This window comes from Leucopleurus acutus (assembly GCF_964270905.1).
Source record: "Leucopleurus acutus genome assembly, chromosome: 2".
Classification (NCBI taxonomy): Eukaryota; Metazoa; Chordata; class Mammalia; order Artiodactyla; family Delphinidae; genus Leucopleurus; species Leucopleurus acutus.
Genome location: NC_139143.1, coordinates 91,294,847 through 91,439,025, shown reverse-complemented (window position 1 = coordinate 91,439,025; position 144,179 = coordinate 91,294,847). Strand labels below are relative to the sequence as shown.

At 41.1% G+C, this 144,179-nt stretch overlaps 1 protein-coding gene and 1 pseudogene across 2 annotated transcripts; one reads left to right on the top strand and one right to left on the bottom strand.

Annotated features, from left to right (window-relative positions):
• Window positions 1–38,454: 38,454 nt before the first annotated feature.
• SLC22A15 (solute carrier family 22 member 15) lies at window positions 38,455–117,685 on the top strand (the record flags this gene model as incomplete). Its single annotated transcript, XM_082832359.1, has 12 exons — window positions 38,455–38,541; window positions 51,041–51,253; window positions 77,811–77,943; window positions 78,581–78,745; window positions 85,093–85,222; window positions 90,425–90,640; window positions 95,289–95,429; window positions 98,221–98,306; window positions 112,191–112,311; window positions 114,159–114,231; window positions 116,325–116,513; window positions 116,828–117,685. 12 exons carry the CDS (start codon window positions 38,455–38,457, stop codon window positions 116,915–116,917), a joined length of 1,644 nt encoding a protein of 547 aa, XP_082688485.1. The 3' UTR covers window positions 116,918–117,685.
• On the bottom strand, window positions 39,371–42,225 carry LOC309958093 (KH domain-containing, RNA-binding, signal transduction-associated protein 3-like; annotated as a pseudogene). The gene is made up of 2 exons: window positions 42,083–42,225; window positions 39,371–40,239 (listed from the first exon to the last, which is right to left on the bottom strand). The product of its transcript is annotated as a KH domain-containing, RNA-binding, signal transduction-associated protein 3-like (transcript).
• Window positions 117,686–144,179: the final 26,494 nt, after the last annotated feature.

Sequence of the window (144,179 nt, the reverse complement as noted above, 5' to 3'; positions counted from 1 at the left end):
TAATAAGGAAGGAGTTAAATTATAATACCTTCAAACAATAGAATGCTATATAGTCTTTAAATAAGATTAAATAGAATAGTTAAAAACATGGAAAGTTGTTCATAATGTATTGTTGAGAAAAGGCGAGTTAACCAAAGGGTTAATACTGTATTTGGTAGGAATATGTGTGTGTAGATAGATAGATAAACAAATATAGTTTAACCAAATATAGTATTATACATACTATATTTATATAGTATACATACTATATTTATGTGTACATTCTAGGTGTGCTCTCCAAACTCAGTTTCTGGCTGTAAAATGGGGATAATAATAGCACCTATGTTATAGCAATGTTATCTGGATTAAATTAAATAATCTGTATAAATCTGTGTTTAACAGTGTCTGGCACAAAGCACTTTATAAATGTTAGCCGTTACCTTACTCTGGGATGCTGGCCAAGACTCCTGTTACCAGCACTAACTTAACTGTTCTTCTTTTCACCTTGGGTATCCGCTGACCTGGTTATGACTTGTTCCTTTAAGGGGTAACTAGAACTTTGCTGGAGACAGAGTGGCAAGATTATCAGGTACTGACGCATCCCGTCATCTGAAGACCATGGGACAACCCCATCTGATCAGGGACATTCCTTCTGAAAGCCGGGTCTCAGGGTTCTTCTGCAGACACGTCCAATTTCAACTGATATGAGAGCCACAAGGACAGCCTTGTGAATACCCCTCAGAGAACCTTGGGGCCCAGGTTCTAGAGCATTCTGAGACCTACAAACCCAAGGAGAAAGTTAGGAAAGAGCTGGTTTGCTTTCTTTGTGCTTTTCCTCCTCCCACTCACTACAGAAGTGTCTTGCGCAGCTGGTTTTAGTTTCATTTTTGCATTGTCTCCTCTTTCCCAATTCCTGCCTGCCTTGTTTTCCGTTTCTATTTCCATGCTTTTCCAAAATGTTCGTTTTCAGAGCTGCTTCCGTGCTTTCTTCTCCCGGCACCAATCTGCCTGCCCCAGTGTCTCCTTTCTCCCCTCCTTCCTTCCTTTTCTCTCCCTTCCTTTGCATCTCTCTTGAGACAGGTCTAGTGGCCTGGTTGCCATCTGCTGCCTTTTTTTTTTTTTTTTTTTATGAGGTTGAGATCAGATGGCATCTAATCGATCGTCATGGTCTCCATGGTTACCAGGGTGACAGAGCACTTGGGAGAGACACATTCTCCAGCCTGGGGCTGTCAGACCACTCCTGAGAGGGAGAAAGAAAATAAAACCTCTTCCCTCATATTTACACATTTACATCTCTCTCAAATGCAGTAGAACATAGACCCTGTTTATGTTTTACATAGCCACCTAGTGGCTTGGGGCCAGGGAATGAAGAGTGACTTTTTTTCTATGAAAAAAAAAAATGCACAAGAAGAAAAGTAAAGATTTTTTGTTTTGAACCTCCGAATACCCTCATCCTCACCCCATACACACAGACTATCACCTTTTTAAATTTTCTTTCCCCTTTTAATGTTTCGGCATTAATTTAGTAATTCTAATGAAGTGTTATCCTTCCAATAAATCACAGAGTAGTTCTAAAACTGACAATTGACAATTCTTCAGAAAAACAAAGAGCCACTCATAAAATTACCAACACTTTAACCTTTGATTAGGATCAGCGGTAACTTTAGTTGTAACTTGTTCTTTGGCCAAGAATTATTTGTAGTACAGGAAGCCATTCTTCCCACGAAGAGCAGTCACATACGATGAAATGTAAGCAAAATAACCCCTCTTAATGCAAAAAGGTGTCGGGGCATGACTGGTCTGTAACACTTTAATGCACAGGGGCTGGCCAATCCCGGTCTTATTATAATAGAATATGGTGACGTTGATGGCCCAGGTCTGGTTGAAAGAGACATGAGAAAGGTCTTGGTAATAAGGATGTATAACTAATGGGACAAAGGCTAGAGTTTTGGAGAAACTCAGAAGAAAACAACCAATCTTCATATCATTAAATAATGTTAAAACTGCAAACGTAATGCTGTCTTTGATTTATTCACACACCTTTAATCCTAGGCACAGATGACTTGGGGCTATAGGCTGTTTTACTTCCTCTCCTGGTAATATTTTATGCTTCGTAACACATATTAGAAATTCTGCTCTTTTTTACCTTTGTCAGAGAAAACTAAATTTAAAATTATGACACAGGTCCAAGGCCCGTAAGTAATTATTTTTCATTGAAAGTAAAAACATCACCTCGAACGATGGGCAGTGCCTCCTTTCTTCTTTCCTTTGTCTCCGATGTCACTTCAGACCTCCTCCATCCCCTCTGTACAGTATCTTAGTAAGATTCAGATATATTCATCTGCGGTGCCTTTGGCTGTTAAGCAAATATCACACTGATATTTGAAATAGAAATGATGCCATCAGTTGGAGGAGAGACTTTAATATAAAGGGAAAGTAATTTCTTGTGAACACAACCCCTCTTACTCACTTTGCACCTCTGCGTCCTTGCTAATACCTACCCCTCTTCCCTCTCCACAGTTCTTCCCACCCTCCACCTCTTTCCTGGTGACCTCTATAGGATGGCCAAGGGACCTGCTTGTACTTTAATTCCCACATCCTCAGAAAAGCCCTCCTGACACCCTATGGTTCAGAGACCTGAACTCCTCATTTCTTATGGTCTACACTTCTCATTTGGGACTTAGCCTGTGGTGACTTATATCAGCGGTCCCCAACATTTTTGGCACCAGGGCCCAGTTTTGTGGAAGACAATTTTTCCACAGTTGGGGGGCGGGGAGCAGGGGATGGTTCAGGCGGTAATGTGAGCCATGGGGAGCAGCAGATGAAGCTTTGCTCGCTCACCTCCTGCTGTGCAGCCCAATTCCTATCAGGCCGCAGACCGGTACCAGTCCAATGCCCGGGGACTGGGGACCCCTGCCTTAGATTCTCCTTGATGTATTTGTTTTGTATATTTCTGGTCTCTCAATTGTAAACTCCAGAGGGGAGAGACTATGTCCCCTGCTTCTGGGCTCTTCCCTTGCTTTCTACCTAGTTAGCCCTCACTAAGTTTTGATGAAGATGATCACAGCCTGTTGTGTCTACTACCATAGCTGGCTTTCCATTTTACGGCCTTGGATCTTAGCATTCTTGATCTGCAGTGATTTGATTTTGTGTCAGCCAGGAAGCTATCCTTGCTTCCTTCCCTCCCATACTCTGGTGCACAAGCCTGCTGCTCAGAGAAGGTGGGTTCCACCTCAGAATGAAATGAGTCATTTGTTCCCATCAGGATGACTGCCACAGCATGGTGTCAACTCACTCCTGCCTTTGGTAAATTGAGTTTGTCAGTGCTCAGCCACACAGCTGAGTGAAATGTTGTGTGATGTGGGCTGTCTCCAGGGAGAGAGAAACTGGCATAAACCACATCCTAATGGGATCCAGAAACAAAGAAGCGTGAATGAAGTGTTAATTGCATTCATAAAGACATTAACAAAGGAATTAAAAAGGCAGTGGCTTCCATCCCCCACTCAAGATCCACAGGAAAACATGTGACCCCAAAGAATGTTTTAACAATAATCATCAAAGTTTATTGCTCGCAGACTGCAGAGATGACTGTCAATAAATATTAGCTTTTCAAAGGACGAACAAACTTTTTTTTTTTTTTCCGCAGTACACGGGCCTCTCACTGTTGTGGCCTCTCCCGTTGCGGAGCACAGGCTCCGGACGCGCAGGCTCAGCGGCCACGGCTCACGGGCCCAGCCGCTCCGCGGCATGTGGGATCTTCCCGGACCGGGGCACGAACCCGTGTCCCCTGCATCGGCAGGCGGACTCTCAATCACTGTGCCACCAGGGAAGCCCACGAACAAACATTTTTTGTTCATTATCTTGAGTACATTAACCAGCAGACAGTGTAGTCTACCCCACCTCCAGTTCTCTCCTTGCTCCTTGCAGCCTTTATATGATTTAAGTTCCCAAAGAATCAAGAGGCATTCTCAATGCTGCTTCATTAACCGTAAGGATGTCTGCTAACAGTTTGAACCTAATCAATCCTACAGTTCTTATTAGAGCAAAATGCTTATTATCTGGGAGATTTTTTTGCTTTTTGAAGTAAAATGACAAGACTGGGGGTTTGTTTTACGGTCCTTCTTGAATATTCCTGAGATCATCTGCAGTGTGGGCAACCTGAGGCTCCCTCCCCCTGCCCTTTGGCAGGGCCCCCGGCTGCTGACAGCAGGGCTAAGCTGGCAAAAGGGCAGAAGGCTGCCTTTGGCTGGAGATGGATCACACTGATGAATACTGTGCCTGGTTAATGAAGTCAGGGCCACAGATCTGGGGCCTTTTATGGTTCTTTTCACTCAATTTCACCCTCACAGACCACACCCCTAATCCCAGCCGGTCATTCCGTGTATGTATGCAACTGGTGACTCAGGGACTAGATAAAAGTGAATGAATCTCATCTAGAAGATCAGAAATCTCTACAAAGGAAGCAGAACTAAAAAGTGTGTTTACATAGAGCCGCAGGCAGCACATGCAGCAACTCTGGAAGATACATACAGTAGGTATTCCCACCTTCATCATGCAGATAAGAAAACAAAAACCCAGAGAAATTAAGTCAAGTCCTGGCATTAGAATTCAGGTATTTTTGATCATCTGACTGCTCTTTCTACCGCAGGATTCTAACTCTCTTGGGATCTCATTTGATTCTCACAAGAATCCTGTGAAGTAAAGCAGGCAGTATAAACAAGGGAGTCGATTTGCCAGGAGCCATACTAATGCAACCAGAGGAGCAGGTGCTCTTAAGCCCATGCCTAGAATTTGAATGAACAACTGTAGTTTTCAGTCCAGCCTAAATTGACCTCATTCATGGACGGTGGCAGATTTAAAAGTGACAATATTCTAGTCTGTTGTATGTGTCCAGGCTGATCAACATGGGTCAGTCAGAGGAAGCAGTCTCAGAAGTGCAGACAGCATCTTAGGAGAGCTCACCTTCCAGTCGTCAGAATCAGACCCACTGAGTCTCTTGTTCCTTCTAATTCTGCTGAAGATATTAGGGGCATTTCCTTTTGTATATGACCTGTACATTAAATAGGGATATCACAAAATTCCTAAAATAAAAAATTTTGGATTATGTGTTGCTTTGTATTAGTGGTTCTTAGTTTCATATCTATATTACCAAACACTCAAAAGATGATTGTCTTTATTTCTCATTAGAACACATCATTTATCATACTCGAGGCCATAATCTTCAAGCAAATTTAGCTCCATGTAGACATGCCATCAAGTTGTGCAGGAGTCTGATAAAACAGCACTTTGAATTAATTATCTAGAAGTTATTAATATTATTATTTGCACTTACTTTACTTGTATTTTTGTCTTGATTAGAGGGTCCTATTATACCTTTATGTTGCTCCTAAGATAAAAGACTAGCCAATTGTAATCTTATTTATCTAAGGCTAGGAGTAGGATGCAAAGATTTATACTAAATGGGGAAAAAATCAAGGTGAGCAGTTGGTCAGTCACGTATTCAATTGAGGTTACAGCCTTAGTTTTTTATCAATAGCGGAAGGGCTGAATATTTTTCCTTGGAATTTCTTGTATCAGAATGCATCACTTTCACTTGCCTAAAAATGTTGACTGAGGATATGAAGGAGTTTGACACTATCATTATCTACTGATATTCAAAACACCCAGGTAATCATCTGGTAAAACATCTAGTTTTTATAAATTATTTTCTTTTCATCTTGTCATTTGGATAGTGAGGAGACACACCCTGAGATGCCACCTAGATCCTGGAGGGGAGGGGGAGTTTCAGGCTTTCATTCATTCTATTTATGTCAAAATTAAGAGAATTAATTCATGCTCCTAAGCCAGAATTGTGTCATTATTGTAGAGTGATCATTCTGATCATTCATTCTTTCCCATTCACGGAAATCCAAATGGTTGAAGTCGTTTTACAGGGCTGTACTGTACATTATATGGGTAGCTACTAGCCAAATGTGGCTATTTAAATTAAAATTAATTAAAATTAAAAATTAAGTTCCATGTTCTAAGTGTTCAATAGCCACATGTAGTTAGTGACAGTGCAGGTTTATAGAACATTTTTGTCACCATAGAAAGTTCTATTAGACAAAGTTGTTCTAGAGCAAAAGATTGAAATCCACACAGGCTGCAGAAATACACCCTGTATCCAATCATCTATTTGTAGAACCATATAGTTTCACTGAGAGTGACTTGTGGGACCCAGCTGCTGGGGCCTGGACATCAAGGAGGAGGTAGCCTGCAGCTTTCTTTCTCAGAGTGAGAACTGGCCCTGAGTGTCATGGGAGAGGATGAGTCAGATCTCTGGAGAAAGGGCAGGTGCGGATGAGCCATTTCCATTTTCCACTCCTGCAACTCCCAGAACCTTGAGTCCTGACCTGCCACCAAGTCGTGCTTGCACAGAAGCCCAAACCAAAGAGCATTTTGGATCAGTTTTCTGGCCGTTACTTCTTTGCAAAATCTATCTTGTGCCTTCGATTAAGGATTTTCTTTCTTTGTGCCATGAATTTAAATGAATCTGAACCTAGCAGGGTTTTCCACCAACCATGACATTTAGCATGGGCATTGACCAAAAGAAAGAAGGCTTCAGACAAGCCAGGATTATGACAGAGACTGAACAGTATGGGCCGGTATTCCTGGACTGGACATCTTTAAGTGAATGCCATTCATTGGCTCCTCATCATTAGACCTATCCATAGACTGAAGTTCTTCCTCTAAGATGGAAAAGGTGGGAACAATTTCCAGTGCTTGCTGCATTAGCCACTTAAACTTGTAAAAACTTAAAAGTAATACATCACCAATCATATCCTTTTCTCCGATGTATCTCACTAGGACTATCTCTACTATATCAAGAAAGAGATTGAGGCGGGATGTTTTCGTCAGATAGTTCAGCCATTTGCAAAAAGCACGTGAGGTAGACAATTCTCATTACTTTTATCACATACTTCCAAGTGGGCTTATTGGGAACATGTTTTATATTCTTAGTAGACTGTAAGTTCTTTAAAACTGCTAATAATACATGTTTGCATCCCACAAGTATCTGATACAGTAGGAGGTGCTCAGCACCTTGGTTCAACTCCATCAGCAAATATTAATCGAACAAACTAATGAATGAATAAGGAGATTATGGATGACAAATTTGTCTAGCCTGGTAATTTTTAGCTGATAGCTATAGGAAGTTGGAGGACAGGGGGAAGAGGTTCAAATTTTGAGAAGAAACAGATTGTGAGCTAATTGAAAGTGTATCCCTTCAAAGCTTCCTTTGAATTTCCAGAGGTTTATAATGGGAGAGAAGACCTTTTTGAAGGGCAACTGTGTGTTTCAATTGATGGAATTGGTGATTGATTCGGTGATGTGCATCCAGCCTATTCTCTCCTTTACAGAATTTCCCTTCTGACATTCTTCCTGGAAGTAGGGAACCTAAAGTAATGTATGAATTTGTTTTGTATTGTTTTGTGTTGATGGCTGAATGGCAGAATAATGGAGTTAGCTGACAATGAAAATGATTTACACGACTGAGCCCAAGCCCATACACTTTTTTACAAACTGAATGAAAACAAATCTAAAAATTAAAGCGACCACAGGAATACCTTGAAATCCATCCCCATACTTCCAATCATCCCTGATAAATCAAGGTCCAACCCCATCTTCAGTATTCGCAAGAAAAGAGAACCGTAGGTGTATGCTAAAGGCCATAGAAGGGACTTTAAAAAACGCAGTAACCTCTTTCGGGTTTTAACAATGCCGGTCACCTACGTAAACACGTTCTGTGATGTAGCTTTCTAGGTCATGTATCTTTAAATAACCGTGACTTATATTATTCTCTTGTTCCAACTGTTTTTCTAGTATCTCTCTTGCTGAAATGGTTTCAATTAGAGCCTGGAAAGGGTTGATACAGAGCTCTTTCTCGGTGCTTGCCAACATGGGATTTGGTTTTAAACATGGCTGATTTTCATCCAAAAAAAAAAAAACCCCCCTTCCTGCCCTGGAGTTAGAAGAGATTATTCTCAGACAGGCATTTAGCTGATTTTTAATGTCAAAGAAACTTAATTTGCAAACTCGTTAGAAACTCTTTAGTAAAAGCCGCCTAGTAAAACGAATTATTAATATTGGTAAACTCCTCATTTGCATATTAATTAGTCTCCATACTCAACTAATTAAAACTGCACTGCCTGTTTGAGGACATCTAGACTGCTAGTCTTGTTTCTATGTACAAGCATGTATTTTAATGAAAATAAGGGTTAGTGATTATGTCTGTATTTTCCTAATGTACTAGTTTTTCCATCTGTGACACTTAGGACTCCTTGAGAGGTCATAGAACCATCTCTAAGAAGCCATTTCATTGGCCCAAAGATCACTTTTGTCCTAGGATTTGTGTGCTCCTTCAGGTTTTGATGGGAAGAAAATGGTTGGATTATTCATGACTGGTAGTAGTTGAAAATAAGTAAGAAAGGCATCAAATTGTATCTCAGTATTTGTTTTCCTCAAGTCTTGGTCTTGTATCCTGAAGTCTTGGTAAATGTATTTCTCCAGTACAGTATTTTTTGATATTTACTTAACTACTCTAATAATTTTTTCTACTTTTTAACTTTGAATAAAGAATTATTGGGTGTGAAAGTAGGCTAATCTGTTTTAGAAAATTATGCTTTCAGAAAGCCTAGTTATTTGGACACAAGACCCTTGCTCTCATTGGTGAAAATGTATTTCCACTGTAGGCAAAACAAAACCAACTAGACAAACAAAAATACCTATGAAAATAAACAACCTTTGAGTACAGTGCCCTCAAATGAGATTCATGAGAAGTTATATTAGTCCCAATAATCAAGTGACATTGGCCAAATTGCTGAACTTTTCTCTCATCTGCAAGAACTAAAACTAAATATGCAATGAGTGTTTGCTTCAGGCATTTTCTTATGACACCCAGTCCCCAAATTGAGTTAGGTGCCACTGCTAGGTTCTTCCATAGCACTCAGTGTTTACCCTTCTAAAAGACCACATCTAAAAGACCACAGTAATCGTATCTTTATTTATTTATACTCTTTACTGGATGATTCTCCACAGCAAGGCCTCTGTCTTTTTCATTATTCTATTCCCCCCTACTTATCACAGTGCCTGTGATAATAGTACATGCTGATTAAATAACTGCCAAATAAATGGATAAACCAATGATAGATGGATACAACAATAAATACACTGTGTGTTTCAATTATCTATTACTGCATAACAAATAGCCCCCAAACTTAGAAACAAAAACAATGATCATTTCTCATGATTCTGTGAGTTGGCTGGACAATTCTTCTGCTCTTTCACCTGGGCTTGCTCATAGTCCTGCACTAAGTTGGGGTCTTCAGGAGTTGGACTCAGCTGGCACAGCTGAGGATCTGGAATTCTCTCTCTATATGTCTTTCACCCTCAAGTTGGCTACTTGGACCTCCTATTATGGTAGTAGTAGTGTTTTAATGCATCCAGTGTATTATGCCTCCTTTACAGAATTTCCTTTCTGACATTCTTCCTGGAAGTAGGAAACCTAAAGGTATCATATGAATTTGCATTATATTTGTTGCAACCTCCTTCTAATATGACTTCCTATTCTGCAGAAGCTTAAAAAGATAAAAACTATTTATTAGACTCCCTTGCAGCTAAGGTTCATGATGACTTACCTTCAACAAATCAGATGAACGCTGTGAGAACTGACTTTGAAACTAAATCAAATGGGAAAATAGGCAGTAGCTGGAAGGGCATCAAAGGATATCAACTTTTGTTGGTGTGGTTAATAGCAACTATAGCATAGCTCCAGGGACAATAGTCCCGGTTGGAGTCATGTCCTGGATGCATGGCTTTGATGGTACGATCGATCTCAGAGTCTGCAGTAGGTGTGTCATCTTCTGGACTCTTAGCATGTAATCTGTAGCAGAGGGAGCAGTGCCCTTGGCAGTGTCCTTTGAAGGTGATGTTTGGGAGCCATTTTTCCTGAAGATCTTATCTAATGCTTACCTATCTAGCCCTTTCAGTACTTTTGTAGGCACCAAATTCCTTTTCTTTTAAAAATAGCCAGCATAGTTTCTGTTTTTTGCACTGAACCCTGATGGGTAGATTTCCTTCCTGGATTATTATGGAGTTTCTGTGAGACATTTTATGTAAAAGTGACTGGCACTTAATGAGTGCTTAGAAAGAATTAATTTTCCTTCTCTCATAATTTGTATATACAAAGTCACAGATGAAACATCCAGGTGTTCTGAAAGATTGACTGTCTCTCCCTCTGTCTCTTTCCCTTAGTTTTCAGTTGACCTGACCTGTAAACACAATCTTTAATCAAAAACTTAGAGTTACACCAATACACAAACATAGAAATATAGAGATGCAAAATACATCCTTCTCTTATTCATTCTTTTAACAAAGGCTTATTGACTATGCATTAAGATTCAGCACCTGATCCTGAACTTGGCCAAATCATTTAATCTCCCTGAGCCTCGGTTTTCTCATTTAAAAAATGAAAGAGTTGGACTACATCATTTCTAAGTTTTCTTTCTTACTTGCTTCAAAATTGTGTGTTCTTTATATCACTAAACAATTAACTCCCAATTTTGATCTATGAATATGCAGTCTCAGTTTGCCTCAGGGTTCCAGGCTTCTCTAGTGGTTTGAATTGTGTGAGAAGAGTTGACCATGTGTTTTCATGTACTTGTTATTACTCAGATCAGCTAGGAGAACCACCCTTTTATCAATAATAATATATTTTCTTGACCCAATGAATCATATATCTAACACTCCTAAACATAATTCTTCCCTCCCTTTCACATTTAAGAAAGCACTATCGCCACCATCGCTAACATTTATTGAACAATTACTATTTATTGTATACTTTGTATTTTCTTATGCACATGACTTAGTGCCCATTTAACATCTGCAGTGCTCTATGTACTTTTTTTTTTTTTTTTTTTTTGCGGTACACGGGCCTCTCACTGTTGTGGCCTCTCCCGTTGCGGAGCACAGGCTCCGGACGCACAGGCTCAGTGGCCATGGCTCACGGGCCCAGCCGCTCCACGGCATGTGGGATCTTCCCGGACCAGGGCACGAACCCGTGTCCCCTGCATCGGCAGGCGGACTCCCAACCACTGCGCCACCAGGGAAGCCCTCTATGTACTTTTTTGATATGATGAAACCGAGGCTGAGAGAAGTACAGCAAGTTGCCTAAGATCACAGAACTAGTAAGGGGCAGAGCTAGATCTGGACTAGATTTATTTGAACTGAAATCCTCTTTCTTAACCACTACAGTAGACGGCCTCCCAATAATAGTAGTGATGATGATGATAATAATAATAATAATTAGTAGTAGTAGTTTTGAAAATACTGTTATTTTAGCTAACCATTACTGAGTACTTACCCTAAATGCCAAATACTCTGTTCTTTTATTCATATTCTGAATTCATTCTTATAATTTACAACCTAAATCCTATTATAACCTCCATTTTATAGATGAAGAAATGGAAGCTTATTGGTTTTAAGCATCTTGACCAAAGTTGTTCCGTTAATCACTGGTGGAGCTGGGCTGTGAGCTTAGGCACTATGGAACCAGAGTGGTCCTGCATGTCATGTGTTACGGTCTCCTGTTTCCTGTAGAGATGGGGTTGACTCTGCCTTAATTTATGGAAGAAGTAAATTGTTTGCATAATTAAAAGTCATGTAAGTAACAAGTACATATGGTGCTTCCCACAACTGATTCTGCCCATCAGTGTGCCCTGACCAGGACTGGGAACCACTAACAGAGCAAAGAGGGAATGGATCAAGTGGTCTGTGTGTGCAAGAAGAGCTGTGCTGTGAACACATGTTCCTTCTTCTCAAATGGGTGTGTGAGGACCTTAACAACCCTTTTTATTATCCTCCCAGAGCTACAGAGTTTCTGACCCTGTTTCTATCAAGGTGATGGTGATTATGGGAAACCACTTTGTATTTCTGTTTTAAACATCATTTTTAATGTTATGTAGACATGTGTTTAAAATGTATGTTTTTTGGGGGAGAAAGTATGGCCATTTAAAAATCTGAATCAGTCTTACAAGTGACCTAGATGCTGGCTAGAATTAATAAAGAGAAAGTCCAAGCAATTAATTATTAAACACCTAACAGCCAAGTATAGTACCTGTGGGCAGAAGGCCCTTTCCTTTGAGGAGGCAAAAACTAATTGCAAACACAGAGCTGCTGAGAAGTCACGCTGGGAAGCATGGGGTGTGCATAGCAGTTGTCATTTTCTGTTGGCTGAGCCACATTAGAAGAAAGGTGGAGATCTAAGAAAAAAAGTATTTAAAACCCCTTGGGAAATTTATTCAATAACTACTCATGAAAAAGAATAGGTGATAATGAGAGCCAGGGAGAAAGGTAGTCAGGGGATGTTTACTCTGGGTTGCAGGGAGCTCTGTGAGTCCCGAGGCTTCCGATCCCTGAAAGAGCACAGATCTAGCCATAGTTGGTGCTCAAAAATTATTAAAATAACTAGAGGAAACTTTATAAATATTATTGAAAAGAGTACCTATGATGGATTGAATGTTTATGCCCCCTCACCATTCATATGTTGAAGTCCTACCCCTCAACGTGTTGGTATTGAGAGATGTGGCCTTTGGGAAGTAATTAGGGTCAGATGACATCATAGGTGTGGAGCCCTGGTCCGATGGGATTAGTGCCCTTATAAGAAATTTGTCCTCCCTGGAGCAGATCCCTGCCCACCATGCTTCTACCCTCCTTGTTTTCTGTAGAAGGAATGGTGCCCAATACACTGCCATGGCATCCCACACGGCGTTGGTTCTGACCAAGGAACTCACTGTGCTCTGAAAGAAGGAAAGCAATGGGAATCACAGGACTTACTCCTTATCACACAGAAGCAGCTGGCTTTATAGAATAGTAATGACAACTGACATTTACATGCCAGACACTATTCTAAGAACCTCACATATGCCAGCTCATTTAACCCTTATAACAACCCTCTGATATAAGTATCATTATTATACCAATTTCTAACAAGAGGACACTGCAGCAAGAATGGTAAATAAACTGCCTCTGGTCACTCGGTTAGGAAGGGGGGACTGAGATTTGAATCCAGACAGTCCAGCTGCAGAGGCTATACTTGTAACCACCGATGTGCACTGCCTACAACAGAGGAGTAGAACAGTCCGTCAAAGGCTCAGCATGGAGCCTCACTAGAAACAAAAGCAGGTGAGGTTGCAGCATGGTTCTAGGAAGTGAAGTTTATTTTCTGAACCAGTGGCCAACATATGGTGCCATTTCTGCCATAGCAAGAATCTACCTCAGGGAACTACGTTCAGTAGCTTGTGATAACCTATAATGGAAAAGAATCTGAAAAAGAAGAGATGTATATATATATATATATATATATATATAACTGAATCACTTTGCTGTACACCTGAAACATTGTAAATCAATTATACTTCAATTTTTAAATTTTTTTAAATTAAGAAAAGAAAGAATCTACCTATTTGGGAATCAAGAAGGTAGAAGTGGGTGGTATGCCTCACTCCCACTTGGGAAACTGCTTTTGTCCCCCATAACTCAGGGCGCTGCTGACATAGAGGATTTATAATCTAAAGGAGGAACCGTCCAGGGGGAGAAAGGAGTAGTCCCACTGAATTAAAAGCTGAGACTGTCACCTGGCCATTTTAAACTCCTAATGCCAAGGGAATAGGCAAAAGGGGGTGGGGAGGGGCTCTGATGTAGGTCAGGGCTTTTGAGCCCAACTGTTGAAGGGAATATGTCAGTTAGGGTGCACTGCCTTTAAATATCTACTATAGCAATACATTTAAAAGTGACCTAAATCATGGGAAGTCTGCAGGAAGGCTGTCTAAGGGTGGATTCAGTGGCTCGACAACATCATGCAAGAACCGGGCTCTTCCAGCCTCTCATCCCTCCATACTCAGCTGCTTGGTAATGTCTCCCCTCATGGTGCCAAGCTGGCTGCCACAGGGCCTGGAGTGAGGGACTAAGTGAGGCAAAGAACCAGGGCTGAGTGGGCAGAGCACAGAGGATTCTTAGGGCAGTAAAAGTACTCTGCATGATACTATAATGGGGTCATTTTACATTTGTCCAAAGCCATAGAATGTACAGCGCAAGAATGACCCCTAAGGTGTAGGCAGTTCCATTGGTGTGATCTTGGTGTGGCTCTCTCATTCTCACCTCCATTTGTTCCTGGTCATTTTCTGACCCTGATTTTCCAGTGAGTTGATAAGCTTCAAAATATCTCTTCAGTATATCTTTTTTCCACTTATATCTGCAAGAATTGATTTTTGTGGTTTGTAGCTAAGAATCCTGGCTGATAACTTGGCTGTTTTGTTGGTTCTTTGAAAATGAGGTTTTCTGTCTTCCTGTTGTTGTTCTTTTTGGTGTTCTCAGAGGGTTTCAAAAGATGGCCAGTGAGTAAATATACCATCACTAGAATGTAGCTCATATTTATCAAGTCTCTATGTTATTTTAATACCCCTCCCCCCCACCTCAGTACAATTCAGGCCATACAAGTCCTGAAAGGTGTCCTGGGAAAGGGGATACAGCTGCTCACAAATACCATTTATCGAGAGCTTAATAGGTGCCAGGTGCTACAAAAGTACTTTAGTATGAGTTCAATTCTCACATCTTCCTATGAAGAAGATATTACTGGGTTGTCTATGTTTTGCAGATAAGGAAGCTGGTTTGAAGATTGGTCACACATGGTACAGGTGACAAATGACCCAAGTCTGCTTGACTGGATCTTCCCAGTGTACCAGGTCATTATTTTCATTTACTTATGCTATCAGAAATTAAAGTGACAGATTTGACCCAACCGAATCTCCATAATACAACTCAGCCGTTGTTGAAGTTAATATCAAAAACATCTATCTTGGGCTTTCCTGGTGGCGCAGTGGTTGAGAGTCCGCCTGCTGATGCAGGGGACACGGGTTCGTGCCCCGGTCCGGAAAGATCCCACATGCCACAGAGCGGCTGGGCCCGTTAGCCATGGCAGCTGGGCCTGCGCGTCCGGAGCCTGTGCTCCGCAACGGGAGAGGCCACAGCAGTGAGAGGCCCGAGTACCACACACACACAAAAAAACATCTATCTTGGAGTCCACCCCAAGGATTTTGTTCTGAAGGACCATAAAGACGTTGATCACTTTTTAATGTAGAGTAAGGTCAGTGGCACAAAGGCTGAGATGACCTTTAAATTACGTCTCCAGGCAATGTACTCATTTTAACTGACCTTCACCTGCCTTGCACTGGACTCGTTTATGAAGCTTGTCCACCCACATGCCCTCGAAGAGAAAGTCCCACCTCCATCCAGTCCCTGAAGCAGACACTTATTATACTAATTGCCACTGCTGATGAGCCATGGACAACTTGCCCAAGGCCACCGTTTAGAACTAGCCTGTGGCTTCCACAGCCTGTCTTGAAAAGATGGCTCATTCAGATAGCTCTCACGGGAACCAGGAACTGGGAAACTGAGAGACTGAGCAAGTTAGCAATGGAGCTGAAGGGAGAGGGATGCTCTGATGTCAAACTGATTTTAAAAATCACACTAAAGCTAATGTTACGACGAGGTAAAGCCTATCCTCTGTAAAACAAAGGACAAGGAAGTTGGTTGGTGGGGAGAAGTGGACAGAGTATATGGATGGAGAGACACAGAGGTACTCAGAGAGAGAGGAAAATAAAGGGGAGGGGCTGAGGGGAGAGCCCCACGCCTTCCAGGGTTTTCTGAATTTCCCAGGAAACTTTGCTGGATCTCTGTTCCTTACAGTTACCTGATCCTGTTTGAAACTCTCCTTCTCATCAACCTTTAAAAAGGAAACTTGTGAACCAATTGGTCCTTCACCTTTTTAGTTTTATCCCATTCTTCCTCTTGTGACCTAACTAATCCAAATGCTGGAACTAAGAGAAAAGTGAAATGGGAAGCAAGAAGTCAGGATATTGCACAAACATAAGAACCAGACTCTGAATGGTAGAACTTGACTACATTGTGCTGAGACCTGGGCTTTCATCACCTCTCTGCTCCCCTCTGTGGATAAAGGCAGAATTGAGAGTATATTTCATCCTATAAACTGTAAAAACCAGAGGCAAAATGAAATTCTTTCTTTCCTCCTTCCATTTCATGACTATGAACCAAACACATCAATCCACTTCCTTACAAAAGATATATTTTTTTCTGATTCAGCAACCTGCTCTACTTAAGTCTAAGGTGTTCTAAACACCTGCATCCTTCCTGTAAAATGCCAGGCAGGTGGTGTGAGTGAGAAAAGCCAGAGGGGGCAGTCATTTTGCTATAGGTTACCTAAAAGACTACCACGTTTCTTCTTCACACTAATTTGCTTCAGGCCAGAGCAGTGTCAGTTAACAAAGACTGAGGGCCCCTTCTCCCTTTCTTAGCCCACAGTCATGATCCCCTGGAACAGTACAGCTGATGGAGGCACTGAGGATAGTTTCACCTTAGGCTGTTTGGCTTTCAAAGCTCCTTCAACCGTCCACAGAGACGGGTCCCCAGGGCTCCTCCCTGAGTTCTCTTGCCTTCTACATGCTGTTGTTCTACTCTGCTTGGCAAAGCACGGAACGTGAGTTAGCAAAGAAGGACCGTGGTGCAGTGCTTACGCCCCTGGACTCTAGACACAAACTTCTATGGTTCAAGTCTTGCCTGTGCCACTTACAAATAGATAGAACTCTCTGAACCTCAGTCTCCTCATCTGTAAGATGTGGATGGTATTATTAGTTTCAACTGTAGGACTGAGTTAATATCTACGAAAGGTCCAGGATAGTGCCTAGTACATAATGCACCACGTGTTTGCTAAATCTTTGCTTGCAAAGAACTGAATTGCGTTTCAGGTTATAAAGTGGTATTTTTCCTTGCAGGAAATTTCCATTTGCTAATTCATCTCTACTAGACCACTGAATATTTTAAAGTAAGGGAGTGTTTCAAATTACAGGCAACTTATTTTTAGGAAAAAAAAAAAAGGAAATTGAATACAGAAATGTACCATTTATGTAGAGGTTAATTAACTGGCAATTTAGAGCATGGAAATCAGCAACAACAAGGAAAAAATAGAGGTAGTCGTGCCAAAAGACCTGGGCTGAATCCCAGCTCTGCAAGCTTTTAATTGTTTGACCCTTGGCAGGGCCCTTCCTCTCCCTGAACTTCAGTGTCTGCATGATGGGGACGTTTTTCCCCAGCTCACAGGGTGGTCATGAGGATGAAGTAAGAAACATAGCACAATGCGGGATATAGTGTGTGGCACTTAATGACTCAACAAATGTTTGAACTTGAACCTGAAAATAATTTCCGCAGAGCTCAGACACACAGCCCTTCAGTGTTTGGCTCAGGACCTAACGACCTCTTCTTTAGGCAAAATTCAAGCCGGGTCACCTGATCACCTACAAAGGGGGAAACTCACTGACAAGGGATAAAAGAGACAGGGCTAAAAGAGATGCTAAATACGTAAAGAAAAATAGAACATTTAATAAAAATAAGACAAAATTCCAAAGTTTGGTAGCCTAGGGTCCTTTTGTGTAGATAAAAACAGCTCTCGGACCTGAGTTGCCTTTGAGGGATTCCCTACCTCACAGCCGTGTGATGATTAACACTGACATGTCTAAAGCCTCTTGGCAATACACAAAGATACACAAATAGTATCTCTGAAAGACACTGTTAGGACTGCATGGGCCTGCACCCCAGGGGAAAGGGACTTGGAGGAGGGAATCACCATATTGTCTCAGGTTATTTGAAAATGAACCACAAGACTAGGAAAGAGGCTGCCTGAGTTCCCAGCTCCTCGTGAAAGGGCTTAAAAGATTCGAAAGGCCTGGGAGGATACATTTTTCACTAACCGTACAGGGGAAGAAGCATTCGGAGCTTAGTTACATACTGGACAGGAAACAGTTTCCCCTTAAAGAGGGACAGAGGGCCCGTGACAGAAAGGGCTGGTTGGGAAGGTGGGTCCCACCACAGGGCAGGTCTCCAGTAGAGACACCCAGGACAGAAGGCAGGCAGCCCTTGGTCACAGGTGGCTCAGTGCTTGGCTGCTAGGGCCAGATGTCTGGGTTCCAACCCAGGTCTTCCTCTTATTGTTTGCATGACCTCCTGCTTAATCTGACTTAATCTCTTCGGTGTGAAATAAATACCTGACAGCATTGTTATGAGGGCAATTATGTTAATACACATGGAGCACTTAAAAGACTGCCTGGCACACTGCAATAATTTGACCAATGTTAGCTACTGTATTGTCAAATGCATCTTTCGTATACATTTTACTTTCCTGTACTTCTAATAATGGATGATCGGGTTACCTCAACTCCACTTACCAAAGACAATGTTGTGATGAACACTTTCAGACTTTCACTCAATATACATTTATTGAGTGCCGAATACATGCCGGGCAACGTTTTCCTTTAGTCTTGTGCAAGAGCTAGTTTCCCAGAGACATACAACCACGATGGGGTTACTTACCTAAATTCACTGAATGCTGGTCACCTGCTCACACGTTTACACGTCTGCTGGCAGCACACGAGGGCTCCTGTTTCCCCACACCTTTGCCAACACCCAGTGTCATCAGATTTTTAAAATTTTTGCCAATCTGATTGGCAAAAATAGTATTTAAATTTTCATTTCTGTGGAGAGTGAGACTGAGCATATACTTGTTAGCTGTTCCTATGTCTTTTCTGAGAATTATCTATATATATTTTTTGACTGTTTTTCTATTGGGCATCCTGTCTTTTTGTTGTTGTTGGTTTGAAGTTGTTTCTTATATATTTTAGATATGTAGCACTTGCTAATTTTGGGTATTGGAAATATCTTCTGTCAAGTCATCACTTTTTTATTACCTATGTTTAGATTTTCTTTTTTAAAAAATTTATTTATTTTATTTATTTACTTTTGGCTGTGCTGGGTCTTTGTTGCTGCCCGTGGGCTTTCTCTAGTTGCGGCGAGCGGGGGCCCCTCTTTGTTGTAGAGCAGGGGCTGTAGGCACGTGGGCTTCAGTAGTTGCAGCACGTGTGCTCAGTAGTTGTGGCTCACGGGCTCTAGAGCACAGGCTCAGTAGTTGTGGCGCTCAGGCTTAGTTGCTCCGTGGCATGTGGGATCTTCCCGGACCAGGGCTCGAACCCATGTCCCCTGCATTGGCAGGCGGATTCTGAACCACTGCGCCACCAGGGAAGCCCCTAGATTTTCTTTATTGGCCAGAAACCCTGTGGTACACTCAGCTCAACTCCTGACTGGACTGACTTCACCCTCTATATCTATGGCCTGTCACAAAAAGAAGTTTACCTATTTCTGGACATAAACACTATTTATCTCAGTCTCAACTTTCTTCCACACACAATGTCCAGCATTCAGTAAAATATTATAGGACATACATCAAACAGAGAAAGACAAATACTGTATGATATCACTGATATGTAAAATCTAACAAATACAACAAACTAGTGAATATTACATAAAAGAAGCAGACTCACAGATATAGAGAACAAACTAGTGGTTACCAGTAGGGAGGGAGGGGCAATATAGGGGTGGGGGAGTGAGACGTACAAACTGTTGGGTGTAAGATAGGCTCAAGGATGTATTGTACAACATGGAGAATATAGCCAATATTTTGTAATAACTGTAAATGGAAAGTAACTTTAAAAAACTGTCTTAAAATTTCTTTTTAATTTAAAAAAAGTCGTAGAACTAAAAAGAAAAAAACGTATAGGACATACAAAAATCAAGGGTAAGGAAAACAGTGCCAAGACATAAAGCAATCAAAGAATCAGATCCAGATGTTCAAATTATCAGACAGGGACTTTAAATAACTATGATGCATATGCTGAAGGATCTAATGGAAAAGGAGGACAAGAAGCATGAGGGAATTTCAGCAGAGATGGAGAACATAATGAGTCCAAAAGTTACACATTCTATTTTTATTCTTCCAGTTATTTCCCTAAATTCTTAAGACGTTTGCTTACGATGATTTTTTTCTCTCAGTTATTTTGTTTTGTTCCTCTCTTGATTTTATTGTTTGTTTGTACAGTTTGGCCAGTTCATTAACCTCTCTTTCACTTCTTTGGCATACCTAGAGCTGAGATTGAGGGACAAAACAAAGTTTGCCATCTTGTCAGGAAAAGGAAACTTCCTCCCATGCCTCACCTGTCATCATCAAGCAGTGACTGCTTTAAAGGAAGTGGCCTTCAGTAAAAATATCAAGAAAGCACCACAGGGCTTAGTTAAATGCAGGATCTATATGGGTTTAAGAAAAGGGTTAATTAAGCAAAAGGGTTAATTTGCTTTTTGTTCAAGTAGAGTACCTCATTCTCTGATAATGCCACAAAATAAAATGTTGCCTACACTTAAACAATAATATTTCTAACAGGCAGTCAGATTAGAAAAACAAAACAAGTTCATTGTCTAATAATTATATTATTTGTTCTAAAATCAGGTATTTTTTTCACTCAGTAATATCAAAGTCAGACATTATTTATTATGTCAATGGTCACATACCCTGAAATACTCAGGTTCAGATCAGATTTTTTTTTTTTTTGGCGGTACGCGGGCCTCTCACTGTTGTGGCCTCTCCCCCTGCGGAGCACAGGCTCCGGACGCGCAGGCTCAGTGGCCATGGCTCAGGGGCCAATCGCTCCGCAGCATGTGGGATCTTCCTGGACCAGGGCACGAACCTGCGTCCCCTGCATCGGTAGGCGTACTCCCAACCACTGCGCCACCAGGGAAGCCCAGACTAACTCTTTTTTATATTTTAACTGCAAGATAGGAATTATTCGGGGTTAAAAAAAGAGTTGCTGAAGGAAATGGACAGTTTTGCACATTGGCCAGTTCTGCTCCATCACTTTCCATCACTGGAAATAAAGAAATTGGACCCGTGGAGACATGACACTGAGATACCTTCCCCTGGGCTATTTATCCATCAGGTACTGAGGCATGGTACCTTCAGACTCTGAGTTTTTTTTTTTTTTCCTGGTACGCGGGCCTCTCACGGTTGTGGCCTCTCCCGTTGTGGAGCACCGTCTCCAGATGCGCAGGCTCAGCGACCATGGCTCATGGGCCCAGCCGCTCCGCGGCATGTGGGATCTTCCCGGACCAGGGCACAAACCCGTGTCCCCTGCATTGGCAGGCGGACTCTCAACCACTGCGCCACCAGGGAAGCCCCCGAGACTCTGAGTTTTTAAAGGACTTTCAGAAATGTTTGAGATCTGAAAAAAAATTGTCTCTCAAATACCAAAAGAAAATTACATGTTTGATATGCTATGGAGTAGGGTAATGGGGTTCCAAAGGAAAAGTATTCAGAACATATGCAAGCCCTAAGCCAGCCTTGAACCTCCTGGGAATGATCTTCCACCTACTTTGTTCTTGGTCTATAGCTTGTTTATTGAGAGCACTGGCTGATAGAGTACAATGGAGAATAACAGAGAATTAGAACAATTAATGCTGAAAGCTACAGTGGAGACCATCTATTCAGGTTTTCAAACTGTGCCTCAGATACAGAAGGAAGGTTGAGGCACTGGGGCCCTGGTCTACCCTGCTCCTGTTTGTACCCCCATCTCCTACAACTCCCTGCCCTGACTGCTATCAGAACAGCTCCACTTGGATCTGTTTAATGTATTGGGATTTGTAAAGTTTTGTTTGGAAAACGAGTTCACTGCTTAGTATTAGAAAACCACTGATCTATTCTGACTTCATCATTTTACTAATGAGTGCCCTGAGGCACAGAGAATTTAAATAAGTTATCCAAGGTCTCCCAAGTAGCTAAGAAAGCCAGGTGTTCTGAGTCTCAGTTCAAGACTCTTTCCTTAGGCAGAGACTGAGGAATCCCAGATACAAGAAAACAAGTTTATTCCAAAATCTGTCCCTGACCTTGTGTTGAGAAGGTGTTATTTCTGTCCTGGGAGGCATGTGGGCTTTGCTAGGGCAGCTGTGAATGGTTCCATCACCATCTCCCCATGTGCGCCTTTCCAGCCATGGACTTGGAGGAGATCTTTTTGAAGGGCTCAGAGAGCATCTGTGAAGCTAACCAGGGGAATAAAAATCATTTTATCTCATTTTTAGTACATGGGTTATCCTCCAATTCTCATCCCTTAAGAGAAAGTTCTTGTTTCCCATTGAAGAAAAACAAAGATTTTAAAAATTCCTATAAAAACAAAGATTTACAGCTTACAAGAAAACTAATAAGCAAAAATACAACAAAACCAGAAAGTATATAAAGAAGTAAAAGCGTGCATCTGTGGTGGCGAAGAACCACCATTGACTAAGTTTTGTTAGTCATCCAAACAGGCTATGTAACCCACACAGTAGCTGCTAGCCACATTGGCTTCTGAGCACTCGAAATGGGGCTGGTCCAAACTGAGATGCGCCGGAGGTGCAAAATATACACCAGAATCAAGATTTAATATGCAAAAAAATTTAAAGGAATGTAAAATCTCTCAATAATTATTTATTTTATTGATTCGTGTTGAAATAATATTTTGGATATATTGGGCTAAGTAAAGTGTATCATTAAAATTAATTTCACTTATTCTTTCTGCTGTTTTTAACGTGCCTACTAGAAAAATGTTAATTATGTATTTAAATATAATGCTTGTGTTATATTTCTATTTGGACAGCACTGGGCTGGAAGTAACTAATTCATGTCCATGGCAACTGAGCTGAGAAGGCTGGGGTTCTTTCCAGGAATAGCTTCCTCCCTGCATGGTCCTGGCCCGAAACTAAGGTCTCCATCAAAGAGCAGCTCCAGGCTCTTCACTCAGGCTCTCAAGTTATGTGCCTTCAGGGAGTGGTCATTAAAATCATTTGCATCAGAAACCTGACTTAACCTGACGATAGGTCATTTAGCAGGTTTTCAGGGTTATGAGATAACAGGCTAAAGGGCAAATTCCATTTAAGTTGATTTTCAAGTACTGCTTCTGTGGTGTCAAAGCAAAAACCTCCCTACAGTGAATTTCTGCTTTCTAAGTAGGTGGTATTAGATCTGTTAAAAGCAGAAACATACTAAAACCCATGTTGCTCAGGACTTTGCCTAACAGAAATCTCTGGAAGTTTTATTTTTTGTCATCTCTAAAACCTTTAATCAGATAAATATTTTAGTCTCACGGGAGATGCCTTTCAAAAGAAATGCCTCACATAAAACAAAACTGAAGTGTTTTGTTGGTTTAGGATATACTTTCTCTTTTTTAGAAAAGCGAAGTTTTGGTCTGTGAGAAATGAGAGGCACTACATTTAGAGCTGAAGTTTGGTTAACACTGAAAATTGCTAGAGCTCTGAAGAAAAGAACAATTATGAAGAGCGTGTTAGAGTTCTAAAAATAAACCAAACCCAAAACAAACAAATAAAGCACTTGCTTTTTTTTTTTTTTTTTTTGAGGTACGCGGGCCTCTCACTGCTGTGGCCTCTCCCGTTGCGGAGCACAGGCTCCGGATGCGCAGGCTCAGTGGCCATGGCTCACGGGCCCAGCCGCTCCGCGGCATGTGGGATCTTCCCGGACCGGGGCACGAACCCATGTCCCCTGCACCGGCAGGTGGACTCTCAACCACTGTGCCACCAGGGAAGCCCAGCACTTGCTTTTTTAAAAAGACAATATGATAGACATTCAAATTTGAAATGGACCCATGATAGGCTGAGTAATGGCCCTCAAAGATACAAACATCCTAATCCCTGGAGGCTGGAAATGTGACCTTATATTGCCAAAGGGACTTTGCAGGTGTGATTAAGGAAGGATCCTGACAGAGGGAGATTATCCTGGATTATCCAGGGAGGCCCTAAATGTAGTCACAAGTGTCCTTACAAGAGAAAAGTAGAGGGAGACTTGACTACAGAAGAGAAGGCACGAAGACTACAGACCACGAAGCAGAGACCTGAGTGATGTAACACAAGCCAGGGAATGTCAGCAGCCGCCAGAAGTTGGAAGGGGCAGGGAATAGATTCTCCCCTGGAGCCTCAAGAAGGAACAAGCCCTGCTGACACCTTGATTTTAGTACCATTAGACTCATTGCAGACTATGGCCTCCAGAACTGTAAGAGAGTAAACTTCTATTGTATTTGGTCACTACCTTTGTGGCAATGGGTAATGGCAGCAATAGGACCCTAATACAGGACCCCAGTGACTTCACAAAATTAACCTAGAGGCTGAATTTTTTTCCCTTCAATCACATTAGTTTTTATAGGCTTAAAGCATGGTAAATAGAAATCTAAGATAAAGGTCTTGGGAGAACACAGATCAAAGGGTAAAGTGCTCTAAATGGCATTTGCCCTCTCATCTATCCTTAGCTTTTATCCCACTCTCTAGCCTTGGATTCTCCATCCCCTTGTCCATTCTTGCCCTCCCTCTCCCAATATCCTCCACCCCAAGATTAGCAACCCATCCAGATGCAACTTCAGATGTACTTTTGTGTCTGACTTGCCAAACCTCTATAATGTTAACAGAAACATTCCAATTTTCCTTGTGAAATCATCTATGGTATGATAATAAATGTAACTACCAGGTCATGGTTTATAATAAATATTAATTCATTTATTCAGCAAATTCTTATTGAGTACCAACTATGCCCTAGGCACTATGTTAGATCCTGGCAGAACAGCAGGGAACAAGGTAGATGTGGTCCCTGCCTTCATTTACAGATTAGTAAAGGAGATGGACTACAGCAAGTAAACATATAAATACATAAAAGGACCAAGTGTGGTTAAATGCTGTGACAGAGACAAAGAGAGTACAGTGCCAGGGAACAACAGAGCTGGCCTGTCTTAGGAAATGGCATTTGTCTTGTAAAGAGCAGGGTGGGGGGAAGAGAGCATCCCACGTGGAGAGACAGCACCCAAGGACCCAGGTGGGGCAAGAGCTTAGTGTGTGTCAGAGATGCAAACAAACCCGTTTGGGCAGAGCACAGCAGGAAGGGAGGACAAGAGCACAAATGAAGTTAGGTAGGCAGGGGACAGATGACCTAGAGATTCAAGGGTAATGGCAGACATCGCTGGTCCCTTTTCTCCTGGTGAACAGCCTGGAAGTATCAGGAGCTGGAAAGCCTCTAGCTAAGAAATATGCCAGTAATTGAAGCCTTACCAGTAGAGATGCATTCCTTTAAGTTTGGAAATTTTATCTGAATATCTTCCACCCTCCAGGAAGCATTTTAAACCATTATCAGTTAACACTTTGGTGGGAATTAGTTTCCTGGACTCCTTTCTTTGATTCAACATTTACCGCATGTCCTCTTGTGCCAGACAGCCCCGTTTGGGGTACTACACGGATATGAAGGATAGGAGAGAGCCTGGCCCTGCTCTCATGGAGCACAGTGGTAGTAAAGTGCTATGAGGGAAAATCGTAGGGAGCAAATGAGAGTGGCTCACAGCAGGCCCCAGACTGATCTGGGCAAAGGAAGAGGGCTTCAGGGAGGAAGTGGCACTTAAACAGGAAACTGAAGGATGAATAGGAGTTGGCCAGGTCAGTGTGTGTGTAGCGAGGAACTGAAGAGGAGTACTCCTGGTCTGTCTGGAGTCCTATGGAATTAGGACACTAGAAGAACTGAGAGAAGCCCAGTGCGTAGAGATTGAAAGTGAGGATGGAAGAGAGAGGACTGCATGGGTAACCTTGGAGGCCCTGGTAAATGAATTTGGACTCTACTCTAAAAACAAAGAGAAGCTGTTAATGGGTCATAAGCAGAAGAGTTATAGGCTCAAGTTTGCATTTCAAAAAGATCACCCATGTTTTGGTGTAGAGAATGGGATTGGAGGTAAATAAGAGTGAAAGTGAAAGAACATTCAGAAGGCGATTGCTGGCTTTCAGGCAGGAAATGATGGTGACTTGGATGAGGATGAAGATTTCCTAATTGCAGAGCCTACTTAATCTTTGCATTTACATTTATTTACAATTTAGATTAAATATCAAGTCTTTATCAATTATGTTGGTCAGATATTGAGTATGATTTTTATGCCTTTGCAAAGAAGTAGAGTATTATTTTTTATATAAGTGAAATTAATTTCAGTCTCAAGCCATATTCTTCTGGAATTTGTAAATTTGACTTCGGTCAATTTGCGGGGTGGGGGGGTGTTTTTCCACTTCTTCCTTGGTGTGTATCTGAATTTGGGGAAGAAGGTATGCTGAGATCTTGTACAAAGTGGGTGTCGGGGGAACAATCTTGTCTCCTTGATTGTGTTCTACTCTGAAATCCACTGACACATCCTTGGTCACATATCTCTCTTCTGCTCTAGAATCATGCTTGGTATGTAAGACCAATAGTTTCTTGTTGGATCTCGGGGACAGGTTCAAGAGATATTTAGAAGGAAAAAAAATGATTGTATTTAATGATTCATATACACTGAGAGCGAAGCTTCAAGAATGACTTGTAGATTTTTTTTGCTTTAGAAACTGGATGGTGCCTTTCAACGAGACAGGAAACTTGGGAGAGGAGCAGGTGCAGGGCAGTGGGCTGGAATCATGTGGTCACTTTAGAACATGATGTGTTTGAAATATTCAAGATGAGATATTGAAGAAGTGATTGGTAATGGGGGAGTCTGAAGCTTGGAAAACATCTGGGGTTGAGAAAATACACACACACACACACACACACACACACACACACACGGTGTTTTCAGTGTAAAACAGAAGGTAGTGGAAGCTTTGGGACACCATGAGATCCCCTGGAGAAAGAGAAAGAGTGTGGAGTAAAATAAGAAGAGGGCTTTGGAAAAAGTCTGAGGAATATTCAAAGATTGGGCAGAAGGAGAACTGGCAAAATATCCATGGAGGTAAGAGGAAAACAAGAATGGCATGAAACAAAAGTCTCAAGAAGAAAGTCTTTAAAGGTGGGAGTGGTGAACAATATTAAATGCTACTGTTGTTCAGTCAAGTAAGATGAAAACTGAAAAGTATCCTCTGGACTAAAATGTCCTTGGTGATCCCAGAAACAGCAATTCTAGGGTATGGAAAAAGCAAAAGCCAAATTGGTGTGAAGAGTCTACCATGAACATGTGGGGCAGTCACTAGACACTTCAGAAGAGTCATGCCCTTGCAGGAGGCCTAAATTAGCCCTGCAGTAGGGGCTGCTCCAAACCCACTACAACAAAGCTTAAGAAAAAGCTTCAAAAGGTCAAGCTAATGCACAAATAAATAAACTGCCTGCTAGGACAAAGGCTAACAAGCTTTAACTAAGACAGCAACATCCAGTGGTCAATAACAAAACTTCACAATTTATAGAATCCAATAAAAAATCATTTACACGCACCCCAATGTTCACAGCAGCACTGTTTACAATTGCCAAGACGTGGAAGCAACTTAAGTGTCCATCAACAGCTGATTGGATAAAGAAGAAGTGGTAAATATATATATATATATATATATAAAAAATAGAATATATATATAGTGGAATACTACTCAGCCATAAAAATGAATGAAATAATGCCATTTGCAGCAACATGTATGGACCTAGACATTATCATACTAAGTGAAGTAAATCAGACAAAGACAAATACCATATGATATCACTTATATGTGAACTCTAAAAAAAATGATACAAATGAACTTATTTACAAAACAGAAATAGACTCACAGACATAGAAAACAAACTCATCATTACCAAAAGGGAAAGGGGTGGGGAGAGATAAACTGGGAATTTGGGATTAACAGATACACACTGCTATATATAAAATAGATAAACAACAAGGACCTACTGTATAGCACAGGGAACTATAGCCAATATCTTATAATAACCTATAGTTGAAAATAATATGCAAAAGAGTATATATATATATATAACATATATACATATAACTGAATCACTTTGCTGTACACCTGAAACATTGTAAATCAACTATACTTCCATTTTTAAAACCTCCTCCCAAATTAAAAATCACTATATATAAGAAGCAAGGAATTGGGACTTATAACCAGGAGAAAAATCAATCAATAGAAACAAACCCAGAAAGGAAGAGACAAGAGAATGAGCAGTTTAGCAGACAAAGACTACAAAATAGTTATTAGAAATATGGCCATGTATCGGGGAAATATGACTACGATGAGAAGTGAAGATATAAAAAGGAATATATAAGCAATCATATTTCTTTTTCAGTAAGCACCACCGCCCCACCAAAAAAACTATAACCTGCCCTGCAGCCTCTTTTTTGCAAAAGATTTTATTTTTCTATAACTTTGTACTTTTGTTTCCTTGTATGGAAGTATTTTAAAATTGCCTTGGGGAGCATATCATATGTAATTTTTAAAGAAAGTTTAAAGTGACCTTGATAGGTGCTGGGGAAGGAGGGAGGGAGGTGTGATTGTGATAGAATTCCAGATGCACTTTTGCCCTGAATTGACATTGTTTGTAGAAAGTACAAGACTTCCTGGTCTCTGAGCACAGAGCAGATGAGCACAGAACAGACTAGAGCTGCAGGGATGACCAGGTTGTGTGTTCTCCTGAACAGGCTGGTGTCTCGGGTCCACCTGCCTATTGGTCCCTCTGACCTAAGGTCTAACAGTCCTGAGCCTTATTGTGGCAGAACTCTCATAAATGCTGGCCACATTCTCTTTTAACCATCCTTTGGGAGCTTTAAGAGTACTTTTAAAGGTATACTTAAAGTTAAAAGAAATATTACTAAAAGGAAAACATTAAAGTTCAGGAGCTCATCTGGTATATTTGTGAGCATCTTTATCAGAGCTATGTTGAGTCTTGGGCACATCAGCAATTTAAGGTAACAGGAGAAAGACCAGATCTTCTCACCTAGCTCTGCATCCCCATTAAGGAGGTATAGGTTTCCCCTAAGGATATTCATCCCATAAACATTGATCTCAAAGCTGAATTTTCAAATTTGAAATCTCCCATATTATCAGCTTTTCCAAGATTGTTCATATGGTCAAGAACTCATGGGAGCTCACATTACTTTAGTTCATAGATCACTTTAGTTCTAAAGCACTACTAGAAACCTTAAACTTTAAAATTATAAATGATAGGACATATTTTTATTTACACTCATTTAACTGAAAACTTATTTATTTCTGCACAGCCCCATGCCAGTAAGGGAATTAGAAGTCGTGTTTTTAGCTATTCCTTGGATGAAGGAAAATAGAAATGTGGGTCTCAGTTGACTGCACCAAGCTGTCATGCTTATATTTGGTGCCGCTGGTCACATGTTGGCAGGGCCAGAAGAGAGCCCCAGGACTAAATCCATCCTTACCTTCTATATCCAGCTTCAAATAAAACATCTCCATCAGCACATCTTCTCCCTGTGCAAACCACTTCACTGAATAGAAAACTTCTCTGCTTATGTGATTTCTCGTTATCAGCTTGTATTTTGACATCCAACAAACTAACACTAAATTTTTAGTCTGAAGCAATAACTTTCCATTATATGTTATTTCAAGAAGCACCCATCTCCTTGCAACAGAGCATGTATTTATCTCATAAACACATACACGGCTGAAAAGAGCAATGACAAAAATAAAAACATAAACACAAAATGACTCAGTATCTTTGATCAAATATCTTTATTATCAGTTATATTAATTTATTTTATGCCATAGACATTTTGCTCCTAAAATCTCATCTTCTTTCACTTACTTTAGTTCTTCATTTTATCCTCAATGGACCTGTCTCATGTCTTGACCATGGGAAGAAGATGCTGAGGAAAAGGCAAGCTGGTCACCAGGATGCTGTAAATGGCAATGACACATCATTAGGAACACCGTCATATAACAGACCAGGCCGAGAATACATCATTAAGAACCCAGACAGAAGATCATCATCTTCCATCATCATCTGAAATTAAAAAGCACCTCCAAAGGAACTGTTTACTGCTTTGTCTGCAAAAAGTGCTCTGAACACTAAACCAAAGAGACAAAAACATCCTTTAGCGGATTGTTGGAGCACTTAAGGAGGTGTAAATTGTAATTAGCCATATGTTAGACTTTCACAGCCCAATAAGAAAGAAGCCTGATGGTGCAAGATCTCTGTGGCCCAGTTTTTCAGGTCAAAAGCAGAATGGCTGTTGAGTAAGGAATAATCCACAAAGGAAAGCTACAGTGCTATTCCATTCTCTGGCTTCAAACACAACAGATGAGAAAGCCAGCAGCACGTGTCTGCGATTGCAGTCATGTTGCTGAGTTATTAGGGAGGGAGGGCCCCTATTGAGCTAAAGTCCCAACCTTAAAATTGTGGATCTGGGGACATTTACTCTGTTTACAAAGGAATCAGAGTGTAAATGTGTTACAAAGATAATATTGTTCTATATTAATATTTCCAGATAAGAAAAAATGGTTCAAAGATGGGGCCTGTACCAGAGAGTGGAATCTGTTAGTAAAAACAAACAAACAAAACAAAACAAAAACAAAAAACAACTCACAAACTTTTGAGAACTTGGTTTTAGTTACTGCTGTGCTAACTAATTATGTGGCTTGCAGTATGTCCCTGAATCATCTTAAACCTATTATCTAACCTCCCATAGCCTAAATTTAACATTTTTATAATGTGGGGGGGTGGGCTCAGTGATTTCTAAAAAATGGCATTCAAGATGTGTGTGTGTATGAGTGCACCCTCTCCAGTACCCTCATTGTCCTGAGGAAAAACCATTAACTTCGGGCTTCCTGGTGGCGCAGTGGTTAAGAATCCGCCTGCCAATGCAGGGGACACAGGTTCGAGCCCTGGTCAGGGAAGATCCCACACGATGTCGAGCAACTAAGCCTGTGCTCCACAACTACTGAGCCTGTGCTCTAGAGCCCATGAGCCACAACTACTGAGCCTGCATGCCACAACTACTGAAGCCTGCATGCCTAGAGCCCGTGCTCCGCAACAAGAGAAGCCACTGCAATGAGAAGCTTGCGCACTGCAATGAAGAGTAGCCCCCGCTTGCCGCAACTAGAGAAAGCCCACACGCAGCAATGAAGACCCACTGCAACCAAAAATAAATAGATAAAATAATTTTTTTTAAAAAAAACATTAACTTCATTGGGTTTGCACAAGGTTCTGTGACAAAAAAAGGTGAAGGAAAATGAATGAAATACTGCCATTTGCAGCAACATGGATGGACCTATCATACTAAGAGAAGTCAGGCAGAGAGAGACAAATACCATATGATATTGCTTATACATGGAATCTAAAATACGACACAAATGAACTTATTTACAAAACAGAATAAGACTCACAGACATAGAAGACAAATATATGGTTACCAAAGTAGAAAAGGAGTTGGGGAGGGATACATTAGGAGTTTGGGATTAGCTGATACAAACTACTAAATATAAAATAGATAAACAACAATGACCTACTGTATAGCCCAGGGAACTATATTCAATATCTTGTAATAACCTATAGTAGAAAATAATCTGAAAAAGTATACATATATATATACATATATATGTAAAGCTAAATCATTTTGCTGTATACCTGAAACTAACATAAGATTGTAAATCAACTATAATTCAATTAAAAAATGTCTTTATTAGACAAAGGTGAAAGAAGAATCTCAGGCCTGGTAGGAGGGGCAAATAAAACTGAGACTATTCAAAATCTTGCACTGAAACAGATAATTGACAGGAGGATTTGATTTGCTGTTTGGCTGAGAATAAGATACTCTTCTCATTCATATGAAAACGGATGAAGATGAGTTTATATCATTTAAGATGCAATATGATCTTCAGGCTCAAACAGCTGGATGCCAGTAAATTAAGGATTAACTTGGTTCTGAAAATTCATGTGAATTTGTGCACTCATGTAACTTTCTACTAAGTGACTCTCACTACTATAGGGAGATAACAAGATCTGGCTAATTCTTCTTAAGGCAGATAAACATAGGGACAAGAGCCTTCAGACTGAAGAAGACATAACGGATACCATCCTTCTTTCTAATCTACTTAGCCACATTGTTATGTTTTAATTTGGAGCCTATTTCATGATCAGATGGTAGAGCAAGTGTGCAATTTCCAGAGTCGACAACTCCTCCTCCTCTTCCTCGCTCTCACCCCTACCACCCCATCCAGTACTGCAGCCAAGAAGAAAGTCTTCACTGGGAGGCAAGCGCCACTAGCGAGAGGAGAGGCTTTGCTGGTTTAACCCTGTATTCTTCACACCTAGAATAATATGCCCAGCACGCATTTGTTGAAAGAATTCTCATACATAACGATTTTCAGAATGGTTTCGGGATTGGTGACTTCTCCTTTCTGAGACTGAGTAGATCCAGTGGATCAAACTTGATTCTCTGAAATCTACTTTGGGTTCCTACTTTCTGAAGGCAATGTAAATTGCTGGTTTTAATTTAGAAAGCCCAGTTGGGGTTAAGACTCTTGATATGCAGGTTATCATCATGTTTGCGCAATACTTAACCAACTCAAGTGGTTCAGGCAATTCCAATAGCACCCAGATTTTAATCCTGGGGAACTTCGGGACATTTGGCAAATTTTTATCCATTCTACTGAATTATATAGCCTCAAATGATAGACGTCCATGAGTATGGCAAATTCGTCATTTCTGTCTGTATTCCCTAGTTGTAAAACTTCCCTGCATAAGAAATAGCAGCAGCATAGCGGCAGTAACAGCAACAACCCTGATGTTTTCATTAAAGTTGGGCACTCAGGAATGAATCTGTTGAATTAAATGAATGTCCCATTCTCTAAGCTCAGTGCTTCTTGGGACAGCATGTAAAACTGGACTCTTAGCAAGCAAAACACTCTATGATCTAAATTCAAACATAAGTAATGGCTAATTTCCCTCACATTTCATCTCTTTCTGCTGTAACCTAAAAATAGAACTTTAGACCTAACTCTATTCATACTCTTTTATTGCTAAGGTTTGAGACATGGAAATGGCCAACTCCTCCGTATCAGATTTAGATCTAATTTAGTATATGCTTTCACCCACTTACAGATGGTTTTTGAATGACAGTTGTTGGTTTGGAGGGCCAGAACACGGAGACACGTCCATCTCACCGCTAAATCCATTATCGTTTTGCTTTTCCTCCCTTTGTCTTCTCGCTCCTTCCTTCCAGACATCTGTCCTCAAAATCTGGCTTCCTTGTGATCTGGTCACTCCCATCACATTTGCTGTGTTTATATCAACTTAATGTTGACAGAGGTATTTGGACTTTGGCTGTCTTTATTAAGGCATGTTGCTGTAACATACTAACGAAGAGTTATCTCAGCATAAAGGTTTATGCAGAAGGAAAAATGTTCTTTAGATTTTTTAAAAAGACTAACTCTGGGTACATTTAGGCTGGTATACAACACTGATTTCCAAGGATTTGAAACAACACTTAACACACATGAATTCTGTTATCTTGCATACCAAATTTCAGTAGCCTTCCGGGACACCAAATTACCAGTGAAGCAAAAGGCATGACACTGTGGTTAGGTGTGGAGGTTTTACAACAAAAGAAAGAAGATGACAATAATTGAGTATATTTGCTTCAAGGCTTTATGTAATTTACCAGAAAGTTAACCTTTCTTCCTCTCATATCCCAACAAGTGTATATTTGATAGACACACTATTTTAAACATTATTTTAATTGTTTATTATTTAAACCCCCCCCCCAAAAAAAAAACCCAGATGTTCATTACTTCTGAGTTATTAAAAGAAATACAGGTACTATAAAATTATAGTAGGAAAGGACTTAAGAAAAAGAAAAATGAGTAAAGAATGGTCAGATGGGGAAAATATGCTCTCAAAATGGAACTCTTTGCTAAGAGCCACAGATGCAATACCTTGAGCCTCAGGAGAGCTTTAATTAGTCCTGCTCTTCCCTCAGCGCATGCTCAGAAGCTCTGGCACAGACTGTAAATGAGGGCAAGGAAATCCAGCAGGGGCCTGGGTGGGTTAAGGGGGGGAAGGGCAGGATCTTAAAGGGGCAACGACCATTTAAAAGAGCAATGTCTCTAGGCCCCACCATTCCTATCTCAGGTCCTTCAACCTACCACCACCAACCTACTCTACCTTCTGTGTTCCCTACCTCAGTTAACAGTACTACCTCTGGGCTTCCCTGGTGGTGCAGTGGTTAGGAATCTGCCTGCCAATGCAGGGGACACGGGTTCGAGCCCTGGGTCTGGGAAGATCCCACAAGCCGCAAAGCAACTCAGCCCATGCGCCACAACTACTGAGCCTGTGCTCTAGAGCCCAAGAGCCACAACTACGAAGCCCGTGTGACACAACTACTGAAGCCCATGTGCCTAGAGCCCACGGTCTGCAACAAGAGAAGCCACCGCAATGAGAAGCCCGCACACCTCAACGAAGAGCAGCCCCCGCTCGCCGCAACTAGAGAAAGCCCGTGCACAGGCAACGAAGACCCAATGCAGCCAAAAATAAATAAATGAAATAAATAAATTTATATATATATAAAAATAGTACTACCTCCATTTTCCCAGTTGTTGAAGCCAGAAACATAGGAATCATTGCTGATTTCTCTCTCGTATGCTTCTGCAAAATGAATCATTGTCAATTTTTGCAGATTTTACCTTAAATTTGACTTCACTTCTCAATCCCTATTACCACTGTCCTGGTTTAAGCTCTCAGACTCTCACTGGGTCCTGCCTGGGCCCTTACAACAGTGTCTCAACTGGTGTTATGTGCATTTTCCACTGCTGCCAAATCATCTTTTAAAAATCACACCGCTCAACCTGAAAAAACACTTCAGTGGTCCCCATCACCTGCAGGAAAAAGTTGAAGCTCCTTAGCACTGCATACCTGGACTCTATCAATCCACAGACCTCATTTCTGACACTCCCAGGGTTGTATTTTCTGTTCTCACGATAACCAACTGCTTTTAGGATATATGTTCCAACACAATGTGAATTAACACGGAATATGTAGAAAAGTTTCTGACCCACTTAAAATACATAAACTTTTAGCGAGTAAGATGAAATAACCCAACTTCTACTTAACACTTCATTTATTTAGCTATATATCATAAAATATGGATGTATAATTTTTTCACTCTCACGCATCATAATATCAAAGGAAAATTTCAAAAGTTCAAAATATGACTCTCTTACCTATACAGAATGAACCCATGTCAATGATTTTATTTTAATTGATGAAGGAAGCAGTAGGATGGTAAAGCTGGTTCTAAGAGCATTTGAAGAACTGGTTATTTCTAGGAAAAAAAAGATTGCTAGATTATATATAAAATGAGTTAATGTTCTGCGGGGCAATGAAATAATAGATTATTATCTTTCCTGTTAAACATAATCATTTACATCTCTACCAAAAAGAAAATCTACAAATTTACATGTAACTGCACAGTATCTAGACTCTAATTCATAGCAAATAGCCAGGTCAAACACTGGTAAATTTTCCTACTGAATTGAATAATTAAATAATCCTGGTGGTGGGCTTGTTGAATAATGCTTCATGATTACATTGAAAGGACATACAGTGCTCTTCTTGCTTTCTGATTATTTCCAAGTGCAGGACAATTTTCCTTAACAGTGAAAGTTTTTTGTTAAAACACTTCACATTAGTCTTGTTCATCAGTGTTTTGGCACCACAATAGTCACTTCTTTTTTTTTTTTTTTTTTTTAACATCTTTATTGGGGTATAATTGCTTTACAATGGTGTGTTAGTTTCTGCTTTATAACAAAGTGAATCAGTCATACATAAACATATGTTCCCATATGTCTTCCCTGTTGCGAATAGTCACTTCTTGAGTCACCTAACAAAGCTTTTCAGAACATAACATTTTATGTCCTCCTATGTTTTCTCCGATAAAGCATTCTGGAATGTCGTGTAGTTTGAAAAGAGAATAAATATATTAAGTAACTATCAACATTGTAGAACAGTGTACAGTTATGTGGATGTTAAAACGTTGAGTAACTACTAAAATAATAATAATGACAACAATAATAACAATAATAGTGCAATGTGTAGCTCCCAAAAATAGAAGAAAGAAGGACCATATAAAAATGGTTTTAAGACTTCAATAGATGGCCAGGAAGTAAAAAGAAAGAAGATGGTAAACATAAAACACAAAATAGTAGAAATGATTCTAAATATATCATTCACAATAAGTGGGTTTAACTCACCTGTTAAAAGACAGAGACTACAAAATTGGATAGACAAATAAACCCTCCTTCCATAAACATGTCTAGAAGGTAACAAAGCTGAAAGGATGAAAACAAAGGGATTACAAGGAAAATAACAACAACAAAAAATTGACACAGCAATGTTAACATTAGACAAAATGAAAATTAAGACAAAAAGCATTAAGAGAAAAAAAGGTATTTTATCACGATAAAAGGAATGATACAATTGGTACTTTCATAAACTTTCACAAATAAAAAGAGAACTTGATAAGAACTCGAAAGTGATAATCATTTTGTAAGATTTTGACACGTTTACTAAAAACTGATACATCTAGCAAAGTAAAATTTAGTAGTAATACAGACTACTTTGATAAAATTAACAAGGTTTATCTAATAGATAAAGAACCTTGCACCCAAACAAATGGAGAGTATTTTCAGTACATTCAGTACACTTTTCTAAAATGACCACATACTAGGTCACAAGAAAATTCAATTTCCAAGATTTAATATCATCTATGTTCACAAAGCATTTAAATTAGTAATCAACAATAAAAAGATGGTTAAAAAATAGCAACAACCTTTAATTGAAAACTTAAAAAAAAAAGAACAAATAGCTCCTCGGGTAGAGAGGACATTACAATGTCATGGAATATTTAAAACTAAAGACAATGTAAGTACCACATGACAAAACTTGTGAAATAGAGCAAAGTAGTACCTAGAGAGAAATGCATAGTCTTATGTATAATTATTCTTATAAAAGGAAAATTGAAAGCAAAAAGCTAAACTTTCAAGTCATGTAGGCAGTAAAAGAATTACATACTAGCAAAAATAAGTAAAGAAAGAAAATAGTTCATATATTCCATAAAATAGAAAACAAAGACATAATGAAAAATCACAAAATAAAAACTGGTTTCTTCAAAAAATAATAAAGAGACAAGCTTCTGGCAAGACTGATAAGAATGGGACAATAAAAATGAATAATATTCAGAATAAAAAAATGGGGCCTAAATACAGCTAGAGCATGATTTAAAAAACCCCAAGAGAACAAGATGAACAAGTTTATTCCAAAAACAACAGAAAAACTAGATAAAATAGTAACACTTCTAGAAAAAAAACAAAGTATCAAGAACAAAAAGCCATAAAGGGCTTCCCTGGTGGTGCAGTGGTTGAGAGTCCGCCTGCCGATGCAGGGGATACGGGTTCGTGCCCCGGTCCGGGAAGATCCCACGTGCCGCGGAGCGGCTGGGCCCGTGAGCCATGGCCGCTGAGCCTGCGCGTCCGGAGCCTGTTGCTCTGCAACGGGAGAGGCCACAACAGTGAGAGGCCCGCGTACCAAAAAAAAAAAAAAAAGCCATAAAAATAAGTGATATAAATCTCTCTCTGTCTCTATCTCTGTAATAAAGAGGCTTCCCCTGCAAAACAAACCAAGTCCAGATGGTTTAAAGAAGAGTTTTTACTAAATACTTCCAACTCATTTTACTAAGCTACTATAATCTCACAGCCAAATCCAGACAAGAACAGTAACAAGAAAATTATAGACCTATCTCACTCTCTTAGACGTAAAAGGCTAGATAAAGCATTAGCTGGTTACCTCTTCTGTTCAATATTGTATTGGGTGCCGTGGCCTCGACAATGGAATACTATGCAGCTGTTAAAATCAATCTAAGGAGGTGGAGAAATGAGGCTTAAGGCAAGTGACTAGCGTCCCTAGGTCCTGCTGCATATTTCTCCATTTCCAGCCCTTCAAACACTTTGGCAGCCATCGCGTCCTGTCCCACAAATTAATCTTTCATCTTTTGTATTTCCTTCGTACCTCATGGATATTTCTATAACCAAATGTATCTCACGGTTTTGCAAGAATTTGGTTGCCTGACCACATAGCCAGCACAGAGCAGGATGGAAAGAAATGTTGAACAGCACTCTTCTCTGAAGGATCTAGAACCCATTCCCACTTACCGCATTTAACTGATTTGTACAAAAGTACAGATTATGCTAGCAGTCACCGGGTCTCCCAACAGTCATCGCGTCCCCCGTCCCCGAAGCAGCGGCTGTGGCTTAGACGCCGCTGCCCTTTCCGTATTTCTCCATCAGAAAGGATGCCGACGCCCGAGCCCACTTCCCACTTCCTCTTTCCTCTCGCTTTAAGCGGCGCAGAAACCCATCCCTCTCAGAAAAAAATCTTTAACAGGAAGCCCAGAGGCCCTGGTACCTGGCATCCCGCCCCGGACCCGCAAGCCCGCGCGGGCCCCCGGCCCCCGACCCCCGACCCCCGACCCCGCCCGCGCAGACGCAACTCCCGCCGCCCCGCCCACGCTCCCACGCCGCGCCCGGCTCCTCGCTGGCTGGGCCGAGCCGGTGCCGGGCGCCGTGGAGCTCGCGCGCCGGGCCGGCCGGCGAGGGCCGCGCCGGAGCGGGGGCGGCGGGAGGGCGGGTCGGGCCGGGCTCCCGCTGGCGGCTAGGCCGGGGCCGAGCGCGCGGCCGGCCATGGAGGTGGAGGAGGCGTTCCAGGCGGTGGGCGAGATGGGCATCTACCAGATGTATCTGTGCTTCCTGCTGGCGGTGTTGCTGCAGGTGAGTCCCCCGCCGCTCGTATGGCTCCCACGTCCCCGCTTCCTGGCCGCCCGGGGAGAGGCGTACCTCCCTCCCCACTCCCCAGCGCCCGGCCCGGATGCCGAGCCTCTGCAAAACCCGAGGTGTGGCGAGCCTCGCCCGCCTCCACCTTCACCCCGCGCGAGGGCGGCGCTGGGGTAGGCGCCGCGCGTTGGCCTGGGCCCCGGAAAGCCAAGGTCGCCGGCCGGCCTGTCAACCCAAGCCTCGGATCCTCGTCCCTTAGGCGCCATGCTTCTCTCACCTCGAGTGGGGAGGGACTGCGTGGGTACTTAAGCCAGCGAGGTGGTTAGTAAGAGATGAAAAATCCAGTTGTTACCTGGAATACGCTGTGAATAGGAAGGGAATTTTTAACCTGTGGCGCTGTCACTTTGGAATCTGGAACACAGAGAGGGAGGGCCCCGATCACCCGCTGACAGAAGGGCTGATTTAGAGGGCCTCCTTCAGCTCTGGTATCTACTTACCATCTTTTCCTGGATTTGAGGGGACTTCCTATCCAGGAGCTTTCAATGAATAGGGTTTATTTCTTTCTGGTTTAAGTTCTGCTGGGTCATTCTGCCCAGAGTCCCCTTGGGTTGAGATTTTTTAAAGTCCATAGTGCCATCTACAACGTGTGGTGTAAAATGGAATCACTTCTTCATTGTACAGAATTCTCAGAGACTGCTTTTTTGGTTTTCTCCAGATTTTAAGCATTTTGATTTATTTAAAAAGGGATTGTTCGTAGAAAACAATTACTTTGAACAGTATACAGGACTGATGGAGACTGGCTATGTCACAACATCAGACAGTACAGTCAGTATCTGCTGTATGGCTGGTCTCTGTAGACACCCGTTGCTGTCCTCGCTGAGGGTGCCTTGTGTCTTGAGTTAGTCCACTCTTCTGGCCCTTAGGAATCACACGTCTCTTCACTGAATCGGTGTCCATAAGCATAGTAATCAGCACCACTTTGGGCTGGGGCGCTATAGCCGTTATCATAGGAATCATAACGCTGTTCCTCATAAGCAGTACCATATCCATCGTCATAGTCATAATCTCCACAGGTCTCTCGTGTTGGGGGCGGTGGTGGAGGTCTGTACCCAGTTGGGGGGACGACTCTTGCTCTGGGAGTGAGAAGTCCTCTTCCCCGACTCACTGGCCCTCGGGTGGAAAGGACTCCCCTGGCAGTCGGTGTCCCTCGCAGTACCCCTACTCCCACTGGCTGGGCTGTGACTCCTCCCCTTCCCCTGGTTATTGCTGGGGTTGGTACCCCTCTTGTACGCAAGGTAACAACTGGTACATCTGCATTTTCTGGACCACCATTCAAATATGTTAATTCCTGGAGCTGTGCTTGCCTGATTTCATCATTATACTCAGGAATGAGGAACTTTTTGATTTCCTCCAGAGCATGTCCCATCCGGGCATAGGCTTCTGCTGGGGGGCGGGGCAAACACTTCAGTCAGAACATGGAGATCATCACTGAGGTGGAAGTACTTTGCTTCTCCACTTTTCCTCAACTCTTCTTCTTTTGCCTTGTCTCTCATGGAGCCTTTTCCAAGGATGGACATTTTTGTCAAGGTTTCTTCTTGTAAACGCTTCACAGAATTGCCACATGGCCCCAAAAGTTTTCCCACAAAGTTGAACTTAGGGAACTGTTTTACAAGAGTTAAAACTTTCTGTCCCAGCCTAAAAATGTAGGTTCCATATGCTCAAGGTCACTACAAATACACTTCGCCACGCAAGTTCCTCCTCCTTTGCCAGCTTAAATGGCCCATTTGATGTCAATTACTTCTTTTATTCTAAAGGCATTTTGTTTACAGATCCTTTATTAGTATGCCGGTCGGCCATTTTACTTATTCTTTCATTCAACGTATATTTAATGAGTGCCTACTATGTGCTTATCAGGGGCTATAATGTCAGATAAATCAAAGCCCCTTTCCTGTGAAGTTTATATTCTAGTGGGGGTGGGATGAAGCAGGCAGGCAGTTAAATAATTACAATTAACGTGTGATGATAGTTATTCTGAGGGAAGGACAGGGTGGTCATGGGTATAAGCACCAGTCCACCAGTTGCTTAAACCTTGCATAAATCAACTGCTCAACAGGAAGACTGGGAGGGTTGGAGGTGAGGGTTGACTAAGCGATTCTGTTTTCCATTAAAATGTTTGAAAGTTCAGTTGATTTCATAACCAGCCAGAAGAACCATTTAAATGATGCACTGACAGATGAAGTCAGTTCTTTCTCTAGCAAAACAAGTTCTTAGTTCACAAATATGTGATATTCTGAGGTTCCTTTAAGTGTGTTTTAGCTTTAAATGCACTTTCCTGTGGGGAAAAAGTATTTGTGCTAAATCACAAAAGAGTATTTAATGCAGAGAGAATAGAATTGTGATCATGATGTCTGACATTCATTTATATTTTCTCTTTGAGAAAATTATTTTCCTATTCTAACCAAGAATTTCAGGAACATAACTCCCTCTCTGAGTAATCTCACCTACACTCTATCTCCTGTATCATTATGTTCTCACCTGCCTAGCCAGGTATCCACTGACCTTGAATAAGTTTGTCTTGAGTGGAGTGTGGCACTAAAAAGGCCACCGTTCTGGGTTCGGGACCTGTTAAATTTCCATCATTTACTTTTTGTTATGGTTGACCCAGTTGGTTAGACCCAGTTGGTACCAAAGAGGTCTAAGCCCATGACCATGACTGTTCACTGAACCCTGCCTGATGTGTGGTCAGTATTCACCATAGAAGAACTAGCTCTTAGAGTGTTGGGGATGAGTGACTGACTTTACTTGTAGGTGTGGGCTGAGGAGGTGCCCTGTAGCTGTGCGGATCCCAAAAGAGTAGATGCCCAGGTCCAAGCAGAAGTGAATTCTTCACAGCTGTTACCCATTTGTGAGGACTCAGCTACCTCATTGAGATACATAATCCATGTGGTCCTATGGTCACCCAAAGCTCTCCTGGATATGAGAGTGGAGTTCCCCAAAGGCTGCTCTATCAAGTCTGTTGTTGGAGATGATTTAGACTAGGGGAGCTGGCCTGCAGAGTGCGAGTACTAGAGGGTCCCGTCACACAGTTGTAACACGATGCTTTCATCATTCTTCTGGGGGTTGCTTCCTCTAACAGGAAGAAGTGAGAAGCCTTTTTCAGAGTTGGTTGGCTTGAATGGAAGGAGCTTGATGTTTGCTTTTTAAAACCAAAGCACTTGTCTACCAGTGTCCAGTGAGTGTACAGACCAATGGTATAGCAGCCCTGCCAGAGAGGGGGAGTCCTGCACATTGTAGATGGGACTGCCAGGGAGAGGGACCACCAGGGAGGGGGGCTGCCTCAGCAGGAGCCTTATCTACATCTGTGGTTTGGTGATGACCAACTCCAGCTGAGAAACACAAAACTAGAGGGACAGAGATGGAAACCATACAGATTCTTTTGTTTTCTTCCTTCTAGGATCATTATTATTTTTAAAATGATATTAACTCCCTTTACTTCAAACACATCCAAGTTCAAACTAAGAGGACAAGACCACATTACAAGCCAACTGTAAAGGTCTTTAGGTTAACTTTTCTTGGATTATAGATATCATCAGGGAGCTCCTCAAACGTCTCAATATCGTTTCCTTTGCCTAGGAGACCTACCTTCACTTGCCTTGCAAACACAATCTTTGGAATCTCCATAGTGGTCAACTTTCAGATACGTACAGAATAAATGCAGATTTTGTAGATTTCTCGTCAGCATGATAAGATGCAAGTGACCTGATAATAGTGATACTGGGTTTTACAGTACCTAAGAAGAAAGCTAGAGGAGAAAAATTGCCTTCTGTAAAACTGGTTGTCCTATGAACAAGCAATAAGATTTATAATTTTGCAGTTAGAAAAATTCCTACCCACTCAAATATACATGCCCTCCTTTGGGTAAGAGTTTTTTGTGGTATTTAAATATGAATAATTCTATTTACTTTATTACCATTTCTATTTTCCAATCGTGATTCAAAGTTGACGCCATTAGCACTATTTTGTGTTTGTGTTTGTGTGTGCTTATTTGCCAGACTGTTTGGAGGAAGGTTTGAATGCAATTCTTTGTTTCTTGATCCGTTTAGACATAAAGTGGAAATGGATCCTACTTCCTTGCTCTAAGTCAGAGACTCCGGCTCCTTCGTTTTCCTCAGGATCATGAATCATATGCTGTGGTATAATTTGCACAGAATTTAAAACATCCATTAACCAACAGGAACATGTAACCTGTAATAAACATTCGTTTCACCAGCAGAATTGTGATGCTGCTGTGAATCTCAGCTTGAGATGCAGTACTCTGGTATTTCGGAATGCATTATTATTATGTAAACTCTTAATAAACACAACCTTACTTTTCAGATCCTTGAACTACCAGTGCATTCATATCATCTACGCAATAAATATCTTTTCACGGTGTTTTAGAAAGTGGAATGACTGAACAGGTATTTTGCAGAAGAGGGAACTATAATAGTCAACACATGAAAAGATGTTTACCTTCAGTGGTCATCTGGGACAGGCATATAAAAATGACTATGAAATATCATTTCACACTTATTAGAATAGCAAACATTAAATAGTCTAACAGTACAAGTGTGATGAAAATGAGTAGAAAGTACCCCATTTACAGAACAATTTGGCACTGTCTAGTAAAATTACAACCAGCATTGGACTCCTAGGTGTATGTACGACAGTATCCCTTGTACATAAGCAGATATGTATAGGGTGTTTTTTGCAGCACTGTTTGTAATGACAAAAATTAGTAACCACCTAAATGACTCTCAAAAAGGGACTGGGGACTTCCCTGGTGGTCAGATGGTTAAGACTTTGCCTTCCAATGCAGGGGGTGCGAGTTTGATCCCTGGTCAGGGAGCTAAGATCCCATGTGCCTCTCTGCCAAAAAACCAAAACATAGAACAGAAGCAATACTGTAGCAAATTCAATAAAGACTTTAAAAATGGTCCACATCAAAAAAAAATCTAAAAAAAAAGGACTAGATAATTAAAATCTGACAAATTTTATAGAATATAACAGTTAAAATGAACAAACTAGGTCTACACACAGCCACATGGATGAATCCTTTTTTTTAAAATAAATTTATATATTTATTATTTATTTTTGGCTGTGTTGGGTCTTCGTTGCTGCACATGGGCTTTCTCTAGTTGCGGCGAGCGGGGGCTACTCTTCGTTGCGGTGCGCGGGCTTCTCACTGCGGTGGCTCCTCTTGTTGTGGAGCACAGGCTCTAGGCACACAGGCTTAGTAGTTGTGGCTCGTGGGCTCTAGAGCACAGGCTCAGTAGTTATGGCACACGGGCTTAGTTGCTCTGTGGCATGTGGGATCTTCCCAGATCAGGGCTCGAATCCGTGTTCCCCGCACTGGCAGGCAGATTCTTGTAGATCGAGAGGAAGATACATCTCTACCCTCTTCCCAGGTATATCCTCTCACTTTGTTCTTGATTTCGTATTACTCTATATCAGTTATTTCTGATCTTCTATCTTTCTGCATTTTCTGACCTCCCAAGGAGTGGCCCGCATGGTAGATTTAGGTGGTCTATGGAAATGTTATTAAATAACATTAACTCATAAAGTGAGAGCGTTATTCCCTTTTCAGTTCTTCTTTAATCCTTTTGTTTATCTAAGAAGAATGTCTCATTTGGTGCTAGTATTTCTCAAAACATTTGCAAATATTTCTGTTTTAACAAAGGGAATGAACCAGAATTAAGGCAAGTTCAGACTTTGGTGGAAAACATTACCTAGTTAGACTTGAATAACATTATTATGATTTTATTGTACTTACTATTCATTTTCTTTTAAAACTTTTTAAAGTTATTAAACATTTCAGATGAAATACATAGAATAATGTCACAGACACACATGTACCTACTTCTAGGTTTAACAAATGCTGACATTTTGCCATGTTTGTTTAAGGTTGTGTCAGCATAGTTCAACCAGAGAAACGGGAGGCAGAACTTCTAGGCTGGAGATGTATGTGTTTGTATATATATGTGCATCTGTATCTGTATATATGTACGTGATTATATATGTAATCAGCGAATAATTTATTATGAGGATTTGACCATATATAATTGTGGGAGCTAGTTCGGCAGTCCCTGTAAGGCTGTTGTCTCTGTGTCTGTTGTTGGAGCTTGAAGTCTGCAGGGAAGGCAGCCTGGAACACATCAGAATTGACTGGAATCTGTGTCATTCTCACTGCCTGCAACCTTGATGAAGCACATCTGTTTCATCATGGAACTAAACACACACTTGGCCCAGGAGTCAGAGCAGCCAAAGGAGGATCCCGGGGAGTGTAGATCAGTAGCAGGTCCAGCTGCTGTGTTGCAGCGACAAGGTGAGGCAGCAGAAACATGACGGTGGATGTGAGGCACAAAATCACTGGCCCCAAAACCTGCCCGAAAATCTCTCTTGTGCCCCACCTTAAATAAAAATGTGCCAGCTAACACTTAGTACTGTAGAAGAACATTGTATTTGTTTTAATTTTATTTATTTAATTTATTTATTTTTGGCTGCATTGGGTCTTCATTGCTGCGTGCGGGCTTTCTCTAGTTGCGGTGAGCCGGGGCTACTCTTCCTTGTGGTGCGTGGGCTTCTCATTGCGGTGGATTTTCTTGTTGCAGAGCACGGGCTCCAGGCGAGCATGGGCTTCAGTAGTTGTGGCGCATGGGCTCAGTAGTTGTGGCTCTTGGGCTCTAGAGCACAGGCTCAGTAGTTGTGGCTCACGGGCTCTAGAGCGCAGGCTCAGTAGCTGTGGCTCACGGGCTTAGTTGCTCCGCAGCATGTGGGATCTTACCGGACCAGGGCTCAAACCCATGTCCCCTGCATTGACAGGCAGATTCCTAACCAGTGAGCCACCAGGGAAGCCCCAGAACATTGTATTCTTATAGTTCCATCTGGCTGGTTATATTTGTATTGATATACAATTTTATTTCTCTGTAAATTTACAAGTTAAAAAATTTGAGTCCATTTAAAAGCAGGCCATTAAGTAAATAATAGAAAACAAATGGGCATGTAACACTCTTGCAGGGGGTACTCACATGACTGAAGTTTGGGAAAAGCTGAGCCTGTCCAGTAATACTTCTTCAAAGAACACTAAAAATAGGTTCTTTACTCTCATGACTCTGATAAAACTCTTTCTTTGGCCTAAGAATTCCTTCCTTGATTTTTGTTTTGATTAAACCCCTAGCAGTCTTTCACTGCCTAGCTCAGGTGTCACATTTGCAACCTTTTCCTTATTCCCCGAGTTGGAATTCACATCTGCTTTCTTTGTTGTCTCATTAACTTCATTTCTACTCTGGCTGATAGAGCATTTGTCCAAATCTGCCTTGTATTTATAGCTCTGGACATATTGTCCTCACTTGAATGTATGTGCCTAAGAAGGAACCAACTGTTTCTTACCCATCATTGTTATCACCTGAGGCTCAGAATACACTGTGTTGCAAAGTGTTGGCACTCACTAAAATTTTTTAAAAATTAAACTGAAATAACAGAAGGAAGGTGGTCAGGTGGTGGCATTCCCATTTTATTTGGGAGATTGAGAGGGAAACTGATGCAGGTCAAATAATGTGTCCAAGGTCACATTAGTGGTTGGAACCAAGATTAGGTCCCATAATTACTGGTTTTTAATCCGTCATCATTTTCTTTGCCACACCCTTATGCAAGGAATTAGTTAACCAAATATATTATAGCCTGTTATGTACACAGTAGTGTATTGGGTTTCTTGAAAGGATATAGAAGTAGAAATTAGGGTTTTCTTTTCTTCAGGGGATGGCAAATCATTAGAAGAGAAAAAATTATATCTATACTGTTAAATAATGGTACAAAGTAATATTTCCCTAGTAAATAATACAGCCACTGAATGCTTTAGACATTAAGAAAGAGACATCAGCATGGTCTAGAGTGGTTTGTTGAAACTTCAGAAAGAGGGTTGAGCTTGAGCTGAACTTTGAAGCTTGGGTTAAGAGAGAAGTGGGTAGGCCGTTTCAGGTGGAGAAACATAACATTGGAGAAAGTATAGAAGAGGGAATAACCTAGACCCTTGTTACACGAAGTGTGGCCCAGACCATCAGCCTTGACCTCACCAGAGCTTGTGAGAAAAGCAGGATCTCAGGTCTCATCCTGGCCTGCAGAGTCACACTCTGAACGTTAAAATTGGGAGGTGCTGATAGATGCTATTTGGATGGTGCTATGCGATTTACTGTGTGATGTTGGCTAAAGAAAAATCCCTTTGACCTTCAGATTAGGTTAGTTAGATATGAATGAACTAGATAAAGATGTACTGCCAGTGTCCAGTCTTACTGGAAGAAAACATGAAGTTTAGAAAGGTTTTGATTTGCTGGAAGTTTACTAGAGCTGGGATTCAGACTCAGGTGTACAGATCCCATATGCTTTTCACAGCACACAATGAAAAGTCCTGTTTGGGGAACTGAACAGGCTAGTACAGAAAGCCTGGATGCAGATAAGGCAGCCATCGGGTCATGTGGTAGATATCTGGGTGCTAGGACAGCTATCATTTATCCATTAGTATGTTTTGACCAGAAGAGTTTCACGAAGAATGTCTCAGGGAGACTGATCTGGTGGCATCATGTGGATAAATCAGAGTCAGGGAAGAAATGGGACTTAGAGGCATCTGTTATTCAGGGCGTAATTAAATTTTTTAAACACAAGAAATAGTATCAGTAAGTCACTCCACAGATATTTATTGAATACCCACTTTGTGCTGGGCCCTGGACATTGGGTGCTGCCTTCGTGATGTGGTCATACTCATGTAATGCTTTTGATTGAGTCAGTTAGATAACTGAGTGATGACAACAATGAAATCATCTTTGATCCCTCCCCCCAACTTTTTCTCTGAAAAAAGCTCTGGCCCCAAAGTTAGGTGGCTCCCAGTCTCATCCTGGCTTTGCCATTAGTGTTTTACGTTCCCTTGAACGTTCATTTAATCACTCTGTGGCTCATCTTTCCCACTTACAACATAAACATCATATTTACCATGACTTCACCAGCACAAGATATTGTGATGAGATAATTTATGGGAGACATTTTTGGTTTCCTGAGTATTATAAAGGCTTATAATGCTGTTAGTGTAAAATTACTTTTAAAGCATTCACTTTTGAAACTTTAAAAATTTCAATCCCCCAGTGCATCTTAGTCACTTTTCTAATTATAATTACATTGAAGGGGAAAAATCAGTCCCGCCATCTGTGGCACTCGTTCTCCTTCCCTGGAGGTAGCACTAGAGAAGATAATGATTTATTTGAGATGTTGTTGGTCCCACCCCGAAGGAGAATGGATGGTGGTTTCTCATTGTGGCTTTAAGACCCATCTGCTGATGGGTGCAATTCTCTAGACAAGGCTACGTAGTGAATGTGTGCACAGAGTCACAGCAGAGGGAAGAGAGGGAGAGTGTTTGTACTCTGGGGGAAGAAGCAAGATGAGAGCTCCGTGACATTGTCGCAGACGCAAACCGAGGAAAACCGCTCCATGTGCCTTGTATAGGTGGTGCATCCCCTGGACTAGCTAAGGGCTAAACCATCTTTGACTTCATAGGACCATGTGACCCATGTATGTGGCTCTGGTGTAAAGTACCTAACAGTAATCTGTATGCAGAGTTTAAGCATCTCCTCTTTTACCTAATCCTCATGATGTCCCTTTCACCTTTCATAGTTAGCATGTATTATAGATGCCTGCCTACTCTCTCTTTTACCTTTAGCAAAACCAGGCATGGCCATTTGTGTCAAAGACAGAAAGGCTGACGCCATGTTATGGAGGCTGGCACAGCAAGGAAGAGCTGCATGTTTCCGACCCCTCTGGTGACACAAAGCCATGGCCCTGTGTATTCTGTGAGGTCCCTGTGTGTGTGTGTGTGTGTGTGTGTGTGTGTGCTTACGTGGGGTGGGTAATGGAAACATTGTGAGGGGTAGGAAGAGAGCAGAGAAAGTGAGAAAGGAGGAAAGTGCTTCTTCAACCTACTGACTGCTAAGGATAATACTGATTAATACAGATAATACTGATTAGCTAGGTTTCACTGCTCCCTGTGTTATAAATAAGGGTATATATCAGCACCACCTCTTTGTTTTTTAACTTTTTTTTCTGCACATTGTAGTTTCTTCCAAGATTGGTAGCCTCCACAATGAAATACGCCTCAGATTAGAGGACCCTTTGGAGCATTTCCTGTTTTACACAGAACATTGCTTATTCTAGAATAATACAGATAAAAATAAGATGCATTAACATATTTTCACCAAGCACTTAGAATGGTACCTGGCATATAGTTAGCATTAGAGAAGTGTTTGCTGTTATTATTAGTATTCTGTTATGGTCATTCATTCATCCATGGACTTGTTGAATGTGTGATATCATCTATCTAGGCCCTGAGTTATTTGCTTTGGGAGCCTAAAGGTGAATCAGACACAGATCCTGCCCTCAGAGAGGGTAGATTTCAATAGAAAGAATAAGACAAGCAGATGCATATAGTGCAGTGAAGAAAATGATATGGGTTCTAAGAAAGGTCTAAATGGAACTTTTGGAGGTGAGCAGAAGCAGGAGAGGGCTTCTGGAGGGGTTGGAGGGAAGGCGAGGTGGTAAGGAGGAGGGGGCATCTGAGTTACATCTTGGAGGATGGGAAAGGTTCAGACATTCACAGCAGAAGAAAGTGCTTTCTAGGTGAAGTGAATGGTACGAACAAAAGCAGAAAAGAGCACGCTTAGAGAAAAAAATATAACTAGTTAGGTTTGCCAGATTGAAGGCTGTGCATTTACTGGAACATGTGTTTTGCATCATCTCCTGAGTTCCCTTTTCCCCATTTTTTCTTTTTCATTTCTTTACCCATGAATTAAATTTCAGCAGATTGTAATCAGGAAGGGCAGTTACTAAAATGGGTGCAAGTGGCTTTGTAATTATAGCTAAATGTGTAATCTACCTCTTGTAATTATTAAGGTTTTCATTTTTGTAAGCTGATTGCCTCCTGTCCTGAAAACTTCCTTAATAGTATGCAAATAGGGGCCAGGAAGCAATATAAACCGAGAAACGTGTTTTCCTTTCCGTTTTACCGTAAATCACACATGCAGACTGACCTGTGGCAGCTTTGTGCATCTCCAGAGGCCCACAGTCGTCCGACTCACAATAGATTGGGGCTGCCTTACAGCCTTGCAGCCTTGGCAGAGAGGGGAAAAATCACATCTTGGGTTTTACATTAGCTGTTATGACACACACAACGTCATGACTTCTTTTCTCTTTCCTTGTCAGTAATTCCATCATCTACTTGTGATAAATTACTCTTCTTTTGGTGCTTTAGCTTATCCCCTTAACAGCTGAACATGGCCCTCCAGAAGGGTGTGGAAGGAGCTGGGAGTTCCCTGACAGTGGAGATAATGCTGTGGGCAGGTCTCTCCATCCTTTCATGCAGCAGTCAACTCGTCCATCCAGTGGGAGTGTTACCACATGCTGTACCGAAATCACATGCTTTGTGTTTTTTAAACACTTACTCTGTTTAAAGCTATTTTAAGACATTAAGTTCTAAGTTAATAGTGATAATTTTTTTTAATTAAAAAAATTTTTTGGAATAGCGATTGCTTCAAATAAGATTGTCTCACTATGGAACAGACTATTTCTGTGTTTTCCTAATAAATTTTAAGCTTGAAACAATCATCCAAGGAGAGTTATATGAATGGATCTATAGCATTAAAACGCTGTACAGGGCCCAACAGCTTGTAAACCCAATTGTGAATTGCCAGAAAGCCCAAAACAGTCAGTGACAAATGTCGTATGTGCTCAATAAATATTCCTTGAATGAATGAATGAAATAATTTTTTCTGTAGGGGGAAACTATGTTTAGACTAAACAATGATTACTACAGCTAAAGGTTATAAAGTGGGTACCTATCCCTGGGATTTTGAATTTTTTACATCTTATAAGTTGTATACTATACTTTAGTACCTACTCAAGTGCATATAATGCTTCCCTGATTTAATAGAGCATCTGTCCTCCCCGTGTATGTGCGTGTGTGTGTGTATACAAACACATACTTTTTTGGAAACATTTAACTATGCCACAACATGTTTTCTTGTTTAGATCGTGAATTCAAGACCAAGATACTCCTGGGCCCTGGTGACTGCTTATTTGAACTGAGGTGTAGTGGTCAGGAGAAAAGAGCTGGAATGTTAGTCTTCTAAATCAGAGCCAGTAATATCACCCACTCCCCAACTCCCTGCCACTGCGGAACCATTTATGTGCCGTGTCCTCAGCATCAGATGTATCTCAAATGTAGAAGAAAACCCTCGGAGGAAGTAGAAGGTGCTTTACAGATGGGATTGCTGATGGCTCCGTTAGTAGTAGATCAGGAAGCTTCCTTTTGTTTTTTTCCTTTGTTTCTGAAGCGTCTCGTTTCTGTAGCTCCTACAGACATAAAAGCGAGACCTGCTCTTTCAAGGTTTGTGAGCTTACTAATTGTGTTTCCTCTTTTCAGCTCTATGTGGCCACGGAGGCCATCCTCATTGCGCTGGTCGGGGCCACACCGTCGTACCACTGGGACCTGGCGGAGCTCCTGCCGAACCAGAGCCACAGCAACCGGTCGGCTGGTGAGGACCAGGCGCTCGGGGCCTGGCTCCTGACGGCCAACGGCAGCGAGATGCACAAGCACGTGCACTTCAGCAGCAGTTTTACCTCCATCGCCTCCGAGGTAATGGCAGGAGCAGGGGACAGGCCCTTCTGACCACTGAATGAGCCCCCTGGAGCCATTGTTTGGTCTTGTTGATTTCAATCTCAGCTCACCTTCCAATCGCTTTCTAGTAAATTTGAGAGTTAAAGGAGAATATCCTAGGGAAATACATTGTTCTTCCTTCTTACTGCAAATGGGAGAAGCATGAGTCCTACCAAACTAGTTATAGATGAAGTAAGACATAAACTCCAGAAGAGCCCCATTTTGATTAGAGTATCCTTTTAAAAAGTGAATTAGGGCTTCCCTGGTGGCGCAGTGGTTGAGAGTCCGCCTGCCGATGCAGGGGACGCGGGTTCGTGCCCCGGTCTGGGAGGATCCTACATGCCGCGGAGCGGCTGGGCCCGTGAGCCACGGCCCCTGAGCCTGCGCGTCCGGAGCCTGTGCTCCGCAACGGGAGAGGCCACAGCAGTGAGAGGCACGCGTACCGCAAAAAAAAAAAAAAAATGTGAATTAAAACTTTCATGTCTTTTTCTTTTTCTTTTTTTAAAAAATTAATTAATTTATTTATTCATTAATTTTTGGCTGCGTTGGGTTTTCGTTGCTGCATGCGGGCTTTCTCTAGTTGCCGCAAGTGGGGGCTGCTCTTCATTGTGGGGGCTTCTCTTGCTGTGGATCACGGGTTCTAGGTGTGCGGGCTTCAGTAGTTGTGGCATGCAGGCTCAGTAGTTGTGGCTCACGGGCTCTAGATTGCAGGCTCAGTAGTTGTGGCGCACGGGCTTAGTTGCTCCGTGGTGTGTGGGATCTTCCCAGACCAGGGCTTGAACCTGTGTCCCCCGCATTAGCAGGCGGATTCTTAACCACTGGCCACCAGGGAAGTCCCCATGTCTTTTTCTTATATCCCCCAAAATTAACAAAGTAAAGAGAGGGAAATGTAATGGCTCATCTATAACATCCACAGTTGATGTTTAAGTCCAGTCCTGTGTGTAGACTGCATGGGGCACCTTGACTGTACAACATAAAATACAAATGGTACTGCCCAGTGTGGGCAGAAACCCTTACCTTCAAGGGGACTTTCCTGGCCAAGAAGGTTCTGGTAAGGAGAGCACCGTCTGGGCCAGCCTGAGTTATATAAGCTGAGGATAGATAGTCTGGTTAAGAGAAACCCTGGGATAAGAGGTGCAGGGCCCAAGCACAGCTGGAAAGCACAGGTCCTGGTTGTTAAAGTGTTGAAATACTGTGTGTCCTTTGCCTGCTCTCCACAAGCTATCCATTTGCACACTGACACCCTAGCCCAGTGGCATTTTCATGACAACAATCCAGTCCTGTCATCCCTCACCCAAAAACCTCCAGTGGTTCTCCCACCACACCCAGAAAACAGTGAAACCCTACATGTTACATTCAAAGCCCTTCACCCTCCCCAGCTTGGTCCTGGGTGTACTTTCCAGCCCCATTCTACACTTCTCTCTGCCTCCCCTGCTTCCCACATGTGCCCTGAGCCCTCAGCCCATACCTGTTACCTGCATCAGGATGGCCCCAAACACTCACCCTCGCCTCTGCCTGGTGAAATCCTAACCTACCCTCTACTGCTCACTTGACCATTACCTTCCCTGAGAAGTCTTTCCTGACCCATTCCCCAGAAGAAGTAAATACACTTTTGTTTCTGCTCCAGCAACAGTTTGTTTGCACTTATGTGACACACTGTAGTTTGTGGTTCAGCTCTATTTTTTTAAGTCCTTGAGGTCAGGAATCATATTTTGGTCGTCTTTGTATTTCCATGGCTTTCTGGCCACCACCACAATAACTACCATCACAAGTATCACCACTACTCAGCTATAAAAATAATAAATAGCATTGTGGAATGATGACTATATGCCAGACATTGTAATATTTTACAGCCCTTATTTCATTTAATCCTCAAAATAATTTTATGAGGTAAGCATTATTTTCTGCATTTTATAGATGAAGAAATTGAGACTTCTTGAGGTCAGCTAATAAGGGCAGAGCTAGGATTTGAACCCAAATTTGTCTTAACTCAGAAGCCTATGCTCTTATTATTGTACTTTTTAGGGACCTATCCCATCTAAATTGGTATGCACATCTCTTAGTTCTTTTTTTTTTTTTTTTTTTTTTTTTTTGCGGTACACGGGCCTCCCACTGCTGTGACCTCTCCCGTTGCAGAGCACAGGCTCCAGATGCGCAGGATCAGCGGCCATGGCTCACGGGCCCAGCCGCTTCACGGCATGTGGGATCCTCCCGGACCAGGGCACGAACCTGTGTCACCTGCATCGGCAGGCGGACTCTCAACCACTGCGCCACCAGGGAAGCCCTCTTAGTTCTTTTTGATAGGTTAACAAAAGCCAAAGAACTTTAAAAGTTATTTTATTTGGAAATAATTTCAAACTGACAGAAATTTCAAGAATAGTTCAGAGAATACCCTTATATCCTTTAGTTTCATCTGTTGGTAGTATTTTTCCTCACTGGTGTTACTGTCCTTCTCAATTTTTTAAAGCCATCTGAAAGTTGCACATACTGCTGTTCTTTTATACCCAAATACTTCAGTGTGTATTTCCTAAAAATAAGAACATTCTCTTACATAAACACAGTACAATTATCAACTTCAAGAAATTTAACATCGATGCTGCAATCTTATCAGATCTACTCTCCACACCCAGTTTTGCCACTTGACCCAGTAATGTCCTTGATAGCGGTGGTTTTCCCCTCTTGCATTGAATTCAGTTTAGGATCACACATTGCATATAGTTGTCATGGCTTTTTAGTATCTTTTCACCTTCAGCCTTTCTGTTTCTTTCATGATATTATACTTTTGAAGAATGTATAATCTCTCCCTTTTTAAAAATAACAGTGTTCTCCATTTTGGGTCTGTCTGATGATTCCTCATTCAGGTTATGCATCCACAGTCAGACTGGTACACAAGTAATGTTGTGTCCTTGGAGGATCACACGGGAGACACACAATATTCACCTGCCCTTTTTGGGTGATGTTAATTTGACCATCCAGGTATTGCCTGATTTCTCCCCTGTACAGTTTTTTTTTTCTTTTCATTTCAAGAAATAAGTAATCTATGTGGAGTCGAGTCACTTTAAGATTGTGCTAAATTACTATTCCTTATCAGAAACCCCTCCCTCCAATTTAGCATCCTTTGATGATTTTTTCATAAACCAAGCTAGACTATGATGGTTACAAAATGATGAATTCTTAACTCTAGTGCTTCCTCTACATTTGCCAGTTGGGCTTTTTTATTTTAATTTAGGTATAATTGACATATAACATTATAGTAGTTTCAGTTGTGCAACATAATGATTTGCTATTTCTATCACTGTGAAAAAATCACCATAACAAGTCTAGTTAACATTCCTCACCATACGTGGTTACAAAATTTTTTTTTCCTTCTGATGAGAACTTTTAAGATCTATTCTCTTTGGAACTTTCAGATGTGCAATACAGTATTAACTGTGGTCACCTTGCTGTACATAACATCCCTGTGACTTATTTATTTTATAACTGGAAGTTTGTACCTTTTGACCCCCTTCACTCATTTCAGCTACCCCCTCACCTCTTGCCTCTGGCAACTACAGTCTGTTCTTTATATGTCAGAGCTTGGGTTCATTTTTTGTTTTTCGTCTTTTTAGATTTTGCTGTAAGCAGCAGCCCTTTCTTCTTCCTTGTCCATCTGTCTGCCTGTCTGTCTCTATCTCTTCCTCTTCATCTCCCTCTTCTTTTCTCTCTCTCTCTCTCCATCTCTCTATCTCTCTGTCATTAGTATGTACTAGTGGATTCCTAGTCTTTTCAATTATTTATAATTTATTACAGCTTTTAATTATTTTGGTGCTCAGATTATCCCCAATTTACCAGTGGGAACCTCTTCAAGCTGGCTCTTGTCTCCTTTTTTTTTAATTAAAGTTTTTATTTTGAGATAATTGTAGATTTACATGCAGTTGCAAGAAATAATACAGATAAATTCTGTGAATGCTTTGCCCAGTTTTTCCCAATGGTAGCAGCTTGTAAAATCATAATATACTATCACAGCCAGGATAATGACATTGATACGGCTAAGACACAGAACATTTCCATCACCACAAGGATCTGTTACCATATATATATTTATATATAGCCACACCCACTTTCCTCCCTCCCCAGCACTGTCTAATTTCCCTGGTAACCACTAATCTTTTCTCCTATACTTTAATTTCATCATTTCAAGAATATTATAAAAATGGAATCATACATGTAGCCTTTTGGGATCAGCACTTTTTTTTTCACTCAGCATAATTCTCTACAGACTCATCTAGGTTTAATTATATTACTTTAGTTATACAATAAGTCTTATGTACAGGTAGATTGGTTCCTCTCACTTTATTCCTTTTCAAGATTGTTTTAGTTCCTTTGGCTTTTCATATAGAATTGGTGTTAGTCCTTTAAACATTTGGGAGAATTCTCCAATAAAATCATCTGGGTCTTTAGTTTTCTTTTTTGGGGGTTTAAAAATTATGAATTCAATTTCCTCAAAAGTTATAAGACTATTTAAATGAGCTCTATTGTGTTGTGAGTTGGGGCAGTTTGTGATTTTCAGAGAATTGGTCCATTTCATCTAAGTTTTCAAAAATATGTGTGTAGCATTGTTCATTGTATTACTTTATTATCCTTTTGATGTCTGCAGAGTCTGAAATGATATCCCCTTTTATTACCTGATATTGGTGATTTGTGTCCTTTCATATTTAGTTACTCATCTGTCCTGATAGAGTTTTGTCAATTTTACGGTTCTTTTTAAAGAACCAACATTCTGTTTCATTGAACGATCAAGCATAATTTAGAAAACTCAAGAGGAGAAGGAAAGTCTGTTGTATTTACATTGTTCTTTCTTCCTTCCTGATATTCCAAAGTCCCTTCTTTTATGTTTTCTTTCTTTTTAGAGAACTTTCATTAGCCATTGTTTTAGGGTAGTTCTGATGGCGACAAATTCTTTTAGTTTACCTTTATCTGAGAATATCCTGGTTTCCCCTTCATCTCTTGTTTTCACTAGTTATAAAATTCTTGGTTGACGGTTCTTTTCTTTCAGCATTTAAAAACTCCTGTGCTACTTCCTTCTGGCCTATATGATTTGTGATGAAAAATATGGTATTTGAATTTTTTTTTCCCCTATAGGGAAGGTGTCATTTCTCTCTTGCTACTTTTAAGGTTTTTTCAGTATTTAGTTTTTAAAAGTTAGATTGTGATGTTTCTTGGTATGGATTTCTTCAGGTTTATCTTATTTGGAGTTTTCTGAGCTTCTTGGATCTTCAGGGATGTATCTCTTAAATTGGGAGATACTCAGCTGTTATTTGTTCGTGTACTTTTTTTTTTTTTTTTTTGGTACTTCCCTCTTTCTCCTTTCCCTCTAGAACTCCAGTGACAAAAATGTTAATTCTTTTGTTCCAGCCCCACAGATCCCTGAAGGTTTGTTCTTTTTTTTTTTTAAGTCTATTTTATCTTTGTTTTCAGATTGGGTATTTCCTGTTGTTGTATTTTCAAGTTTACTGATTCTTTCCTCTATTCTGCTGTTGAATCCATTCATTGTATCTTTTAGTTTAAAATTTTCTATTTTGTTGTTTTTATATATCCTCTTTCTTTGCTGAGACTTTATCTTCGTTGAGTCTTTTTATTTTGTCATCTATTTCAAGCATGTTTACAAGTGCTTATGATGGCAGCTCTAAGATCTTTGTCAGTTATTTCTATAATCTCTATCATCTCAGTGGTTGTCTTTTTTCATTCTACTTTGAGATTCTTCTACTTCTTGGTATGACAGATTATTTTTGTTTGAAACCTGAAGTTTGGGGGATTAGGCTAAGAGATACTGTGTCTTATTTAAGCCTTCTATTTTAGCTGGCTTTCTATGACACTGCTCTGGCACAGGAAGAAGGGAAGGGTGTTTCATTACTACCGGCAGTGAAATCCAGTCTCCCCACGTGGTCTCCACTGACACTGGTGGTGGTGGCGGTGTTGGTACTGGCGCAGGAGGGAGGGGAGCTTTGGCAGGAATGAAAGTGCTGGCTCCTACTTGTCTTTCGTGACACCACCTGGGTGGGGTGGGGTGGAGCGACTCATCACTGCCTGACCAGGCGGAAGCCTCGGTTCCCCACTTAGACTTCGCTGGTGTAGATGGGGTTGGAGCCCCAGTTGGTAGGTTTATTCGTTTATTTTTTGGGGGGTGGTAATTGGCCAGAATAAAGCAGTGATTGCCCAAAAGCCTTTTGTCTTGCTGGGCTGCCCCTCGCCTGGGCCTTTTGCTAGAGAGCAGACCTCACTGGGACTTCTTTTGTGGCTCCTCTTAGCATTTCTGAGTCTCTGGCTTCTCCAGTACCCAGTCTAGGTGTGTGAGGTAAAGGGAAACCCAGGGAACTCACCACTGCACCATTCCTTGAGTCCCAAGGTCCTTAGCTGGTCTTCTCTCCACCTTTCAGAGTTGTCTTAATGTTTATTTTATGTATAATGTCCAGGATTTTTAGTAGTGCATAGTAGGGGAAACAAGGAAAAGTACATGCGAAAGAGTTCCTGGACCCAATTCCAACAAGCAGTTCTCGGATGCCAGCAGTATGTGCGAGAATTCAGCTCAATTCTGATACTATCTACCCAGAGACAGAATGGAATTCCACAGGTAAAGGGCTCAGCTCCACAAGACTGCCCTCTACTTCAGATGCCAGTCGCAAACACAGGTTACCGGTGCTTCTGACCATCTGACTATACATCAGAAGTTCCCATGACCTCCTCTTCAGGCTCAATTAATTTGCTAGAATGGATCACAGAACTCAGGAAAAAACCATTTACTTACTAGATTACTGGTTTATTATGAAAGGATATTAAAGGATACGGAACAACAGCCAGATGAAGAGCTGCATAGGACAGAGCATGGGGAAACAGTGCAGAGCTTCCATGCTCTCTGAGCGCCACTCTCCCCAATCTCCACGTGTTCACCAGCCCAGAAGCTCTCCGAACACCCTCCATTTGGGTTTTTATGGAGGCTTCATTACATAGGCATGATTGATTAAATCATTGGCAGTTGGTGATTGGTTTAAATTCCAGCCCCTCTCCTCTCCCTAGAGTTTGGGGGGAGGGATGGGGGTTGAGAGTAAAAGATCTAACCCTCTAATCACATGGTTGGTTCCCCTCGGCAACCAGCCTCCACCCTTGGGTGGGACCCAAAGTCACATTCCCTGAAGCAGTTTTCAGGAACTAAGGACAAGAGACAACCCATTGCTCTTAACTTAAGCTCAGGAATTCCAAGGGTTTTGGGAGCTGTGAGCCAGCAACTATGAATGGAGACCAAATATACATGACAAATATATCTGCATTTGGTCATCTGAATGACCAAATATATATTTCTGCTATAAATCACAGTATCACAGTATGTTTGCTCCTATGTTTAGCCTAATTTTTATATTCATGTTTACTCCGTCTTCCTGGAGCTGAAAGTCCTGTGTCCTTTTGATGTGTCCATCTTTTCTTTTATTTTTTTAATTTTTTTGAGCACTTCGAAAATTTTTGACGTAACAAAATAGTCCAGGTTTATCTTGCATCTCCCTGCTCCAACTGTGGGATTAGGTATTTCTCCAAAAAGCCCTGGTTCTATTTATTGCCCCCATAGGATTGTGAAATGGGTGAGAGCCATCGGTCTGCTTTCCAACAAATCCATTAAACACATTATAATGAAAGTGGATCTCAAACCAAATTCTGCCACATGTATAAATGAACTTATTAACTTATTAACTCAATTCTTATTCTCAAGGAAGCTCCAAATAAACTATCTTGCAGGCTTTAGAAGTCTCAGCTCTGCTTTTATAGGTGTTCTGTACACTGCTTGTATGGCAGGTTGCTACAGGAAAACCCCAGTTTTCCATAGTCAGGGTACTACGGAAAATAGTACTTCCCATCAGCTTCAAGCACACGGAAACTTCCAGAGTTCATATTGGCTCAGGACCAAGGAGGGGTTTTAACCTAGGGCATCACCCCTATAGATAGAGTACAGAACACATTGGATTATCTCTAAAATTCATGGAAGGGTAGTGAGTGTCTCTAAAATATGTTGAACTAATCTGTTATCTTGAATGTGTTTAATTTCACTAGGGATAGCCTATGTTTTATATTCATCATTGCTAGTCAACAGGCCACTATTTTAATCAAGAATAAGCAAAGCACCCGTTGTTGATGGAGACAATGATTACAGAAGCCCTTGTAGTAGCTCCCTCTGAAGAATGGGCTTTTTGAAGGGAAGGCCAGCTGACCACCAGTGGACAATGCAACCTTAATGCGAATGCTCGTAGTACCAGGGTGAGAGCTTGACCTAACATTGATACAGAATATCCCACTGAACGTGCTTAATACTTTAAAGTAAATTAGATAACATAGCAGCACTATGCTTCAGCATCACAGACACTCAACAAATTTCAGTAGAATTGAATTAAATGAATACTTAGGAAATCTGTGATTAGGAGCCCTTTTATGTTTTTGTTATTTTTTTTTTTTGCGGTACGCGGGCCTCTCACCGTTGTGGCCTCTCCCGTTGCGGAGCACAGGCTCTGGACGTGCAGGCTCAGCGGCCATGGCTCACGGGCCCAGCTGCTCCGCGGCATGTGAGATCTTCCCGGACCGGGGCACACACCCATGTCCCCTGCATCGGCAGGCGGACTCTCAACCACTGTGCCACCAGGGAAGCCCAGGAGCCCTTTTAGATATCACTGGAGGGACACAATTCTTAGCAAATGTCATTGAGCAATGACTACTTGCCCAATGCCAGAGAAACCCTTGATACAGAGAAGGAGAGTGCTGTCAGACCCTATGCTCTGGAACGGCAGGAATGGGTACCCTGGTCACCAGCTCCTCTGCTGTGCTGGTACCTGGGAGGCTCACCCTTAACACTGCTTGACTGGAGGCTGAATATGGAGGGAAGGGAGCCCTGAGGGCTACTACTTCCAGGACAAAGAGTTGGTAGATGCAGGAGAAATGGAATTAGATAGCTTCCCCAGCAAGTGCTGAAGGTCTGTAAAGCAGCTCAGAGAAAGAGGAGATAAAGGGCTAAGATGGCCCTTACCTGACCTACCCGTGATAGTATCCTCAGGTCCCTCTTCTAATTACCACTGCGTGTGTCTGTGAGTGACTGTCCCTCCTGCAATCTGTCTTTGTCAGACTGTAACTCTGTGTCTGCCTGCCTGCTTTCCTTCCTTCCCTCCTCCTTTTCTCCCTCCTTGTTTCCTGTATCCCTCTGTCTCTGTCATTTCATCTTTCTGAATCTGTTTCTGTCTATCCCTAGCTCTCTCCATCTCAGTTTCTGTCTCTCTGTATTTATCCCATTTCTTCATCTCTGCCTTTCTCTGTGTCTCTGTCTCACTGGCTGTCTCTGAATTGCCTTTCCGTCTCTTTCTCTGATGTTTCTGTCTCTGTCTCTCTGTGTATATCTCCATGTGTCTTTCTCTTTTACATTTTCTTCCCTGCCTTCTCTCCGTCTTCCTGGTTACTCGCCTGTCCTCTTTCTCGTTCCCACCTATGTCGCTCCACTGAGATACATATACTTGCATATACAGTTATCCATATTGATTATACATATACCACTATAGATTTATAAATACACGATACTTCCCCCCCACGGTATAGAAGCACACATTATGTTCCCATGCCATCAGAAGGTCAGACAGTTCTCCACCTCCGAGGTGTGTCTCAAGGCGCAAACATCCCCTGCACAGAAAGTGACCTTCAGTCTCCAGCAGGTGCTCCAGAGCTATACGTGGGGGGGTAGGGGGCCTGCCCAGCTGCACAGCTGGTTGATATCAATGTGCCGCTCCGTGGGATCTCCAGGGGATGTTCCATGGAGAGTCTGGGGGTCACGGTTTAGGGTGAATTCTCTTGGAGCATCCCAGATTCTCAACCGGCTGCTCCCAGCCTGTGTGGGTTCATGCTTGCAAGGGTGGCTGTGGCCTGTCTGCCCTGGCGATGGAGGAGCACGGGTGGCATCGCTGGCTGCACAGTGGGACAGAAGTCCACAGTCCCCACAGGCTCCTCAGCTGCAACGAGACTGTTGCATACTTGGCAGAGAGTTTGTGGGTGAGATGATGAGTCTTGTAAGCGTTATTAGGTAGAGGCGCGTGAAGAGGCAGATAACCGGGACTACTTCCCAATGCCCTCTCGTGTGAGAGGCCCCCTCCCAGGGGCCTTCCACGTGTGCTGCTTATTTACTCCTGCCAGCAGCCCTACCCTGTAGATTAAACAACTGACATGTAGAGAATTTTTTAAATTGCCCTAAATCACATATTTAATAAGCCACTGACCTGGGACTCAATGGGCCAGCCCATATTCTTCCCATTACACCAGTGATTTTCAAACTTTTTTTTTCCTCTTAATAAACAGAATCCTTTAGTTTTGAATGGCGCCTCAGTTGGCATTTCAGTATGAAAAGAGCTGGGCGCTGTGCTGCTATCACTGAAGAGGAACAGAGGCCAGGGCCTAGCACTCTGCCGCCAACAGCCAGCCCTGCCAGCTGCGCGAGCCCTTCCATGGGGAACAGGGCAAGAGCTGAGCTCTGCCTGGGAGGAGCGGATGGGAGTGTGGGTGCATGGATCGGTGAGAGTGAAGGTTAGCAGGGTGACTGTGGGTGATAGCACATGGTGCACGCACATTGGGTTGAAAGCTAAGCAAAGTAGATGCTCACCTCCCCCGGCTGCCAGTTGCCTGCTTGAAATTGCCTCTGACAGAGCGAATTCTAAGGGAGAAGGGCAAACAGTCGTAATGTTTGTATCGCGGCTTGCAAATGAAAAATATATGACTGTCCGGGTTCAGAGTAGCTGGGTGAGTTAGTGTCACGGTTGGTAAATGGAGGAGCGTGGCCACTGATTTCTGTGGCCTTTCTACAGTGGCATGTGACAGAGTCAGGGAGGGGGGCAGGGAGTCAGGCTATTTGTATCCAGCTCACAAGGATCCTGGCTAGCGGACCCACACAAACAAATCACACAAGTACTACAGAAGTAGTAATGATTCAGTTCAGCTTTCATAATTGTCAAGCCCAAATAAACTTACCCGTGTCCTGATCTACCCCAAAATAACAAAGAATCAAATAAAACAAGCAACAACTCCCATGCCCCTCAGCGGTTCGCCTGCATGTTCAGAACTCAGCAGCCTGCCGCCCTGGTGTTCATAGCATCACCACATCTCTTTGCATATGTCCACGTAGACCCAGTGCGAGGCTTGTCTGCTTTGCATTTTCAGTGCAGAATCTCATGTCTTCCCTGAAGTCATTTTATTTCAAGGTACAAATAAAGTGTCTCCCCTGTGTGCCCTCATCTCCAGCGCTCAGAGTGTGTGAGTTCCACACAGGTTCACACACTCCACTTCTACCTAGGACATCAGAGCCCCAGTCGGGTGGTGTTCCAAGTCCGGGAGTGGTTTGGCGCCGGTGGTATGGGTGGCGTCCAGGTTTCCTGCTGCCGCTACCAGAATGACAAGAGTTAGCAGGGAAACGGCAGCAGAGGGCAGAATAATGAGGTGATGATCGAGGGGCAGCGGTGCCAGGAGGGATGGCAGCGTCAGCCACTCTTCAGCCAGTGTCCTTGAGGAGCTGCTGCTCTCTACGCTTGCTCCCAGTCGCATTCCCCTTCACTATGGTGGAGTGCAGCCCCAGCCAAACCCTCCACCTGGTTGCTTAGCATGACTTTACTTTTGCTTACTGCTCTAGTTTTTCAGTTGTTCCTTCAAATTTCCAAAGTGGTGATATGAAAAGCAGCACTCAAACTTTGCCGGTAAGTTGGTAAATATCCTTAGTATACAGTCTGTGTATGTAGATAATACATGTTTCATATTGAAATTATTCGGTATAAAATGAGAGTTAAAAAAAAATTATAAAGTCTTGTTGACTTCTCATATTAAATTCCTGAAAATAAATATCAAGATAGAGTCTACAGAACTCTATAGTGTAAGGAGATTGTCTTAAAAATACACATTTGAAAACTCCTACCCTCTACCTTATTACATTCAGGTCAGGCCTCGCAGAAGTTATTCATGGAGGGTTTTGGGGAAGGGTGAATAAAAGGTTATGTAGATGTGATTAACTTGGTATTAATGCAAAAAAAACCCCCTCTAATCTATGAGTCTTGACTACTTTAAAATGAGCTAATAGCCATCGGGGTGAATTTATGTAGCAAATTGCTGTCTGCTGTATTCAAATTGTTCCCTGAGCTCTGACTCATTCAGAAAGCACCAAATATCATGGAGACACACAATTATCATGCTTAATTCATGTTTGCAACCAAAAAGAGTAAGGTTGGAATCTTTAATATCATTGTGGATATTGAAGAACTGAAATTGACTGATGATTATCTTGAGATTAATATATTTTCCCCAAGCCATACCCTGGGGTCAAAAGACAGAGTATTAAAACTATTTGAAAAATTCACTGCAATAATTGCTTTAGGGGCTAATTTTTTTTAATGTCTTGCTTCCTTACGCCTGTACTACTGATTGTTACAGGCTGCACACTTCACCCATTAAGTGGTAATTCAGAGTGACAACTACATTGAAATGAAGCAAGTTAGTTAATCACCGTGAAACTGTTCCTGAACTACCCTGTCCAAGTACTCCCTAATCACAGGAAGCTTCTGACGTAGAAGGGAGATTTTCCTGTACAAAGCCGTAAATATTTTTATGGGACATAGGGAACAGCGGAGGGCTGAAGTTTGGCTGGAATTGTTACCAGAACCATTCAGAATTTTTCTCAGAACAGTTGTGCACCGGTTGTGCAGAGCCCTGGGGGATGCACTGCAGGGGTGTGGGGAAAGCTACTGTCTGATCCAGTCCTGCAGCCTTGAAATACTGACACGCGGGGAGTCAGTCTGGTTCGGGCTCTGGTGATCTGACTTAGAGTTCATCAAAGCAGGACTTTGGGCGAAAAGGAGCTTGATCAATAACACGTGCCCAGTCTTCTTTGCCCATTTTCATTGGCCCACCGGTCAGCCCGCGGAAGCTGCTTTAGTCTTTTTTCTTTATGGTCAGGCAGGCTACACCCCTGAGTAGCCATGGGTTCTGTCCCCGCTTCCAGGGGAGGCTGAGTTGGGACTAGTGACCTCCTCTGGGCTCGTGAGTGAGTGTGTCTTTGGAAGAGACACAGCAGCCAGATGCGGGGCTTGGATGCCCCTCTCCGACCTGCTAGAGCCACTGCCTGGCTTGCGGGCTCACTGATACTCTGTGTATCATCTGTGGCAAAGTTCTTACCCCTGCGAGATCCCCGTGCTTCTAGTGGGGTATCTGTGGACCAGCGAAATTGCTTTCAGGGCCACACCGCTTCGATCACTCGGGCATTGGGAAGTAGATGTTTCAATGGCACAGAGTTTGCCTTTACAGCTTTTTCAGCCACGTTTGCAGAAAACTGCCGTAGTTATGTTTCTCCTTAACTGAAGTGTTCCGTTTGTCAGATTGGCTCTAGGAGGAAGGAAAACCCCTCAAATTTCAAATCTCCCTCACATTCCCTTTTACGAGAAAGCCATTCAGTGGCTCCCAGGAAAAGATGATGAGCTAGATAGTTTCCCAGGTGTATGTAAACTTACAACTTGATGCTTGAAGTCGTGACATTGAGATAGTGTATATGAAGATGCCTGTAAGACTCTAGCATTCACTCTTATTGCATAGATCAGCAAATATTTAATTAGTGCTGGCACTGCCAGGTAAGCACTTGGGATGTAAATATGCCCTTAGGAAACTCAGCATCATAGGGGAAGAGACAAGTAAACATATAATTCACCATACATCACAGCAGAAGCAAAAATAGGAGAGAAGGCAGAAAAGACAGAGTGGTCAGCCCTGCTCCCTGAGTCAGGCAGGACTTCACAGGAGGAGGAAGGGTGAATAGGAGCTCATTAGGGGTTGAGGCGGGGTTGGGGACAGGTGTTGGGGGCAGGGGCACAGCCCACAGGAAGAGTAGTCAGTTTCTGTAAGGTAGCAGGCTTCTCGGAAAAAGTGGAGTGAGTAATGTTTGTTTTCCTTTGGGGAGTGGTGCCCTCCCTGGGCGGCTGCAAGGCATGGTCCTGCATTATTCATGTGTGGCTAATGCAGAATCATTCACCTACTGATGGCCAAAGCAAGGAAGACGGGAAGGGCACAACCTCCTTGGGGGAGGAAAATGACCCACGCTTGAGAAACCTCAGGGGAAAGGGCTTTTATTTACCATGCACCTCCCCTTCCATTAGAGAGGTCTCTGGTTATAGCATGTTTTTCAACCCCTGTTCCATGAAATGTCACCATACATTAGTGGGGGGGGCACGGCGGGGGGGGGGCAGAAATGGGCAGCTCAGGTCACAAGGGAAAACTGAAGCAGAGACAGACAAATTCATGACATTGACTGCCAATGAGAAGTTGCTCAGAGCAGAGGCTGGATGTGTGTCTAAGGGTCCTTCTTGCTCCAAAGAAGTCTTCCTAATATTCATGACCAACTTAACAAACATCTCTTATAATCTGCGTTCTAGGCCAGTGGGGAAGGATAAGGCAGCGCAGGACTATTCAGCAGAGGAAAGAAAAGAAAGCAACCTGGGGATGGTTTGTTTGTGTCCATGTGGCTACACCAGGGTGTCAGATAGATAGTAAGTAAAGGATAAAAGTTCAATTAACACACCATTGTAAAGCAATTATACTCCAATAAAGATGTTAAAAAAAAAGTTCAATTAAAAGTTAGAAATTTTATTAAGTGTTTGTATTTAAAGCATACACTGTAGAACGAACTAAATCTACTCCAAAAAATGAGTAAATAAATAAACAAAACCAACTTGGAAGTTGATTTTAAAATTAATTATTCACATCCCCTCATGCCCAGCCTTTTCCTTGTCATTTCCCAAGCACCCAGGCCATGGAACCTTCACTTCATATTTGACATGCCATCTTCCTTTTCTCTTTTCCCTCTCCTTTCTGCCTACCCCTGGTTCTGTTACCCTAAGCCATAAGGATCTTCTTATTTCTAGTATTTCTTCTAATATTCATTTGATTTTTTCCATAGCTTCCTGAATGGAACACATGCTAAAAAATAGAAAGTTGTTTTTTTGTTTTGTTTTTTTGCGGTATGCGGGCCTCTCACTGCTGTGGCCTCTCCCGTTGCGGAGCACAGGCTCCGGACGCGCAGGCTCAGCGGCCATGGCTCACGGGCCCAGCCGCTCCGCGGCATGTGGGATCTTCCCGGAGCGGGGCACGAACCCGTGTCCCCTGCATCGGCAGGTGGACTCTCAACCACTGCGCCACCAGGGAAGCCCAAAAATAAAAAGTTTTTACCCAGCATATTGTAATTTCTGTGCTTGTGGTTTAACATGCTCAAATATACTGTTATATCATTAGTTAGCTCCAGAATTCTAAGACTCAACTAATTCAAACATATGGTGCTCAAAGAAGATTTTGAGGCAGATGTCTTGGCGTTAGGGCCAGAATCCACTGCTTGTGTGATTGTGTCTGAGCTGCAGTTTGTATCATCTATAAAATGGGAATAATAAATATCTATTTTAAAAGGTGGTTGTTTTGGATTAGAGGAGAATATTATATGAAAGTTGGATGGTTATTAATTATTTGGTTCGAAGTGGCATACTCCCATTTGACATATCTTTTTTGAATTGAAATATAATTGACGTTCAACATTATACTCGTTTCAGGTGTACAACATAATGATTCAATATTTTTAATATTGTGAAAAGACTGCAATAAGTCTAGCTTGCATCCGTCACCATACATAGTTACAAATTTTTTTTTCTTGTGATGAGCACTTTTAAGATCTACTCTCCTACCAACTTTCAAATGTGCAATATGGTATTAACTATAGGCACCATGCTGTACATGGTCTCCCCATGGCTTACCTATTTTATAACTGGAAGTTTGAACTTTTTGACTACCTTCACCCATTTTGTGCCCCTTCCCCTGCCCCTCCCTGCAACCACCAGTTTGTTCTCTGTATCTGTGAGCTTTTCTTTTCTTTTTTAGAGTCCACATATAAATGAGGTCATACAGTATTTGTTTATCTTTCTCTGACTTATTTCGCTTAGCGTAATGCTCTCAAGTCCATTCATATTGTTGCACATATCAGAATTTCCTTCTTTCTCATAGCTGAATAATATTCACATGTATATATCACATTTTCTTTATCTACTTATCTATTGATGAATATGAGGTTGTTTCCATATCTTGACTATTGTAAATAATGCTGCAATGAATATGGGGGTGCGTATGTCTTTCCTAGTTAGTGTTTTTATTTTCTTTGGATAAATACTCAGAACTGCTGGATCATATGGTAGTTCTATTTTTTAATTTTTTGAGGAACCACCATACTGTTCTCCACGGTGGTTGAACCAATTTATATTCCCACCGACAGTGCGCATGGGTTCCCTTTTCTCCACATCCTCACCAACCTTGTTTCTTATCTTTTTGATAATAGCCATTCTAGCAGGTATATCTCATTGTGGCTTTGATATGCATTTCCCTGATGATTAGTGATGTTGAGCACCTTTTCATGTACCTATTGGCCATCTGTATATCTTCTTTGGAAAAATGTCAGATCCTCTGCCCAATTTTTAATCGGATTGTTTGGGGGTTTTGCTATTGGATTATATGAGTTCTTCATATATTTTGGGTATTAACCCTTTATTGGATATATGATTTGCAAATATTTTCTCCTGTTCAGTAGGTTGCTTTTTCATTTTGTTGATGGTTTCCTTTGCTGTGCAGAAGCTTTTCAGTTTGATATAGTCCCACTTGTTTATTTTTACTTTGGTTGCCTTTACTTTTGATGTCAAAGTCCAAAAACTTATCTCCAAAACTAATGTCCAGGAACTTATTACCACCTATGTTTTCTTCTAGGAGTTTTATGGTTTCAGGTCTTACCCTCAAGTCTTTAATCCACTTGGATTTTTTTTTTTTTAATCTTTGTGTATGGTGTAAGATAGGGGTCCAGTTTCATTCTTTTGCATCTGGTTTTCTCAATACCATTTATTGAAGAGACCGTCCTTTCCCCATTGTATATTCTTGGTTCCTTTTTTGTAAATTTATTGACCGTATATGCATGGGCTTATTTCTGGGCTCTCTATTCTGTTCCATTGATCTACATGTCTGTGACACATCTTGGATATATATTTTTATTACTCAGATGTTAATTTTATTTTTAGGATTATATAAGCATGCAATCCATTTTAAAGCAATAATTAATTTTTTCAAATTATATTTCTGCCATGTCAGAAAAATGATTTGTGACAGTTCCTTAAAGCTTAAGGTTTGATGATTTCAAGGGAGATGCTTAAAACATATTTTGTTACCACCTTATCTCAAGCTTCACTCAGTCTGTGGTTGATCTAGTCCATACTAGTGGTGTCAGATAATACCTGCTCATGGATGAGTCAGCCTTAGTATATCCGGCTTGAATCTGTTCTGTTCTCTGAGGTCTCCACCTTGTCCAGCTGGCCTGGATCACTGTAATAACCTTGACAGGTCTTCCCACACCCATGCTTACAGTTACTCTTCCATTCTCTGAATTGCACCTAGAGCAACTTTTTTTTTTAAAATTTATTTTCTTGAAGTATAGTTGATTTACAGTGTTGTGTTAATTTCTGCTGTACAGCAAAGTCAGTCAATTTTATATATATATATATATATATATACCTTCTTTTTCATATCCTTTTCCATTATGGTTTATCACAGGATATTGAATATAGTTCCCTCTGCTATACAGTAGGAGCTTGCTGTTTATCCCTTCTGTATATTCTAGTTAGAGCAACTTTTCTTGACATACACCAATACTTTATCCCTTTTTGAGAGATACCATTTATTCTTAGCCTCTAAGCAGTAAGAATCCTAATATTAAACAAAAACCTCCCAGATGCTTCCTTAATGTCCGGTCAATAGTTACTGTCTCAACTCTCTGCTTCTGCTTGCCTGCCTTTTTTCCCTCTTTAAGAGCTGGAAGGCCTGGCATGGCACCTGGCTCTGTACTCAAACCCATATTTGCCATATTTATGTTCCTTTCGTCTTTTCTTTTCAAGGCACCTGCTCTTGGTGTCTATCCCCAGTTGTGCCCGATTTTCTCTCAGGTCTGCTTTCTTTAGATGAGTGAATGATTGTACCAGTGCTTTTAATGCTAGGCTCCTTATATCTTTTTTGAAAATACAGTATGATAAATGAACTTAAAAACTCAATATAGTGATTGTGGTAAGCATATGAACAAAAATACAGATGTTGGTTATGAAACACAAATAGATTAACTATAGCTAGGTCAAACTGAGGCACTGAAAATATTTTGTCTTTATATTCTTCCTTTTCTGTTAATGTATGGGAAAAGAAAAGTAGATTTTTCTATTTGCAAGTGATTTTTCAATTTGAAGTGAACTAATATAAAAAGGAACATTCTGCAGCTTTAGAATTTGGCTTATCATTAAAAATAATAGGAGAGGGCTTCCCTGGTGGCGCAGTAGTTGAGAGTCCGCCTGCCGATGTAGGGGACGCGGGTTCATGCCCCGGTCCGGGAAGATCCCACATGCCATGGAGCGGCTGGGCCCGTGAGCCATGGCCGCTAGGCCTGCGCTTCCGGAGCCTGTGCTCCGCAACGGGAGAGGCCACAACAGTGAGAGGCCCGCGTACCGCAAAAAAAAAAAAAAAAGAAAGAAAAAGAATAGGAGAGTCATCACTTTAATCTCTAGCCAATTAAGGGTTTGAGTGACTTATAAATTTATGATTTTTAAAATGTAAAGCCTCATAAAGAACACATGTTTCGGGGCTTCTCTGGTAGCTCAGTGGTTGAGAGTCCGCCTGCTGATGCGGGGGACACGGGTTCATGCCCCGGTCCAGGAGGATCCCACATGCCACATAGCAGCTGGGCCCGTGAGCCATGGCCACTGAGGCTGCGCGTCCGGAGCCTGTGTCCCGCAACGGGAGAGGCCACAGCAGTGAGAGGCCCGCGTACCACCAAAAAAAAAAAAAAAAAAAAGAACACATGTTTCAAGAATGTCACAGTCATCATATTTAGGTTTCTTATAGTTTAATTTCTGGTATCCTGGTGGTATCCTGGTTTGGGTTTTACCTTGTTACTAAGTATTGACCAAAGGGACAAGAAAATAACCTAGTAATTGAGTCTAGCCTGGTGGGTGACCTCTTTCTAAAACTGTAAAAATAGGTCATCCCCCAATACGTTTTCTCAAATACTGTAGGGATCACTCTCCTAGTGTATTATTGATATATTTTGTCTGAGCTTTGACAAAATGAAACTCTTTAGATCATATAGTAGGTATGTGATAAGTATGTAAACTATATTTGGAAAGTTTTTAATATTGAAAACAAGACAAAACATTTAAACCAAAATTGCACAATATTAGGGCACGGGGAATGTGGAAAGTGGATTGTAAACACATTGTTGTAAGTGCTTGACTTGGCATTCGTGAGTCAGCCATCCCCAGTTCACCTACATCTGTCAGTGAGATCTCCTGGGTTCCATTTTTCACATTCTCTAACTTGCTTTTTTAAAACCTGGCAGTGCTTTTCAATTTTTCTATCAGTTCCTGCATGTATTCCAGAAGAAGTAGGAAGATGCATTAACCCAGCCAGCATTGACCTGAAGAAAAACTACTAGAAATTACTTTGACACTTAAAACTGGCAGCCTAAGAATTTGAAATTTGCTGGTCAAACATTCCTTGGGCCATGTCTTCCTAAATTTGCCATCCAAGTTGATAGTTATCCAATTGCTAGAAGGATAGTATTACAGCCTTTTTGATGAGTTTGAGAAGTTCTCCAAATGGTTCACGGGGTAGTTGATGATGGAGCAGCCACGTCGACCTCTCCTTATTGATTAAACACAAAACCAATCAGTGTGAGCCTGAACCTCTTGGCCATGTAAACAGACCAGCAGAATTGAGGTGCAGGATAGTCAAAGCTAAACTTGCAGGCCAGATTTTAAAGGCATGAAAGCACCAAAACAAACACTAAGAATATGAAGGACATAAAAGCAAGTATTTGAATTCCAGGGTGTTAACAAGGCCTAATTGTACTTGTTTTTTATTGGCCATTGTAAGAGAAGGGATATAGCCCTGGGACGAATGCAGCCCTGTCTTCTCTAGGCCAACCTAATATTTAATTCATTTTTCAACCTGGAAAACTATCCTCATATGCATTCCTTGTAAGTTGAAAATTCTGTCACAGAACTATCCATACATCCAAAATAAGTTAATTTTTCACAAAACAATTTCTCCTTCAAATTCCAAACCTCTTTTAATCATTTTGTGTGAAACTTTAAAATGTATTTTACCATTTCCTTTACAGATCCTCGAATCAGGGCTTCTTAACATGACTTAAGCTTTATTGATGACTCAGGCCATACTTTCTATAGTGTTTGGTAACTGGAGGCCTTGAATCAAGAGGTTGAAGAATGTTTGGAGCGGGGGTACTAGAGGAAGTGGGTGGAAGTCTAGGGAATGGTGAGTGGGCTGTCCAAAATCAAGATTTTAGAGGTGATGCTGTTGTTGAGAGTGACAAGGTCCAGGGCAGGAATTCTTAACCTGATTGCCTGTGAGAATCATCTGGAGAACTTAAAAACATATGCAGTGCCTGGGCTCTACTGCAGTGTCGTCAGGGACACAGCCTTTGACTTCACTATCACTAACAAGTGACCCTCTTCATCATGGTCTTAGGAGGTAGAGCTCCAGCTTTTTTTCTTTTCCATACACACATTATCTTTTTTAATTTTTTAAAATTATAGTTGATTTACAATGTTGTGTTAGTTTCAGGTGTACAGTAGTGTGATTCAGTTTTACATATACATATATATATATATATATATATTCTTTTTCAGATTCTTTTCCCTTATAGTTATAACAAAATATTGAGTAGAGTTCCCTGTGCTATACAGTAGGTCCTTTAATATTGAAAACAAGACAAAACATTTAAATCTTATCCTCCTAATTTATCCCCCGCCTTCCCCCTTGGTAACGAGAAGTTTGTTTTCTATGTCTGTGGGTCTATTTCTGTTTTGTAAGTAAGTTCATTTGTATCTTTTCTTTTTCAGATTACGCATATAAGTGATATCATATCGTATTTGTCTTTGTCTGTTTGACTTACTTCACTTAGTATTATAATCTCTAGGTCCATCCATGTTGCTACAAGTGGCATTATTTCATTCTTTTTTATGGTTGAGTAGTATTCCATTGTGTTTATATACCACATCTTCTTTATCCATTCATCTATTGATGGATATTTAGGTTGCTTCCATGTCTTGGCTATTGTAAATAGTGCTGCTGTGCACATAGGGGTGCATGTGTCTTTTCAAATTATGGTTTTCTCTGGATATATGCCCAGGAGTGGGACTGCAGGATCATATGGTAACTCTGCTTTTATTTTTTTAGAGCTCCAGCTTTCAAATGGGCATTCTAAGCAGTAGGGTAGTAGAAATAAAGAAGGGGAACAGGGCTGATCAGCCGTCTCTTAAGACCTGTTCCTGGAAGTTGCCACATGATGCTTCTGCTTACATTCATTGTGCAGAACTTGATAACGTGGCCGTCCTAATTGTCAGGGATATTGGGAAATTTATGCCCAGCTAAACATTCTCTTCCTATGGAACAAAGGAAGAGTGGCCATTTCCAAATGGGCTAGATTCTCTGCCCCAGAAAGGTAGTAGGTTACACAGTCTAATGATGTGATCTTCACACGAGCTGACAATTTTGAAGTTTGGCTATCTGCTCCCATCTCAGGTTCTCAGGTCCATGGGTGTAAAAGGAAAAACAGCCTCCAGTTGAGAGGGATCTTGTTCAGTGAGTGGTTTCCTCTGCGGACAACCAAATTTCAATAAGGGCAAGAATGGAAAGTACAGAGGAGTTAAAGAAATAGGGGGATTTCCTGATGGTGACATTATTTCACTACCTACCATCCTCCTATGTCTTCCTTTTCTCCTTAACCAGCATGTATTTTGTTTTTATAATAAACACTCCTTTGCAAATCCCTGCAACTTCCTGGTACCTCTCTCCCTGTGGAATACTCCTGGGAACCCCCCAACTCCCCACCTTCTCCTCACAAAATGGATAAGTACAAAACTCAAGTGTGCATTCGGTATGGCAGTCGTGTGACATTTCCTGTGAATAGGCCATGTCCCATTCTGAGAAGGGCCTGTCTTCTTCCTCCTTAGACTTCTGGCTCCCCCTCCACTTACACTCCCTTCAACAGTCGACCTCACTTGATATTTCAGTGAAAAAGCAATGATGCAGTCCAGCAAGGGTTCCTTTACTACCTGCTTCTGAACCCACATTCTGCCTTCCTCCCACTTACAGTGGAACTTCCCTGCTTCTACGCAAGGCTACCTGCTCTACTTGGTACACTCGAGCCCCTTCCTTCTTGCTTTTCCAAGTACTTTTCTCCTGCAAGGATAGCTTCTCTGCCTGCAGTTCCTCAAGCTCGTCCAATTCTTCAACCTTCTCCAATCTGGCTGCCATTCGCACTCTACTGAAATTGCTATTTTTTTTTTTTTGTGCGGTACGCGGGCCTCTCACTGTTGCGGCCTCTTCCGTTGCGGAGCACAGGCTCCGACGCGCAGCCTCAGCGGCCATGGCTCACAGGCCCAGCTGCTCCGCGGCATGTGGGATCTTCCCGGACTGGGGCACGAACCCGTGTCCCCTGCATCGGCAGGCGGACTCTCAACCACTGCGCCACCAGGGAAGCCCGAAATTGCTATTTTTTAAGTGTCCATTTTGTTTCCAAATATAACTGCACATCTCTGTCCTCATGTTGACCTCTAAAGCAGCATTCGACATAGCTTGACCACCCCTTTCTCCCTGAATCACATCTCCTCTTGTAGTATTTGTGACACCACCCTCCCACCAGTTTTCTTGCTCTCTCTCTGACTCCTGCTTGTGAGTTTTCTGTGGCAGTTCTCTTCTACTCAGCCTCTGAATGTGGAAGTGTCCTGGGCCTCTGTCCCAAGCCTTCTTCCTTATCTCTAAGTTCATAACCCCTCATGTCCTCTCCCTCGAGCTCAAGACCCACATCCAAATGCTAGCTTGGCATTTCCACTTGGGTGTGTTTTAGGCATCTCAGCCTCCACATGTCTAAAGAGAACTCTTAAATTTACCACCACATACCTGAAATCCCTTTGCAGCCTCCTCCATCTCAGTAAATGTGATCACCATTCACTGAATGGCTAAGGTTAAAACCTTAGGTTAAATCCTGACTCTCCCTTTCTCTCTTCCCCGCTGCACATCTCATTCATCAGCAAGTCCTGCTAGTTCTACCTTCAAGATCCATCCCACGTTCATGTAATTCATGTAATCCCATCACCATTGCTCTCATCCTAGTCCAAGCCCCTGTTATCTCCTGAACTATTGCAGTAGCCTCCCTTCTCCCACTTTTCCCTGTTGTAATGCATTCTCTAAGTGTGGCCCAGGCTGATCTTTAGAGACACAAATACAGTAATTCAGTGTTTTCCCTTTGCACTGGAATAAGATCCTAGCTCCTTACCGTGGCTCAGGGCCCTGCATGACCTGATGCCTGCCCACCTCTCTGACCTCATTTAATGCCACCCCCATGAGAGGCGCCCTGATGTGTCTTCGCCTTAGGGCCGTTGCAGTTATCCTCATGTTCCCCAAACAGCTTTTCAGGGTGGATCACTTTCTCATCATTCAGGTCACAAGTGTCACCTCCCCAGAGAAGGCTTCCCTGAATACCTTATTTAAAGAGGTTTCCTCCCAGTCTTTCCCTCTGTGTTTGCTTGTTTAATGTCTAGCTTACGCTACTGGAACTTATACTCCATGAGGGCAGGAACCAAATCTAGATCGTTCGCATCTGTATTCCCAGTGTTTAGAATAGTTACTAACCTCTAGTAGAAACTAATCAACTATTTATTGAATACCGGAATGAAAAAAGCCTGGAATGTAGTTCAGTTTTTTTAGTCATATTGCTTCCATCACTCTCTTATTTAAATTATGACTGCCACCAAGAGCGGTAACTGCCTGATTACTATTTCTAAGGGCAGTGTCACACTAGACTACTATTTCTAATCCGTGAAGAGCTAGGAAAACCAGTTAGTTAATCTTGTTAAAAACCGCATGTGAAGGACAGAAGAACTTAGAAGTAAAGCACAGCATTAGTGAGGGGCATTATTCTTGTTTCCAGTGCCTAAATTTTTGTGTGTTGTTGTTGCATAAAGATGTACAGAAGCTGTCTTGTCAGGATCTTTATCGATCTTGTCTTACAGGAAATACAAGAGAAGGAGAGAAGTTAGATGTGCTTTGGGCCATAATGACTGGTTGTCAAAGTGTGGGACAGGAGTGGTCTAAAAGACAGAGAAGGGACAACTAAGGGGTGTCTCCATGTGAGTTTTTGAGAAGGGGTTTTCTTAAACCTGTCTTTGCTGAGCCTAGGAAGGGGGCTGTGGAGGGGAGAGATGAGCATTCTCTTGGTTCTCTGAGGTCACCTCTGAGACACAGGTTGCTTTATAATCAAAGATCACAGTAGCACATCACTAGGCAGGGCTTTAGATAATGACATTTTAAGCAGAGGATGACTACTTCCTCTTTGAGTTTATAAGTTTTCCTAAAATAGAAGGTAATAGTGCTCAAGGGATTATTTTTTATTGTGGTAAAATATACATAAAATGTATCATTTTAAAGTATGCAGTACAGGGGCATGAAGTACATTTGCATCTTTGTGCAACCATCACCCCGTCCATCTCTACAACTTTGTCGCTATCCCAAACTGAAACTCTATCTTCATTAACCAGTAACTCCTCACTCTAACAGCCCCTGGTAACCACTATGCTACTTTCTGTGTCTGTGGATGTGACTACTCCAGGTAAAGGAAAAACACTCCTCTGGTTTCTCCTCTACCGGCAACTACTTCCCTTCAGACACTTCTGCTGCCAAATGTGGGTGGGTGGGAGTGTGTGTGTGTGGAGGGGGAGGTTCCCACCTCAAGCCGTTCTGCCACACCGGCTGGGTGTCCCTGCAGTTCAGTTCAGTTCTGACACCATCTACCTGGAGTTAGCATCAGATCCCACAGGTTAGGATTCAGTCCCACAGGACTGCCCCTGCCACCCCCTTCAGACACCAGTCACAAGTTCAGGCTGCTTCCTGTGCTTCTGATCAACTGACTATAAATCAGAGGGTCCTAGGACCTCCTCCTTCAGTTAGATTAATTTGCTAGGGCAGCTCCCAGAACTCAAGAAAACATTTTACTTACTAGATCACTGGTTTATTATAAAAAGATATAACTCAGGAATGACCAGGTGGAAGAGATGCACAGGGCAAGGTATGGAAGGATGGAAGGGACACAGAACTTCCATGCCCTCTCTGAGCTGACCACCCTCCCAGCACCTGCACATGTTCACTAACCCAGAAGCTCTCCAAACCCCTTCCCTTTGAATTTTTATGGCGGCCTCATTACGAAGGCATGATTTATTAACCCACTGGCCGTAGGCAGTTGATTCAACCTCTAGTCTCTCTCCTCTACCCAGAGGCCTAGAGGGTGGGGCTGAAATCCCAGCCCTCTATTCACATGGTTGGTTCCCCTGACAACCAGCCCCCATCTAAGGGCTTTCCAAAAGTCACCTCAGTAACATAAGCAAGGGGCTTGTTACAAATAACAAAAGACACCCATTTTACCTTTATTGCTCTGAAGCTTTTCCAGGACCTGGGAAAAAATCTAAATATTATTAAAGAAAAGATATCCCTGTGGCTCTTACATAGGAAATTACGAGGATTTCAGGAGCTGTGTTCCAGGAACAATGGATAAAACCCAAATATATGTTGCTTACTGTAAATTACAATATCACACTCATAATTGGAATCATAAATTATTTTCCCTTTTTGTCTGCTATTTCACTTAGTGTAAGGTCAAGGTTCATTCATGTTGTAGCTTTCCAGAATTTCATTCCTTTTTAAGGCTGTATAATATTCCATTAGATGTATATACCACATTTTGTTTATCCATTCATCAATGAATGGACATTTGGGTTCCTTACACCTTTTGGGTATTGTGACTAATGCTGCTATGAACCTTAGTGTACAAAATCTGTGAATCCCTGCTTTCAGTTCTTTTGTGTATATACTCTGAAGTGGAATCGCTGGATCATAAGGTAATTGTATGTTCAATTTTTCAAGGAAAGTACTCAAGAGATTTTAAACCCATTAATTTATTGGAGAAAAGGACCGTTCATTTTTTGCCTCATATATGTCGTGTAAAACGTTAGGTGTCAGAGAAATGGAAATTAATGGGATATGGCTCCTCCTGTCTAGAAACACAGGGACTTAGGATCAAAGACGTGACCAACAGATGAGTAAGTAATTAGCTGTTACATACTGTGCTCAGTGCTGGCACAAGATGTGTATAGACTATTGTGGGAGCACTTTATAATAATGATTTCTGGGGTTCCTGAAGGCAGAATCTCCTTGGGTGTTGTCCTGGATGGATGTTCTGCTGAATTCCGGTTAATAGTGGTAATGCAGTGGCGAAGTTCCAATATTCAAGTTTTTGTTGTACATTTGTTTTTTTTTAATAGCTAACTCCATCCATCCATCTTTTCTGTGACCTAAGTGTCTGCCTTTTGTTTTTTTCTTTCTCTAGTGGTTTTTAATTGCCAACAGATCTTACAAAGTGAGTGCAGCAAGCTCTTTTTTCTTCAGTGGTGTGTTTGTGGGAGTTATCTCATTTGGTCAGCTCTCAGATCGGTTCGGAAGGAAAAAAGTCTATCTCACAGGTAATCTCTTAGCGTTCATGGACTGAATAAGAGGAGTTATTTCCCTAAGGTTCCCAGGGAAATAATAAGGGGACCATTTCCTTAAGGTTCTCAGGGAATTGCCATGTGGACCCAGAACTGATTTTTATTTCACTGGCAAGAGGCTGAGTTGATTCTGGCCAAGCATTTTAAAGTGACCAGCATACCCGAGGAAGGCCAGATATTTGCACTGTAAGCTTTTCATGGTGGTGAGTTCTACAATCCCTGGATTCTAATTCATGCCATGTTTCTAAGGAGAACAAAGATTGAGGCGGTCTACTGGATCCATTGCCTTATATCTTGTGTGCCGATTCATTGCAGATGAGCTCTGTAGGTCTCCGCATAGTCCTCTTGACAAGCTGAGTACGAGCTAAGATTTATCAGTTTCCAGCATTATTGTTAATAATTGAAAACTGCGCATGACAGAAATCAACTTGTAACAAAGAAAACCTCAGTTTTTCTTGATAGTCTTTAAGAGAAACTATTTTTAAAAAATAACATAGCTCAGAAAATTTAAATTCACAAAGATTTTTCTTTACAAACTAATGAATATAATACATTACGTTCATCAAACGCTGTTTTGCCTATGCATTATTGAATAGTGTTCTTCTCTTTCTAGGTTGTGCTCTTGACATCTTATTTGCTATCGCAAATGGGTTTTCCCCCTCATATGAGTTCTTTGCAGTAACTCGCTTCCTGGTGGGCGTGATGAATGGAGGGATGTCGCTGGTGGCCTTTGTCCTGCTGAATGAATGCGTGGGCACCGCCTACTGGGCACTCGCAGGTACTGCTTCAATCCATGCAGACATGGAGATGGGGAGCTGCTCCAGACAACTTGATAGGAACCAGTTCAACCATCGAGTCTAAAAATGCACTCGGACTTGAGGTGCTCTATCCAGCTATTAGATTTTTTCCTGAGTTTGTTCTATATGACCTTGAACGAGTCATTAGTCATTTTATGTGTATTCCTCTCTAGATAGTCTCCCATGGGGCCTGCCTCACAGATGGTGACCTTGCCCCTATCCTCACAGATTGCCTAAGGGCATTCGTTAACTGCTTTTTACTGGTAAAGTGAAAAATAGTGCAGAGGAAATACTAGAAACTCCTTTCTCAGTGCCTTCGTATTGTATTGTATTAAATCCTTGTCGCGTAGGCCTTTCTGACTTTTACTGGTCTCTTCAAGTTAGTAGTACTCTTGTATTTCTTTAATGATGTTTAAGTTCCAAAATAGAGGCCATATTCTGTATTATTTTTAACTATCCCATCATCTTCTTAAGAACTACACTATAGTAAAATAAATGATTTTAAAAGCTCCTTGACTTAAAATAATGTCTTAGGAGAACAACTGCACTAAGACTCGACTTTGTGGACTGTAGGTTTGCAGTGAGAACTTTGTTTCGCTTTCCGTTCATTTGACAATTACTGAGTGCTATTGATGTTCTTGTACTAATACGGGAACAAGTTGACTATGGGACTGTAGGAACTTGCCTGCATGAGGATGTGGATGAGAGCGTGCCAGCTACCATTTGCTGAGCATCTGTTATGTGCCAGGTACCATGCTAGGCATCTGACTCATATCTGTCATATTCCCAGAGCCTACAAGCTAAGAATTTCTACCTTCATTTTACAGATGAGGACACTTCACCTCTGAAAGGAGGGGTGATATGCCCATTTTCACACAGCTCGTGACTGACAGGGCTAGGATGACGCCAGGCTCATGTTGTCCCACTGTTCCCTGAGTACTCCCCTCTTAGATCTTCAGTGGGTCACCTCATACGAATACTGGTCTGCTTAGCCTATTTTTTGCTCGCCTGGTGGTGTTTTCAAAGTTGGTGAGGGCTAATGTATTGAGCTGGAAGACAAAGCTAAATAAAATAAATTTTGCTCTGTTTGTATGTCGACCAAACTGCTGTCCAAGCTGAAGGACACAGAGGGTTGGACAAATTAGAATTAAGGTGAGGAGCAAGAGACACCTGCTCCGTCCTAGCAGGACAGGCTTCCTGCCTGTCTCTTACACGTGGTGCTTTTTTATGACTCACTTTATCTATAGCAGCTTTCAAAGCCTTTAGAGATGGGCTTCTTTTTTCCCTAGGCCAGCTCCTAAGTCAGGATCAGTGAGAAAATGTCCTCTGAGTCTTCAGTTTGCATTGAGACTTTTAAGGTCACTTTTTCAAGTAGTGGGTTCAGACTTGCTGGGACTTCCCAAGAAATGAGTAATGATGGTGATCACGACAACTCACATTGTCCGGGGAGGACACAAAGGCACCCTCTCCTGGGGTTTTGGTTTTCCTGAGTCTAAAATCTGGCTCAGGAACTTCCCTGGTGGTGCAGTAGTTAAGAATCTGCCTGCCAATGCAGGGGACATGGGTTCAATCCCTGGTCCGGGAAGATCCCACATGCCACAGAGCAACTAAGCCTGTGCACCACAACTACTGAGTCCGTGCTCTAGGACCTGTGAGCCACAACTACTGAAGCCCGTGCACCTAGAGCTCCTGCTTTGCAACAAGAGAAACCACCACAATGAGACGACCGCGGAACCCAACAAAGAGCAGCCCCGCTCGCTGCAAGTAGAGAAAGCCTGCAGGCAGCAGCAAAGGCGCAGTGCAGCCAAAAATAAATAAATAAATTTATTTTAAAAAAATAATTAAAAAATTAAAAAACTAAAATCTTGCTCATGTAGAGCAACATGAGTACATATTTTTCACGTACCCAGCACATTTCTCTATTAAAATGTTCACATTTGACTCTAGTTGTTCCATGAAGAAGGTGCTCTCTTACAAAACACATATACTGCCCCCACCCTACCCAATTCTCTAGGACTATTCCTGTCCTGTTGCATATTTTGGGCAAAAAGAAAGACCTCCTGGTCTCTTGCTTCCTTGCCATTCGGCCTAAAGCCAGTGAAAAGATTGCTCTTAAAGCGCATTTACTTTCCATTCTTGTCCTTGAAGCTGAGTTAAGATGGGGCTATTAAAATTTCTATAGCGAAGGGAAAAGGGAGAAAGGAAAAAAACCTGCAACAGTGGTATCAGATGGTTGCCAAGTTCAATGTGAAATTCAGAAGGAGCTTGAGAGAGTTCCCTGAAGGCCAGTGCACTTGACCTGCACCAGGACAGAAGATTCTGATGCCCCTGGAACTCTTGTGAGGAGCTTCCTTCGTCCCTCTCCCATGAGCCGAGTCTTCCCCAGAATTTTCTCCTTGGCCTTTCTTTCTAAGCTGTTTTCTCTCCAGCACAATTTTATACACTCCAGTGGCTTCAGATACGCTCATGAACTGCCAGAAACTGAGAAAAAAACCTAAAAGGTTAGCAATAGGGGATTAGTTGGAAGTAGCCTAATTGTTTAGCAGTTAAAAAAGATTTTCAAAAATTGTGCTTGATTACCAAGTATTTGCAGTATGTATAAAATACTATGTAAAGTACATATAAAAAATATAAATACAAACTGAAAACATCCATTTTTGACCAATTTGCAGTGTATTGCTTAACAAGAATGAGGATAATTGATTGAAAATTGTTGAGTAGAAAAAATAAAATACTAAAGCTATGAAAAATGTCATATTAATATATTTATTATTTATTTTTCTTATATAAATATCTTATAACAAAAGGAATTGATGTTCATTGTAAAAAAAATCAAGAGCATATAGAAGTGAAATATAAATAATACATATAGTCCTACCCACGTGAACATCACCACTGTAAACATATTGCTGTGTGTCCTAGAGCTTCTTCTTTGCATATCTGTTCTACAACATTCATTTATTAAATAGACCCTGCCATGTACCAGACACTGCCTTTATAGACACTTGTGATAAAAGGGTGAACATGGCAGGCCAGGGTGGGGGAAGGTCCTTGTTCTTATGGAGCTTATGTTTTAATCAGGATAGACATAACCAATATGAGGTAATTTCAGAAAATTGTAAGTGCAGTGAAGAAAATTAAACAGGGTAATAGACTAAGCAGTAAGTGCAGGGGACAGATGGTTAGAGAAAACCGAGATGTAGATGTTTGATCAAAGATGTGAATGATGAGGGAGACTAAGGCATGTGAGATTCTGAGAGAACATTCCAGTCAGATGGAATGGCAAGGACCAAGGCCCTGAGGTAGGAATGAGCTTCTCTGAGGACCTGAAAAGATACAGTGTGGAGAGGCATGGGGAGGTTGGGATGAGATCAGATTGGAGGGGCAGAATGATATAGGGCCTGTGATAGGCCAAATGAGGAATTTTGGGGTTTTTTTCACTCACAGTGCAGTGAGTAGCCAGTGAGTGAATTAAAGAGAGGAACAATGGGATCTTGTATACAGAAAGATTACTCTGGTAGGCATGTGAAGAATGGATCATAGAGGAGCAAGAGTAGATTGAGGGGTCATTCAGGAGGCTGGTGTGGTTGGCCCCATGCAACCCAGAGGCAGCTTAGACCAGGTGGGAGTAGTGGAGGAGGAAAGAGGGTGCGTTTGAGCTGGATTTGGTGGGAACGTGACCTGTTAAAGAACCAGCAGAAAAGGCAAGACCAAGAGGAATCAAGGGGACTTCATGGCTTGTGCTTGAAAACTGGAGGGATCACTGGAGACATTTACAAAAACGAAGTCATCACTATACACTATTTTCTAACCTGCTGAAATTTGGCTTTTATTAGTGTGAACTGAGTTGGGAGTAGCAGACATGAAATTAATTTAAAATAAACAGAAAAGAAATCTGAAAAATAGGCATAAATACCCAAATGCCCATAAACAGTTACACAACCGCCTTTGGTTCTCCAGAATTACAATGTGCAAAGTGGTGATTTGAAGTGTTCTTTTTTTTCTAATTAAATTTTTTAACCAAATGACCTAGAGCCTTACCACACCTGTATCCTCACCTTATCCCTGTTGTCATTTCGGGGCATACATGTGCAGCTTCTTGCTGGATATTAGATATGAATGTCTATTGGCACCTCAAATTAAACATATTGCTTTCTTTTACCTAAAATCTCCATCCTCTTCTGGGACCTCTCTCTATAGTAATGTCATCTTTTTATTTAAAGCCATTAAACTAGAACCTTTAAATCATTTCCTCCCATCCATTATATCCAGTTGATCCCAAGTCTTTCTGAGACAGAGTTTCAACTGTGATGAGCTTAGGTATAAAGGGAAATCATTTGGTTAACACAACCAAACCACAGAAGAGCCAGGCCCTTGCGATACCTGGAACCCGGAAGTCAGATGCATCTCATTTCTGTTTCCCATCATCTCTGAGAAGCTTCCTCTGCTCAGTCAGGGATGGGGCCCAGCAGCTCTCAGGTTTCACCACTACGTCCAGTATTTAAAATCCTTGGTAGGAGCTCTGATGGTCCCAGCAAGAGGCCCATGACTGGCAGCCCTGACTTGAACCACAGGGGTAAAGTATGGGGAGGTCATCTCTCTGAAAAAGGGAAAGCGTTCTTGGAATTAGAAAGGTGCTAGGTAGACAGTATTTTATAATTATTGATAGAGGAGTCCAGGTAGAGGAGGCTTCCAGATGGCTTTTTGGGGGAGGTTAATAGATACAAGGGGCTATACCCATTTTAACAGTAGGACGATAATAACGTCCTCACATTTGTACCACATGCATTGTTTCATTTGAAACCAATAACTACCCTTTGGAGTAGATATTATTATTTCTCTTGATAAGGAAACTGAGGCTCAGAGACATTTATGGATTTGCCTAAAGTCACACAGCAGCATGTGGCAGAACTGGGGTCTGAACTTGGTCCCTCTGAAGTGGTCCCATCCTGTGGTCTCTGGACTTTTTGCCTACATTGTTGTCAGTGGGCACTGAGTACTCAGGACTGTTCTGAGCAATGACAGAAACCCTTGTTCTTGGAAACCAGGTGCTATTCGGTGCACTGTAATGAACCTGTAATAGCTATTGATTATCTGAAGTTTCCAGGGAAATCACAGGGAATGGAAGTCCGCATTCCCTTACTTAGTGGACCACATGCTCTGACTGGTTTTCTGAGCACACTGAACTTGCTGTCACAGCAGCTTTCCCTTCTGCATCCCCCTTTTCCTCACTAGGGCAGACAGCATACAAGGCATTGTTTTTGTTATAGGTTAATAATCTACGGACAAGAATAAGAGAAACATTTGTCTTACAGGATTGTTGTAGAAAGTTTTTGTAACAAGTCCTATTGCTGTGGGATGCCCACAGGAGCCCGCCTTTCCCCAGAAGGGTGGTGACGAGGAGGGGAACGGTACAGAGTGCAGGCTCTCCAGTCAGACAGACCAGGGGACAACGCCTCCTGTCTGGGCCACACACAGCCCTGTGTCTTTAGGCAGTGGCACCTAACTTCTCTGAGCTATATGGCTGTGTATGGCTAATAATGGTACCTGCATTATAGGACAATGTATAGATAAGGCTTAGTACTCGATAAATAGTAGCTATGATATAAATAAATAGCGATAGATTTAACTACTACTAATAGTAGCAGGTACAGAAAGTATGTCAGAGGTATAGAATTTGCCAGTATATTGGGCAAGGCAGTGGGTCTGTACCCATTCAGCATTTATTTCAAAAACCATAGGATCCTTAACAACCCCATAGTTGATGTTTTTTCTGTCAGTGTGCTGACAAAAATTCACGCTTCATAGAACTTATATTCTACTTGGGATAGACAGACAAGAAATAAATATAACTGATGGTGATATATATGATGGTGATAAATTAAGCGGAGAAGGACAATAGGGAGAATTGGGGAGTAGGTTGTGATTTAAGATAAGGATTTCAGGGACAGCCCCTGTGATAAAGATGCAGTCCCAGCATTTTCATAGTCTCATGACCTAAAAACCTTCCCACCACGTAGCAAACAATATTTCCAAGCCTCAGCCACAGGTTCAGGTGGATGTCAGTACAACGTCAATGCAGAAAGCACTTGGGCAGGCCCTTAAAATTCATCTTGACCACATGTGGTTTGTATTTTTCATCTGTCCTTCCTTCTTTTCCACTAATTTCCTGGCCTCTCTTCTAGTTTTATCATCTGATCCTGCATATTTGTGTAGGTTTTTCTTTCTGCTGACATCTCACAAGGAAGGGATTGACTCCGTGACCTGGGTTGGAAATGGGGCTGCAGATGGTCCTTTCCCCAGTAACAGGTCTCTTTTCCTGAATTAGGGTCGATCGGTGGCCTCTTCTTCGCAGTCGGCATCGCCCAGTATGCCCTGTTGGGATACTTCATCCGCTCCTGGAGAACCCTAGCCATTCTGGTTAACCTGCAGGGAACAGTGGTCTTTCTCTTATCTTTGTAAGTAGTTTTTCCTCTTAGACTTTTAATTTAATAAGCAGAAGGAATGTCTTAAGAGGATGTGGGTCAATGAGCGGCGTTATTCCCTTTCAGGAGTTTGCCTGAACTGACTTTGGTGAAGAACTAAATTCCGCAAGTGCTCCAATGCTTGGCAGCTCCTGGGAAGAGAGATGCTTAATTAATTCAGAATGCAGGTATCCCTTGTTTAAAGTAACCTCTCAGTAGAGTGCATTTTAACCTTCATATTGCCAATGGAGGGTACCAATTTCTTTTTTAACCTAATGCTTCAAGCTGAAAGATCTTCAGGCTTGGTCAGATCACGTGCTAGGGGTGCGACTGAGGTATGATATTATAGAGCAATCTGTGCATATTGAATATATAGTGACACCTCTTCATCCCATGGATGAGTATAATTTCAGGGCCTCTTCATGTGGACATGGGAAGATACTCAGATATGGGAGAAATCCTTAGAGTGCATGGACTCAAAGCAGTAAAAGGTTGATGCCCTGGTCAGGGCAGGGTTCTACAAAAAACTCATCCAGAGTATCACACCATGGTCCTCTAAAGGCTGTAAGATGAGCCACCAACTTAGGCCTATTTCACCAGAAGTTTTATTGTGCTTCTGAAAGGGTTTCTCCTCTCAGGTATCAGACCTCTAATTTTAATCATTAAAATCTTTGAGATAAATACAGTTTTCAGCCAATGGTACCACCTTTCTTCTGTGAAGTGAGAGATACCCGTAATAGAATTTTCACTCAGATAGCGATTTGATATAGTAATCCTTTATTCAAGTTCTACTAACTGAGATTTGGTGGGAATTGGCCTGAAATCTGTTTTCATTCTCTCTTTGAAAGTAAGAGGATTGTTAAGTACAAAAATGAATATAGTAGAAATAGTTAATGTATATTTAGAAAGGCAAAATTTATGAAATGAATTTAGTTATGTGAAATAGAGTGACATAATTTTATTAAAGAGGAAAATTAACCATATTTTATTAGCTTGTGTATTGTAAATTTTTGGAATAAATGGGTTCGTAGTATAGTTCCTTGAATTAATAAGCATTCATATAAATATCAGTAGATCAACGAATTTTTTTTTTTTACATCTTTATTGGAGTATAATTGCTTTACAATGGTGTGTTAGTTTCTGCTTTATAACAAAGTGAATCAGTTATACATATACATATGTTCCCATGTCTCTTCCCTCTTGCGTCTCCCTCTCTCCAACCCTCCCTATCCCACCCCTCAAGGTGGTCACAAAGCACCGAGCTGATCTCCCTGTGCTATGCAGCTGCTTCCCACTAGCTATCTATTTTATGTTTGGTAGTGTATATATGTCCATGCCACTCTCTCACTTGTCCCAGCTTACCCTTCCCCCTCCCCGTATCCTCAAGTCCATTCTCTAGTAGGTCTGTGTCTTTATTCCCGTCTTACCCCTAGGTTCTTCATGACCTTTTTTTTTTTTCTTAAATTCCATATATATGTGTTAGCATACGGTATTTGTCTTTCTCTTTCTGACTTATTTCACTCTGTATGACAGACTCTAGGTCCATCCACCTCATTACAAATAGTTCAATTTCGTTTCTTTTTATGGCTGAGTGATAGTCCATTGTATATATGTGCCACATCTTCTTTATCCATTCATCCGATGATGGACACTTAGGTTGTTTCCATCTCCGGGCTATTGTAAATAGAGCTGCAATAAACATTTTGGTACATGACTCTTTCTGAATTATAGTTTTCTCAGGGTATATGCCCAGTAGTGGGATTACTGGGTCATATGGTAGTTCTATTTGTAGTTTTTTAAGGAACCTCCATACTGTTCTCTATAGTGGCTGTACCAATTCACATTCCCACCAGCAGTGCAAGAGTGTTCCCACGGGACTTCCCTGGTGGCGCAGTGGTTGAGTCTGCCTGCCGATGCAGGGGACATGGGTTCGTGCCCTGGTCCGGGAAGATCCCACATGCCGCGGAGCGGCTGGGCCCGTGAGCCACGGCCGCTGAGCCTCCGCGTCTGGAGCCTGTGCTCCACAACGGGAGAGGCCACAACAGTGAGAGGCCCGCATACCGCAAAAAAAAAAGAGTGTTCCCACGAATTTTCTTTTTAAATATTTAGTAAGTCGCATGCTTCTTAATCAGGCTGGCTTTCATCTCTCCTTCAGTAGCAGAGTGACTTCACTGGATGATCCGAGCCATTCCGCTTTTCATTTTCAGCATGTGTCGTCTGTCTGTTACTGCTTAGTGCTAGGTGGGGACATTGACTCGCTGGGAAATGAATTCAGGTCATGAAAAACAGAAAGCAGAGAAAAGAGCATGCGAAATCACAATGTATGTGTGTTCCATCAGGCCTAGAAAGTAAGGCTTGCTGCGGCCGGCCTCCAGTTTCCCTCCCACCCCACCTCACACACGCTGCTCCAGGCGCACTAAGCTGCTCTCTGTTCCGGTTTGCAGCTTAGGCTTGTCGGCCTCCGTGTGTCCTACTCAGTGCTTTTGCCGGCTCCTTCAACGCCCTCCTCCCCATCTCTCTTCTTTATTAGTTAATAGCGTTCCCAGTTTGCTCAAATGCCACCCCCTCCGCACTTTTCCAGGTCAGACCTCCAGTCATTCGCTTTCTTTGCTTAATTCTGCAGCACTAAACTGGCACCCTTCAAGTGGCCCCTTATCTCTGCCTCACCCAGAGCCTGTCCTCTTTATAAAGCAGGAGCTCTCTGATAGCACAGGCTCTTTGCTCAGCTGCATTTCCCCCAGCTCCAGAGCTCTGGGCCTTCCTCCACACAGGAGACGCCTCGTATCCATTGGGCAGATGTTGGCACAAAAAGCCTTTGGAATTAGCCTGCGTTAGCCATCAGCAACATCAGAAAAAGTCATGTTATTTTAGAGACATACCTTGTTTGTTTTACTAGAGACATTATGACTTAGCTTAAAAATTCCTTATTTTCACAGTACTTGAATTTGGATAGTTTTACTTTAGAAACCAGTGCCCCCTTAATTTACAAAGGTTTTCCACCTTTAAAGAAATTCTCAGGACGTTTTTGAGCAGAGTCCTCATTGTTAAATTGGCACTGCAGCTTCTAAAGGTGAGTACAGCACCATGTAGCAGGCAGCATGTCCAAGGGCCTGCTTCTTCTTTTAAAAACATGTCTTACTGTTTTGCACGTGCAATCAGCGTGTGTTAGAACTCATATTCCCAAATCTGTCCACTGGCAACTAGGTGAGGCTTCGTTACTGAGAAGCTTATAGGCTTCTCAAAATGTGGAGAAATATCAGGTCCTAAGTTTACGTAATCCAGATGAACCCTTTCCCAAGTAGAAGTCGTTTTATTAACTCAGAGTCAGATTTCCAAAGCCTGAATATCTCTCAAATATCATCGTTAAACATGATTTATGTAGTTTTAAAAGTAATTTTTATTGCTATAAATTCTGAAAACACAGAGAAGCTTAATAGGAAGGGGAAAATGACTTAAATTATCCAAAGATAATAATGACTTCCTATATTTTGACTCTTTCCTTGTTGGTTCTTTTTCACTCCTCTTCGGGCTCCTCAGCTTTCACTTTTACTATCATAGACTTTCTAGCATTTCACTTATATTTCTATCCCAAGTATACTCTCTCTATTCACCCCACTAGTCTTATATTCTTTTTATTTGTATTCAGACTTGATCAGGTTGTCTTACATAGGTACCTCACATATGGGCTGGTGGACAGGGCCAGTGGATCCAGTGATGATCGGCAGACATAACTTCCAACAAAACAATATTTTACTTGATTATTCACTTGTATATTAGTAACAATCATCAGATAGCAGTGAAAAAGTAAATAAAAGAATTTTTCAGGATGTTGTAGAGGCCTTTGTTCCTGCTTTTGTTGACAACCAAATGTTGTACATGAATAATCTCTCCCCAGTAGCAGGACTCCTGGGAAAATGCCTGCTTTTTTGTTTCCGTGTCTTTCCTCTCAGCACCTATTACATTGCTCCATACAGAATGAAAGTGTTCAGTAAATGGTTATTGATGAACTGGCTGTCCGTGAAGTTCCAAATCCTGTTGTGTTTGTTGCCAACACTATCCTTACTGAAAGGCATGGGGAGTTCTGAAAGGCACCTTAAATAGCCTTTATTAGTATTATTCATGCAAGTTTCATTTTAGGAAAATAATATCAGATTAGATCAAAAGGTACTTGATGTTGTGTTTTGTAAACAAGGCTTCCATGTTCCTGCCACCCTTTGGTTTTTGAAAAGTCCTCTAAGAGTATGCAGAACTGTGAAGAGGAGAAAAGATACGTAATATCTAAGTCTTGAAACTGTTGAAAGGTATCAGTGGCAATAGAAATGTTCAGTACTTTGTAGCTATAGTAAGAAGTAACTGTTGTTTTGGAACTGGAGTAGTTAACCAGAAAATAAACTTTTATTCTTTTTTATTTTTGCGGTATGCGGGCCTCTCACTGCTGTGGCCTCTCCCATTGCGGAGCACAGGCTCCGGACGCGCAGGCTCAGTGGCCATGGCTCACGGGCCCAGCCACTCCGTGGCACGTGGGATCTTCCCGGACCAGGGCACGAACCCGTGTCCCCTGCATCAGCAGGCGGACTCTCAACCACTGCGCCACCAGGGAAGCCCCTGATTGGAGTATTTTAAAGCTTTAAAGCTCAAAAGTAGTTAAGATGTGATAAACCCTTTTTCATTTTTATGTGTAGCCTTAAAATAATCTCTACCTTTTTAATAACATATCACTGTGTTGAAAACACTTAAAAATTCTTTTCTGATGGATAATAGAGATTTTAATCTTCTTTGTGAGGCTTTTTCAGAACTTTAAAAACCCACTCTACAGTATTATTCTAACAACACTTGGCTGTGATTTAGAGCCATATCTCTGACACATGCTTTCTGAAGAATTACTCAGTACTGTAAACTTAACTTGCCATTCATATATTAACATTTACCTAAAAGTAAATGCATGCTGTTTACTTTTTTACTGCAATTTTGGGAGTGTGTTTTTGGTTTCCATTCGTAAAGGAGGCCATCATTTAATGATGGCAGCTGTCGACAGCAGCCCTCTCTCTCTTCCACATGTCATTGGGAGAGTCAAGCTTTAGACCTAACGTGGAATCTGGTTGTGGTTTGGGGACCACGTACGGCGTGGGTGATTTGTCTCCTTCTGGTGCACGTGTACCTATACGAATATACAGCCTTTGATGACATCTCTTTCAGATTCATTCCTGAATCACCTCGTTGGTTATACTCCCAGGGTCGACTGCGTGAGGCTGAAGCCGCGCTGCACCTCATCGCCAAGAGGAACCGCCAGCTCAAGTGTACCTTCTCACTAACACACCCGGACAACAGGAGCTGCAGGGAGACGGGAAGTGTCCTGGACCTGTTCCGCTACCGGGTCCTCTTGGGGCATACTCTGACCCTGATGTTCATCTGGTAATTCTCTCTAAGGGCTCTTCTGTTGATCTGCAGCTCAGGTTATTGATAGTCAGTTATTTCTTCAGGGTTACAGAAAATTTCACTCTTTTCTTCAGCCTGAAGTTGTTTTCAGAGAAACAAGCCTCCCCCCATCCCCCAGCTTAGGTGTTATGCTCACCTGTGCTTTCTCAGCATCCTCCCCTTCAAGGAGGAAATGATGGTGCCTGGCGGCAGGTTTACTGAACTTGTAGAAGTAGGTGTCAGAAGCACATCTTTGCTTATGAGGTATTTAATGTAAATTTTTAGGTCCCCCTTCCCTGCTCCAAAAAAAGGAAAGCAAGGAAGCACACCAGAGACAGAAGACTTTCTAAGGGGGACTTGGAGGCACCTGCCCTTGGTTTTGGCCTCAGGCACTTAGATAGCACGTTCTAATGGCAACCCCACTCACTCAGTCAACAGGTGGGCTGAACGTTTGCCTCGTGGGAATGAGATCCTTGGAGTGTGAGGTGACAGCCTCAAAGCCACATGTGCAAGTCAGTGAATGAATGGATTAGTCCTCTCTGAACCTGAGTTTCTAGTTTGGCTAATTCTGACCTGCCCTCAAAATGTTCTCTGCATTAATGTAAATCGCACTGAATGGTTCAAGATTGTGCCATTTAAAGAATTAAATTGTGGAAAGGGGAGCAATGGATGGTTTATACGTAGAATTTGTGGAGTACCATAGGTTTTAATATTATTCATTCTGTTAAAGTGCCGTAAATGTAACTTGGTCCAGGATTGCACACAAACATCATATTTACTGGCCTAGAGGGCTGTTGTGCTATGGTTTGCCTGTATTTGGCAAGAAGCCTGCATAGAATCCTATATTTTTCACTTGGGAAAAGAGGAGAGTCATTTTATATCAAATTAATTGTATATATAAAGCTAAAAGGAACAGTATATTGAGAATAAGAAACTGCCAAGATAGTTTTCTATATCTTGATTCTCTTTTCCCACCCGACCAAACCCTGGCTACCACCTGTATGGTTAGGGGCCGGGTCACATCAGCTGCCACCGTCCCCACTGAGCCAGCCTAGTGCTGGAATATCACAGATGCATAAGAAATGTTGAACGAAGGACACAAGTTCGGAGGCATGGAGATTAAGGGAGCCTTTATTAATTTATTTAAAATTTTTATTGGAGTATAGTTGATCTACAATGTTGTGTTAATTTCAGGTGTACAGCAAAGTGAATCAGTCATACGTATACATATATCCACTCTTTTTTAGATTTTTTTCCCATATAGGCCATTACAGAGTATTGAGTAGAGTTCCCTGTGCTATACAGTTAGGTCCTTATTAGTTATCTGTTTTATATATAGTAATGTGTATGTGTCAATAACAATCTCCAATTTATCCCTCTCCCCGACTTGCCCCCAGTAACCGTAAGTTTATTTTCCATATTTGTGACTCTTTTTCTGATTGTAGATAAGTTCATTTGTACCCTTTTTTTTTAGATTCCACATATAAGCGACATCATATGATATTTATCTTTCTCTGTCTGACTCACTTCACTCAGTATGACAATCTCTAGGTCCATCCATGTTGCTGCAAATGGCATTATTTCATGTTTTTTTAAAGCCAAACCTGACAATACAGCGTAGGAGCTACTAAGGAAATCCTTACAAAGTATGTTCAGGTACTTAAGGCTCCATAAAACTGCATTTGCATGTCAAGTAGACAGTCAAACCCTCTGCCTTGAAGGAAGTATCTACTTTCTTAGGGGTTATTTACTTCTTGTTTTTAAGTTTTTGTTTTTTTCCAGGAATATTAACTTTGGGGTTCTGGCCTTCAGGGGATAAAAAACAGACAGACAGAAAAGCAAACTAGACTTAGAGCTAGGGAGAATGTTTATGTTTATTTTATGTCTTACACGGCCAAAGGAGCTGTTCTCAAATAAACTTCTTCCCCCGCGCTCAGAATGTTAAAATACATGATAACTGAGACAGTGTCATTCCACATACTGCCGTTCTTTTTGAAGATGCTATAAAATTCTAAAATCTTTTCTGTGGATCTGTCATTGAAGAAAACCTTAACTGGGGAGTAAAATTATACCTCTGTGCTTAACATCTGTTCCTTTGGTTATTTCCCACAGTAGTGCCTTTTTATATAGTTCTTTGATGCCCTAAATATACTGCTAAATATTACGCAAGCATTTTAAATTTTGTTTGGGGCCCATAAACGGGATTGAAATGATTTGAATAGCTGTAATTATGCATCCCAACGACCACCTCTACCAGCAAAGAAATCTGCAAACGGAGTCTGAGACCATAGGCCTTCCTTGCCCATGTTCTCCCCATTTTCTCTCACCACCAGCTGGTAACTCAGTTCCTCTAGTGTCTTGAACTGGCTCTGTTTATTTGTGCCCTACTTGCTACCTTCACAACTTAGTTTAAATATGTATGTGTGTTTCCATTGCTGGACTGCTTCACTGGGATTTCTATATTAAATGCAGAATAGATACACACTAACACATACAACACATTAGGAATAGCATTATGTAAGGCGGGGGGGTCTCTGCTGCAGATGGAAAGGATTTTTTAAGTACTTCAGGAAAATATTTTAAGTTGTCTAGCCTGCTGCTTACAGGCAAAGTGCTCGGGGACAGGGAAAACAGAAAATTCAGTGTCACCTTGCATCGTTACCCGTGACGTCCCAGCTATGACTCAATTTGCCAGAGAGGGATGAGTCACTAAGCAGGCCAGCTCCAGGAGTCCGTCGTCCCTCCCCATCCCTCTCCTTGGTTCCTGTGGTCCATTCTTACTAGCCCAGAGCATTTGGCCCATTTTGCTGTTTTGTCAGAGACGGAAAGAAAGCTTTCCCTTTCCTGTTGGTCTCATCATAGCTGCAGCTCGTTGGACTTTTTCTAAGGAAAAGAGAAGCAAATGGGAATTTCCTCATAATAAATACTTGTCAAAATGAATTGTAAAAACATAAAAACTAATGAACTTCCGAAGCCCAGGTCTTTTACTATTTGTATAGAAATTTATGGTTTACAGAGGGGGAAAAGGAGGGGGTGTGGGATTAATTGGGAGATTGGGATTGACATATATACACTATTGATCTATGTATAAAATAGATAATTGTTGAGAACCTACTGTATAGCACGGGGAACTCTACTCAATGCTCTGTGGCGACCTAAATGGGAAGGAAATCCAAATAAGAGGGGATATATGTTTATGTATAGTTGATCCCTTTTGCTGTACAGCAGAAACTAATACAACATTGTAAAGCAACTATACTGCAATAAAAATTAATTTAAAAAATTTATGGTTTACAAAATGTATTTGTATATTAACAAAGCCTAGTCAGGGTTTATTTTCGTTCTATTCTAGTTTGTTTTATTTTTAATACTGCAATTTCCTAGGCACAAAAGGTTTTGCTTTCTTTCTGTGGTTTCAGTTACCCAAGGTCAATTGCAGTCTGAAAATATTACACGGAAAATTCCAGAAAGAAACAACTCATAAGTTTTAAATTGCAGGCCATACTGAGTAGCGTGATGAAATCTCGCACTCTCCCGCTCCATCCCATGTGGGACCTGAATCATCCCTTTGTCCAGCATATCCTGCCCATTAGCCACTTAGTCACAGTCTTTCTTATCAGATCAACTATCCGGTATCGCAGTGCTTGTGTTCAAGTCACTCTTATTTTACTTAATAATGGCCCCAAAGCACGAGAGTAGTCATGTCAGCAATTCGGATGTTCTCTTACTGGGCCTAATTTATAAATTAAACCTTATCATAGGTGTATGGCTAGGAAAAAACATAGTATATATAGGGTTTGGTACTATCTGAGGTTTCAGGCATCCACTGGGAGTCTTGGAACGTATCCCCAGCGGATAAGCAGGGGCTACTGTAGTCCCTTCACTCTGGAAGAAGTTCCTATTATTCCGGATGGCCCTTGCTCCAGCGTAGCTCCTGGGCTGCGGGACGTGGGCTCTGTGCCTGGCACAATGCCTGCCTCCTAGGAGGCGCCCCCTCAGTGTTTCGGCGGTGGCGTACAGAAATAGATTCAGGGCTTTGATCATCCTAGAGGAGGCTGCCTCTACCATGGCCCTCGTCCTCTCTTTCCTGTTCTGGGCGTCTGTAGCATATGCACTTGCTGAGTGCCAGGAGGGGTTGAGAACCTGGTCAGGGGTTAGAGTCCCTGTCATCCTGGCCTGCAGGCCACCCGCTGGTAACCCAGGCACTTATCAGCATCTGTTCTCAACACCATCCTCTGTTGGCTTTCTCTCTGGGAGTTCTTTATTCTAGAGTCATTTCGATAATATCACAATTGCCTAGGGCAAGTGTTCTGTAAGTTGTTGAATTAAATACAGTAAGAATAGAGTCACTGTCTTCATTTAAATGCAGAAAAGTGTGACGAAAGCACAAGCGATGTCTCCTCTGTCAGGAGCTGGCCACACTTTTGCTTTATAGAGCATCTGGATGTAGCTCAAATCATTTCCAAGGCCCCTTTACTTTTTATTTTGTCCTAGTATAGAAATTATATTAGGATAGAAAGCTTAGTGGGAGAGTCAGGCTTACTGCTTGAGCCAGATGGCATTATTGAACCAAGATTTGAATCTTCTCTGGTAGATTCTTATCGGCTTTTTCATTGTCTTTCTTGTTTTTCACCCCCAATTGCAGGTTTGTGTGCAGCTTGGTGTATTATGGCCTGACTCTCAGTGCAGGTGATCTAGGTGGAAATATTTATGCCAACTTGGCCCTGTCTGGCCTCATAGAGATTCCGTCTTACCCTATCTGCATCTACTTGATTAACCAAAAATGGTGAGTATGGGTGGATATGAAGTGCACCATGTAGAGGACACACACACTAACATACATAAATATCTTTGTCCATATGCAGAATCTGCGAAGTACTCCATGGTGATTAGAATTCTTTTCAGACCAAACACAGTGAGAATTCATTTTTTAGTGTTATTTCTTGGGCTTCAAGTTTATGAGTTATTATGTAGGGTTTTTTTAATTGAAGTATAGTTGATTCACCATGTTGTGTTAGTTTCTGGTATACAGCAAAATGATTCAGTTATACATATACATATTCTTTTTCATAATTTCTTCCATTGTAGTTTATTGCAAGATACTGAATATAGTTCCCTGTGCTGTACAGTAGGACCTTGTTGTTTATCTATTTTATCTACAGTACTTTGTATCTGCTAATCCCAAACTCTAATTTATCCCTCCCTGCCCTTCCCCTTTGGTAACCATAAGTTTGTTTTCTATGTCTGTGAGTCTGTTTCTGTTTTGTAGAAAAGTTCATTTGTGTCATATTTTAGATTTCATGTATAAGTGATATGATATTTGTATTTCTCTGTCTGACTTACTCAGTGCGATAGTCCATTCATGTTGCTGCAAATGGCATCATTTCATTCTTTTTTATGACTGAGTAATACTCCATCATATATATATATATACACCACATCTTCTTTATCCATTCATCTGTTGATGGGCATCTAGGTTGCTTCCATGTCTTGCCTATTGTAAATAGTGTTGCTATGAACATTGAGGTGTGTGTGTCTTTTCGAATTAGAGTTTTCTCCAGATATATGCTGAGGAGTCAGATTACTGGGTCATATTGTAGCTCTATTTTTAGTTTTTTTAAGGAACCTCCATACTGTTTTCCATAGTGGTTGCACCAATATACATTCCCACCAACAGCGTAGGAGGGTTCCCTTTTCCTCACACCCTCTCCAGCATATATTGTTTGTAGACTTTTTGATGATGGCCATTCTGACCAGTATGAGGTGATGCCTCATTGTTGTTTTGATTTGCATTTCTCTAATAATTAGTGATGTTGAACATCTTTTCACGTGCTTATTGGCCATCTGTACGTCGTCTTTGGAGAGATGTCTATTTAAGTCTTCATAGGTTTTTAACCCAATATTAAGACATTACCACCCAACTGTTTTTGAGCAGCCTGTGTGTGATTTGTTCGTCCCAACATGTGGGAATATTGACTCGATGTAGGTAGAGCTCCATGACCCAATCACTATCATTTAGAAGCTCTCACACAAGACAAAGAGCTGGAGGAACGAAAAAGACTTTTCTTTCCTCTTAAGATCCCCTGGACTTTGTTGAGAGGAAGAAGAGATCCTGCTTTTGCTGTTCATTGTCAGTGGGCCCAGTTTTGAAATATTTTTTTTAAGATCTTTTATAGAGCACCCTTTCCTCAGCTTTCTCAGATTCCTTCTGTTATTGAACCCCTGACCAGGGCAACTGAAAATTGTGAGCTAGGAATCAGTTGGATTTTGCCATTTCTCATTCTCCAGAAATCATCATTTTTACCAAAAACAGCATTCCTTTAGCATTGCACTGGCTGCTGTCGTCATGGATATTGCGGTCAGCGCATTTTAAAGGGCAGTTTTGGATTCTGTTCAGTTGAAGGGCTTTTCTCTGGGGGGTGGCCCCAGTTGCCTCTGCTGACCCCTCTATTAGTGACTGAGTGTGCTCTCATCATGGTCCAAGGGCTGAGCCAGGCAGAGTATTCAGAAATCTGTTCCCACCATCCCCGGTGTGCTTCCTGTTACAGCTTCCTGTGCCCCCCTCTGATGACCATGGACAGTGTTACAAGGACACAGTCGATGGGGGTGTGTGTCCTAGGTGTCTTTGCATCCCTAGTGCCTGCCTAGAATGATGCCTGTCACTTGAAAGGCATTCAATGCTGACTGTTAAATTAAGCACAATAACCTGGAGACGTGAGTCCTTCCCTGTCTCCCAGCCATCCGCACCAGAGTCAGGATTAAAATCTGAAGCAGAGGGAAGGAACACCACCTTGGGGATCAGGCAGCCTCGTGTTAGTTTTATAACTTTGAGAAGTTACCTTGCTAAACCTCCATGTAGTTATCCTTAAACCAGGGATTATAAAATTCCCCTGGAAAAATTGTTATAAAAATTACAATAACATTGAAGCTCCTAACAGAGGACCTAGCACATTGCCAGCTCCTAGTAAAGGAAGGTTTATTAATGTTCATATCTTTCTTCTAAGTCTCGAGCTCTTATTTGAAAATTATTTCTCCCAAGAAAGTGTGCAAGAAATTTCACTTAATTCTGACATACTAACTAGAGTTTCTTTCTGTTTGTCTTTTTAAGAGAGAGAGAGGTGTGTTTAAACTTTTAACTGCTTAAGATACAAGTAACCAGAAAATGAAATGAGCTGGAAGTCTCCATTCTCCATGTCTCAGTGTTATTCTCTAGAAGATGGAGAATATAAGAGCATATGCCTTACAGGTTTATTATTAGCATTAAGTAAGATAACATAGACAGAAAGCATTTTGGCACAGAAAGTGCCTGAAACATAGTAAGCACTCACAGAAATAGATAGAATGATTCCCTATTCTTTTCCTGCACACATGATTTAAACCCGCCATCCAGCAAGTTTTCCTTGGCTTTGTGATGGTTACTTATTTTATGTCCTGGTCAGTCATATGTGCCACCCACTCCTTAAGAAAAGATGAACATATAATGAAAGTGAGGACATTTAAAAAGGAAGGTTAGGGGGATGAAGCAGATGAATGTATAAGATTCTCAAGGGAAATGTGAATTTCTTTGTATTGTTTAGGTTTGGTCGGAAGCGGACATTAGCAACATTTCTGTGCCTGGGAGGACTGGCTTGTCTTATTGTCATGTTTCTTCCAGAAAAGAAAGGTATGCTTTCCAATTTCTACATGAGGGTTTTGAATAGCACTTGTATTACAATGAATCTCAATATAGTGGAGCGATCACCATATGCCGTGCTTCATTTCTGTGGTTGCATATTATTTAGCAATGGTGTGGGGTATAATGGGCCAGATTCTTTCCATTGCCTAAACTATTCTCCGGGTGAATAATGTGCTTAGAGGTGCACTATTAATTCTTTCAGGCGATTAAGCTACCATCTGGGGTGTCTGGACTGCAGTACTGGTGATGTTGGAGTTGTTTATTTGATGATGATGTGGGCCATTTAGTTCTGCACAGAAGGAGCCTCTGTCCAAGGCTGCAGATTGCCCTCCTCATTCCAGCCAGTTACGAGACTGGAGATGAGAGGCACTGGTTCTCCACGGTGGCTTTGGCACCCCTCATTGTCTCCATCAATACTCCCAAGGCACCCTGATAATAACAACAGCACAATAAGAATAATAGTCACTGTTGGTGACAATTGACCTTCTCTCATTCTTACAGAAAGTGTGAATGAAACATCCTTAGGAAACTTGCTATTTTTATATTTGTAGCTTTGCTATGTAAACACAGCTTTAAAAACAGGTCCCTTTGGCATCCATATCTAACACGACTTCTGCCCCTCTCTAGGGATTCTATACATAGTGCTGGTCCTCAACCTCTTTTCCGCACTAGCACACCTGAGACATGCCCTCTATTACATCAAAAACTGTGGTTTTAGCAGTGATTTTCGACCATTAAGAAGTGGGTCATAACAAACTCTCTGCTGCTAGGGAATAGGGTACAATGAAAGCCCTGTTTTGGGGACTTTGGGATTTTGAAAGGGTTCCACCATGGAGCTTGTTCTTCAGGTGGGAATCATTGTGAAATGGTTTAACATAAGTTTTTCTTTTTTGGCCGCACTGTGCGGCCTGTGGGATCTTAGTTCGACCGGGGATTGAACCCGGGCCCCGGCAGTGAGAGCTCCGAGTCCTAACCACTGGACCACCAGGGAACTCCCTAACAAAGTTTTGATAACGACTAGAAATGCAGCTGACGAATTCATTTCCCGTCGGAGCATACATGTATTAAGTGCTCCTTTGGTGATCCCTTCTCCTTAAGGGTCAGGTGTACCAGCGTCTCACTGAAGACTCCAAGGCCACGTGTCCTAGTTATGCAGCCCTCCAGTATATCTGCTGTGCTGCTAGCTGCCACCTGGAGTTCTGTGCCTTAAATCCAGAGCACTGTTGGTTCACTAGTTAGGATTTTACTCAATATTTAGAACAGCCTTGGGGACTCCCCTGGTGGTGCAGTGGTTAAGAATCCGCCTGCCAATTCAGGGGGCATGGGTTCGAGCCCTGGTCCGGGAAGATCCCACATGCCGTGGAGCAACTAAGCCTGTGAGCCACAACTGCTGAGTCCATGTGCCACAACTACTGAAGCCTGCGCACCTAGAGCCTGTGCTGCACAACAAGAGAAGCCACCACAATGAGAAGGCCGTGCACCACAACAAAGAGTAGCCCCCGCTCACCGCAACCAGAGAAAGCCTGCACGCAGCAACAAAGACCCAATGCAGCCAAAAATAAATAAATTAATTGATTAAAAAAAAAGAACAGCCTTACACTGATTTTCACGGAATCCTGGAAACTAAAGAATTCAGTAAGTTTGCCATCGAGGCTTCCCTGGTGCTGCAGTGCTTGTAAACCACACACACAGCCCCTCTCCTTGGACACGCGTGGGCATTCAGTATTGGTAGCCTAGCATGGTGGGTACTGCCCAATGAAGAGTGTACTATATGTTTTCTTTACTATAGGCCATACTTGTACAGACACGTATATATATTTATATAAGATCTACCTATCCTAGGATGGAACATTTGAGGGAAAATAAAATAGGAGGCCAAAAAAAAAAAAAGGTAACACTTCCAGTTGAGAGCCAAGATTGTAACCTGGGAGTAGCCAGGAGCTTCCTCTCAGTAACCGTGTTTTCAATAAATACTCTTTCATGTACAAAAAAAAAAAATGTCTTAGTTTTAAGAAAGTTGTTACCTGTGCTAGTGCCAACAAAAGGAGAAATTCCTCAGCTGTTGCCCTGCCGTGGGCTTGTAGAACTAAGTGCCCAGTTCTGTTTGTCTGGGACAAGACATTAATGGGCTTCAAATCACTGCAACTTTCAGTTCAGCAGATTCTGTTTCTCGTAGACAACCTAGAAATTCAGTTGTTTTCTACCTGTAATATCCAGTGGTCTATTTATTACTCTATAGAGAGAAACTTTTCCTTGTTACTCTAAATGCCCCTGTAAGCTGTCACACCTCGGCAAGCCAGGCCGATTCATGCCTTTCCTCGCTCCCACATATCTGTACTCCAGGTAACCCACACCCTGGGCCTCTGCACACAGCCCTTTCTACACAAACCCAAAGGGAAAGCAGATTCATGGTCTCCCGTCTAGACCGGTCACCACACTGTGCTCACTTCCAGTCTGTCCTAAGCGAGCAGCTGAGCCCCTCGTGGATCATGCCCTGGTGCACACTGAGTCACAAACACAGCACATCTGTCTTACACACCCACAGATGCGCCCCAGGAACAGGATTCCTGTCATACTTAGAAAAGTGGATGTAGTCTATTTTTGAAGATTTCCAGAGAAAGAAGTTCCATAATGTTCCTTAGCAAGTAGTTTCTATTTTTAATAGCCACGCAAAGGTTAGAATGAGCCTCTTCCACTACAGCTGAGCCCATTTCCTTTCATTTTATTCATCACTAGAGATAGAGAACAGATGGTCACCCCTCTTTTGCATAATCCTTTCTCTCTTTGCAGGGAGTCATCTAGCTATTCCTGAATCTTCGCTACTTTGAGCTAAAAGTATTTATTCTTTAAACTTTCTTTGAACCTTTCATATTTACTCTTCAAAATATTTTGATAGCTTTCTTTTAAATCTCAATTTTTTCCAAGTGCCGAGGTTTAGGCTACCTGTTGTGAAAGTTCTGATAAATATATATTAAGAAAGAGGCCTAGCAGTTTGAAAACATCTGTTACCATCTTATGTGAGCTTGGTGACCACTCATTTTCTCACTGCTTTTTATGCTCATTTGCCCTCACTTTTTCCCACCAAACATTCATTTGCTCTCTCTGTCAACTTAGGTTGCCCTCTACATACCAACTCTTTTTTCACATCTACGTATGACTGTGATGCTCAGTGTCTGAAGCACAGACATAGGTATACCTCTATAAGAGACAGCCAGTAAGCTAGAAAATAGATTGCTTGGCATTCCTTAGCCTATGGTTGATAATTATTGGACAAAAGTGTCCTATTCAATACATATTTGCACCCTGGTTGGCCTCCAAGTAAATGTTCTCCCCTGGGGGCAATGTTACCAAGTGGCCACTAATTTCTTCCACAGATTGGTCCTCATACATTTTACCTGATCTCTGTCCTTGCTTAAAGGGTTCTAATTAAGCTGTAATACTGGCGACCATTTATTTTTTAATATTTATTTTATTTATTATTTATTTGGTTGTGCCGGGTCTTAGTTGTGGCAGGCGGGCTCTTTAGTTGTGGCATGAGAACTCTTAGTTGTGGCATGCATGTGGGATCTAGTTCCCTGACCAGGGATCGAACCCGGGCCGCCTGCATTGGGAGTGAGGAGTCTTAGCCACAGTGCCACCAGGGAAGTCCCCTGGCGACCACTTATTAAGTGTTAACTATGTGCTGGTTTCTCTTCATACATAGAGGTATTACTTCTTATCCCCATTTCCTAAGGAAACTAAAGCTCAGGTAGGTCAAGCAACTTGTCCAAGGTTGCACAGCAAGTAAGCAGCACACCTGGGATTCAGATCCCACATCTCTCTGACTCTAAAATCAGTGCTCTTTTGGGAATGCTTATTTGTCCTCTTAGAGTTTTAAGACCAAAGTATTCATTGCACATGGTAAAGCCATAGCCTTAGAGAATTAATGCTGCCTGACTGGGACCCATTCTTAACTCTTCAATGGGCAGGCCTGTTGGGAATTGGCCAGAGTTTAAGAACCTGGCTTGTCAGGGTGGCACTGGGTAAGGAGGTTGGCAAGGAGGTTTCTGGCAGTTGTGATCCTGCCAGAGAATCTGAATACTGGGAAGTCACAGCACGTGACTAGATAAACAGTTTCACAGTTGAAGGGAGTGTCCTCAGACTCAGCTCTAGCAGAACCTTTATCTCTCATTGCTTTGTTCAGCCTCAGCCTGCCCATTTGTTATTCATTTGACTTCTCTAGGGCCTGCTATGTGTACAGGGTACTATTTATAAATATGACCTGGTTCCTGGCCTCAAAGAGCTTATAATCTAGTGAGGAAAAGGAATGATTCATAAAAACAGAAGGTACCATATGAGAATTGACAACAGAATGCTATAGGAACTTTAACAGGCTATGATAGTAATGGAGACCAGCTAACCCCCTGTTTCACCAGACAAAATATAAGAAACACTGATTTTCAGACATTGGACAACAGGCTGCAGAAGACAGAAGTGATCCCTGAGAGAAATGAAACAAGATGTGCCCTAAGAGTGCCCTAGCTCAGGTCTTCAGGCCTCAGTGCACAAAGGGACACCCAGCAAATCCTGGTGCTCTTACCAAATTGATAAGACAGATAGTAAAGCCTGGAAAGGCCAATATGGCTAGAATTTCCTGGGCAAAATACTGGAGAGGAGTAAGATATATAGAGGAATATGTGGAGGAGGAATTCTAAAGATCTGCAGAAGATCTCTGAGCCCTTGGCTGCTGACTGATCTGGGCATGCATTTGAGGAAGCTACGGAGGCTGGGGAGGTGGCCACCAGAAAGGAACAAGTGGAACAATTCTTGGAACCTAGGGCCATGTCTAGTTCGTGTTGCCTTTAGCCAGACGTGGAGCACTAGGTAAAGACCTCCTGGGTCAAAGTAGCCCAACACTATAGGCTATTCTGCTATAGCAGAGCTTGCTCTAAAAGTGCTTAAAAAATTCAGAGGATCAAGTGATTCCCAGTAACTTAACTGCATTCCAGGAAAAAGAGCAACAATATGTAAAGGAATACAATAAAATCCAGCACCTAACAGTGTAACATTCACAACCTCTGGCATCCAGTCATTATTACCAGGCATGCAAATGAGCGGGAAAATACCTCCCACAACCAGGAGAAATGTCAATAGAAACAGAACCAAAAATGACACAGATAATAGAATGAGGAGGCAGGGACATTAAAACAGCTATTATAAATGTACTGCATATGTTTACGAAGGTAGAAGAAAGCAAGATAATAATGAGCAGAGAAAGAGAAGATAGAAAAAGAGGCACATGTTACATCCAGGGGTGAAACATACATTATATGAAAAAAAAACAGGCAGTAGATGAGATGAACCACAGAAGAGATCAGTGACGAAGATATAACAAAAGAAGCTGCAGAATGAAACAAACAAAAGTTGTAGGACAACACCAAGCCCAACAGTTATGCAACTGGAACCTGAGAAGGAGGAAGTGAAAAACAAAGATACTTGCAGAAATGATGGTCTGCTACTTTCCAGATTTGATGAAAACTATAAACACATTATGAGAAAGTGGTCAGTTCATCAAGAAGATGTTACAATCCCGATTATGTGTGTGTCTGATAACATTCGAAGCACAGGAAGCAAAATGGACAGAACTGAAAGGAGAAATAGACAGACTCAACATTACAGTTGGATATTTCAGTACTCTCTCTCAATGACTGATAGAAAAACTGACAGAAAAGAATTAGGATATGGAGACTTAAACAGCCTACCTGACCTAATTGTCATTTGTCAGACACTACCTAAAACGGCAGAATACGCATTCTGTGTGAAGTGCACACCCAGAACATGTGCCAAGAGAGACCATGTTCTGGGCCATAAGACAAGTTTCAATAAATTTAAAAGGATTGAAATCTTACAAAAATAAGTTCTTTGACCATAATGGAATTAAAGTAGAAATCAATAACAGAAAGCTATCAGGAAATCCTCAAATATTTGGATTTCAAAAAAACATTCTTCTAAAAACACATGGGTCAAAGAAGAAAGCACAAAGGAAATTAGAAAAATTTTAATTAAACAATAATTAAAGTACAACATATTGAGTTTGTGAGATGCAGTAAAGCAGTGCTTAGAGGGAAATTTGTATAATTAAAAAATGTTGTATCGGGCTTCCCTGGTGGCACACTGGTTAAGAATCTGCCCGCCAGTGCAGGTGACACAGGTTCGATCCCTGGTCCGGGAAGATCCCACATGCTGCAGAGTAGCTAAGCCTCTGTGCCACAGCTACTGAGCCTGTGGTCTAGAGCCTGTGAGCCACAACTACTGAGCCCACGCTCCACAACTACTGAGCTGCACCACAACTACTGAAGATTGCACGCTCTAGGGCTAGTGTGCTGCAACTGCTGAGCCCATGTGCTGCAACTACTGAAGCCCGCGTGCCTAGAGCCCGTGCTCTGCAACAAGAGAAGCCACCACAATGAGAATCCCACATACTGCAATGAAGAGTAGCCCCTGCTCGCCACAACTAGAAAGCCCACGCGCAGCAACGAAGACCCAACACAGCCAAAAATAAATTAAAAAAAAAAAGTATCAGGGGCTTCCCTGGTGGCGCAGTGGTTGGGAGTCCGCCTGCCAATGCAGGGGACACGGGTTCGTGCCCCGGTCCGGGAAGATCCCACATGCCATGGAGCGGCTGGGCCCGTGAGCCATGGCCACTGAACCTGCACGTCCGGAGCCTGTGCTCCGCAACGGGAGAGGCCACAACCGTGAGAGGCCTGCGTACCGCAAAACAAACAAACAAACAAACAAAAAAGTATCAGAAAAAAGGAAATTTTCAAATCAGTGATCTAAGCATCTCCCCTAAGAAAATAGAAGGCAAATTAAAAGAAAAAAAAGACTGACAAACACAAAGTAAGCAAAAGGAAGGAAATAATAAATATAAGTAAAAATCAATAAAATAAAAACATGAAAATAATAGAGAAAAGTCAATGAAACCAAAAGCTGGTTGTTTGAGATCAATAAAATCAATAAGCCACTAGCCACACTAATAAAGGAAAAAGAAAGAAGAAACCGATTACCAGTATCAGGAATGAAAGAGGGACATCACTATAGAAACTGTAGACATTTATAAGGGAATATTATAAACATTTTTATGCCAATAAATTCAACTTAGGTAAAATGGATAAATTCCTTGAAAGGTACAAACTACCAAAGTGTACAAAACCATAGATAACCTGAATAACCCTTTATCCAGTAAAGATATCTAATTTGTAGTTTAAAACATTCCCACAAAGAGAATTCCAGACCCAGATGGCTTCACTGGTAAATTATGAAACACATAAGGAAGAAATAATATAATTCTACACATTCTTCCAGAAAATAAAAAAAAGAGCGAATACTCTTCCAACCCAGTGTTTGAGGTCAGCAATTACCCTGATATTAAAACCAAACAAAGACATTATGAGAAAACTAAAGACCAATATCTCTCATTAATATAGATGCAAAAATCTATTAACTAAACATTAGCAAATTCAACAATGAATAAAAAAGGTATAATACATCATAACCAAGCAGGATTTATCCCACAAACACCCAGTTGGTTTAACATTCAAAAGCTAATCAGTGTTATTCACCATATTAAAAGACCAAAAAGAAAAAAAAAAATCATATGGTCATTTCAATACAAGTAGCAGAAGCACTTGTCTGGTTTCAACACCCATTCTTTACAAAAACTAGCAGCAAGTAGAAGTTTCCTTAGCCTGATAATGGAAAACCTACAGCTAACATCACGTTTAATGGTGAAAAACTAAATGCTTGTTCCCTAAGATTGGGAAAAAGGCAAGGATATCCATTCTTGCCACTTCTTTGGAGCATTGTACTGAAATTATTAGTGAATACAACAAGGCAATAAAAAGAAATTAGGGGGATCCCAAATGAAAAGGAAGAACTAAAACTGTCTTTATTCACAAGACTTCATGATTGTCTCCATAGAAAATCCTAAAAAAAAAATCTATTAGAATTAAGAAATGAGTTTAGCAGAGTCTTTTGACACATAATTTTAGTTCTGTATGTTAACAACAAACAATTTAAAATTGAAGTAAAACAATGCCATTTATAAAAAATTAAAAATATGAAATATTTAGGAATGAAAACTTAAAAATATGTATGAGACCTGTAGAAAACTGTAAAATATAAAACATTGATGAGAGAAGTTAAAGAAGACTAAATAAATGAATTGGTGGTAATGGTAATAATAAAATAAATGAAGAGCTTACCATGCTCAAGGATCAGAAAATACTAAGACATCAGTTCTCCCCAAATCAATCTATCTTCAGCACAATCCCAATAAAATTTCCACCAGGCTTCTTTTTGCTGATAGATACTGACAAGTTAATACTAAAATTTCTATGGAACTGCAAATTGTATCCAAAATAATTTTTATCAAGAAAAATTAAGTTGGAGGACTTTATCCCAACTGATTTTAAAACTTACTACAAAATTATGTTAAGACAATAGGGGAATTCCCTGGACTCAGCACTTTCACTGCTGTGGCCTGGGTTCGATACCTGATTGAGGAACTAAGATCCCACAAGCCATGAGACATGGCCTGAAAATTTAAAAAAAAAAAAAAAGTGTGATATTGGCATAATGCTGGATGCATAGATAATAGAATTGAATATGAAATAGACCTATATATATGGTCATTTGATTTTTATTTTATTTTTGAGGGGGCTGAGATTTTATTCACCTTTTAAAAATGTTTCATTCAATCATAAAACACATAGAGAAAAATACACATGGTCAATTGATTTTTGATGACAAGTCAATTCAATGAGAAAAAAGAATCTTTTCAGTAAACCGTGCTGGAATAATTGGATATCCATATGTAAAAAATTTACCTTCAACCTGCACATCCCATCATATGCAGTAATTAACTTGAAATGAATGGTATGTCTAAATGTTGTGGACAAAGAATCACCAGCCATATCATAAACAAAGGATGTTGCAGCCATCAAACCATCAGCCACCATATCCGTTCCCCCTATGATGCACCCTGAGGTGATTCAGAATGGAGAAAACAGGATATTGGCCCTAGATAGTTAAGGTGCATATCAAAAGAATGATTTCAGTGAGCCCAGATTCTTGCATTTTCCCATGCATAGAAAAGTGCTAAATTCGTTAACCTGAGATATCTGTTTTTTCTTTAACTGGCAGTAATCTTCTGATGTTCTGACTACCTGATTTTTTTTGCAAAAACTCCTGTATATCCTGGGTCCTTTCTTACTCTCCAGAACAGTCCCTCAGAGCTATCTGAGAGGCTGTCTCCCAGGTGTCAGTTCTCAGCGTGTCCCTGGAATAAAACATAATTGTCAACTTTTAGGTTGTGTTTTTTTTTTTTTCAGTCGACAGTATAAAGGGTAAAACTACACAACTTCTAAAAGAGAACATGGAAGAAAATCTCAGTGCCTTTGGGCAAAGATTTCTTAAATATGACACAAAAAGCACACAAAAAAATTCATAACTTAGACTCCATCAAAATTAAAACTTTTGCTTTTTAAAAGACATTATTAAGGAAATGAAAAGCAAGGCACAGACTGGGAAAAATATTTGTAAAACGTATACCTGATAAAGAACTTGTACCCAGAAGATAGAATGGACTCTTACATTTCAGTAATGAAAAAACAATGGAAACAATGTTTAAACAGACACTTCTGCAAAAGGATATAAATATGGAAAATAAGCATGAGAAAAGCTGTTCAACATTAGGGAAATGGAAGTTAAAACCACAATGAGATACCACTACACACCTATTAGAATGGCTAAAATTAAAAAGACTGACCATACCAAATGTCAGCAGTGATAAGAAAGAACTGGAACTCTCATACACTGCTGATAGAAATGTAAAATAGTACAGAGACTTTGGATAACATTAGCAGCTTATTTTAAAGAGAAACATAAATTTACTGTCTGATTAAACTTTACCCAAAAGAAGCAGAAACATAGATCCACAAAAGGACTTTGATGTTCATGGTAGCTTTATTAATAATAGCCCCAAACTGGAAGGAACGCAAATGCCCCTCAGCTGAGGAATGGATAAACAAATTGTGTTATATCCATACAGTGAATTACTCACCAACAACAAAGCAATGAGCTATGACCTACTGATGCAGGGAGCAATGTGGATGAATTTCAAAAGCATTATGCTTACTAAAAGAAGCCAGACACAAAAGCCTACAAACTGAATTATTTCATTCATGTGAAATTCTAGAAATGGCAAAACTATAGTGACAGAATTTTCGGCATATGTGGTATTTTTCTTTAGAAAAAAAAAGCCAAAGGAAAGCAAAATGAATTGTGGTTCTTGGCTCAACTTCTGTATCATAGTACAGGACCTACAGCTGTCTTAAAGATTTTTAACATATTCATAAACAATAAAAATTTACCCAGTGAATGAAGTGGATGATTAAGTTTAACTTTTCTTATTTGGGTCAGTGAAATGTGACTGTAACATACTGAAGTATTTTGTTCTGGTGACCCTAGCGGACTCTGAGAAAACTTCAGATAACTAGTTCTGAAAATGATGTCTGTAGTATCTTCATCATTGGAATCAACTTAAAACCTCTGAAGTTCAGTACTTTGAAGAATACAAGTGTTTTGAAAATTCCCTTTTTTTCTCCCAAAGATAATTGAGCTTAATTTTTCCTTTTAAATCACTCTTTTTCCCTAAACAGTCACTTTGAACATTCATTGATAATAGCCAATAATATCTAATTTCATTTTCAGATAAAAACGAAGGTCAGAAATCCAGGGAACCAGCCCAGTGGCCGCAAAGCCTTCCTAAATATTAACTCATGATGACTGATAGACCGGCAGCTCCACAGGCAGGCTAAGAAGTCATTTTCTAATAAACAGAGCTGTCTGAAATTGACATGGGCTATCTTGGGAGAGAGTTGAGTTCCCCCAGGTTCAAATGGCCACTGCAGACTCCACTGGCAGGAACAAGGGGAGAAGTTTCAAGCATCAGATGAGGTGTCGGGCTGATGGGAGCACTTGTGGGTATGCGGCTGGAGCCAGGCTCCCCAGATGGGCCACTGCTGGAAGTGTCCTGAGCCTCACAGGGGAGAAATCTTCCAGCCTTGGATCTTGTGGGTGTTTAGATGGTAAGCCTTCTGCGACATGTTATTTGAATTTAATTTTCAGGATGGCAAACCCCTCACCTGTTCTAAAGACGTACAGCATCTCCAACACAGTTCTGGAAGGTGCCATCCTGTATGGGTTGAAAACAGTCCCAAAGATCATTTGCAGTCACGCAAATGTGCACATTTCTGTTTGCTTCAGTGCCACCCAAGACCTCTTCCTGACTCACTCAGTTTTCTGGAAAATCACTGATGAATTTAATTTGCCCTCATTATTGGTTTACTTGAAGTTGTTAGATATCAAAAGTCCAGACCTATACCTTGCGCATGCTTCTTTTTCCAGAAGCACCTCATGGCTTAAAATAATATATTCAGTACTTAAAATTGCTGACATATTCTTCCAAATAGCCTGGCAGAAGAGAAGGCGGCCCCAGATGGTCGAGTTTGGCAGTGCCTGGGCCACTGCGTTCAGAACACCATCTTTAAAGGAGTTGAAGTTTTATTTCATAGTCAAGCTAGGAATGTGAAACTTTTATTTTGGAATGGGATATATTATGTGCCTCCCTCCTCAGACATTGAAAGAACATGAGCACAGATTCCTTTCACTTAAATTAATCCCTGTTATAGTCCTTATACTTACTCTTTCAATAAATATTTAGTGAGCACCACTGTGATCAGACTATGGGAGGTGCCATGAGGGAAACAGATACAAACAAGGCCTTAGCCTGAGACAACTCAAAATATATTTGGGGGGCTTCCCTGGTGGCGCAGTGGTTGAGAGTCCACCTGCCGATGCAGGGGACATGGGTTCGTGCCCCGATCTGGGAAGATCCCACATGCCGCAGAGCGGCAAGGTCTGTGAGCCATGGCCGCTGAGCCTGCGTGTCCGGAGCCTGTGCTCCGCAATGGGAGAGGCCACAACAGTGAGAGGCCCGTGTACCGCAAAAAAAAAAAAAAATATATATATATATATTTGGGGGCAGACAAGATGGAAAAGTAAGCAACTACAGGAGAGTGTCTAAAGCATGCCATTTGCATGGATTGGGAAATGGGTGCCGTGGAGGTCAAGGGCAGGAAAGAATATTGCAGTTGAGTTATTTAAGTGGTTTGGATGAGCCAGGTATGCAGTCCCAAGGAAGGGACAGGCATGTTCTATTAGTCAGAAATGTCAGAGAGAATGAGAGGCAATTACTTTGGTGATCAGGACATTGCTGCTGACCTTCAAGAATAGAAGTTTCAGGAGAGGATGGTATTGGAGGCCACATTGTAGTGATGTACAGGGCAGATGCGTTTGAGGAAATGGAGGGTCAGTCACTCACTGGAGATGTTTGATTGTGAAGGGGAGAAAGTGCAATGGAGCCAATGAGAATTTTTGCTTTTTCCTAAGGAGAAGAAAACTTATTTTGAAGGTTACGGCCTAGTGGGTTGCTGAAGGGGAGAGGTTAAATATGTTTGAAAGGGAATAATTAAATTGTAAGATCCCAGAGAAGGTAGTATTAATAAAGGAAAGAACCACTGGACAATTGATAGCATTTTTGATAGGGACGTGAACTAGCATAAATTGTATTTTTGCATTTTATGTAAAAAACGTTACATTAAGAAACTGAAATATCATTATTGATTAGTAATCTTCAAGTAAGAAATTGGGGAGGAGGAAGGATGAAAAGTAGTTCCACATTTAGAGTCTTGTTCTTTAAAGAACGTGTAGTAGTTTAGTGGGATTATTCCTTGTCTTTACAATGGAATACTAAGGAATGCAAACTGAAGATAGGAGTTTTTTGAGACTCACTCCTCTCATGTGTCAGGGCTTGTCATGCTGATCAACCTTTTACATCATTGATTGTTGAGCGAGGTTGGGAAGAAAGGAGAGGCAAGTAATACCCTTAGATAGGTGGAACTTAAGACTTCTGTGAAGCTTACTTGACCCCAGTACAGAAGTTTTCAGGGAGCTCTGTCATTCAGGAGTGAGTGCAGGTTTTTGTTTGTTTGTTTGTTTGTTTTTAATTTTATTGAAGTATAGTTGATTTACAATGTGTTAATTTCTGCTGTACAGCAAAGTGATTTAGTTATACATATATTCTTTTTCATATTCTTTTCCATTATGGCTTTTACAGGATATTGAATATAGTTCCCTGTGCTAAACAGTAGGACCTCGTTGTTTATCCATTCTCTATATAATAGTTTGCATCTGCTAATCCCAAACTCCCAATCATTCCCTCCCCACCCCTCCTCCTTGGCGACCACAAGTCTCTTCTTTATATCTGTTGAGTCTGTTTTTGTTTCACAGACATGTTCATTTGTGTCATATTTTAGATTCCACATATAAGTGATATCATATGGTATTTGTCTTTCTCTGTGTGACTTACTTCGCTTAGTATGATAATCTCTAGGTCCATCCATGTTGCTGCAAATGGCATTATTTCCTTCTTTTTTCTGGCTGAGTTGTATTCCATTGTATGTGTGTATGTATATATATATATATATCACATCTCCTTTATCCATTCATCTGTTGATGGACATTTAGGTTGTGCAGGTTTAATCACACATCATGACAGCCACTGTGTAAGATTTCCTGGGGATGGCCAAAATGCTGAGAAATATTTGCTGTGTGTGATGACTAAACCTTCTGAATGTATGTCTGGTTATATGATCTCTTCACCGTTTGAGATCACCACAAATGTCTCTCACTCCTTCAGAATTAAGTGTGTCACTTAGATGAATTTTTCTCCACCGAGGACCTCACAGATGTGGCACTTGTCCCCCTCAGACACAGGTGTGTTCGCAGTGGTGAACAGCCATTCCTTGTCCCTGCTGGGGAAGCTGACCATCAGCGCTGCCTTCAATGTCGTGTATATCTACACCTCGGAGCTGTACCCCACGGTCATCAGGTATGCCTCACACACAGGCTTCTCCTTCCCATGTCCTGAATTCTGTTGTAGATGTTTGCATTGACAGAGGCGTGGTCCCCACTTCACCTGGAGCACAGCGAGTGTGGGCTAGCAGCAGCTCAGCAAGCAGCTGTGAGCCCAGAACCTGTGGACACTGCTCTTGCCCGCTTGGCTGAGGAAAACGTAACTTTGTCTTGGGCTGAATTCCCTGTCAATTGTGAGAAGTGCTCTACACTAAACGCATCCCATCACCCAAATAGTGCTCGGATGTCATTTTTATTTCAGTGCATGTGAGTTATTCAGTCAACCCTTCTGTGTCAGGTACACGATGGAGCAGGAGACAAGGTCCCTGTTATCACAGAGCCTATATTTTAGCACAAAATATACACATTTAAAAAAAGATGAGACTTCCCTGGTGGCGCACTGGTTAAGAGTCCGCCTGCCAATGCAGGGGGCACAGGTACAATCCCTGGTCCACAAAGTTCCCACATGCCGCGAAGCAACTAAGCCTGTGCGCCACAACTCCTGAGCCCACATGGCACAACTACTGAAGCCCCCGTGCCTAGAGCCTGTGCTCCACAACAAGAGAAGCCACTGCAGTGAGAAGCCCACGCATCGCAATGAAGAGTAGCCCTCACTCGCCGCAACTGTAGAAAGCCCGCGGGCAGTAACAAAGACCCAGTGCAGCCAAAAATAAATAAATAAATAAAGATAATTCCCTATAGTTATAAGTGAATATTGTATTTACATATTAGTTGTTAAAGGTGATTTTCAATGAGTAGGACTTGCTTATATCAAAAATAACATATTCAGAAACAAAACCAAAAAACCCAACATATTCCATCCTAAGTTTGCCCTCATAAAATAAGTCGGAAAACAAAAAAACAAACCTAAATTTGAAGGGCAGGGCTGCAGCTCAGTCTTTACAGAACGGCCTCTGTGTACTGGACCATAGTCCCCCAGTCGGCATTTTCCTGGTCTTTTTTTGAGGATCATTCCAAACAGATCCTTCTTTTTCCCTTATCCATGCAAGAAGCGTAATGGTTCTGTCTGCCTTTTTCCCAGTAAGAGATCAGGTTGTCTGTGATTGGCTTGTCATTCCCTGATTATTCCCAGAACCTGCTTTCTCTGGCTGTTGCCTATAAAACTAGGGTGACCGTTTAGTTCCAAACTGGGACACTTTTGAGAGCGAATGTGGGCATTATTAACAATTCGGCTGGGATAACAGGGTGCTGTACGGTCACCCTACCTATAATCATTATCATTCTCATTTCCTCCCCCTCCTTGCTACCCACATTCCCCAAGAAGGTAATGTTCTTGGTTTCCTGAGAATATATGTCCAATCAATTCCTATTTATATGCCTGATCCTTTCATAGTTAATTAGTTGAGTTTAAAGAAATGGGCAGACTTTTCAGATCATTAAACCCTGGCTCTTCTATGGATGTTTTAACTGATAGGAGACCTAAGACACGAGAACCCAGGAGAACATTTAACAAGAAATATTCACGTGCTCATTTCTGCACCAGCTTCTATACTGCACTGTCCAGTATCACATGTGGCTATTTAAGTTTAAATTAATTAAAAGGAAATGAATTAAAAATTATGTTCCTCATTCTTAGTTGCATTGAGCTCTCGGTAGCTGCCTGTGTCTGGGGGCTTCCGTATTGGACAGGGCGAGTACAGAACATTTGCAGCATCACAGAAAGTTCTAGTGGGCAGTACTGCTCTGTAGCATCCTGCACTTCCACTTTGGGATTTGTTATTCTGAGCCCACTATCCCTTAGAGCCCTTAAATTGTCCCCCTAGAACTTACTGACTTTTTTTTCCTTTTCCTTTTGCCTTTCAGGAATGTTGGGCTTGGAACTTGTTCCATGTTCTCCCGAGTTGGTGGGATTATTGCTCCCTTCATCCCCTCACTGGTTGGTTTGTACCTCCTAGTTTGTTTTTCTTGATTCTCTGCTTTGGAAATGTTTGTGCTTTTGAGTAGAAAGAGGTAACAAACAGCTGCGGTTTTAAGATCAGCCTGACACAAATGTGCACCTTGTGCCTTTTAGATTAAGGATCCATGAGGGCAGATGGACCCTTCCCAGGGATTGGCTGTATTCATTGGAGAGTTAGCTAATGCCTGCCTGCCCCTTCCTGTCCCCATTTGTATGTTAGTTGATTAGTGAACATTTCCTAAGTTTCTGCTGTGTGCTGAGCTCTGTGCTAAGCCCTTTACATACATCATATCATGCAGTCTTCACCACAGCCGTATGCTGTAGGCATTGGTACCCTGTATTAAATAACAGAGAACACAGCACACCACTCGGAAAAGAAAATTAGAAGAGAAGAAGGTGAAAGGGAGATAAAGTAAACTCCATCTAATCTCAAAATGTTCATGTTCTGAGAAAGATCCCATGGAGCCCCTGTGCACGTCTCTGCTTGGTCTCCTCTAGGACTTTCCCAGCCAAGACTTGTTGAAGCGTGATTAGGTTTGATCAAGTGGGGCTTTGAGCCTGTTCTGGAGACAATTGCTCATCACTCAGGCAACTACTCGCCTCATCCTAGTACAGGACGTCTCTGAAATGCCACTGTAGCCTTTTCTTTTCTTGAGGAAGTGGGATATACTTCCTTTTTCTGAGTATTTCTCTGTGTTTCATGCTCAATTTTCTTTTTTTTCTTTTTTTTCCACATCTTTATTGGAGTATAATTGCTTTACAATGGAGTGTTAGTTTCTGCTTTATAACAAAGTGAATCAGTTACACATATACTTATGTTCCCATATCTCTTCCCTCTGCGTCTCCCTCCCTCCCACCCTCCCTATCCCACCCCTCTAGGTGGTCACAAAGCACGGAGCTGATCTCCCTGTGCTATGCGGCTGCTTCCCACTATCATGCTCAATTTTAGATCACAAGACCCTTCTTATGAAGGAGTCATATTAGTTCCATTTTGCAAAATGTGTCCAACGCTAGGTGTTTATCATTAATGATGCCCAACTTTGGACCACTGTCCTAGAACATTATAACACCCAGCGTTGTGTCTTCCCTGAGTCCCACTAAGTTGAGAAGAGGTGAACGTTCCCCTTGATTCAACGACAGGCCCACAGTTCCGGGCATGTGTTTGCACGCAGGGGGCCGGAGGTCAGAGTTTTTCGTCCCCCTCCTGTCCCCTCCCCATGCCTCCCTCTCCTCCTCCATCATCTCTTCATCTTTGAAAAATCAGGAAAAGATGATCAGAAGGGACATCCTAACTAGCCACCGAATTTGGAAGCCCAAACCAGAAGGTGATAAAGCTGGGTGTCTCCTTTGCAGGAACTCAGGAAAGGTAATCAGCTCAGAAATCCCCCAGAGCCCCGTCCTGCAAGAACCTTGGTGTTATCTTTGAAATTGTATGTTTGTATTTAAATTTTCCTGAGAACGTCTTTTGGACCGACCCGCTACCATGTCCAAACCATGTGTATAGGTTTCTCTAGGCCTTTCTCTTCCTTTTCAGGGTGTTTACACCTTTAAGCCCCATGCCTCTCAGTTCTGGTGCTTAGTGAATCAGAACACATATGTGGGACTGTTTGGCCCATTCCAGGGTTGAGAACGTTAAAGTTCGTCGTTGTCAGCAAATATGCAGGGTGTCTCCTGCGTGTGGAGATCACTGTGCTGCAGGCCACTCAACCTGGAGTGGAAGCTGAGTGTCCGACTCACCACGCACTCTGGCAGTGTGTCTGCCCTGCTCAGACAGCCAAGCCCCTTCCCCACAGTCCCCAGCCTGTGCATGAACAGTCTGCTGCATCTGTTCCACAGGCCAGCTCTGTCCTTTTGATTTACTCACTCCTGTCTCTGTGCCCGAGGACTGGCTCTGGTTTCCTGGGGTAATTCTCTAAGGGGAAAGAAGACGGGCTTTCTGGTGTATTCTAGTGAGGAGGCAGGACCTGGACAGTAAACATGGCAGGTCCTGGGTCATAAGACTGCTGATGTCATCTGCTAGGAAACTAACACTGAATTTTTGTTTGTTTTCATTCCACTCCCTGCCCCCATAGAAGTACGTGCAGTGGTCTTTACCCTTCATTGTCTTTGGAGCCACGGGGCTGACCTCAGGCCTCCTGAGTTTATTATTGCCAGAAACCCTTAACAGTCCATTGCTAGAGACGTTTTCTGACCTTCAGGTGTACTCATATCGGAGGCTGGGGGAGGAGGCGTTATCTTTACAGACCTTGGATCCCCCTCAGGTATGATGGAATTTTTCTTAATCCTTCAGATTTACCATTTGGATAATGATAGTTTTGGGGGAAAAGAGAAAAAAGAATATCTGATTATATTAAATAGAACTGAGCAAAACTGCTGGAAAAAAGTGGGATCTGATAGCAGCTGATTGTCAGAGAAATAAAGATGATTCATTAGCTTTCTTAGAACACTTTAGGGGCTAATTCTTAGGGGAATAAATGTCATCAGAGTACATTTGTCAGTTGAATGCTAGACAGTAATTTAACTTTAGAAATGTCATGACATCATTTCCCTGCCCTTTTCTCCTTTCCTGCTTTAGTCTGTGGACAAGGAGAGCCCTTTAGGGAGTGAGAGTGAGGAAGAGGAAGAGTTTTACGATGCGGATGAAGAGACACAGATGATCAAGTGACGTGCCCCAGATTCCTCCTCAGACGCAGAGGGTCATCTTCTCTGCCTCCAATGAGGGCAGGTTCTCCCAGGAAACTGAAGGGAGCTGTGGAAAGATAGGCCTGAACAAACATCGAAGGTACTCAGTGTGGCCTGATGTTTTTTAGGCACGAAGGAAGTTGGAGAAGAGATTTCAAGAAACAGGACATCACTGCATCAAGGGAATAGTTGTTAACTGCCCACAGTTTGGGTTTAGCTCAAAATCATGACCTCTGGCCAGATTGCTGAAGGCCACATGCCAGAGTGGTAAGCTCATTTGTTTCTAGAAGTTTGATTACGTTGCCTTTCAGCTTCATAGTGGCCTAAAGGCAAATATGTAAAATTTCTTCTCACCATTAACACGTGATCTGTCCACCAAATTTGACATCCGCCTTTCTCAGTTGCTCCTCATCAGGAATCTTTTGAGGCAGGTTGGTGTTAGCATTTCATTCACTTTTGTGCTGGAAGAAAAGCACTGAGAGGTCATTTGTGTGGCCTGAGGCCCTCCACCTTCATCCCAACGGATGAAATTTGGGCCCCCAGCTTGGTTCCTGGCCCAGTGATTGGCTTGAGCTCCCTGTGCTTTCAGTCAGTCCCACAGATGACCCGCTAGGAAAAGCCAGCTGCACCAGAGTAATGTTCAGAGTCTGAGGTGTGGCTGCCTCTCCCTGGCAGCTCCCTTTGATACTCGAATTGTGTAATTTCTTCAGTTCCCACTTGTGTGCACCTGGAGAAAAATTTCCATCTCAGATTCTAGTACCAGCAATAACTTCCAAACCATGCCCAGTAAACGACGAAGTTTTATAAAGGGGGAGGGCAGTTAAAAAGTGACATGTCAAGACTTTGGATGTTAAAAAGGAAAAAATAAATGCTGTTTTTAATAAGGAAGAAAAGAAAATTATCTTTCACAATTTTCTGTTTGTTTTGTTTTCAGTGTTGTACAAGGAGGGACTTGGGCAACATTTAAGAACTTGAACTCTTCTAGTCCTAGATCAGCTCCAGCCTGTTTGGTTAGCTAGAATGGAAGGCTCAGTAATTTCCTAGTAAATGTTGGTTTTCATTAAGTACTGCCAGCTTTCAAATAAATCAAAGTCGTACTGTTTCCTAAAATCATGTGCTGAAAGTGTTTCCCATGAAACCTGGGTATTATCTCAAATAGGAGTGTTAACCTGGAGTCAACAAGCTTGGGCAGTGTTACTTTAGGTCACTTTCCCAACTGGGAAAATTTCTGTGTTTTCAGAATTTCCATTTCTATTAATCCCTTGGAGAAAAAGAAATTTCACTGGAGATAAAGAGAAGTCATCACTGAGTCTGTTTCTGGAAATCTTGGAGGACTCACCTCGCATTGGCTCCAACCCTGTCCTGTCCTCTTCCACTGACCTCTTGGTTTGCACTATACCAGCTTGTACCTTTGTTAAAGTATTTTTATGTCCTTCATGCCCTTGATTATGTATTGGGCTCTTTATAAACAGGGGCCATCTCTAATACTGTTTATTTCTCGCTGCTGTGCCCAGAACACAGTATTACTGTTTCTAGCCATCAGGGAAATTGTAGAACTCCTCCCAGTATCATTTTTGTAAATCACAGGCAAATCTGACCCAAACCCCCAAATTGTGGAATCTCGCTGTCTTTCTCTGGGAAATGGAGACCCTGCCCACCATCAAGAGAGGAAGAAAGGAAGAACTTACAAGGACACTTAGAAGCTCTTCATTGTGAAGTTAAACGTAAAACAAGAAACCAGCACATAGGTGATTCTTGGTTGGTTGGAGCCCTCTTTGCATTATAAGAGTAATAATCCCATTATAAAAACATGTGGAAACTAGAAGTTTAAAAATGTATTAGTCATAGGCCCAACACCCAGAGACAACCAGTGTCATGGCTTTGGTCTCTTTGAAGACCAACTGGGAATCCATCTTTCTATTGGCACTGGGGTTCCCTCTGCCTCTGGCTAGATAATTGAGGATTCCATTAGTTCTGCCCCTGGGTATTCTCTTTTCCCAGCTCCAGGGTAGAAGAAGGGAGGGAAGGGTACACAGTTTGAACACATGTTGCTAAGGCTGGGCTATCAGCTGCTCACGTCAGATGTGTCACTAAATTTTGTTTCTTCCTAGATGGTCTTTTGGCAAAGTTTAATAATTACTGTTTTGGGGACTTCCCTGGTGGCACAGTAGTTAAGAATCCACCTGCCAATACAGGGGACATGGGTTTGAGCCCTGGTCCAGGAAGATCCCACATGCCGCGGAGCAACTAAGCTCATACGCCACAACTACTGAGCCTGCGCTCTAGAGTCCGTGAGCCACAACTACTGAGCCTGTGTGCCACAACTCCTGAAGCCTGTGTGCCTAGAGCCCGTGCTCCACAACAAGAGAAGCCACCGCAATGAGAAGCCCGTGCACCGCAACGAGGAGTAGCCCCCGGCCACCGTAACTAGAGAAAGCCTGTGCGCAACAACAAAGACCCAACGCAGCCAAAAATAAATAAATTAATTTAAAAAAATAATAATTACTGTCTTTTCATCCCTTTGCCTTTTATAAAAACAGATTCTGTCCTTTTGCTATTAACTGTTGAAAAATAGTGATTGTGGAGATGGTGCACATGAGCATATTGGTATTGATTAAATTATTGGAAAACTCTTAATTTATAGGTAACATATTTTGTTTGTTCAGATGAGTTGTAAAAGGTATCCTTTTAAATTTTTTATTGTATTCAAAATTAAATTTCTTTTCTCCTAAAAGGCAGCAAGAAAACCATAAGACACATAAGAAATCCCAGGGCTTCCAGGGTCAAAGGTCTTGTCCAGCTTGTCCAGAACCCTGGTACCACACAGATATGTTGAGAGAAACTGTTTTGTAGTTTCCTGATTGTTGAGTTAAAACCACTGCCCATTGAAAATGCAGTATTTGTCATTTGGCTGATTTCAAGCAATGTAGACATTCTTTAGTACTTAAAAATGAACAAATGAAATACAACAAATAACAAGCAAATGAAAGTTTCTGGGACACTACTTAAGTAAATGTAATCTGGGCAAGTATTTTTATGGAGGTCAAATTGATAACGGTACTTTTAATAGATTCATATTCCTAATGAAAACATATTGAAATAATGATCTCTACTAATTAAACTGAATTAAACTGCAGCTTTCTAATAGGACTTACTCTTCCATTACTAATTCTTATTAGATTATTAGTTCTTAAATTGGATACATATAAAGGATTTTTTTAACAAAATAAAATGCAGGTATTTTGGTTTCTTGTGAATATGATAAAGAATTGTAAAATGTAGACCTTTTGTTCTTACAGAACGTATGAGGATGTACACAGTAGCATCTTTGACAAATTGAGCAAATATAGAATCTGCTAGAAATTATGGGTGGTATGTGGGTCAGGGGCTGTAGCAAAGTTAGGGAGTCAGTGGGTACAAAGGATAACTATAAAAGTATGTCTGGAAAGAGAAAAATGCAAAGATACTGCATTGTTAGAAAATGCATCTGTGTAGTATGTTAAAGGGAAAGATCTTATGATTATCTCAATAGATGCATGAAGATTATTTGACAAAATTCAACACCTATTTAAAATAAAAGCTACTAGCAGACAAGGAGTAAAAGGAAACTTCCTTAGCAGTATAAGGGGTATTGTAGCACGTAAGGTGAATTGACCTAAGGCATCTCTTCACCTTCCCGGGACCTTCAGACTTTCTTGATAATGACCACAATAAGGAATGTATTTTACATATTCTTTCTCTTCCCTGTTCCTCCACCTCTTTCTAATCTCTGTCTCTGTCTCTTTCTCCCCACCTTACAATACTTACTATATATATATTTAAAATAAAATATATACATAAAACTTTCATGAAACATGCTTATTCTTGCTTGGTACCCTGATAGCTTATATTCTGTCCCATTTTGTTTTTTAAAATGCCACTTGTGACCCACTAAACTGATTTCATGACCTACTGTAGTTTAAAAACTCTTAGTTCTTCTCTGTCTTCTTGTACTGCAGAGGCTTTAAAGCTAAGATGTACATTTCCCAAACACCCTTTGCAGCTAGGCTTCTAGGTGCAATTAAGTTTCCACCAGTCAGATTCAGATGGAATTTGGAAGGTGGGAGTGAGGTGGAGGCCATATTTGTGATGCATCGTTTTTTCCTACTCTGTTCTCCAGGGATGGAGGCATTTGGTCTTGCTGAGGCAGTTTCAGCAGAGATGTTGACAGGGGCAATATTGATTAAAATCTTAACAAGATTTTTTGCATAGAACCTGGCAAAATAATTCTATTAAAGAAAAGTAATGATTTGGGGCTTCCCTAGTGGCACAGTGGTTGAGAATCTGCCTGCCAATGCAGGGGACACGGGTTCAAGCTCTGGTCTGGGAAGATCCCACATGCCGCAGAGCAACTAAGCCTGTGTGCCACAACTGCTGAGCCCACGCTCTAGAGTCTGCGAGCCACAACTGCTGAGCCTGTGTGCCACAACTACTGAAGCCCACGCACCTAGAGCCTGTGCTCCACAACAAGGGAAGCCACTGCAATGAGAAGTCCGCGCACTGCAGCAAAGAGTAGCCCCTGCTCGCCGCAACTAGAGAAAGCCCGTGCACAGCAACGAAGACCCAACGCAGCCAAAAATAAATTAATTAAATTAAAAAAAAACAGTAATTATTTGAAACTATTTAACAATCCCAAAAAAATAAGAGCAAGCAGAAGGGACTCAACTTCCTAGATATTGAAACTTTTGAAGCCGTGGTGTCAGTGTAGCAATAGATTAGCAGATCAATAGAACATAATAGATCCCAGAACAAGACCAAACATATATAACAATTTGGCATTTTTTGAAGATGGCATGACAAATCAGTGGGAAAAGAACGAACTATTCAATTATTGATGTGGGAACTAATGGGTTTCCATATCAAAGCAAACTACATTAGGACCTTTCTTCTCACCATAACAAAAATTCCAAATAAGTTGAAGACCTAAATGAAAAAAGTCAAAACTTTAAAACAGCTATAAAGTAGTATAGGAGAATGTTCTTATGACCTTGGGGGATTGAGGGATTTTTCAGACAAGAAGTAAAAATCACAAATCATTTTTAAAGAGATTGATATGTTTCACTGCATCTAAATTTAAAACTTCTTTCTGTATGACTAGACACACCACAAAGTTAAAAGAAAAGCAATAGATAGGAAGAAAATATTTGCAACTGCTGTAAAAAAACAAGGATCAATATCCAGAATATAGGAAGAATTAGTGCAGATAAGAAAGAGAAACAATAAGAAAGTTTACAAAAAATAATTTTAGGCAGTTCACAGATAATAGATGCTCAGCCTCAGTAGAGGATCAGAGAAATGCAAATTGAAAAAATTAAGTTATATAAAATCCATTAGATTGGAGAAAAAAAGAGGCTAATACCAAATTTTGAAGATATGAAGAAAAAGGAATTTACTTACATCCTGATGTTATAAATTTATTCATCAACTAGATTGTCAGTAGCAAGTGAGGCTGAAAAATGTAAATGTTCTATGACAGGAATTTTACTTCTATATCTATGTCGTGGAAGAGTTTTCAGATATTTTGACTGTAAAATTTTAAGAAAACTTTCACAGTGCAACACACAGTACACACACCTACATATACATATCCACACATATATATCACCAAAAAAAGTTTTATAAAATAATACTAGATACATTGCATTGTATTTTCTCTGGTATTATATTTTACTTTAAAATGAAAAAAATGTTGGTGAAGACACACAAAAGTGATTTCGTAATTCATAAGCAAATCAAACCAAGCAGTTGGAAAAAGTGAAACATAAAATTTTTGCTAGATCAAAGTTATTTCATGGTTAAATTCTTAAGTGAGTGACAGGAGTATTTGCCAGTTAAAGAGATTCAAATGCTTTTTAGGCCATACTTTACAGTCAAGACTGTTGATACTCTGTTGCAGAATTCTCACTGTTATTCCCACCCAAATGAAGAGTTATCCCTCTTCCTATAGGTCTAAATTTCTCTTGGGAAAGAGCTTTGCATCTGTGGAAACATTTGGACTTCTCAGCTGAGACCCTAGAGCTCTGTAATACAAAGCTTAGAAGAGATTACTTATTTATTGAAAAATGTCAAGGGCAGATGTAGTCAAAGTAGTATTAAAATAACTTCAGTCTAGACCTTGCAGAACAATTGATTTTGAATAGAAGAGATGTTGATGGAATTTCTTTGCTTCAAAATATAACTTCAAGAAATTGAGTGAAATGATTGTGTAAGATGGGCAAAAATGCACACTCAATTTGGAAGGGAGTTTAATCAATGAATGATTTACCAATATGTAGGCAGAGCTTCCAGAAACCACAGAGCAGAAGGCAGTATGCAGAAGGAAGCCCACTGATGCAGTCCACACAGCGTAGGTCAAGGAGTGGATCCGGAGAGGTAAACTGTCTAGCACTGGGAAGCACTTGAAAGATGGTAAATATGTGTCATGTCAGATTAGGGTTTTAAAATTGTAGAAGCTACAATATGCTTGCCGGTGATAATATAATAGATTCATTTGTTTCCTAGAGCCACTTTAATTGTTAGAGATGCATTTCACCCTATATAGGATGTTTGCTTTTCTACTGGCTATTGCAGATGGCATGCATCCATTTAATTGTGTAGCAGGATCAAGTTGTATGTATATGGATATAAGAGGGACTGTAACATGTTTTACATTGCCTGCAACTGGAGTGTGATCTGCCAAACGACCTCCCTCAACTGCTCTGATTCTTTCAGTGGGATCTGAGGAAATACTAGTAACATCAAGGGCAGCGTTTCACCATATTGATGATCTTTCTTAAGGAAACAGGTTGACGATGATCCCCAAATATTTTAAAGTCTCACATCTCCCCCCACTAGTTTCCTGGAAAATACAGAATAGAAGAATGGTGAACTGAAGTGAATTGTTAGGTCTATGATCTGCTTGCCTCTAATGCAGCATAGTTAGATTGGAAAACTTAATTCTGAAGTTAACAGGGAAGAAAATTGGTAGAGAGCAGCAGTTCACTTTCAAATAGTATCCTTCCCGTACTATTTATTGTCATTAAGTTTTCCATTATAGTTTCTTCTGAATAGATACTATAACCAAGAGAGAGGAGGAAGAAGAGGATTTTGCTTTTACTGGCAGAATGGCAGCAGAATAGATGGATGGTTAAGAAATGCCAATCAAACTAACTTTTCCATAAAGACTCCCAAGGCCCTTTTTAGTTTACAGAAGTAATCGGGCGTTATAATAGTTTCCTATTGCTGCTATAACAAAATACCACAAACTTTAGACAGCACAGATTTATCCTATTACAGTTGTGGAGGTTAGACAATGAAGTGAATCATAAGGGGTTAGAATGAAGATGTCGGCAGGGCTGTTTTATCCTGAGTTCTTGTGGGGGGGGTGGTGTTGGGCAATATCCATTCCTTTGTCTCTTGCAGCTTCTCTCGCAGCTTCTAGAGGCTGCAGCATTCCTCGCTCCTGGCCACATCACTCCAGTCTTGTTGTCTAACGCGGCCTTCTACTGGCTCTGACCTTCTGCCTCCCTCTTATAAGGACCTTTGTGACTACATCAGGCCTACCCAGATGATTCAGGCTCATCTCCCCACTTCAAGATCCTTAATCACATCTGCGAAGTCCCTTTTGCCATAAAAGGTAACATTCACAGGTTCTGGTGATTAGCATGTGGATCTCTTTGGGGGCCAGTATTCAGCTTATCACAGGTGTCTTAAGTGTGTGTCATTCAAGTTTTCTGAGTAGATGAGACCTGCTGGAGTCATCAGTGTATAATTGTAAGTTTTATGGGAAAACCTGGTCATTATCAAGAGGGGCTGGACCCAGACCACAGGTAACAGCCTCAAATCTACTTTTATTATTGAGTTTATAGACCCAGTTGGCTAAGCCTGAAGTCTTCCAGTTACTGTTTGAAAGAATGAACTGCTTACAAAAGAATTTGAACCTACTAAGACTTTATTTCTGAGTTTTATTTGTTGCTTTATCTTAACAATTTCCAGTAGTTTTCTTATCAAAATCAATTGTTATTATCTCTACCTTTGTTACATACTCTTAAGCATCCTATACTTTTCCATAATTATAGTACTTACTGTGTAATTTAATAAACGATGATGTCTTCCCTACTAAGCCATAAGGTCTATATGAAAATTGGGTACATGTCTGTCTTTTTTCCTACTACATTCCTGCCCATAACACTGGACCCAGTGTTTATTAGGCATTCAGATATTTTTAAAGAAAGGCATGAATCCCTCACCTCTCTTTCCTATGAGCTCAGTCAGTACATTGAACTCAAAAGCAACCAAGGGGGCTGTATCTTACTCATCTTAGTAATTCTAAGAACTAGCACAGTATTGGGGACATGGTAGGCATTTATTAAATTTTTAAATGAGTGAATACCTGGACACAAGGTAGTCAAGATTGGCTTAACTGACCTATCAAGTAATATTCTCAAACGGGATACTCTTCCCCAAGATCAATTTGAAAAGAAGGTCTATGGATTATTTAGCTCTGAGAAAACTACTCATAGGAAACTAGAAAAACCTTCATTCCACATTAACCTTCCTATTACGTAAATCACCATTTTGAGCAAAGTTAAGAGTTAGGATTAGAATATGTTCAAGAGAGAAATGATCCCTTTTAAATGTCTACCTTGGTCTAAAATATCTACCTTGAAAATAGAAGTAAGCAAAAGAAGGGTTGATAATTAAATAACAACCTTGTCCATGTATTTACAGACTTATTACTAAAATACGATTCTTCCCACTGAGTTGTAGAATAATTTTAATTTGGTGATTCTTTTCTTTTCACTGAGGCATCTCCGTCTCCCCATAGAGAGACATTCTACCCTATGAGGGTATTCTTTGGAGGAATTTTTGGTATAACCTTCAATGTTGTAATATTCAGATCTCCTAAAATAATTCATCTAGTGGAAACAACATGTAAAAAGTTCAGAAACGCTGTCAGTTTGATTCCAGGCGCTTGAGGGATCAGCCCAGTAAGAAAAAAAGTTTTCAGGAGTTGGATCAATGTCTAGATTTTCCTGTTTGCTAGGTGATTCAGAAGCTGGCTGTAATGTTGACTAAAATATAAGTTTTCCTTGATTTATCAGAGGAATGCCTTGTCAGAGGAATGAATAAATACCTGAAAACAACTCAGAGTAAAGCCTAAGGGGAATGCTGGACAGTTATGCTAGTTGTACTTACTTCTCCGTCCTGCCATATCCAGAAACTATTTATTATTGATAAGTAGGTTCCAAAGCATCTTCAAGGCCAGAAAATGCATTCAGATGCTGTTGAGCTATAGAATTCTATAATGATTGATTTGCCAATATCAAAGCAGAGTCAGAGCATAGCAGATGCATTTCTCACAGGGAAAGAATTTATTATCTTCCCAATCCAGTCCATCAGGAGAGAGATGAGGCTTGATAAGGATTTAACTGATAAAGGAAAGAATGACTTGGTAAAAAGTTGAAGACCTGGACAGCAGCAGAGAATTTGGGGAAAAAATCAGAGAGCAAAGGTAGTGTTGTTTTGTCTTGTGGAACAAAGTATTTGAGTTAAGCAGAGGTATAGAATCATTAACAAGTTTTGTTGACAAAAGTGTCATAAAATGACATCCAATGAGAAGTGGAGTGACCACCTAGGCTTTGTATGTCTTTAAATTTTTTCAAACCACCCAGATAGCTTCAAGTTTATCCTAGGAAGATGTGCACAAAAGATCAAAAGATTTCCTTAGTTTCTTTGTATTCAAAAGATTATTTCAGGGAAAAAATCATTTACTTATTCATAAAATATTTAGAGTACCTACTATGTGCTGTGTCCTAATCTTGGTGCTGGGTTAAAAGAAAGAACATGTATTGAGCATCACTCTAAACAGCTTCTATTTCTTGGTACATCCAATCCTCAGAAGAAAACTATGAAATGTATACGATGGATTCCATTTTTTGGTTGAGAAAACTGAGGCCCTAGTTAAGTCACCTCCTCAAGTCAGGCAACTAATAGTTGGCAAAGCCTGGATTATCTGACTTCAGAGGTCATTTCTTTCTTTTTCTTTTTTTTTAACATCTTTATTGGAGTATAATTGCTTTACAATGGTGTGTTAGTTTCTGCTTTATAACAGAGTGAATCAGTTATACGTATACATATATCCCCATATCTCTTCCCTCTTGCGTCTCCCCCCCTCCCCCCCTCCCTATCCCACCCCCTAGGTGGTCACAAAGCACCGAGCTGATCTCCCTGTGCTATGCGGCTGCTTCCCACTAGCTATCTATTTTACATTTGGTAGTATATATATATCCATGCCACTCTCTCACTTCATCCCAGCGTACCCTTCCCCCTCCCCGTGTCCTCAAGTCCATTCTCTACGTCTGCATCTTTATTCCTGTCCTGCCCCTAGGTTCTTCATAACCTTTTTTTTTTTTTTTTTAGATTTCATATATATGTGTTAGCATACGGTATTTGTTTTTCTCTTTCTGACTCACTTCACTCTGTATGACAGACTCTAGGTCCATCCACCTCACTACAAATAACTCAATTTCGTTTCTTTTTATGGCTGAGTAATATTCCATTGTATATATGTGCCACATCTTCTTTATCTATTCATCTGTCGATGGACACTTAGGTTGCTTCCATGTCCTGGCTGTTGTAAATAGAGCTTCAATGAACATTGTGGTACATGACTCTTTTTGAATTATGGTTTTCTCAGGGTATATGCCCAGTAGTGGGATTGCTGGGTCGTATGGTAGTTCTATTTGTAGTTTTTTAAGGAACCTCCATACTGTTCTCCATAGTGGCTGTATCAATTTACATTCCCACCAACCAGAGGTCATTTCTTAAGTGACTAAGCTATACCGCTACAATTCTAGAGGGGCTCTTAAATTTTAGCCAGGCCTTATATTTTCCATAGGCTGTTTGATGATACTGATGATGGTAATTATAACTACTATGCATTGAGTACCATGTACCATGTCACCATGTCAATACATTCTGTGGTTATGTCTTAAAATTCTCACAACAATTCTATTAGGTAGTGTATAATTCTTGCTCTGCTGATGAAAACAACGAAGCTTAGGGGCATTACATACGTTTTTCAAGGTCACAGCTAATAAGAGGCAGTGTTAGATCTAGATCCCATTATGTCTTATGCCAAGGCCCAGACATTTTGATTAGGCTCTTTCTGGAGGCAGAGCATTTTAAGGATTCTAATTAGTTAATGATTCTCCCTGTATTTTAGAACCATTGAGGTTCTTTTTTTTTTTCTCTCCACAATTAAATCAGTAAAGGAATACATTTGTCAGTCAAAAATGTGGATTCAGAAGCCCATCAAGATTCAGACTCCTCACTAATGGGCGAAATCCAGCTATGATCTCCTAGAGAAGGTGGAAAAATTCTCCATATCTATGGAGTACCCTTTGAGGCTACTTTCATTATTCACTTTAGGGCAACTATTAACCTACCATTTCACCAAATATATTCAAGAAAAATTCACTGAGCACCTACTGTGTACTAGGCATTGTCGTTGGCTTGGAGTCGTCAAAGATCCGTGAGGTGGGTTTCTCAAGCTGTGAGCCTTCCCAGAGGGATTTAAGTACTACAAAGATGCAAAGGCCTTGGTGAAATTGAGACAGCCTCTGGGATCCAAGTTTGGGAAACTTGCTAGTGTCAGAAATGGATTTCTTTTTCAATGAAAAATTTCTTGAGCAGTGAGGTCGCAGGCTGAGACTTTTGAGAAGTCTAAGTTACAGAACTTTTGAGCTGTCCCTCACCCTATGCTTTTAATTATGCCAACAGTTAAAATTAATTAACAGGCTAAAAGCCTGTTATCTGGGGAGAGTAAGCGTGCTGCTATCAGCAAAGGGACACCTAAACATTTCCTCTTGTAAATACTCTTTCCCTTTATCAGTTAAAAGTCCAGTGTAAAGACCAGGCCTTCCCGTCTGCCACCATTTTTTCCCCCACATTCCTCATTAAACTTTATTTGATTCTTACTAACTTTTAGCTTTGGAGTAGTTCAGAATATTCCCCAAAGATATTTTCAGTACCCTCTGAAATCGTCACAGTATTGCAGGAATACGGTTTTAGAATCAAGAGAGATTTTTTTCCTCATTCTCATTTTCCTTTTCTTTAACATGAAATATTAATAATATCATTTTATTATAAGTCCTTGTGCTGATTACTAAGTAATGTGTATGTAAAACTCCAGCTGCCAAGTAGGAGGGCTTCAATAAATTCTACTACCTAGAAACTGCCGAAGATGTTAAAACAAGGATTTAATACACACCTTTTTTAAAATGTTTAAAAATAAAGTGAACTCTCATGGTGCCATATATTTTTCCAAAAATGAAATTGATGAGGAACGTTTCAAGGAAACATTTTCAGTCTGGTCCAGTTCATCTGCCACCTAATCACGTAACTGAGGAAAGAAGACTTTTGTAAGACCACTTCCTTCTTATCTTCCTTGAAGATCTGTAAGCTCCCTTCCCCCTTTCCCCTCCCACTTTCCTGAGGAATCCTGGTTTGGGGAGGAGACGGTAGCCTCCTGGTGGGAGGAGAGGAAGGACTATAAAATCAATTTCCTGTAGCCCTGGACTGCAGATCTTCTCTTTCCCTTTTGGAACCAGCTTGGAGAGGTAAGTGTGGGAGAGAGGCAATTAGGGTGTGTGTGTGTGTGTGTGTGTGTGTGTGTCTGTGTGTGTGTGTGTGTGTCTGTGTGTGTCTGTGTGTGTGTGTGTGTGTCTGTGTGTCTGTGTGTCTGTGTGTCTGTGTGTGTTTCCCATCTAGATCTCTATAAGGTCTCTATAAGCCACGAACACCGGTTGCACCATTCCCTGGGCTGTAGGGAGAGGGGATGACTCTTGAGGATTCTTTCTGGCTGTAGGTGTGCTCAGGAAGACTGTGCTCTGGCCAGAGTGTCATCTGTGTTTAAATCATTGAAACTCAAGGGAGCCTTAGGTGAAGGAACAGGAAGCAAATTCAATTACAATATGTGGACCACCCTTAAGGTTGATGGACAGGTCTTACTGTTTTGAGAACAAACAAACCACTCATTTGTATCTAGTTGTTCACATGGGTTCTATCCCTTGCCCTTTTCCCTTTCCACTTTATATACTCACCCTGAGCAATCTCAACGCCATCCACTCTGAATATTGAATTTTATTATTTGTATATCTTTTCTCTGATTTTAAAAATATCAGTACGTTAACTTAAAAAAAAAAATATCAATGGAAAGAAAGGTAACATGGAAAGTAGAAATTGGATGCACTCCCACCACCCAGTGAAGACCATTTTAACTTTTTCTACATGTATGGGTAATGTTTTATGACCTACTTTTTTCTATCTATCAATAATATCACAAACATTTTTCTGTTATTAAATATTCTTTTACTGTATAACTGTTAAAGGCTACAAAGTATTCCATCATATAGATGAATTGTAACTTATTTGCCAGCATCCAATTGTTGTTTAGTTTATGTCCATTGTTTCCTATTATAAATGAGGCATACAGAGAGTTGGCATACCCCTTATGTTTCCTTCATATACATTTTAAGATTCAGACTCATTGGGTCAATGGGCAGGATTCTTTAAAGTTTTGATGAAAATTGTCCTGTCAGTTTACATTGCCCTTGTTAATACATGAGGGCCACATTTCCAACAGGCTTCTAAGCAGTATTACCTTTTTCTAATTTTTGCCAGATTATCAAATTGGGGGATGGGCCAGATGAAGGAGTGTCTCATCGTTAGAATTTAATTTGCATGTTTTTGTAATTAGACATGTAATCGGTTTGCTTTTTTTTAATTAATTAATCTATCTTTGGCTGCATTCGGTCTTCGTTGCTGAGCGCGGGCTTTCTCTGGTTGCTGTGAGCAGGGCTACTCTTCATTGTGGTGTGCAGGCTTCTCATTGCGGTGGCTTCTCTTGCTGCGGAGCACTGACTCTAGGTGAGCGGGCTTCAGTAGTTGTGGCTCGCGGGCTTTAGAGCACAGGCTCAGTAGTTGTGGCGCACAGGCTTAGTTGCTGCGCGGCATGTGGGATCTCCCCGGACCAGGGCTCGAACCCATGTCCCCTGCATTGGCAGGCGGGTTCTTAACCACTGCGCCACCAGGGAAGTCCCGGGTTTTTTTTTTAATGTTTATTAACCATTTGTACTTATTCTTCTATGGATTGCCTACTCGGATACTCTGCTTATTCTATATTGTGGAATTAGTTTTCTAATTTTGAAGTTTTTAATTTTTATTTAAAGTTTTCAGGACCTTCAGCATATGTTCTTCATATACACAAGTTTAGATAAATGTTGATCTCCTTTTTCTTCTGGTTTCTTTTGTGATTTGTTTTTATATGTAACTCCTTCATTTACTTGGAATTTATTTTGGTGTATGAAAGGATATAGGAGCCTGGCTTTTTTTTTTTTTTTATTCCTGAATAGCTGAGCATTTTTCTTTCATCTCAGTGGTTCATATTATCCCCACAGATTAAAAATGCCACCTTTATCTCAGAGCCCGTAAGGATCCAGAGCTCGTGCATGGTCAGGGTTGTTCAGGCAGAAGAAGGGAGGTGGGTGGGAGGGAATGGGGCTTGGGAAAGGCAGAAAGTAAGGAGACTTCAACTTTATGAGTAGTAGTATGTCCATTACACTTTTTTAAAAAAATCAGTAGCAAAAAATGACAAATGTTTTCATTTGTAAAGTCTAGATGTATGGGTCTAGAATTATTTTCTGCATTTTTCTGGTGCTCTGTAAAAAAATTTATGAGAACTGTATATTCCCTGGAAGTTTAAAAGAGTCACCAGTAAGTTGAGCCTGGCACCTTCTTAACAGTTTTATCATTTCTTCTATAGCGGTTGCCCTTAAAATGTTCTTACTTCTTTTGAGTCGATTTTCCTCATTAATTTTTTTCTAGGACATTATCCACTTTATTCAGGTATTGAATTAATTGGTATGTGGTTTAACAGAGTAATCTCTTTATGTCTGTGACTATATCTTTCTGATTCCTATTTTGTATATTGTAATTGTCTTCTTTTTACTTGATGAGATTAACTAAAGTGTCTTTGTGTTTCTGTTGTTTTTAATTATTTTTTAAAAATTTCCAGGTAGTTGGAATTATTTTGTATATAATCATTATTACTTTTTGTTGTTGTTTTGCACTGGTCAAAATATGTAGTCAGTACAGTTTCTTTTTAGAATATTTAAGATTCTCTTTGCCATGATTTTTACGTATTTTTTACAAGCACTTGATAAGACTGTTCATGTTTCTGTTTTAACTTTTGCCTACTTGATCTGCCAGGGACTGAAAGAGGAGTGTTAAAACTTCCTACCACAACTGTGTTCATGCCAAATTCTTTTTGGACTTTTAGTATTTTATGCTTTATGTGATTATTCTTAATGTTAGTAATGGTACGTGAAGATTCTTACTTGATTACTACATAGTCACAATGCCTATTAAAAACAGCAGAAAATTGAAATGATTGTGTTCCATATGCGAGTCTATAAGGGAGTTTAACCCGCTGATATTTATTGTCATAATTGATATTTCGGGCTTCTGTCATCATATGTTTTCTGGCTTGTGTGTTTTCTTGCTATATTATATATTTTCTATCTTTTTCTATATGAATTGTGTTTTTTATTGTGATAAAATATACATAACATAAAATCTACCATTTTAATCATTTTTAAGTGTACAGTTCTGTGGCATTAAGTACATTCACATTGTTGTACAACAATCACCAGCATCCATCTCGAGAATTTTTTCATCTTCCCAAACTGAAACTCTATTCAATAAGCACAAAATCCCCCTTCTTTCTCTCCCCAGCCCCTGGGAACCACTTTTCTACCTCCTGACTCTATGAATTTGACTACTTTAGGTACCTCACACAAGTGGGATGGTACAATATTTGTCCTTTTGTGATTGGCTTATTTCATTCAGTAAAATGTCTTCAAGATTCACCCATGTTGTTGCGTGTTGTCAGAATTTCCCTCCTTTCTAACGTCATGTACCATTCCATTGTTTGTATGTACCGTATTTTGTTTATCCATTCATCTATTGATGGGCACTTGGATTGCTTCTACCTTTTGGCTGTTGTGAATAATACTGCCGTGAACATGGGCGTGCAATATCTGTCCAAGTCCCTGCTTTGATTTCTTTTGAGTACAATACCCGGAAGTGAAATTTCTGGATCAGGTAGTAACTGTATGTTTAATTCTTTGAGGAATTGCCATGCTATTTTTCACAGCAGCTACACGATTTTACATTCCCAGCAGCAATGTACAAGAGTTCCAATTTCTCCACATCCTCACCAACATTTATTATTTTCTGATTTTTTTAAATTACAGTTTTCCTAAAGGGTGTGATGTGGTACTTCATTGTGCTTTTGTTTTGCATTTCCCTAGTGATTAGTGATGTTGAGTGTCTTTTCATGTGCTTATTGGCTATTTGTAGATATTCTTTAGAGAAATGATATTCACGTCCTTTGCCCATTTTTTAATTGTTTTGTTGTTGCTGAGTTGTAGAAGTTCTTTATATATCCTGTATATCATTCCCCTATCAGATATATGATTTGCAAATATTTTCTCTCATTATGTGGATTGTGTTTTCACTTTCTTGACAATGATTTTTGATGCACAAGTTTTTTTGTTTTTTATGTCTTTATTGGAATATAGTTGCTTTGCAATCTTGTGTTAGTTTCTGCTGTACAACAAAGTGAATCAGCTATATGTATACATATATCCCCATATCCCTCCCTCTTGAGCCTTCTTCCCACCCTCCCTATCCCACCCCTCTAGGTTTTCACAAAGCATGGAGCTGATCTCCCTGTGATGCACAAGTTTTAAATTTTGATATAGTCCAATTTCTTTTTACTTTTGTCACCTATGCTTTTGGTGTCATATCCAAGAAACTGTTGCCAAATCCAGTGTCATAAAGCTTTTCCCTTATGTTTTCTGCTAAGAGTTTTATGGTTACTGTGCTTATGTTTAGGTCGTTGATCCATTTTGAGTTAAATTTTGTGTGTTGTTTAAGGTAGGGATCCAACTTCATTCTTTTGCATGTGGAAATCCAGTTGTCCTCATGAATTTGAGTAAATTTTTCACGATAGCTACATAGTGGTATACTTTCTCAATTCGTATATGTCTGAGGATATTTTTGCTGTCTTCATGACAAATATTTTCTCCAAGGGCTTCCCTGGTGGCACAGTGATTAAGAGTCCACCTGCTGATGCAGGCAGGGGACACGGGTTCGTGCCCCGGTCCGGGAAGATCCCACATTCCGTGGAGCAGCTGGACCGGTGAGCCATGGCCGCTGAGCCTGTGCGTCCGGAGCCTGTGCTCCGCAACGGGAGAGGCCACAACGGTGAGAGGCCCGCGTACCGCAAAAAAAAAAAAAAAAAATTTTCCCCCAAAACTTTGTCAGTTTGCTTGATTGCAGTCTGTCACTCGTTGTAGAGAAGTCTGAGGCTATCTCATTTTTTGCTCCTTTTAAGGTTATTTTTCTCCATCCTGCATACAGTAGAATTCTTTACTTATCATTTATTTATTTATTTATTGTAAATTTTATTTATTTACTTGTTTGTTTATTTATTTATTTTTGGCTGTGTTGGGTCTTCGTTGCTGCGTGTGGGCTTTTCTCTAGTTGTGGCGAGCAGGGGCTACTCTTCGTTGCAGTGTGCAGGCTTCTCATTGTGGTGGCTTCTCTTGTTGTGGAGCACGGGCTCTAGGCACATGGGCTTCAGTAGTTGTGGCACGCGGGCTCAGTAGTTTTGCCTTTTGGTCTCTAGAGCTCAGCCTCAGTAGTTGTGGCACACAGGCTTAGTTGCTCCGCGGCATGTGGGATCTTCCCAGACCAGGGCTTGAACCCATGTCTCCTGCATTGGCAGGCGGATTCTTAACCACTGCGCCACCAGGGAAGCCCCCTACTTATCATTTAAATTGTAAAGATTTGCCTGGACACATCTAACTAATCTTGTCTCTTCATTTATGTCGTATAGAACATGTGAGTCCTTTATCCTCTGGATTCAGGTCTTTTTTCATTGGAAGAAGCTGCCTTCTATTATTTAATTTAATTATTGCTTCTGTTTTATTTCTTCTCTCTTCTTAAGGTGCACCATCTGTAGGATTTCCATTTTCTTTTCTTTATATCCATCATCTTCCCATTATGTTAATATTTTTGTCCTTTTTCTTTGCATTCGAGGAGGTTTCTCAACTTTGTTCACATGGTTAATTTGACTTAGAGTAATGCAGATTCTTCTTTCTGTTTTTAATTGTTTTAAATTCATTTTGATTATTGTTATATTTCGCACAATCTTTATTTAACTCAGTCTAGCCAGCTCCCTCTTGCCTTAGAGTTTTATCTTTTGCCTTTGATTTAATCAGTTCCATGTGTTTTTTTAAATTTTATATACAACATGAAAACAGAAACCCCCTAAATCTTCTTTCTTATAGTACTTTCACAAATATCCTCATGCTCCGTGTCTTGAATGACGCTCTTCCTCCATGTTTGTAGGTTATATAATATTTTCACAATCCCACGTTAATTATTAAGTGTTTATGAACCAAAAGGACAAATCCAGTCCTGATGCTTGCCAGCAAATTTGTTGGATTCTTACTGGAGAATCCCCTCACCTGAATACTATTAGAATTTTACTCCCTGGATTTTATCTTTGGGAAATGGTTGATAAAAGTTTACCTAAGTAATTCAATGTCCCAGGACCCGAATGGAGGGGAGACAGAGCTGGGGCTGCAGGCTGTTTCAGCAGAGGAAATTTGTCTCCTTCAGGCTGGGCAAAACCTGTGAACGAGGGTCTGGTTTAGTGAATTTAATTTTCTGTTTGGCTTAGCTGCCACCCCAGGGGGTCAATGTGCATGCATCCCATAATCTGGTTGGGCTTCTTCTCACCTAGAGACTTCCAATACAATAGCCTCTGAGACTGGTGCCTCACAACTGGGAAGTGGGAGAGGTGAAGCACATCTCCTCTAGCTAGTATCCTACCCTCGCTTTCCAAGTTAGGGTGATTAATGGGTTTCGGCAGAACCCATACCTACCTACTATAACATATATCCCATCCTCACTATCATTACAGGGAATTGGCTCTCGGTGTCTTCCAATTTGTATCCCTCTGCAGCTTGTGACAGACCGATAATATCACGTCTTAGTTCCAATGTGAATTAAAAAACAAACATATTTTTATTTTTCATTAGTCAATTCAGTTGGCTTGGGGGTGAGAGTAGAGGAGGGTTTGTGATGCCTGGGTGTATTTTGTCATTTGATTGGAAGTCTATGGTCACTCAGTGCCTCCTAACTTAATATCTCTATTTGGTTGCCATCTTTCTGCCATCAGAGGGATTTATTTCTAGATGCAAATGTTATCATTTTACTCCCCAGCTTAAAAACTCTCAAGCATTCCCCAGTACCTACAGGACAAAGTTCAGATGCCGCTTCATGTTAGGCCCAGCCATTATCTGGACGCTGCTGACCTCTAGGGTCTCAAATCCGACCATTTTTTCACCTCATTCCAGCAACGACTAACTCATTCCAGTTGCTTAAATACCTTAAGCCTACGTTCTGCTAAGCATTATGCTGGACTCTAGGAAAACAGAATCTTTCTAATAAATTCTAATTTTAAGGATCTTTTAAGACTGATTGAGGAGACACAGAAATGTATCAGTTTTATTATCAATCCAGTTTTGATAACTCCTATAGCAGGAAACATATAAAGAATATGCTTTAGGAAAGTTGTTATGACTCCATATTTTCTTTATTTTTTTATTGAGATGTAATTCACATACCATAATATCCACTCTTTTAAAATGTATGATTCACTGTTTTTTTTTAGCATTAACTATCACCACTCTCTAATTCCAGATTATTTTCATCACCCCAAAAAGAAACCTTGTACCCACTGGCAGTGGTTCCCCATTCCCACTTGTTCCCAGCCACTGGCAATTACTAATCTATTTTCTGTCTCTATGGACTTATTATAGATGCTTCATCTAACTTGTGGCCCTTTGTGTCTGGCTTCTTTTACTTAGCATGTTTTCAAGCTTCATCCATATTGTGGCATGTATGTATCAGTATTTTATTCTTTTTTTATTGCCAAATAATATTCCACTGTATGGGTACACTACATTTTATTTATTCATTCATCAGTCAGTGGACAATTAGGTTGTTTCTACGTTTGGGCTATTATTAGTAATGCTGCTATGAACATTCAGGTACAGATTTATGTGTGGACATATGTTTTCATTTATCTTGGGTATATACCTAGGAGTGCTGGGTCATCAGATAACTCTCTGTTTAACTTTTTGAGGTCCTGCAAAATTGTCTCCCAATGTGGCTGCACCATGTTACATTCCCACCAGCAATTTATGAGGATTCTAACTTCCCCTTATCCTCCCAACATTTGTTATTGTCTGTCTTTTTGAGTATAGCCATCCTACTGGATGTGAAGTCACATCTCACTGTGGTTTTAATTTGCATTTTCCTAATGACTAATGGTGTTGAATATCATTTCATGTGTTTATTGGCTTATTTGTATGTCTACTTTGTTGAAATGTGTATTCAGATCCTTTGGCCATTTCTTAATTAACTGTCTTTTTATTGTTGAGTTTTAAGACTTCTTTATAGACTCTGGATACCAGACTCTTTCAGAAATATAAATTGCAAATACATTCTCCCATCCTGTGGGTTATCTTTTCACATTTTAATAGTGGTCTTTGAAGCACAATAGTTTTTAATTTATCTATTTTTCTTTAATTGTGCTTTAGATATCATGTCTAAGAAATAATCGCTATTCCAAGGTCATGAAGATTTACACCTATATTTTCTTCAAAGAGTTTTATAGTTCTTACATTTAGATCTTTGTTCCATTTTTATTTAATTTTGTATGTGGTATGAGATAGGGATCCACATTCATTCTTTTGCCTATGAATATCCATTGTCTCAACACGATATTTTGAAGGATTGTTCTTTCCCATCAAATTGTCTTGACAGTCTTATTGAAAATCATTTGGTCATAGACGTATGGTTTTTTTCCCCTGAACTCTGAATTCTATTCCATTGTTCTAGATGTCTGTACTTAATGCCAGTGTCACACAGTCATGATTATAGTTGCTTTGTAGTAAGTTTAGATCAGGAAGCATGATTCCTTCAACTTTGTTCTTTTTCAAGATTTCTTTGGCTATTCTTTGTCCCTTGTATTTGCATATAAATTTTAAAATCAGCTTGTCAATTTCTGCCCCAAAAGGTAGCGGGAATTTTTGTAGAGATTGTGCTGAATTTGTAGATCAATTTGGGGGGTATTTCCATCTTAACCATAGTAAGTCTTCCATTCAATGAACATGAAATATCTTTCTACCTACTTAAGTATTATTTAATTTCTGTCAGTGTTTTTTTGTTTGTTTTTTTTTTGCGGCACGCGGGCCTCTCACTGCTGCGGCCTCTCCCGTTGCGGAGCACAGGCTCCGGACGCGCAGGCCCAGCGGCCATGGCTCACGGGCCCAGCCGCTCCGCGGCATGCGGGATCCTCCCGGACCGGGGCACGAACCCGCATCCCCTGCATCGGCAGGCGGACTCTCAACCACTGTGCCATCAGGGAAGCCCTCTGTCAGTGTTTTTTAATTTTCAGCGTACAAGTTATACTTCTTTTGTTAAATTTATTCCTAAGTATTTTATTCTTTTTTATGCTATTATAAATTGAATTATTTTCTTAATTTCATTTTCAGATTGTTCATTTCTAAGTGTATATTAATAAAACTGACTTAACTGATTTAGTATATTGGTTTTGAGCTTATATCCATCAACTTTGCTGAACTTGTTTATTAGCACTAATAGATTTGTGTGTGTGTGGATTCCTTATGATTTTTTATATACAAGATTATGTCATCTTCATATAGAGATCATTTTACTAAACTCCCTCATGGAATTTTTTTAACTTTTCAAGACTCAGTCTAAGTGTTCCTTCTTCAGTGAGGTTTTCCTTAACCTGCCAGGCAGTATTGATCTTATTTACTTTAGCACTGTTAATGGTCTTGCTCGTACTTACCACTGTTGTACTTATTATCACCTTGTATGACAATTAAGTGTCTGTGTTTCTCTCACCATGAGAACAGTCCTTCTGTTTCCCTTCCATGGGTTTGGAACTCTTCAGTGTGGCGCCGTGTTTAATGTGAAGAAAATTGTTCTCAGTGTTCTACAGCTTAACTTAAATGCACACAGCTACCCTGAAAGATTTTACTTAAGGCTTTAAAGTAGAAAATTCAAAATTCACTTATCAAAAGATTGAAACCTACTTATTGATAGACCTCCAAATGGCAGACAGATTTGTCAGTTATGTGTTCTTCTATCCACCCTACATAGCAGTCTTGCTGTGAGTGATTGGGTTAAAAACTATATGAAGAATAATTACTTTGCCCCCAGCTTGTGGGCAAAAGCTGTTATAATCCCCTCATAATTACAGCCATGGATTGTTCTATCTTTACCTGGGTCGTCTCAATTAACCTGAAATATTTTTAACAGATATTTTGGTTTAGGAAGCTTCTAGAAGTAGTTAATCAAAAGGCGTTATGTTGAGCCCTATACTGGGTCCCCAAGCTGAGGTATAAAAACTGCAGACCTGGTTAGCCTTTATGCTATTTCTTTCATTTCCTTTTTAGTAAGGCCTGTGTATGATTAATTTGTTGCCCAGTGTCATTCAGCATTGCCTTTTATTTTAGATCAGTTTAGTCTCATTTAATGATTGTGGTATAGTTAGACTTAACTGGGAAGCTGAGGATTTATGTAATCTTACCCTTAATTGGATATTAAAGAGGAAATCGGAATCTAAGGAGTTTTTGGTGCCAAGAGCCCAGAAGCCCTTGGATCCCTCCAGTGCTAATGACTGGCTACTTGATGTAATAAGGCAAGAATTTACTGAGAAACAAGATCATTATTTGAAATAAACCCACACAAGCTGGGGATAAAGGCTTACTCTTTACTTCTTGGTTGATAGTGTTCAGGCTGCTTATGACTGATGTGGGTTGTTATGGTGATGGGAGAGAATGATCTGTGATAGACATTGCAGTGTGGAAGAATAGGACTTAACCTACATATCTTTTGTTAATAGGACTTTGTTATAGCCTTCCTCTGAATAGGGCTTGTAATATCATGTTGCCTCTCTTGATGCTAGAGTATAAAATGAAGACAGTAAAATATCCTGTGGTTCTGCAAATCAGACTTGTCTCTGTGTTCACTCCATTATCCCATGACCCTAAGGAGGCTTACATACTGAGACAGAGACTTGGGAGTAAGAAAAATTTTAGTGTTTTATGATAAGTTTAGGAACTAAAGCAACATGTAAAAGAGTTACTTCAATTGGTACCAGTCCTTTGGCACTTTGTTCCACCATGTTTTTTTTTTTAATGTTTAATAATAAAGACTCCTTGATGTTTAGGAATCAAACTTCATTCATTCTTTTCTTATTGTTGTTATTGTTTTCTCTGGATGGGTTGACCTTGATCACTTTTATTGAAGGAACATCTGCCCAAAAGGCCAAATTTTTTTTTTCTCAACATTGACTATAGATTATAAACTTCCATAAACCCATGGTAAAAAGCTATGTTTTCCTTGGCATTTGGTTTCCTTAATCATGTTTCAAGAACAAATATTGTGGTTTCTGAGTAGTGAAGCAGAGAAGGGGGTCTGAGTGTTCCTTTTGGTGATGAAGCCTCCAGCATGCACTCTGAGAGGAAAGAAAGGGCATTGTTCCTCATGTAGCCTTTGTGGGCTTTCTAGGTTTCCTAAAGTCCTGAGAGAAAGCTCAAAAGAAAGATTTTACTTTAGTAGGTTCCAAGTTGGGGGTCTAAATCAAGAACGTTATGTTATTGGACTTCCCGGTGGTGCAGTGGTTGAGAATCCACCTGCCGATGCAGGGGCCACAGGTTCGAGCCCTGGTCCGGGAAGATCCCACATGCCGTGGAGCAAATAAGCCCGTCTGCCACAACTACTGAGCCTGCGCACTAGAGCCCGTGAGCTGCGACTGCTGAAGCCCGTGCACCACAACTACTGAAGCCCGCACACCTAGAGCTCATGCTCCACAAGACCACACAGTACAACGAAGAGTAGCCCCTGCTCACCACAACTAGGGAAAGCCTGCGTACAGCAACGAAGACCCAATGCAGCCAAAAATTAATTAATTAATTAAAAAAAAAGAATGTTATCAAGACTTTTGGGGAGACTCATTTGAAGAAAAATAACAAAGAAGGAATTGTGGTGTAAGAGTGAGCTTTCTGTGGTCGTAGAATTGAAAGTCCTGAGTAAAGAAAAAGCTGTCCCCAGCTTCTGGTAGAGGTGGAAAGAGTAGCAGAAACATGTCCCAGAAAAGTAAGAAACTCACCCTTCAGAAGGCACCAGCTGATATGTTGTTGCCCTTCCTGGGGCAATTGGTTGACTGGTGTCAGGGAGTGAACAAAGGGCGGTGCCTTTGTTTAGGCCTGTTTAGCCCTGGGTAACCCACATGAGGTCTTCAACAGAGGAGTACTGGTGTGCAGTGGCTGCTGGACAGTGGAAGTTCTTTTCTCACAGTTCTGGAGATTACAAGTCCAAGATCAAGGAGTCAACAGGTTTGGTTTCTCTTGAGGGCTCTCCTTGGCTTGCAGATGGCCACCTTCTCACTGTGTCTACACATGGCCTTTCCTCTGTTCACATGCATCCCTGATGTTTCTCCCTCTTTTTATAAGGACACTAGTCAGATTGGATTTGTACCCTACTCAAATGGCCTCATTTTAACTTCATTACCTCTTTAAAGGCCCTGATTCCAAATACAGTCACATTCTGAGACACTAGGGGTTAGGAATTCAACACATGAATTGAGCAGGGGGGGCAACATAAGTTCATAATAAGAGGGGATAGGAGGGAAAGCCCTCCCCCACTTCCCACCCCCCAAAAAAAAGACCTGTAATTTACAATACTTGGCAACTAATGACTATCTAAGTATAGTCAAAAGAGCTGAAGTGTATTCCAAAGAACTGAAACCTCTGGGGTAGTTGGGAACTCTATCCCCATTTATCTTTCTCCCAGAGCAGCAGGAGAAGGAGACAGCAGCAGTGGAATGGTAGGAAGTATGCTTATGCTCCTGGGGACATCAAGGTTTATCAGCATGTACAATCAGCCAGAGATCTGCTGAGCACTGAGGAGAGTGCTGAGAGGTGGAAGACACAGTCCCAGACATCAGAGAGCACAAAATCTCATTAAAGCACAAGGTAGGAACATGGGGAAAGTTATTAAGTTCAGAGAAATGATCCAAACATTTACCAAGGTTTTTCTGAGACCTCTGTGTGTCCAGCCCTAGGCAAGGCACTGGGAGTTGACTGAGAGCCAAGCAGACCTGGTCCCTGACCTCTTGTGGCTTCCACTCTAGAGCAGAAAACAGATGTGGTCTAAATGCCACACATTTAATCTCAAACTGTGATAAGTGCTCTAAAATCAAAGGGCAGTAGGACAGGATTGAGAGTGACAGAGAGAACGCATTCTGATCCAACTCAAAGGAATTCTGAGGAACTGACATGTAAGTTGAGGCCTTAAGGATAAGGAACAGTTAGCCAGGCAGAGAATCAGAGGAGCATTGTTCCAGCAGAGAGCACTGTGTGTGCTAAAGCCATAGCAAAAGACAGCTTTAAAAAAAAAAGATAATGTGGAAGTCTTTTCTGATTATATAAATGATGCACGCTTATAGAAAATGCTTTCTACGCAGGGAACCGTAAAAAAAATTACCTGATGTTTTACCTCCTTGAGATAACTACTATCAGAATATATGCTGTTTTACCTGGTGAAGAGCAGCCTTAAGCTTCTTTTGCTTTTTTAGTTTCTTCCCATCTTCCCTCCACCTCCTCCCTCTCTGTCTCCCACTTACAAGCCATTTGTACCCCATTTCTTTCTTTCTTTTTTTTTTTTTTTTTGCGGTACGCGGGCCTCTCATTGTTGTGGCCTCTCCCGTTGCGGAGCACAGGCTCCAGACGCGCAGGCCCAGGGGCCCAGCGCGCAGGCTCAGGGGCCCGCGCCATGGCTCACGGGCCCAGCCGCTCCGCGGCATGTGGGATCTTCCCGGACCAGGGCACGAACCCGCATCCCCTGCATCGGCAGATGGACTCTCAACCACTGCACCACCAGGGAAGCCCTGTACCCCATTTCTTAACTAATAACAACAATGTGTGTATATATCTGTACTTTTTTCATGTTCACATATATATACTTTTCCCATGTATTATTATATATGATATATATATACTATATATAATATATGACATTTTATATAAGTATATATATTGTATCTATAGCTACATAGTGTGTCTATATACACCAAATATAATGTAGTAGAAAGATATACACTCAGATTGGGGATGTTTGTTTGTCGTTGTTTTAATAAATGGCATTATGGGGACTTCCCTGGTGGCTCAGTGGTTAAGAATTCGCCTGCCAGTGCAGGGGACACAGGTTCGAATGCTGGTCTGGGAAGATCCCACATGCCGCAGAGCAACTAAGCCTGCGAGCCACAACTACTGAGCCCATGTGCCACAACTACTGAAGCCCACAAGCTCTAGGGTCTATGTGCTGCAGCTACTGAAGTCTGTGTGCCTAGAACCCATGCTCTGCAGCAAGAGAAGCCACCGCAATGAGAAGCCCGTGCACCGCAACAAAGAGTAACCCCCACTCACCGCAACTAGAGAAAGCCCATGCACAGCAATGAAAACCCAATGCAGCCAAAAAAAAAACTTTAATAAAATAAATAAATAAAATTTTAAAAATGGCATTATGTAACGCAACCTTCTTGGCATCTTTCATAATTTGTTATGGACATCCCTCCAAGTTAACTGCCAAATATAACTCAATGACTGTCACCCTAACTGACCCCCAGAGACTGATTTAATTGGTTTGGGGTGGGACCCAAGCATGTTTTGCAGAAGCTACTCAGATGATTCTGTGTGTAACCAGGGTTGAGAACTAATCCAAATCATTCTTTTAAATAGTTACACGCTGTTGTATGGTATGGATGGTCTGATTTTTTTTTAACTTTTTAAAATATTTATTTATTTATTTTTGGCTGCATTGGGTCTTAGTTGCAGCATGCAGGATCTTTACTTGAGGTGTGTGGGCTTCTCTCTAGTTGTGGTACATGGGCTCCAGAGCACGCTGTAGTTGTGGTGCACGGGCCTTCTAGTTGTGGCACTCAGGCTTAGTTGCCCTGCAGCATGTGGGATCTTAGTTCCCGACCAGGG